Genomic DNA, 144,179 nt, shown 5'->3' with positions numbered 1-144,179 from the left:
CTGACCTATATGCTGTTATCAGCCCCTTTCATGGAAGAGGAAACTGAGACACAGGGAAGCTCAATTATTTCCCCATGACCACACAGCTAGACATTATGATGTGGGGGGTGCTCCTCTTAAGTTTCTTGGTCAGCCTTACAGTATAGCAGTCCTTGTTTTCAGCTCCTAGGTAATATTGATTGACCATTGTCACTATGACCACCTTGTTCATTGTCCTATTGGCACTGTTCGATGGCCAGGGAAAGAGGCTAACTGTCCCTAGATTGGGTCATTCTATCTACTTGGTTATTGAACTTCTCTTCAGCTGAAGTCAGGTTTGATGTGTATATACTTGGGACATAAGTATCTTCATGTCCTCCTCCCATCTCCTCCTCATAAATCTTTACCAGGGTCTTTTTTACCAAATTTCCAATCATGGTTTTTGGAAAGAACCTGAAAATCTATTGACTATATCCATGAATCAGTGAGTAATTCCATCACTGCTCATTTCTTCTTCCAACTTTATGACCATGTATACTGCCTGAAGTTCTACCTGTTAAGAAGATGTCCCTTTGCTGCTGGCATCTGGGTTGTCCTTGAAAGATTTGTAATGCTCTATCAGTCCATGGTTGGCTTCTGCCTTCATAACTTGCAGAATAATCAGTAAAACAGGCCCTAATGTTCTCTCCCTCTGTCAACGTATCATTGAATACACATCATGAGGCGCTAGGTGCATGGTTGGCAGCAGACAGCACTGTCAATAAAGTGGAAACTACAGATATTTGGGGAATTTGTTCATGTAACTTTGTAGTGCCTTCAGGATCTGCATGTGTCACATCATGTAAATAGCATTTCCTTTTAATAATAGCATGCTACTATGTACATCTTAACTTGTAACTTGATGAGTCAGACAACAGCTTGATATAATGGAAAGCTCAGTCATATGGTAATATAGGAGCCTGTCACCACCCTAGTTGGAGGTGAAGTTGGCAGAAGGGGCCCTAAAAATGAGGCACAATAAATTCTCATGCAATGGCTAATTTTATTCAGAATACCAGCCAATTTATACTCAGATGGTTAAGTAGAGTCACCTTAGTAAGTGTACAATCAAAAGGACAAACCACAAGTGGTTTAAACAAACAATCAAACAAACAAAGCAAAACCATGGGTTTTCATATAAGCATATAAAAATGTCAATAGTCAGCTGTAATGAATAATCAGAAAAAAACTACCTCCAGTCCACTCCATCTGGGAGGGTCATACAAGCATAACCCAAGAACAATTTTGCGTGTTTGGAAAAACCTGAGGTCACAAGACACTTGTCTTGTTTTCTTGGAGTATTCTCACAAACACATAAAATTCCCCTGATGTAACTTCTTTCAGGAGCAGCCTTCCCAGATGCCTGGACCTTTTGAAGAGCCTTCTCCTGCCCCAGCCCTATAGAAAGCTATCAGCTCTCCAAGTCTCTTGGTATATGGGCAGAGTAGCCCGTTCAAGTGAGGAATGTGCTGTCTCTAGAGCCCAAAAAGCCTACTTACACTAATGCTGAGATGCTGTGTTTGATTCACAATTTTCCCTGGAAGAGGCAAATCTAAAGACTTCTTAACTTTTCCAATCCTAATGGCCCTCACTCCAAGGTCAGGGGACCAAATGAATATTCAGACAACTTCAAAGTATTTTTTTCTCAACCATACATTCTGGGACCAGGAAAACAACTAGGGGATGACTTCAGGAATCTATTGTGTGTTGGGTTTTAGACAAAACTCCACCAATCACCAGACCTCACTAAGCCACTGCTTTAACTAGAGGTCCACAGCGTTTTTTGGATTTTCTTGGAATCATGGTCAATTCAGAACCCAGGAAAGTAATTGTTTCTTCTCCCATGTGTGCTCTTGCCCTTGGAAAATTCTGAAGTTCCCATTTCTGATGACCTGGGAAAGGCGAACACTAAAACTCTTAGATGTTTTATCAAAATCCTCCCTTAGGAGAACCTGGTTTTCCTTTTAGTCAGGAGCTCCAGATCTAAACCTGCAAACTGGCTCAAGTCTGGAAAATGGCTCATGGGCCTAGATTAATTTATGCCACAATTCCATGAAGCCTTTAATTTGTTTGAGAATTTCTTTATTTACATAGACCAAATAAACATGTGTTTTATATATTGTGTGGTTGAACCCCCTAAGACTAATTAGGCAGTAGCTATGGTCAATATGAGTCATGCCATCATAAAAATTACTTTGCCTGTGCTGCCCATTATGATAAATGAGATGACCTTGTCTGCTGATTCAGTTTTTCCTTTTGGCCCATGCTACATCGAGGTTCCAATAAAACTCTTTACACTGAATTCATCCAACTGGCCAGCAGTGTCTCCAAACCCCACGTCTGTCACAGGAAAAGGGTGACCACAAATCCCTTCAAATGTGCTGGTGCCCTTCTCACCATTTTTCTTGTTATAAGATTTGTGAAGAATATCTCTTCTCAGCCTTCCCATTGTGAACAATTGGGTCTTACACAGCATATACACACTAGCATTACAATTTTAGGCATCTCCCACCTCCTTTCAGTACTGGTTCTTTAGGCAAATGCTTTAGTGAACTATATTTTTGAATGTTACCCATTTAGAAACTATATGAGTTTTTAAAGTAAACAATAATGTCCTCTAAAGGAGCTAATATCAATAACCTCAGTCTGATCCAGTTTGATGATCCTTCCACCATTACCCCACTGTCTTAAAATCTGTTCCCACATACATTCCCCAGTATTCTGCTTCACTGAATTGGTACTCTGGCTAGATTATATCAATTTGACACAAGCTAGATTTATCATAAGGAGGGAACCTTGATTAATAATATGTTTCAGTAAGATCAGACTATTGGCAAGCATGTGTAGAATTTTCTTTTTTGCTGATTTATGGAGGGACCAGTCCAGTGGGCATGGTGGTCCTAAATTTTATAAGAAATCAGGCTGAACAGGTCATTTGGAGTAAGGAAGTATGTAGCATCCCTCCATACCTTCTGCATCAGCTCTTGCCTCCAGGTTTCTGCCCTGACTTCCTTCTGTGATAAAGAGTGATTTGGAAATGGAAGACAAATAAACTCCTTTCTCTCCAACTTGCTTTTTGGTCATAGTGTTTCATCACAGCAGTAGAAATCTTAACTAAGACAATGAGGAAACTCATTGAGCTCTGTAGTAGTATCCTTTACTAGGACCCAACAACTTAGGAGTTCCCAGGATCTTGCCAGCTTAACTTACACCATCATGGAAGTACCACCTAAACCATGAAATTCCACATAAAGATAGCATCACCAGCCAAATTGAAAACAAAGACCTAATCCATCAAATATACAGTTTTAGAAAGTCTATAAATATATAAACCTTAGTACTCAGTTTTATCATTCTGATTGTGACTAAATGTTTTTTAAACTAAAATATGTCAATCCAGGATGTTCTTTTTTTTTTTTTTTGCTTAAAAGTTCACAGTGAGAAATTCCTAAGGATACAGTGTCAACCTGAACACCCACTGTAATCTCCAGTCAGCTTTAAAGACTTTCTATTGGCTCAAACTAGTGTTTCAATGGGCAGTGAAGGATTAATTTCCTCAGTCAAAAGTGAAAAAAGGCAATATTTTAGAAGGTAGGGGTGATGGTGGAGAGACTAACTCAGATGAGTTAATCCCTTGAGAATCTGAGAGTTCAAAGTTCTCAGATTCAACAGGATCCCCTGTAATCTCCATCTCAAGTTACAGGATCCCCATTCTTTACCAATTGATGCCCTTATTTGAACTGATGACTCCCTCTGAGTTTGGGACATGAATTTTCACAATTGTTTAGGCAACCTTATAGCAAGGGCTTCAGATTGATTTTCTGTGCTGTGAGCTCTGTGGCTGCTGGACAGAAGATTCTCTCCCAAGCTTCCCTTTAGAGACCTGTAGAGTATTGGTTCACATCTGGAGCCAGTTGATGCATCACTGATTGCTTTGTTGTCTCTCATCATATTATGAGGTGCTAAATGTTGGTTAATGTTATCAGGGAGCTCATTCTCTTCCTTTGTCAATTCATCCAGAGAAGCTAGGATCAACCTAGCTGCAACAACACTTTCCTTATTTTCCCACAAATAGTCAAAGCTTTCTTTCTCTTAATCACTGTTTTGATGCTATGAAAAGATACCATGACCAAGGCAAGTCTTATGAAAGAAAGCATTTAATTGACGGCTTGCTTGAAATTTCAGAAGCTTAGTCTATTATCACCATGGCAGAGATTATGGCAGCAGGCAGGAATGGTGTTGGAGAAGTGCCTGAGAGCTACATCCTGGTCTGAAAGGAGATGGGGTGGGGGTGGGGAGAGAGAGAGAGAGAGAGAGAGAGAGAGAGAGAGAGAGAGAGAGATTGAGACTATGTCTGGTGTAGGCTTTAACACCAACAAGACCACCCATATTGACACACTTCCTCTAACAAAGCCACACATCCTTGTCTTTCTAATCCTTTCAATGTGTTCTGCTATCTGACGACTAAGCAGTCAAAAATATAAGCACATTCTTATTCAAGCCTAAACAGTTTTATATACCAAGCCACAAAATCTGGTGCCTCTCACAACTGCTGGATCAAGATAAGCAAATGCATTTGTCTCCTTAAATTTATAAAAACATTTCTACTCTGCCCTCTGAACCTCAGAGTTTGCCTATCTCCCAGGAGTTCTATGTTAATTAAGGACACAGGAGGAGTGCTTTAATCAAAGACACAGTAGGTCTGACCTAAGCAGGAACAGCAGTGCATGCCTCCCAGGAGGCCTGCTCTAATCTGGAAAACACAGCTAGCTCTACCTGTCTCCTAGGAGGCAAGCGGTCTGAGATACCCAGGCCAGTTAATGCCAGATACAAGATGGTGAAAGGCAAGCACAAGAACATAAGCAACAGAAGCCAATGTAATTTTGCACCATCAGAACTCAACTCTCCTACGACATCAAACTCTGCATACCCTATCACACCAGAAGAACAATAGTCTGACTTAAATCTCATCTCATGAAGATGATAGAGGTCTTCAAGGAGGATATAAATAACTCCCTTAATGAAATACAAGAAAACACAGAAGAAACACTTAAAGATCAAACAAATAAATCCCTTAAAGAAATATGGGAAGTAAAATCAAACAGCTGAAGAAGTTGAACAAAATGCTCCAAGACCTAAAGATGGAAATAGAAGCACTAAAGAAAATAAAAATGATTGACCAGGGGCACAAGTCCCTTCTGGTCTACTCCAGCACCGGGGTTCCTTGCCTGCGGAGTTTGTAGACACCTCCAAGTTACTCACAGGACCCTCCACTGGATCTTAAGACCTCTGGTAAGTGGAACACAACTTCTGTCAGGAGGCAGGTTTGAACACCAGGTATCTGGACACCTTCCCTGCAAGAGGAGAGCTTGCCAGCAGAGAGTACTCTGACCACTGAAACTAAGGAGAGAGCTAGTCTCCCAGGTCTGCTGATAGAGGCTAACCTAATCACCTGAGGAACAAGCTCTAACCAGAGACAACTATAACAACTAGTTCCAGAGATTACCAGATGGTGAAAGGCAAACATAAGAATCCTACTAACAGTAATCAAGACCACTCACCATCATCAGAAAGCAGCACTCCCACCCCACCTAGTCCTGGGCACCCCAACACACCCGAAAAGCTAGACCCGGATTTAAAAGCATATCTCATGATGATGGTAGAGGACATCAAGAAGGACTTTAATAACTCACTTAAAGAAAGACAGGAGAACACAGCTAAACAGGTAGAAGACCTTAAAGAGGAAACACAAAAATCCCTTAAAGAATTGCAGGAAAACATGACCAAACAGGTGATAGAATTGAATAAAACCATCCAAGACTTAAAAAGGGAAGTAGACACAATAAAGAAAACCCAAAGTGAAGTAACACTGGAGATAGAAACCCTAGGAAAGAAATCTGGAACCATAGATGCGAGCATCAGCAACAGAATACAAGAGATGGAAGAGAGAATCTCAAGTGCAGAAGATTCCATAGAGAACATCAGCACAACAATCAAAGAAAATACAAAACACAAAAGGATCCTAACTCAAAACATCCAGGTAATACAGGACACAATGAGAATACCAAACCTACGGATAATAGGAGTTGATGAGAATGAAGATTTTCAACTTAAAGGCCCAGTAAATATCTTCAACAAAAGTATAGAAGAAAACTTCCCAAACCTAAAGAATGACATGCCCATGAACAAACAAGAAGCCTACAGAACTCCAAATAGACTGGACCAGAAAAGAAATTCCTCCCGACACATAATAATCAGAACTACAAATGCACTAAATAAAGAGATAATATTAAAAGTAGTAAGGGAAAAGGACAAGTAACATATAAAGTCAGGCCTATCAGAATTACACCAGACTTCACCAGAGACTGTGAAAGCCAGAAGAGCCTGGACAGATGTTCTACAGACACTAAGAGAACACAAATGCCAGCGCAGGCTACTATACCCGGCAAAACTCTCAATTACCATAGATGGAGAAACCAAAGTATTCCATGCCAAAAACCAAATTCACACATTATCTTTCCATGAATCTAGCCCTTCAAAGGATAATAACAGAAAAAAAACCAATAGAAGGACAGAAATCTCGCCCTAGAAAAAGCAAGAAAGTAATCCCTCAACAAAACCAAAAAGAAGACAGCCACAGGAACAGCATGCCAACTCTATCAACAAAGATAAAAGGAAGCAACAATTACTTTTCCTTAATATCTCTTAATATCAATGGACTCAATTCCCCAATAAAAAGACATAGACTAATGGACTGGCTACACAAAGCGGAACCAACATTCTGCTGCCTACAGGAAACCTATCTCAGGGAAAAAGATAGATACTACCTCAGAATGAAAGGCTGGAAAATAATTTTCCAAGCAAATGGTCTGAAGAAACAAGCTGGGACACAATGAAAGCATTTCTAAGAGGAAAACTCATTGCTTTGAGTGCCTCCAAAAAGAAACTAGAGAAAGCACACACTAGCAGCTTGACAACACACCTAAAAGTTCTAGAACAAAAGGAAGCAAATTCACCCAAGAGGAGTAGAGGGCAGGAAATAATCAAACTCAGGAATGAAACCAACCAAGTGGAAACAAGAAGAACTATTCAAAGAATTAACTAAACGAGGAGTTGGTTCTTTGAGAAAATCAAAAAGATAAATAAACCCTTAGCTAGACTCACTAGAGGGCACAGGGACAGCATCCTAATTAACAAAATCAGAAATAAAAATGGAGACATAAGCACAGATCCTGAAGAAATCCAAAACACCATCAGATCCTTCTACAAAAGGCTATACTCAACAAAACTGGAAAACCTGGACGAAATGGACAAATTTCTAGACAGATACCAGATACCAAAGTTAAATCAGGATCAAGTTAATGATCAAAACAGTCCCATATTCCCTAAAGAAATAGAAGCAGTCATTAATAGTCTCCCAGCGAAAAAGAGCCCAGAACCAGATGGGTTTAGTGCAGAGTTCTATCAGACCTTCAAAGAAGATCTAATTCCAGTTCTGCACAAACTATTCCACAAAATAGAAGTAGAAGGTACTCTACCCAACTCATTCTATGAAGCCACAATTACTCTGATACCTAAATCACAGAAAGATCCAAGGATAAAAGAACCTCTGGTGGAATCACCATGCCTGACCTAAAGCTTTACTACAGAGCAATTGTAATAAAAACTGCATGGTACTGGTACAGTGACAGACAAGTAGACCAATGGAATAGAATTGAAAACCCAGAAATGAACCCACACACCTATGGTCATTTGATCTTCGACAAGGGAGCTAAAACCATCGAGTGGAAGAAAGACAGCATTTTCAACAAATGGTGCTGGCACAACTGGTGGTTATCATGTAGAAGAATGCGAATCAATCCATTCCTATTTCCTTATACTAAGGTCAAATCTAAGTGGATCAAGGAACTCCACATAAAACCATAGACACTGAAACTTATAGAGGAGAAAGTGGGGAAACGCCTCTAATATATGGCCACAGGGGAAAAATTCCTGAATAAAACATCAATGGCCTGTGCTGTAAGATCAAGAATTAACAAATGGGACCTGATGAAACTGCAAACCTTCTGCAAGGCAAAAGAAACCGTCAATGAGACAAAAAGGCCACCAACAGATTGGGAAAGGGTCTTTACCTATCCTAAATCAGATAGGGGACTATAATCCAATATATATAAAGAACTCAAGAAGGTAGACTCCAGAAAATCAAATAACCCCATTAATAAATGGGGCTCAGAGATAAACAAAGAATTCTTACCTGAGGAATACCAAAGGGCTGAGAAGCACCTGAAAAAATGTTCAGCATCCTTAATCATCAGAGAAATGCAAATCAAAACAACCCTGAGATTCCACCTCACACCAGTCAGAATGGCTAAGATCACAAATTCAGGTGACATCAGATGCTGGCAAGGATGTGGAGAAAGAGGAACACTCCTCCATTGTTTTTGGGATTGCAAGCTTGTACAACCCCTCTGGAAATCAGTCTGGTGGTTCCTCAGAACATTGGACATAGTACTACAGGAGGATCCAGCAATACCTCTTCTGGGCATATATCCAGAAGATGTCCCAACCGGTAAGAAGGACACATGCTCCACTATTTTCATAGCAGCTTTATTTATAATAGCCAGAAGCTGGAAAGAACCCAGATGCCCCTCAACAGAGGAATGGATACAAAATATGTGGTACATTTATACAATGGAGTACTACTCAGCTATTAAAAGGAATGAATTTATTAAATTCCTAGGCAAATGGTTGGATCTGGAGGGCATCATCCTGAGTGAGGTAACACAATCACAAAAGAACTAAAATGATATGTACTCACTGATAAGTGGATATTAGCCCAGAAACTTAGTATACCCGAAATATAAGATACAATTTGCAAAACACATGAAACTGAAGAAGAACGAAGACCAAAGTGTGGACACTTTGCCCCTTCTTAGAATTGGAAACAATCACCCATGGAAGGCGTTACAGAGACAAAGTTTGCAGCTTAGACAAAAAGATGGACCATCTAGAGACTGCCATATCCAGGGATCCATCCCATAATTAGCCTCCAAACCATGACATCATTGCATTTACTTGCAAGCATTTGCTGAAAGGACCCTGATATAGCTGTCTCTTGTGAGACTAGGCCGGGGCCTAGCAAACACATAAGTGGATGCTCACAGTCTGCTATTGGAGGAGCTAGAGAAAGTATCCAAGGAACTAAAGAGATCTGCAACCTTGTAGGTGCAACAACATTATGAACTAACCAGTACGCCAGAGCTCTTGACTCTAGCCGCATATGTATCAAAAGATGGCCTAATCGGCCATCACTGGAAAGAGAGGCCCATTGGACATGCAAACTTTATATGCCCCAGTACAGGGGAAAGCCAGGGCCAAAAAGTGGGAATTGGTGGGTAGGGGAGTGGGGCGGGTGAGGGACTTTTGGGATAGCATTGGAAATGTAATTGAGGAAAATACATAATAAAAAATATTAATAAAAAAGAATGAAAAAAAAGAAAAGAAAAATGGAGACAACCCAGGAGAGGGAAAATCTAGGAAAGAGATCAGGAGCTACAGATGCAAGCATCACCAACAGAATACAAAGGATGGAAGAGAGAATCTAAGGCATAGAAGGTACCATAGAAGATTTTGACAAATTAGTCAAAGAAAATACAAAGTATAAAAGTTCCTAACCCCAAAATGTCCAGGAATTTTTGGGACACAATGAAAAGACCAAACCTAAAAATAATGGAAAAGAGGAAGGTGAACATTCCCAGTCAAAACGCCAGAAAACACCTTCAACAAAATCATAGAAGAAAACTTACCTAACTTAAAGAAAGAGATGGCCATAAACATTGAACAAGCCTAGAGAACACTAAATAGATTGGACCAGAAGAGAAAATATTCCCACCGCATAATAAAAACACTAAATGTACAAAACAAGAAAGAATATTAAACGTTCTGAGGGAAAAAGGCCAAGCAATATATAAGGGTTCACCTATCAGAATTACACCATGTTTCTCAACAAAGACACTAAAAGCCAGAAGATCCCAGTCAGATGTCATGGAAACTCTAAGAGACCACAGCTGCCAGCCCAGTCTATTATAGTCAGCAAAATTCTCAGTCACCATAAAAGGAGAAACCAAATATTCTATGGTAAAGTCAAATTTAAGCAATATCTTTTGATAAATCCAACACTACAGAGGATCCTAGAAGGAAAACGTCAAAACAAGAAGGGTAACTTCACCCAAGAAAAAGCACGAAATTAATCTTCTCACAACAAAGTCAAAAAGGGAATAACATACACATAGCACCACCGAAGTATCGATCATTGGTCTTTAATATCTCTCAACATCAATGGACTCATTTCACCCAATAAAAAGACATAGGCTATCAGACTGGATACATTAACAGGATCCATCATTTTTCTGTATATAAACAACATACCTCAGCAACAAAGACAAACATTACCTCAGAGTAAAGGGCTGGAAAAATGTTTTCCAAGCAAATTGTCCCAAGAAACAAGCTGGAGTAGCCATTTTAATATTCAATAAAATAGACTTTCAACCAAAGTAATCAAGAGAGTTGGGGAAAGACATTTCATATTCATCAAAGGAAAAATTCACCAAAATGAAGTCCCAATTCTGAACATCTATGCCCCAAATGCAAGGGCACAAACATTCATAAAAGAAACTTTGCTAAAACTCAGAACATATTGAACTTCACACAATAAAAGTGGGAATTACCACCCCTGACCTCAAGCTGTATTACAGAGAAATAGTGATTTGAATTGCATGGTATTGGTACAGAGGCAGTCAGGTCAATCAATGAAATAGAATCAAAGACCCAGAAATAAATCCACACACCTATGGACAGTTGATTTTCACAAAGAAACCAAAACCATTATGGAATAAAGAAAACTTCAATAAAAGGTGCTGGTCTAACTGGTAGTCGGCATATACAAGAATTCAAATGGATCTGTATTTATTAACTTGCACAAAGCTCAAGTCCAAGTGGATCAAGGACCTTTACATAAAACCAGATACACTGAATCTAAGAGAAGAATAAGTGGGGAATATCTTTGAATGCATTGCATAGGGTGAATTTTCCTAAACAGGACGTCAATGGCTCAGGATCTAAGATGAACAATAGATAAATGGGACCTTATGAAACTGAAAAGCTTCTGTAAGTGAAAAGGGTCGATCAACAACACAAATTGGCAACCTACAGATTAGGAAAAGCTTTTCACTAAACCTACACTTGATTGAGGGCTATTATCCAAAATATATAATGAATTCAAAAGGTTAGATCCAAAAAACCAAATAACCCAATTAAAACACTAAAATTTAAAAACCCAGGATAGTTATTTTAGTTAATTTTATATCCAGTCACATTGTTAAAGATGTTTATCAACTGTAAGAGTTTTCTGGTAGAATTTTGGGGCACATTTATGGATAATATCATATCATCTACAATAGCTATAATTTGACTTCTTCCTTTCCAATTGGTATCCCTTGATCTCCTTGAGTTGTCTTATTGTTCTAGCTAGAACTTCAAGAACTATTTTGAATAGTTACATAGAGAGTCGGCAAAGTTGTTCTTGATTTCAGTAGAGTTGCTTTAAGTTTTACTCCCTTTAATTTTCTCCCGGATTGATCCAAGATTTTTATCATGAAGGGATGTTGGATTCCTTCAAAGGGTTTTTCAGCATCTAATGGAGATGATCATGTGATTTTTTCTTTCACTTTGTTTATATGGTAGATTATTTTGATTGAATTTTGTATATTGTGCCACCCCTACATCCATAAAATGAAGCCTACTTGATCATGGTGCATGATGTTTTGGATATGTCTCTGAATCCAGTTTGTGAGTATTTCGAGTATTCTAGCGTGAATATTCATCAGGGAAATTGGCTTGAACTAATCTTTCTTTGTTAAGTCTTCATGTGGATTAGGTATCAGGGTTACTGTGGCTTCATACAATGAATCTAGCAATGTTCCTTCTGTTTCTATTTTGTGGACGAGTTTGAGGAGTATTGGTTTTAGTTCTTTGAAACTCTGGTAGAAAATTGTGCTAAAACCAATTTGCCCTGGGATTTTTTTTTCGTTGGGAAACCTTTATTGAGTGCTTACATTTCTTTCCAGATTATAGGACAGATTTGTTCTCAATCCTTACAGATTTAGGTAGTTTATCTGATCTTGATTTAACTTTGGCAAGTGGTATATTTCAAGAAAATCATCAATTTCATTTAGATTTTTCAAGTTTGGTTGAGTCCAGGCTTTGGAAGAAAAACCCGATGATTTTTTTTATTTTTAATTTCTTCAGTTTCTGTTATTATGTCTCCCTTTTCTTTTTTGTTATTGTTAATTTGGATACTATTTCTCTGCCTTTCAGTTAGATTGGCTTAGCATTTGTCTATCTTATTGATTTTTCTCAAAGAACCAGCTCTTGGTTTACTTGATCTTTTGTATTGTTCTCTCTCTCTCTCTCTCTCTCTCTCTCTCTCTCTCTCTCTCTCTCTCTCTCTCTCTCTCTCTCTCTCTCTCTCTCTCGTAGTTGATTCATTTCAGACCTTAGTTTATTTCCTGCTGTCTACTCCTCTTTGGTGTATTTGCTTCTTTTTGTTCTTAAGCTTTCAAGTGTACTTTTAAATTCTTAATATGAGATCTGTTCAGTTTCTTTAGGAATGGATTTACTGGTCTGTACTTTTCTCTTAGCAGTGCCTTCTTTGTGTCCCATAAGTTTAGGTATGTAGTACATTCATTTTCAATGAATTCTAGAAAGTATATAGGTTTCTCTCTTTATTTCTTCCTTGACTGAGTATTTACTGAGTTGAGAGTCATTCAGTTTCCATGAATTTGTAAGCTTTCTGTTGTTTAAAGCCAGGTTTAATGCATGGTTCTCTGATAATATACAAGGGTTTTTTCTTTTCTTTTTTTAATGTTCGATTTGTGACAGATTATATGGTCAATTTTGGAGGCAGTTTCCTGAGGTGCTGAGAAGAAGGTATATTATTTTGTTTTGGGGTGATTTGTTCTTTAGATATGTTAGGTCCATTTGATTCATAAGATCTATTTGTCTCATTATTTCTCATTTTAGTTTCTGTCTCAATGACTTGTCCATTGGTGAGAGTGGGATATTGAAGTATTAATGTGTGGGGTTCAAGGTGAGAGTTAAGCTTTAGTAATGTTTCCTTTTAAAATGTGGATGTCCTTGCATTTAGGGCACAGATATTCAGAATTGAGACATAGATTGTTCCTTTGATGAGTGTGATTTGTTTTGACTAATTCTCATTGAAAGTATATTTTATTAGATATTTGAATGGGTACTCGATCTTGCTTTTGGGGATTGTTTTCTTGGAAAACCTTTTTCCAGCCCTTTACTCTGAGGTAATGCCATTCTTTGTTGCTGAGGTATGTTTCTTATATGCAGCAGAATAATGGATCCTGTTTTTTGCCTCCATCCTGTTAGTCTGTTTCTTTTCACTTGGAAATTGAGACTATTGATGCTGAGAGATATAACCAATGCTTGTTAATTCCTGTTGTTTTTATGTTGGTAGTGTTAGTCTCTCACTCTCTCTCCTTTCTTTGTTTCTGCTTGTTTGGAGTTATTTAATCTCCTTGACTTGGTGTTTTCCTTTTATGGTTTCTGTAGGTTTGGATTTGTGGATTGATACTGTTTGAATTTAGTTTTGTTTTGGAATATCTTGTTTTCTACATCTATTGTGATTAAAATTTTGCTACATATAGTATTTTAGGTTGGTATGTGTGGTCTTTTAGAGGCATTGGGACATTTGTCCAGGCCCTCCTAGGTCTTAGAATCTCTGTAGAGATGTTGGGTCTAATTCTGACATGACTCATTTTATTTTACTTGGCCTTTTTCCCTTCTAGCTTTTACTATTCTATCTTTGCTCTGTACATTTAGTGTTTTGATTATTATGTGGCAGGAGGATTTTCTTTTCTGGTAGAATACAGTTGATGTTCTGCAAACTTCTTATATGTTTTCATTGTTGTTATTATTACATTTATTTACATTCTAGCTGTTCCTAGATCCCCCTTCCCACAGATCCTCTTCCCCATTGCCACTCAGAGGGTGCTCCCATACCAGGTTTCCCCCTCCCTGTGGCCTCAAGTCTCTGGATAATTAGGCACATTGTCTTCCTTTTATGTCAGACCAGGCAGTCCTCTGCTATATATGTGCCAGGGGCCTCAGTCTAGCTCATGTATGCTCCCTAGTTAATGACTCAGTCTCTGGAAGTGCCCAGGGGTTCAGGTTAGTTGAGACTGTTGGTCTTCCTATGGGGTTGTCCTCCCTTTCAGCCTCTTCAATCCTTCTCCTAATTCAACCATAGGATTCCCCTACTTCAGTTCGATGGTTGAGTGTAAGTATCTGCATCTTTCAAAGTCAGCTGCTGGGAGGACCTCTCAGGGGACAGCCGTTATAGGCTCCTGTCTGTAAGCACATCTTGGCATTAGTCATATTGCCAGGCCTTGGTGATTCCTGCCTCCTCATGAGATGGACCCCAAGTTGGGTTGGTCATTGGACTACTTTCAGTATCTTCTCCATTTTTGTCCCTACAGTTCTTTTAGAAAGTAACAATTCTGAGTCATAATTTTTATCTATGGCTTGGGTTGGTAACCCTGTTCCTCCCATTGTGGCCCTGACTATTTATTGGACGTGGACTCTTTGAGTTCCCTCTCCTCACTGTTGTGCATTTTGGCTAAGGTCACCCTCAATCATTGAATCTAATAGTTGAGAAAGAAGGAAAGAGCCTAGAACTCATAGGCACAGGGGGAAATTTTTCAGAACAGAACACTAATGACTCAGGTTCTAAGATCAACCCTTGATAAATAGGACCTCATGAAACCGAAAAGTTTCTTTAAGGTAAAGGTCAGAGTCAATAGCATAAATCCACACATAACCGATTGGGAAAATTCTTCACTAATCCTACATCCAGCAAAGGGTTAATATCTAAAATATATAAAGAAGTCAAGAAGTTAACCTCCAAAAACCCAAATAATCCAATTTAAAAATGGGGTACAGAGCTAAACAGAGAATTCAGAACAAAAGAATCTGGAATGCCTAAAAAGCATTTAAAGAAATGTTCAAAGTCCTTAGTCATCATGGAAATGCAAATCAAAACTACCTTGAGATTCTACCTTACACCAATCAGAAGGGCTAAGATAAAAAACTCAAGTGACAACACATGCAGACAAGGATGTGGAGAAAGAGGAGTGTTCTTCCATTGCTGGTAGGATTGCAAACTTGTATGACCACTCTGGAAATAAATCTGGTGGTTCATCAGAAAATTAGAAATTGTTCTACCTTAAGACCGATCTATACAGACCCTGGGTATATATCCAAAATATGTCACACCATATCACAAGGACACTTGCTCTACCATGTTCATAGCAGCCTTATATGTAATAGCCAAAAAATGGAGGCAAACAATATGTCCCTTAACCAAAGACTGAATACAGAAAATGTGGTTCATTTAGACAATGGAAATTGAAGACATTATGAATTTTACAGGCATGCCAGGCATGGTGGCACACACCTTTAACTCCAGCACTTGGGAGGCAGGGGCAGGCAGATTTCTGAGTTCGAGGCCAGCCTGGTCTACAAAGTGAGCTCCAGGACAGCCAGGGCTACACAGAGAAACCCTGTCTCAAAAAACAAACAAACAAAAAAAACAAACAGAAGAAGAAGAAGAAGAAGAAGAAGAAGAAGAAGAAGAAGAAGAAGAAGAAGAAGAAGAAGAAGAAGAAGAAGAAGAAGAAGAAGAAGAAGAAGAAGAAGAAGAAGAAGAAATTTTACAGGCAAATGGATAAAACTAGAAAATATTATCCTGTGTAAGGTAACCCAGACCCTATAGCAAATGCATGGTATGTACTCACTGATAACTGAATATTAGCCCAAAAGTACAGAATATCTAGGATACAACTCACATACTGTAAGTTTTCAAGCAGGAAGGCCCCAAGCGAGGATGCTTCAATCTCACTTAGAAGGGGAAATAAAATAATCACAGGGAGTAGAGGAAGGGTGATACCTGGGTCAGAGAGGAGAGTAGAAGAGGAAAAGCAGAACAGAGTCAGGTACGGAGTGCAGCAACAGGAGAGAAGCCCAGAGGTTCAGGAGAATGAATGGAAATGTGCAGAGTCTGGGGCTGTGTGTATGTGTGTGTGTGTGTGTGTGTGTGTGTGTGTGTGTGTGTGTGTGCATGTGAGGAGCCTCTAGCAAGAAACAGAGACCTTGAGGCAAGAGTCTCAGGACTCAATGGAGTGATCTTAGCCAAACTTCTTTTATATTTACAGGCATCTCTTTCTTTAGGTTGGGGAAATTTTCTTCTATAATTCTGTTAAAATTATTTTCTGGACCTTGGAGCCAAGGACTCTTCCCTTTCTATTCCCAGTATCTTTAGGTTACATCTTCTCATGGACTCCTAGATTTCCTGGATGTTTTGTAATAGGGAATTTTAAGACATATTTAGACAAAATTTTCTTTAACTGATGTATCACTTCCTCTTATTGTATCTTCTATCCTGAGAGTCTCTCTTTCATCTCCTGTATTCTGTTGGTGATACTTGCATCTGTAGTTCCAGTTCTATTCCCTATTCCACCACCTTTATAAGTTTGGATGTAAGGTCATTTTCTAGTGCTTTGGTTGTGTTAGGATTCCCAGTGCCTGCTGTAGTATGATAGCTGCACTTTGGAGATGCCATATTGTCCTGTTTCTTGTTATGTTCTTAAGCTGGCCTTCTCATTGTCCCTGTATATTTCTGGTGTAGCAGATGTCTGTTAAGGTGGGCCTGACCTGGATGTTTCTGGAGCAACAAATCTCAGGTGGTCAGTCTTGGGCTAGACAATGGGATTCAGGGTGCAGTTCACATTCAGGGCATCTGTAAACACTCCAGGGTACTTGGGAGGCAGGAGATTGGGATAGGAAGTTATTTAACCTTGTGAAGAGGGCCTTGTAGAGTTGTGGTCATACAATGGATCCTGGAGGGATAGGACTCAGCTTGGACTGATATGATGGGTACTATGCTGATGTTGGGTTTTATATCAACCTAATGATTGATAATGAACAATAAGTAGGACTGGACACTCAGATACAGAAAAGTGAGTATGTAGTTTGAGGAAAAGGATAAACCTTAGCAACTGCATCCCTAGTCTTTCCTCACCTGGTTGGGGCCAGGGATGGAGTAAAAGTGACCTGGCTGAGTAAGTGCAGAGAGAAATGTATGAGCCAGGTGTCCTGTTCTTCCTGATCTTCCTGTCAACAGCTCTAGGCAGTCTACCTGTGTCCCAGAAGCCTCAGTTATTTCCCTGGGAAACATGTAAATTTGCTCTGTGGGTCCTATAGTCATGTCTTCCTTTGCCTTCTTTTTGCTGTACCTCAAAAGGCTTGAGTTTAAAATCTATTGCCCCTTGTTCAAACCAAAACTGTTTAGATGAAAAGAATATGAACACCCTACAACCCCAGCTGATTAATCCATTTTCAACATATGATATATATATATATATGTATATATATATATATAATGTATACATATATACATATGATATATTCTCTCTATGTAATATCATATATTGAAAATAAAAAATATATATGCATATGTGTGTGAGCATGCTTGTGTGTGTGTGTGTGTGTGTGTGTATGGTTTGAATAGATTTGGCATCCATAAATTCATGTGTTTGAATGCTTGGCCCATGGAGAGTACCACTATTAGGAGGTGTGGCCTTGGAGGAAATGTGGCTTTGTTGTAGGAAGTGTGTCACTGTGGACTGGGCTTTTAGGTCTCCTCTTATGCTCACTCTTGGCTCAGTGCAGATGATAGTCTCTTCCTGGCTGCCTTTCTATCAACATGTAGAAGTCTCAGCTCCTCCAGGGCCATGTCTGCCTACATGCTGCTGAGCTTCCTGCCATGTTGGTAATGGACTGAACCTCTGAGACTGTAAGCTAGACTCTTTTATTATAAGACATGCTTTAGTCATTGTGTCTTTTCACATCAAGGAAACCCTAACTAAGATATGTCTGTATGTATGTGTATCACATGTATATGTAATATGCATGTGTATATGTATATGTCTCTATATACATACATACATGAATACATATAAGCAAATATATATATATATATACATATATATAGTTATATATTATATATATGAATATATCCTGTCCCGTGGGATTCAGTTATTCGTGGGGGTGAGGGGGATCACAAACCTGGAAGAAAATGGGATTGGAAGAGAAGGAGAAGCAGGAGACCAAGCAAAGTTGTCAAGGTCTTGTTTATTAGGCTGAGGTGCCTTGTTTTAAAGCATACATCGAGGGGAATAGGGAGGGGTCGAGGGGGAATTTTACAAAGAACAAAGAAGTGGGCATCTGCTGACATGAGGGCTGAAGTCAGGCGCCAGGCAGCGGGCACTCTGCATCTTATCTCTGGAACATAGATTCTCCTTAACAGCCTTGAGTGTCAGGCTGGGCTCAGGAGTAACTCATGTCCTTGGATGGCATCAGAATTCAGGAAGAGATAGGGAAGAGGGGACTATAATTCAGCTTTTACAGCCTCAGGTGCCAGGAAGGGAATAGGGAGGAGGGAGTGATAACCAGCTCCTAGCATGAGGCCATTTGGCCTGTCAGGGAGATTGTGAAGAGCTAGCTTTCTCCCGGGATGGTCTCTGACATGAATATACATATACCATGATGGCTATTACTGGTTGTCAACTTGACTACATCTGGAATTGACTACCATCTAGAAATGGAGGGCACAGCTTTGTTCCAGATCTTGAGGCTGAAAGACATAAGACATGGGATGACACATGCTTTTGATCCAGATCTTGAAGTATAGTGGCCATGAAAAGATTAGGTCAGGCAAGGTTACACACACCTCAGGAGACAGAGACATGTGGATCTCTGAGTTAAAGGCCAGTCTAGGACAGAGTAAATTCCAAATCCAGGAGTGGTGGTACACATCTTTAATCTGGGCCATACCTTCTACTGGATGTCTACATAAGGACAATGGGATAAGGAAAGTGCTCTCTTCTTCACTTGCTTTCACTTACTTACTTGCAAGCAAGTCAGGATTCCAGCTTATATAGAAGGCCTACTGAAACACCTAGCCCCGTGGGACTGAGAATCTACTAGATTCTTGGATTTCCCATTCACAGCTGGTCATTGTTGCATTAGTTGGACTGCAGACTGCATGTCATTCTAAAAATTTCCTTTAATATATACAGATATTTCATAAGTTTTGTGACTCTAGATAACCCTGAATAATATATATCATCTATATATGTGATAAGTATACATGTACATTTGTTGTTTCCCACATATATGTATGTACATATATAAACACATATCTATATATCATACTTGTCTATATCTTTCCTCTTTATGAAATGTATTATAGTAAAATCTACACACTCTTGATTTCTAAGAGTTTTTCCAAGCAGGGCAGTGGTGGTACATGCCTTTAATCCCAGCCCAAAAGAGGCACAGCCAGCCAAATCTTTGAATTAAAGGCCCACCTGGTCTACAGAGTAAGTTGCAAGCCAGTAAGGGCTACATGGAGACACCCTGTCCCAAACAAACAAACAAACAAACAAACAAACAAGGACTTCTCCTCACCATCTAGACTTAGGTAATGAAATCAGACATTTTGGAGCATGCTGTCATTTGCTTCTGGGAGCTCACAGTGTGGCACAGCTGTCAGATTAAGGGAGCTGGGTGGGTTAGGTATCTATAAAATCCCTCGAGCTGTTTGTCAGTGACAGAAAAGTCAAAATGTTGACCCTGGACCCTGTCACTAATTATGTCCATAGACTTCTTAAGATGTGTTATTCGTTTTGGGAGACTACTAGAACTTGAACTCGGAGCTTGGCACATAGAAAACTCCCTAGCACCGAGTGTTCCTTGAGTAGGTGTGCAGGTCTGTCTGTGTGTTTGTGAATGTTTGTGTGTGCTTCCATGTGGACAACCCTCTGCTTACATTTTTGTTTTGGCACAGCGTCTCGTTATGTTGCCCTACTTTAAACTCACCTATTTTTTTTCTTGGCCCCATAAAAATGAATGGATGAGATGACATTAAACTCACTTCAATTTCTCCTCTTGGTGAAAGGGCAAAGCCAGGGAAGTGGCAAGGAAGGACTGCAGTTGGCCAAGACCTCCTCAGCAGGCCTGGGGGTGACAAAGAGGAGCTCTGCTCCCACTCCCACAGACTCTGGGTGGAGCCTAGTGTTCCCCACTCCATCCTTGACAAAAGTTCCCCAGCAGCTAGTGTGGGAAGCCACATGTGCCGTTGCAGGGTGGCGCTGGCTTCCGCTGGCCACCACACATACATAGGCAGTAAAGTTTTTTTGCCAAGATGAGGTTTTGAGAATTAACCAAAATTGACCAATCAGACGAGAGACAAGTTAACCAATCAGATGTAGGCATGCAAATGAGGTGGTAAGCATGACCCAAGCACAACCAATCCAGGTGTGAGACACGCCTCTCCTAGGCCTATATAAGCAGCACCAGGTCTGGGCTTGGGGTCTCTTTGACTCTGCAATCAAGCTCTCCCAATAAATGTGTGCAGAAGGATCCTGTTGCAGCGTCGTTCTTGCTGGCGAGCCAGGGCGTGCTCAAGAAGCTAGGCCTTTCCTATGCTGCCCAGCCCTTTCACATCCTTAAAGCTCAGAAAACCTCCCTCGGGTCCCACATATCATTCCTGCCTGGGCCTTTTATTCTCCACTGTCTGGCTTCAAATTACTTTAGTTATTTCTCGACAGATTGCATTGCATACCCATTGATGAGTGACCCCACCCTCCACTCCACATAGCTCTTGACAACCATTAGAACACATTGTGTGTACATGAATCCCCCTGTTCTGGGACATCACATCTCTATAGGTCACATGACACAGGCCCTACTCTGTCTGGCTTCTTTCCCTGAGAGTATGTTGGCAGGCTCACACACAGGGCAACAGGAAATGGCACCTCTCTCATTTGTCTAATGCAGTAATAGTGTGTAGCCTGAGCAAGCTCTGTTTATCCATGCATCTGTTGGGAGACACTTGAGTCACAAGCACGTTGCTGACTAGATGGTGGACGCTGGTTGCAGTGCCTGTCATGTTCTCACTTCCTGTTCCTCTGCGTACCTGCCTACAGGGCAATTGCTGCATCAATGTTTCCAAAGACTCCACCATTCTCCGCTATACAGGAAGTCTTTACATTCAAGCCCTGCAAGACTGGGCCAACCACACATCACCTGATGGGATAGGTCTAGTTTTCTGATGTGGTTGCTGGGAGAAGCATGAAGGTGGAAGAGATGCCAGGAGCTTGATTGTCTTCGTTATTCCAGTCACTACAATTTCTGCAACTCCCATTCTGCTCCATGGTAGATATCCTCTGACTACTGCTATGTGGATGTGAGCACTTGGAAAATACCTCTGTTAGGTCATTTGTCTGAAGTCACAAAATGATTACGTGTCAGACTACGATGATACCTGTTAGGCCATCTGGCAGAAGCAAGGAGGAAAAGGCAAGACACATGGTGTTTTTGAGACCTCAGTCCCATCCCACCCTCAGCCACTTCCCAGTGTTAAATTTGTGTAAAATGGATGTTCATCATGTAAAAACCACTAAGTCACACAGGGAGTTCTCAGGTGGTCAACCTCATATCTTCCCTTCCACAGCCTGTCACCTTTATTTCACACAGGTTTCTCCCATTAGAGGGTTCACCACCAGGACAATATTTGATTGCAAGGAGGCTGGGAAGCCTAGTCCTCAGGTTATGGGGAAAATTAACCCTGATATCTAGACCCGATAAAATGTAAATTCAGTCTTTGGACACAAATTTCAGGTCCAGCTCAGAGATAGCTTTAAATACCAGGCTCCTTAGACAGCTGGGCTGAAGCCAGAATGGATGGAGGGACACAGCTGGGTCATGTCACTACTGATGGTGTCCATGTGGTGTCCAGCTCAGGACCTTGACTTATGGTTATGCACATTGTTATTGTGGGGACACTTGGCTGCTGTCAATAGATGGGTCCCTTCTTCTCTCATTCCATGGTCCTATGTGTGGTATCTCAGTGCTCTCTGGGAAGGGAATCCTGTGTGTGTGTTTCTCTGCTGACCACAGGTCCCCCTGCCACTGTGTCTTCTCAGGAGCCTTGAGGCTCAGGTGTGTCTCCACCTGGATGGACAGCTTTCCATCTGTCTTCAGGCCTCTGGCTGTGTTTCCAGGCTCACAGGATTCTCCATGGACGCCCAGCACCTGACCCAGATGCACCTTGGCCTCCTCTCCTCCTCTATCTAGGCTCTAACCTAGCTCAGCCCTTGAAATCTATCACCCACTGCTCTCTCCAGATTTCTCCTGATGGACCCTGGAACTTCTCTCAATGACAGTCCCCATGACCCCTGTACTACTGAGTTCTATTCTAGCCACACATGGTTACATTCCCAAGACTGGAACAGTGATTGACACCTCCTCCTTAAAGCTCCCTGTTGCTCTGATTCATTGGTGGAACTCACAGGACCAGGCTCTTTGCCATCTATTGGCTGTTATACCTTTTCCCTAAATGGACCTCATGCCAGAGTCTAAGAAATGGCTCCAGTGTTCTTTGCCATGCTTAAAATATTCTCTCTGGGCATCTGACTGCCTTCTCCTCCTCTGTCCCACCACAGAGCTAACCTCCTGATTCCAGGTCATGGCCTGATCTCTGAGAAGCATCCAGAGTTCTGTTTTATCACCTACATGGCCCCCACCACTGTGACTCCTCAGGAGCAGATTCCCTGGTTGGTAAAATTTGTCCCTGAGGTATTAGGAAAGTTGGAAACCATAGTGTCTAGCTGTGTGTTATGGGGAAATGACTAAGCTTCTCTGTGCCTCAGGTTTCTCATCCTTAAAGGGGACTAATAGTAGCATGTGGATCACAGGACCATAACAAGAGTCACAGAGTGAGAGTGATAGTCTCTATGTCCCTGTTGTCACTAGAGCCTACCCCCTGCCAACAGTAGCTGAGTGAACACTGCCTGGACACTTTCTGTGCAGGTATACGTTTATTCATCCTTTGCTCCTGCCTTTTCATTTTGGGTGATGAAGGTGGAGGTGTCCATCTGTCCTGTGAGATTGGTCAGCTGGGAACTTAGGGGAAAGGCTACCACTCTGCCCTGAGTAGGAACGCTAGGGGGAAAGAGGCTCGGGTCCGACCAACAGACCCCATGCAGCTGCAGGAGGGAGGACTCCAAATCTGTGAGCAGGATCCGGAGACTCTGCACTGGTCACTAGGTGACAGAGCCTATGGTAGAGAAAGAGTGAGACAGAACTGGCCACCACATGTTCCAGATGCTGCCCGCGGTCCACAACACGAACGGTTCAACTGAGAATGGCAGTTCCCTGCAAAGAGAGGAATCTAGACGGGGCGGAAGAAACAATGGAGTCAAGACAAAACTCTGATCAAGACTCAATTTAATATTTCCAGACACTCAGTTTATAAAGGAAGGGGGAGGGAACCCAATTTCCCGCCAAGTAACTCAGGGTCCAGTAGCAGGACGAACACGTGTGTGTGACTCCAGGCAGCAGAGGGCAGGTTCCAGCAGTGGGCGTGGCAGGACGAATGAGCCGGTAGCTCCACCCTAGAGCAGGCAGGTTCCAGGCTGGGGGAAGGGAGGCCACATTTCCCCCCATTAGATAACAAAACAAAAATAAAAAAGGGGGTGGCCTGTGGCAGAAAAATTATCTATGTTCAATAGTTCTGCCTGAGTTCCTAGGGCTAAAGAAAAAACCTATTTCCGTGGGGTTCCCTAACTATTCTAATGGTAAACTGTATCTGGCTGAGACTGTCTTAAAAGCACTGACTGAAATACCAGCACTGGGCTGTAGGCTCTGACTTTATAATGCTAATTAGTGCTGAATAGGTAGCTACCTGTTTGCCTTTTAAGTAGGGCGTTGGAACCCTGGCTGAGTTTAGCTAAACAATTTTAGAATAACACTGAACTGATAATTATCCACAATTTTGGGTGACAGGCAGGGGAAACAGTGAGAAGCGATTAAGACTGGCTGGCTCCTAGTACAAGGCCAATTGGCTTTTTTATTTTTTGGGTGGGAGGCAGTGAAGGGCTTGCTCTTACAACAGCAAGGTCTCCAATCTCTCTCCCCCCTGTTAATTAAGTTTAAATAGGCAATGCTTAACAGAGGTGATCAAAAGATTTTCTCATCCGTAGATGAGTGGGCCTTTAACCTTGACTTGGGTGGACATTAACCTGATTCCTCCCGTGAGTATTGTAACAACTCACATCTGTGGCTCTTGGTATCTTTTGGGGAGGGGAGGCAGAGCCGTAAGTATTTTTAGTGTTTAGCTGGAGTCAGATACCAACCTCTTTCAAATCAGGTGTGTCGCACAGGGAACTCAGAAACGGTCAAACTGGACCTTCCCTCCGCAGTGATCTCCTGCGCCAAGCGGTACCCATACCGTATTCATATGATTATGAATCAGTATCGCAATTCTGAGTTATTGCGAGGCCTCTATGTGAGACTTGTCAACCTCAGATTTAGCAAGGCCTAGACAAGAATTATGTCAGTATTAACACCATTAATTTTGGTTAAACTAGGAGCTGAAAGTCTTTCCTCTTCATCCCTGTTATTCCCAGTAGCCTGAGGAACTAAGGACACCTTGCAGTAACAGCAAGGGTGAAAAGCCAGAGGCCAGTTAAGGGACTAAGCCTGTATCTATCAAAATAAGAACTAATCTTTGTAAATATATATGAAATTTCTACTTCCCTAGCTCTCCTGGTAAATCTAAATCTTATCTTAGACTGAAAAGCCACATGCTGGGATGTCCCTGGAAGGGAGATTAGCAGAACCACCTGTTTGCTCTTAGGGGCGGAGAACCGGAGAATGTAGATTGACCTGCTTGAGAGAAGGAAGAATACTAAACAATTAGAGTGTAGTAATGTAAATTTTCTGTTTGGAGAAGTCAAGGTACTTTATTTAGATGCAAATTGTAAAGCTAAAGTTAGTCTCAAATTAGAAGTAACTGGGTGCCAGCGGCGTTCCGCTGCAGACTGACCTTTAATGTCAGTTTGCAAAAAGTTTAGGACAAATAAGGTAAAGGCAAGGTGAGCCTTTGGTGACCTTGGGGAAATGCTCTGAATTAACTTTGCTAGGTAATTTAGAATATAGGAATCTCTAATAATTGAACTGAATATTAGACCAGTCTAAGATTGAGTTAGAATGGCTGGTCACACTGAAGAAGAGTGAAAAATCATTATGACTCTATTAAATGACTAATTTTACTAAGTCTGAATATACAGTCTCTGATGTACTATTGCCATAAAGTTAAAAGGCTAGAAGCTAGTCCAAACTGGAAAAATGACAAGCAAGGATGGATCTAAAACATGAATTTAATCTTTTAGTCCTTTTAATCAGGACACTGAGTTAACTTACCTGTCAGCTCAGCACACGAATTACCAATATGCTTCTGTAGAGTTCTGTGGAGAGAACCTGTTTTTCCCTTTCCTAATAAGGTAGCTGTTTTAGGATCAATCTATAAGCCAATAAGTAGATCCTTTTAAGATACTAAAAAGCATTTATTAAATTTGACATTTTAATCTCAAATTTTGAAAATAAAGGTATGTTTTAAATAGTGTGCATGGAAATGCACTAAATAGTATATATGGGGATACAATTTCTCTTTTGTCTTTTAAGAGGTTAAAGTTTAAAATTTTACAATATCTAACCTTTTGAATTAATAACTTTTTGGACAAAACATTTTAAATATTTGTCTGTAAAGGGGCAGTGACTAATTGCACTTTTAATTATTTTTCTTAAGGAACGGTTGTAACTAGAAGGCTAGAAAAGTTATTAAGAGTCACACGTGCATAATTTATTTATTTATTAACTAAAAATATGTATAAACAATTGTAAATTTGAGAATTAATAGTATCTGAGGGACGAACAATTTTAAGTAATTATGAGCTCAGAGATATAGCATTGACTATCAATATATAAATTAAGGTTTGATTGTTCAGCATTTTAAAACACCATCTACAGCACACAACCAGATTATTTGTGCTGGGATAGGGGCAACTGTGTGTCTTAAGACTCCGCTCCACAGCAGCTAGTTGGGCCCACGTGGGCTAACGATTGGCTGGGAGGATGAGAAAAATGACTTTACAATAATGTTTTTTCTGGCCAAAGAATTGTCTTCGGCACAACTAATTTTTAATTACCAATTAACAACAATTATAAAAGCTTTCTTTATTTTTTGTAAAACCTTTTGCAGCAAACCAAAACACCAAATAACAAAAGGATACTGTCTCTGAATCTTTTGGGTGAGAGCAAGGATTTAAGGTAAACTTCCCTTGAGAAGCATTAGTTAATAAAATACTTTCCACTTAGGAAACAATATATACTGAAAGATTAAAACTTTGGCTTCTTGTAAAGAAGCAGAAACAATAAACATTTTTCTTACATAATGTAAAGCTATATTAGCCATACATAGAGGCAAAATTTTCTAGTGATTACCAGTTTACTAGAAGCAAAAATCTTTGAATTTAAGCATTATTTTAAACATCTGAATAGATCTGTAACACTGTTAAAAAGAAATTTTCTTGAACACAGGGAAAAACTTTTTTAGGCATTGTTTGCAAAACAAAAGAAAGTTCACAAGCCGCTCTGGGACTGCCCAGAGCCCTGTATTGACTCAAAGGTAAAATACTTTTTAATCTGAGCATTAATCTTAAATTTGCAATCAAACTGCAAGCTGCAGTCAATGGAACAATGGCAGATTTAACCATAATTTTTAAGTTTTTGTGCAAGGTTAGGATAATATCTACAACTTTGGGAAAGCAAAACCTATGTTTAAAACAATTTATCACTGTTAAAATCAATATTAGAAGCATTACTATCATATTACGAAGTTTGGATATCAATTAATACCTATGAATACCTATTAAAGCAAGCTTTAACGCTTTAATAAAGAGGCATTGCTTTATATCTTATCTTAAATTTTACTATTTAGGATAGGAACCACATTTATCATTATCTAAACTAGAAATATCTTAAGAGACTCAGCCTCTGAAGCTTAATCTCAAACTTTAACTCGCTTCAGGGCCTCACCAACTTTCTCCCAGGTTCCACAATCTATCGTTTCTTCTTCTTTGAACCATGGACAACAGCTATCTATCTTATCTAAAAAATTTCTTACTAATTGTACTTCAAGCCTTACTCCTTTTTCCTTAAGCAACTCCTGAAAACTAAAAACAATTGCCTGATCCATGATTTTGAACCCTTCTTTCCTCCACCTAAGCAGTTTTCTAAAAAATAAACTGCGGCACACCGCCTGTCTCCGTATCTAGTTCCGATTTACGAACTGCTGACCCCAAGCAGAACCAGTGTTGGGTCAGCACTGCTTCAAACTTGCTTCGTATCCTACTGCATCCCCGCAACACTTTCAAAACTGAAATTTTTTAGGCTAGCGCTAGCATGTGTACCTGTCCGTTGCTCCGATGCTCCTCCTCCGATACGAAGATTCTTTCCTTTCTTGTGGAGCTCCACACAGCAATCGTTTCTCTTAGCATCTCTCTGCCATTCTTCAGGTCCCAGTTCTGGCGCCAACTGTTGCGGCCCGCCCGCGGTCCACAACACGAACGGTTCAACTGAGAATGGCAGTTCCCTGCAAAGAGAGGAATCTAGACGGGGCGGAAGAAACAATGGAGTCAAGACAAAACTCTGATCAAGACTCAATTTAATATTTCCAGACACTCAGTTTATAAAGGAAGGGGGAGGGAACCCAATTTCCCGCCAAGTAACTCAGGGTCCAGTAGCAGGACGAACACGTGTGTGTGACTCCAGGCAGCAGAGGGCAGGTTCCAGCAGTGGGCGTGGCAGGACGAATGAGCCGGTAGCTCCACCCTAGAGCAGGCAGGTTCCAGGCTGGGGGAAGGGAGGCCACAACCCACTGCTCTCTCCAGATTTCTCCTGATGGACCCTGGAACTTCTCTCAATGAGGTGTCCCCATGACCCCTGTACTACTGAGTTCTATTCTAGCCACACATGGTTACATTCCCAAGACTGGAACAGTGATTGACACCTCCTCCTTAAAGCTCCCTGTTGCTCTGATTCATTGGTGGAACTCACAGGACCAGGCTCTTTGCCATCTATTGGCTGTTATACCTTTTCCCTAAATGGACCTCATGCCAGAGTCTAAGAAATGGCTCCAGTGTTCTTTGCCATGCTTAAAATATTCTCTCTGGGCATCTGACTGCCTTCTCCTCCTCTGTCCCACCACAGAGCTAACCTCCTGATTCCAGGTCATGGCCTGATCTCTGAGAAGCATCCAGAGTTCTGTTTTATCACCTACATGGCCCCCACCACTGTGACTCCTCAGGAGCAGATTCCCTGGTTGGTAAAATTTGTCCCTGAGGTATTAGGAAAGTTGGAAACCATAGTGTCTAGCTGTGTGTTATGGGGAAATGACTAAGCTTCTCTGTGCCTCAGGTTTCTCATCCTTAAAGGGGACTAATAGTAGCATGTGGATCACAGGACCATAACAAGAGTCACAGAGTGAGAGTGATAGTCTCTATGTCCCTGTTGTCACTAGAGCCTACCCCCTGCCAACAGTAGCTGAGTGAACACTGCCTGGACACTTTCTGTGCAGGTATACGTTTATTCATCCTTTGCTCCTGCCTTTTCATTTTGGGTGATGAAGGTGGAGGTGTCCATCTGTCCTGTGAGATTGGTCAGCTGGGAACTTAGGGGAAAGGCTACCACTCTGCCCTGAGTAGGAACGCTAGGGGGAAAGAGGCTCGGGTCCGACCAACAGACCCCATGCAGCTGCAGGAGGGAGGACTCCAAATCTGTGAGCAGGATCCGGAGACTCTGCACTGGTCACTAGGTGACAGAGCCTATGGTAGAGAAAGAGTGAGACAGAACTGGCCACCACATGTTCCAGATGCTGCCAATAGACACAGGGCAGCAAGTTCCCATCTTGTTCCTGCACCTGTTGTTCACATGGGTTGGCCTATAAGCTTACATAGATAGCCCCATTAATGCTACAGAAGCCAAAGCAGTCAAAACCAGAGCCTAAATTGGGAAAGCACCTACCTGTCAGGGCCCAGGCTTTTGGGTAGAGGCAGATACAGGGAAATAAGCAGGAAAATGGAAAAAAGACAGGCATTAAGCTCAGGAATATGAGCTAGAGTTGCCAAGAAGACAGGGAGCCTGACCCAGACCATCCTCAAACTCTTGTGAATGTGTGACCACTAAAGTTGATCAAGGTCATTGAACAATTACAAGCATGTCATAGCCAGTCAGAGATTGGAACATGAAAAGCATTTTTAGACTCAGTCTTTGAAACTGGGAAGAAGACCCACCACTTGGGAAGTTCGAGTTTTGTGTAGGGTTGGTGATCTTGCCCATAAAGTTGATATTCTCAGAATCTGATTATAAAACATAGAACAGGAATGGTGTGTTAAGGTTAACAACTGTAGGGTTGCTTTTAGTGGACAGGAAGTCATATTTGTCTCTGGTGGTGGCATGGGCTTCTGTGCCTGTCTCAGTCATGTCCAGTGCAGCGCTGTGAAACATCTGTGGGGAGAGAAACCGATCACTCACTGGAGACCAGGGAGGGTAGGAGAGAGGCCTGGAGCAAGCAGTGAGTCCTGGCCTCATTAGCTGGGGAATGTTTTTGTTCCTTCCATGAGTTCTAACCCTGGATTTTTTTGTCTCTGCAAGACTCTGCTCAGGCTGTGAGATAAGGGATGCCCTTGTCTGCTCAGTGTGTGAAACAGTGCCGCCCTCAAACCCACTACAACAGGAGGACAGGAGTAGATAACAGGTTTCCCCACAGGCAGCCTCCCAACACCCTGACAGGGAATAGCCAGAGTGCTGGCAGCACGTGCAGATATCAGTACCACTCCTGCTCCTATCTCCTTGGGATATTCATCAGCAACGCATAAGGCATAGCTTCATATCCCCAGACAGCCATGCCTGGCTGGTTCAGATCTGAGCTCAGGGCTCTGAGTAGGTACAGGACAGAACACTAGAGTCTGAAAGACTGTGTAGCTAAGAATGTAGTAGGTGGGTCTAAGGTATTTTTCTCCTATTCCTAGGATTTTCATCCGAACTGCTATTGATTCCCTTGTACTGAAGTTACTGCTACTATTCTGTATGTTGGTCAAGCAAGTAGCATTGGCCCAGCACTGCACTGAGCAAGCAGAGGCTGGGTGTGCTTTGGCTCTGCAGTGGATTGTGGGTGTCTCTGCAGTAGATTGCAGGGAGCACTGTAGTGGATTGTGGGGAGCCCTGCAGTACAGCACAGGTTGGGACCCATGTGGTCTAAAACCAAGCACAGGCATGTTCCCCATCATTGACTTCTGAATGAGTTCAAGTCCTGGGAGGGGAAAGGAGCCATTGGCTGCACGCTTTGAGAAGGAGTATCTAGGCTATGATTTATCTCTCTCAGGCATGAGGGATCTCAGTCATGCAGGTTTTCTCATACATTGAACATCCCCAGATGCCCACATGGACTTCACTGTCTACATTTAGGACCCATAGTGAATGACACTGTTTCTTGTCTTACCCGAGAGACTCTTACATCCTTGCCTTCTGAAATCCCTGACAGGTCAGCCTGTGTGGAGAAGACTTCCTTGATACCCAGTTCTGGAAGGATGTTCTCCAGTCTGTAGTTTTGGGATATGGAGAACTTGGGTAGGTAGAACTCATCTATCATCCTGAGGATAAAGAGTAATGAAAGAGTCACTGGAATCTGTGCCCCGCTCAAACCAGCTTACGTCTCAGGAGCATCATTCTATAACTGTCATCTCACTGGAGCAGAGCCCTCTTTACATCCATGCCAAGACCATGAGGTCTTGCTCTTCCTACGTTATTAACTGTTCATCAGAGCCTGGGAGTGTGAACAGTAGACAGGCAACCTGACTTGAAACTAGCTGTTCTTTGACTGAGAATGCTTTCCTCATAGATCCACAAATGCAGCCCTTCCTTGTCATACCTCAGACATCACCTGGTGACCCTTCTATTTACACTGGAGACTGCATCACTCTCCAGCTATCCTTAACCTTGGTTGTCCTTCACAAGTCTGCCACCTCAACTCACCATCATCTTCAATGTATTAAACAATGATTAGTTCTATTTTTACCCTCCCCCCATCTCTTTCTCAATTACAACATATTCCACAAGGATGAGAATTTTTGCCCATTCTTCTTTGATACTTTCTCAAAGTCTAAGTCAGAGTAGGTCTTCCAGTCACTGTTCCATGAGTGGTGAATGAATGGCTGATAAGAGGATGCATTGGTTGATTCTCAGAGTTAATATCTCACCACAATTCCCCCTGCCTTCCAAAGACACATTCAAGACTCCTTTTCATTTATAGCCTATTAGAGACACAGGAAACCTCATTCCTTCTTTGAGCTGATCTCTTCTTGTCAACAACAAAAACCACAGTAAAATCAGGCCTCAAACAACTGGGACAGAGGAAGGGAATTCAACAAAACTCCACCTATCCCCTGCTGACACTTTAACCATTACACTGGATATAAGTGAGAATCTTAGGTATAGGGACACTGGCCATCAGCACAACTGAAGTACAGGGATCAGTGACAGTCTGAGATCTGTGGACATGCACCTGGGCCTCAAAGATTTCCTCCATCCCCTCAGAGTTGCTGGTTGTAAGCTGGCTTCCACCTGCTGCATCCTGCCCTGGTCAGGGAGGATGAACATGGCCTTGCCATTGCCTTTGTAGTTCATCTCCACCACAGTGCATTTCATCTTCTCATCCCAGAAGTAGGGTGCCCTCAGTTCCTTCATTTTCATCATGGACACCTTCACGGGTGTCCTCCTGACCTCTATGAATGTCCCCATGAACGTTCCATAAGGGTCAAATGTCATGTTCCATTTACCTAAAGAAGGAGCAAACCATCAGATTGTAACAATAGAAACAATCTACCTCCTCCCCATCTCTGCTCAGCTTCTGAGTTGTGACAGCAATCCATCTATCTTCAGTCACTCAGAATGTCCCTTGTGGTGGCATATCCTGAACTGGAAAAACTTTGATAGGTAGACAAACTGGTAGCAATGAGGATCTAGGTTTAGTTTGGAAAGAGAGCCTCAAAACTACAGCCTGGCCACTTGAGCTCCTGACAGTCAGTGATCTGGGGTACAGTGTGTAAGAGAGAGAAGAGTGAAGGAGGAAAGACTGGAGACAGGGGAGAGTTGTGGGTCCTGTCTTCCCCAGGGGAGTCATATCTAGAAGGCAATGTCTTATGGGACAGGTTTCAGGGAAAACAGAACAGCAGAGAGTTTGTTCTGCTATATTGTAATCAGTCCATAGTCTCATAGATTGTGGGCTAAGACATGGGTCCCCATCACACACAATTGACTGTGGCTACAACACAAAATCAGAATATCAGCTCTTGTTTAAATCCAGATTCTTACTTTATGTCCACACAACCAACACAATTGAGAAACTAGTGAAGAGCCCTTGGTACAGAAACATTTTCTTGGGCTTAGGATCTAGCAGACACACACCCTACCTCACAGCAAGCAGCACTTGAGCCTGTGTCCTGGGGAGAGTTGAGAGAACCATGTCTTACAGTCTAACCCTTCAGGCCATCACTCTGTTTCCACCATCCATTGCCCACAGCAGCGCTGGGGCCTTCCTGCCCTCTGTCCTGTCCTCTGTCCTCCTTCCTTCCTGTCCTCTGTCCTCCTGCCCTTCTATTCTCTGTCCTCCTGTCCTGTTCTCTGTCCTCCTGTCCTTCTGTCCTCTGTCCTCCTGTTCTCTGTTGTCCTGATCTCTTGTCCTCTGTCCTTCTGTCCTCTGTCCTCCTGTCTGCTGTCTTCCTATCCTCCTGTCCTCTTGTCCTCTGTCCTCTGTCCTCCTGTCCTCTGTCCTCCTGTCCTCCTGTCCTCTGTCCTCTGTTCTCCTGCCCTTCTGTCCTCTGTCCTCCTGTCCTTCTATCCTCTGTCCTCCTGCCCTCCTGTCCTCTGTCCTCCTGACCTATATTTCTGTTCATTTTCACCTTGATTTTCTGTCTTTATCCCAGGTCTGTCCTCCCTCTACCCTAGACTAACTTTAATTAACTCAAGATCTAACCAAGGTCTGGTTACATAATGATTCCATCAGGCAATGGTGTCTGGGCTGTCACCTTGCTCCTGGTACATATCCCAGCAGATGTGTTGGATCCTGGATTTTCCCTAATTCCCCATACCCATAACATCTCCAGGTGAATCTCCAACTGCCATAAACTGAAGCCCCAGCAGATCCCCTGCACCAGGAATGTGTCATTGGAATTATGAGACTTCAGGCAGCCTGTTTATTAATTTTAAAAAAGTAAAATTCCACGAAACAGCCAGACAATAAACACAGACCACTGGCTGATACTTTCCCTTCTCTAGTGGATTTTTCCCAGTTCCTGCTTCTCCATGCCCACGACCAGCTCATTACACAATAGGCTCAGAGGAGAAGCCCTTTATAGGAGCTGCCCCCAGGCTCTTCACTACTTTTGTATTATGATGCTTTCCCTTTGAGATTAGTGTCATCACTCTCCTTTAGATCAAGAAGTCCCAGCCCACTGGGATCCTGATTCAGCCTGAGGCTCTCCAGCAGGGCTGGACACCTCCTATAGGAGTACATTAGAAATGCCTGCTCTAGGAAGACTGAGGGATTCCATTTGTGTACTGAGTAGCCATGGCTTCTGCATAATCAGCTAGGACTGTCAGTAGAAGATAATGACATTCTGTTAGTCAGTAAGTTTAAGTCACAGCCCAGATCAGCCTTCCTAGATAGACAGCTCAGGGTTTCTGTTGGGCAAGTACCAGAATTACATCACTGTTCAAAAAATCTCAGAAGAGAGGTAAGGGCTGTGGATATTTAGCAGTTAGACACACATGGCTCTGAGGCCTGAGCATCTACTCTCCAGTGTCAGTGTAAGGACACAGGTTCTCAGGCAGCATCCTCTCCCTCCATTTACCTAACAGTGACCATTCTCACCTTTAAAGAGGGCAAAATTCGTCATCACCATGGATGTCCTCTCCTCCAGGTCTGAGACCAGTTCCTTGATCTTCCCCTGGGTCTGATTGCTCACATAGTCATTGAGGAGCTTTCTGGCCTTACAAGGCTGCTGGAAGTCTGCTGTGAAGACCTCAGTGTGGTACAAAGCCCTTGCCTTCTCCTTGAACTCTGCCAGGATCTGCAGGTGCTTTTCAACAACCATAGAATTGCCTGTGCTGATCTGTACCTGGTACCTTGGCTGACTGAGCCTCTGTAGGAGGTGCCCAAAGCCCTGGTGGATGTCTGCCGCAGGGGTCTCTGTCAGATTGAACTTGAGACCTTCTAGAATCTCTTCCAGGGTCTTGCCCTTTGCTCCCAGGGACAGGGAGGCCAAAGCAATTGTGATGCTAAGTGGGGAGAAGACAACATTTTTATGTGGATTCTTCAAAGCCAGCTTCTTGTAGAGGCTGAAGGCAAAGTCAGTGTTGATGGAGGCCAATGTAAGACTGTCCAGTTGTGATTCATGGTCTCTGTCTTTCTGGACTGGAGTGTGTTTTCCTAATGTGTCCTCTGGACAGCAGAGGACAGCAGGGCAGATCCCAGCCATCAGGAGCCCCAGAGCTGCAATGAAGGCCATCTTCTATGTTCTCCAGCCTGAAAGAAAAAATATCCTTTGAGTGTGGAAGGACCAGCTGGTGCTCTGACCATTTGTCTCCTACTTCTCCAACCTGGCCATCATTGTGTCCCACTCTGCTGCACTGCCTTGCCTCTGTGACTGCCCACAGGAGGTTCTCTGGACACTCAGATGGCAGTACTACATCATGAGCTCCCACCTACCATGGAAGAAGTGTTGATGCAGAAGCCAGTTTTCCTATTGAAGAGAATGAGCATCCAGAAAGGGGAGGGGTTCATTCCAGCCTCACAGGGTTAGAAGGCAAAAAACCACTGAGCACAACCGCTCTGTAATCTCATCTCCATTCTGGATTGGCATAAGGCTATTAGGAGGCAGAGAACCCTCTTCCTTTTCCCTTGTATCCTTTCCTATCACCAATCTCTAGTCCATACTCTGAGAAGGAAACTTGGATAAATTTTGAAGTCTATGGCTCACCCCTAATTCCAGAAAGTATGTCTAAGAAATCTCACAGCACTGGATTGAATCTAGTGCATGTTTCTGGGAGTAGGGAGATTGAGAGTAAGCTGTGGAGATATCTGGCTCATTGCCAAAGCCCTGTCACCCCTGAGAGTAACTATTAGAATGACCAATAGGGGGAAGTCCTTTCAACCTTACCACAGTACTATATTGCTTACGCTTGGAAGGCCTCCTTGCTGGAAGAAAGAAAAAAGTTTGATCCTATGATTCTGTACTGGCTGGTTTTGTGTGTCACTTTGACAGAAGCTGGAGCTATCACAGAGAAAGGAGCCTCCCTAAAGGAAATGGCTCCATGAGATCCAGCTGTAAGGCGTTTTCTTAATTAGTGATCAAGGGTGGGAGAGCCCACGGTGGGTGGTTTCTCCCCTGGGCTGGTAGTTCTGTGTTCTCTAAGAAAGCAAGCTGAGCAATCCCAAGCCAGTAAGAATCACCCCTCCATGGTCTGTGCATCATCTCCTGCCTCCAAGTTCCTGCCCTGTGTGAGTTCCTGTCCTGACTTCCTTTGGTAATGAACAGCAATGTGGAAGTGTAACCCGAATAAACTCTTTCCTCCCCAACTTGCTTCTTGGTCATGATGTTTGTGCAGAAATAGAAACCCTGACTAAGACAGATACCTGTACCAAACTTCAATATGAATGACAGGGTGGCTGTGTGTTGGCAAGCAAATATCTAGACCTCTCTGTGCAGCCTGTTGTGTGGCCAATGACAGAATTGGCCAAAGTGTCTGGCTCATTACAGTGTTGGAGTGGATGTGGAGAATGTCCAGAGGGTCAACTCGTCCATACTCCCCTGTAGTAGTGATCACAGTTGAATCCTGTGATCATGGTAAACATGGCTGCCCAGACCTAGCCTCTGTGTACACTGTACTGGAGTTCAGATGGGAAATTAGATGAGAAAGGAATGAAAAGGCAAGGAAGGGTCGGGGAGAGAGGGGATAACATGGGTTATGGGAGAAGAAGTGAGAAAGTGTAAGAAAGAGGGAGGGGCAGGGCTATAGGAGAGGGAGCAGAGGACAGGGTGAGGGAGCCAAGGGGAAGATGAAGGGGAGAGGAGACTAGAAGAGTGAAGGAGAATGGAGAGCAGGGGAGGGAGGTGTTGGAGCTTTGCCTCATGTCCCCAGGTCAGTGACATGTCAGCAGAGGAGCCAGTAGCTTCAGTCATCTTCGCTTTCTGTCAGACTGAGCAACATTTCTTTTGGAAAGCATTTGGCTTTTTGTTTGTTTGTTTGTTTTTGTTTTTAGTGTTCATTTTATTTATGGTACTCTGTTCCAGTACATACAAAGCAAAATAATTGCTCATGAACATTTACTGTATCAATTATCCATACATAATTTATTAGTCATAATTCTTAGATTATTGTCAGTGTGTTCATATTACTTTGTGGAAATTCTACTGAATTTTTTTCACATTGCCTATATTTTATGGAAATTTTTCTGTGTTGTTATGGTCAGGAGATCGTTAAGAAAGGTAGTTACATAACAAATGCAAATAAGCTTTAAATTTTACAAGTGTCACGGATTTGTTTGAATATGCCTTGCTTTCTATTATTCCCCCTTACACCAACTATCTAAAAGCTGCACAACATGAGATACAGTTGCGGGATTTGTCGGTGCTTTTCCAACATGTGTGTATTGAGTCTTCTCTCAGTGGAGAGATTAATCTCTTGTTCACCTAGTCCATTATACTTGCAAGCTCATCCGGGGAAAGCCCCTATTTGTGATTCGAGTACTCCTTGGTAAATTCATAAATCAATTCAATGAAAATATGCCCTAGCTGTATGACAGTGTTATGATCTTTCTCTTTAACCCAGGTACCGTGTATTTCACTATCTCTATGCCAGGTTTTGAGCTTATCTTGGAGTGATTGTGTATATGAAAGTAACTTTATAGCCAGAAAAATATAGTGCAGGTTATTAGGTTTTAAAGTTTATAGCTTATAATTGACCTCAAGAGAAACCTTCCATTTGGGAAATCTGCAGTACAATGTGGTCACAGCATTGATTGTTTAGTCTACATTTCCCAAAACACAGCTCAATGAGATTATCTCTCAGTTCAACACTTTTTTGCTACTGTATTTGTATTTATCTTTTCATTTCCCATCAATTTTGTTCAATATTTTCTGGAAACCAAAATCACTTGTAATAATCTTTTATTTTTTTGTAACCTAAACATTCCTCTAATCCCTGGCTGCTCTTGATTGACATATTATAAACCAAACACATACACAAATTCATAGAATTCTAACTAAAAATAAGCAATCCACTTGGCAGAAATGCGACATACATTTCAAATGTAAGATGAATATACTAACTTTTTTTCAAATACTGAAGAGATCATAGAGGTCTGTTTCCTTAATGACTTTTTTGAGGGTCATATGGTTAAGAGTTCCTTTGGAAGAGATGCCTAGCAATAGACTGATACTGTACATTTTCTAGTGTAAAATATTTCATTTTCTTAGAGTCATGGTTGACATGCTCCATTTTCAAAAGGCCAAATATTAATAATATTTAAGGATTTGTAGGCAAAAGGTTTTGAGATAGCCAGCACTCCAGGTGTTTGGGATCCACATGAAGACCAAACTGGTGACTCTTATGGAAGAATAGGAGGAAGGAATGTGGGCCCCGAAGGAGATAGGAACTACACAGCAAGACCAACAGAATCAACTAACCTGGACCCCTGAGACTCTCAGAGTCTGAATCACCAACTAAAGAACACACATGGGCTAGACCTAGGCCTCCTTCTACATATGTAGCATTCAGCCATGTTTGAATTCAAAACGTTTTCCACAGAAAACAAGGTAGTCTCTCTGTGTAGGAGAAGACCTGGCTCAGAGGCGGAGCTGTTGTCTTCTTTTGCTTGCTAAGAGACAATGTACCCTTCTTCTTGGCCACATGATTAACCAGGGAATTGTGGTCCCTGACCCAGGGGCATCTGCTGTCTGATGTGGGCATGGCAGTGATGCCACCTCTCCCACAGGGACTCTGTCACAGTCCTGTCCCTTCCTGGCTTCTACAGTATCACCTGGGCTAGGCAATGTCTCCAGGCTTTTCCCCTGTGCAAGGTCAGAAGGAGTAGGCTCCATTCACTTTCCAGGAGGGTAGCCCAAAGCACCTGCCACTTCCATAGCCATGAAGACCCAGACAAGAGAGGAGAGTGTCGTGTACTGCAGAAGTGTTCCCAATTCATACACGGTGACCTAAGACCATGTTCTCACTGCCCCCAAACTAAGACTCCAGGTCATAGCCAGTACTGCACAGTCCTGGGATGGCACTTTCCAATCTCAATAGAGAGAAGGTTTCATGGGCCTTACCTGCAGAGTCAAAGCCAGCTGCCAGCATCTGTTAGGTGAGTTTTGATGCACAGGTTTCTGCCTTTTTTGGCATGTTTTTTAACTCACGCACACTGCTGCCCATTTATATCTAGAGACTCCTCCCTCCTCTTAGGAAATGCTGGCCTGACCAGCTGTGCTCTGTGCTCAGATTGGGAATGGACAGATAGGATGATTTGTGATGATAAGGACTTACAGGCTCTGTCTTGCAGAACCAGCTCCTAATTATAAAACCCCTAAGAGTCTGCTGTGCAAACACTAGATGACCTCATTGTGATTTCTGTTTCTGTAATATTTCAAAGGTAAGTATGGAGTAGGTAAGCAGTCATGGTAAAAAGACAGGGCATCAGCCCTGACACAATTGTTATCAGGAAAAGTTGCATCTGACTTTGTTCTGGGCTTCCCAAGTCACTTCACAAAGAATACAACTCTATGGCCATGCTCCTTGGCTTCTTTATGGAAAACCACAGATCAATAATCACATGTCTCGATGTTGACAGGTCTTTGTCTGCATCTGTATTACCATCCTTTCTGTCAGGAATGGGCACATTCTAAGTAGAGACCTGCTCTCCACAGATTTCTGAAGGGAAGCTGCCTATGTCAGGAAATGCAGGAAATCTGAAAGGAGTCTGTGTCTGCAGAGACTGACTGGCTGATGAGAATTTCAGTTCTATAGAGAGATTGTACATTGCAGGTCCATCCAGAGGCTGATTACCTTATTGTGTGCTAAGTAAGTTCTGTCTCTATAGAACACCCATGTATTTCATGGCCTCCCTGTGTGTCAGAACTGATATCAGTGACAATAGAGTCTATTAACTTAGCAGGCATCTAGCTGCAACCCAAGAGCTAAGCAGGGCAGGAGATGACAACATAAGCCTAGAAAGAAGCTTCCCCTATACTGATGCTGCTGCCTCTGTGAGGTATCCAATCATAACTTTTAAACTTGCTTTGATTTGTAACTTTCTTTCTTTTGTAAAGCTATAAAGCTTTTGTGAAACTGCTTCTATGTCGGAAAATGGAATTTGGGTATCATAAATCTGTGTTCTCTGATCATTGTCACAGAAAATGGCTCCAGAATGAAGGATTTTATTGCCTTTGGGATGAGAGCTGTTGATGATGTGTCAACAGTGGAAGGAGAGACACTCATCAGGCAGGTGATAGGTGCAAAAATGTAAGTGCAGGTTCTAACAAGAAGGATGTGGACTTGATAAACAAAGCCTAATTTGGGTCTCTGCATATCTGAAAAGAACATCATGTATTATAGTGCAATCCTGTTTTCCAGGAGGTACCCTAACATTCTCACAAAATCTGCTTCTTCAAGTAGGGGTACTTTCAGTGCAGACAGCCTGAATCAGCGCAATGCACCCTACCATGTTGTTGTATGAAATCGTTTTTCCTCTCCGACATTTTGCTTCTTCTCTGGCTCACTGTACACACACACACACACACACACACACACACACACACACACACACAGAGAGAGAGAGAGAGAGAGAGAGAGAGAGAGAGAGAGAGAGAGGCAGAGCAGAGGGGGACAGGAAGAGAGCCTTAGTGACTTGAATCCACAATAAAACTCTATTTAGCCATGAAGTTGCCTAATTGGATGACATCACCGCTTCCTGGCTTATATTTGTTTCTGAAACCAGGAGAGATCACTGGGCATCGTTCACAGGGCCCTATCTACTGAGGTGTCATGTGCTGACTAGATTTCTGTCAACTTAATACAAACTATGGACAAGTTGAGAGGAAGGAATCTTAACTGACAAATGCCTTCATAAGATCTGGTTGTAGACAAGACTGTAGGGCATTTTCCTAATTATATTAGTAGACCAAGATCAGTCCATTTCGGGTGGTACCAAACTTGGGCTGGTGGTCCTGAGGCTTTGTAAGTTAGCAGGCTTAACATGCCCTGTAGAGCAAGTCAGGAACCAGCACCCATCCATGGCCTTAACATCAGCTTTCACCTCCGGGTTTCTGCCCTGATTTCCTTCAATGGTGAACATTGTGTAAGCCACAGAAACCCTTTCCTCCCCAACTTGCTTACTGGTCATGGTCTCTCATGACAGCAATAGGAACCATAAGTGAGGCATCCCCTACTCTATCCTCTCATCATTCCACCTCTAATTGTTTAAGTGACATTGTGTACCTGCCTCATTGGATCACTGGAGCCTGTCTCTCTGTCTCTCTCTCTCTCAAACACACACACACACACACACACACAAGCTTTCTGTCCGTCTTTCTGCAGTCTTGGGTCCTATTGCACAAAGTTCCATCGAATGCTTCAGGCAGCTCCCCATTGCACTCCTGCACACTCCATGCTGAGTAAAAGGGATGCTTGTGCCCAGGGATGCTGAGCAAATTTCTGAGGATTCTCTCTTCATGGGGACACCCTCAGACTGAGACTCTGTCCCTAAACACTTACAGCATCCCTTCCTGTCTCAGTTTCTATCCTAATGGACTCCTCCTCCTGGGATTCCTCCAGACTTTTTTCCCCAAGTTTCTGCTATTTCCTCCTTCCTCTGAAGTTTCCTTCTGCCAGATATTCAAGGTTGTCTTTCTTCTGCTTGCTCTGTCTTTCTCACTTGGTCAGTCCTGGGCTCTTTCTATTCCACACTGGACTCTGCCACTGCACTTCCTTGTCCCCTTAAGTCTCTTTCCCACCTCAGAACTAGAACTGCCATTAACGCTCACCACCTTCTTTTGGACTGTGATATGCCTCATCTACCAAAATATAAACGACTTTTTCAACAGGCAGGGAATGCCATATTTGTTTACCAGATGCTCACTGATCTTGGTAAATTCTGCCAAGGTGCCTGCAATTGGACTGACACCCATGCTCAGGCTTTCTTTGGCCTCCATCCACTGTGCCCCATGCCATGTTTACCAAGTTCTCCTGGCAAAAACCTAACATCCACTCCACGCTGATGAGAATCTTGAGCTTTTGGCTCCCTCTACATTCATCTTTTCTATATAGGGCAAGGCTCCTCCATGGGCTCTGGTGGCATCTGTAACCTTCCTTCTGAATCATTCCAGGCAAGTGTACATTGCAGCATGGGGTCTGTTTTATTAAAGCCTGAGCTTGTCTTCAGCTCCACTCACTGAGTCTGTACACTTTTAGATCCATGTGATTCCTCCACTCTCACTGAGACATGTTGTGGTCCTATTTTGTGCAGGAGGCATTCTATACTCTGCATTGTATGGTCTGCTTCTTGTCGACCTTCTGGAACCATCTGTCCCGTCATTCCCATTGCTCTAACTTTCCAAGTATATCCTGCCTCACAACCATGACTCTTGCTGTCAGCTGCTGAGAGCCCAGGTTCTGTGTCCATTTGCACAGCTCAGTTGTTCATTCCCTTGAATTCTCAGCTCATGTGGAGCTGCCTCACTTCTGCTCCTGCTGTCTGCCTGGTTGTTTTTTCCTACATGCTTCTGGAATGCTGTGTTGTATTGGTCAAGCTTTCCTAGTGAGAAGGTAAGTCCACAGGTACTCTCCTGCTTCATGCACATCTTGTGTCCTATGATTGGCATTGAGTGGTTACAGATGCCTCAGCTGGTTCATGCACCCAACTTTGAGGATCTCACTCTAGGAATCCATGCCCCTGCCTCAGATCACAGTCACTTCCTTGACCCATTTCCATTTCCCACTATCATAAACAAATTCCCCTGCAGTAGTGGTTCCACTGTGTTGGGGTTACATATTGCTAGAACTTTTCATCATGCCTACAAATTCATGTTGCCATTTTCCATGTGACCTTGGGCAGTTTGACACTTACTGGACTTCAGTTCATATCTGTGTAGGAAGAGCCAAGAGAAGTTCAGCCTTCCTAGAAGCTGATCTAGCTGGGCATCCTCTTGTCATCAGGGCCTCCTCCATCAAAAAGACTGATCTGTTCCCATCTGTGCATGACTATCTGCCTCAATGAATGTCCCGGCTTGCTGATAAGACATAGGCTTCATTCTCACTACATTAACATTCATAAGCTCCTCATACACGTTTATGAGTTCCTTCACACATTCATGCATTCATGCATTCACTGCTGCTCTGAATCCAGATTTGACTTGTATGCAGAGGATAGACAATGAGCCACAGCTGCTGGCCTTGAGTCTTGGGTCTCAGAGGTGGGGACAGACACGTGGAGATTGTGATGGTGTGGATCCTGATGTATTGTCAGGCTGATGACAGACCATCTGAAGTCTAGATTCATATCCAGTCCTTATATCTCTTGTTTCACTTTGGCTTGTTGGTAATGGCTGTGTTTGTGGACAATACATACTTCATGGTCCCCAAATCTCTAATCTTGAGCTGAACCTGCCCTGTGTAATGAAGACTAGCGAAAAGCTGCCCAGCTCCCCACTGATCCCCTCCTTAAATGGAACATCAATACTTAGGGCAGAAGGCCTGGTAGCCTGCATCTGCCTGTCAGCATCTTGACAGACAGCTGTTCTGTATCTGTTCTAGTATTGGAGGTGGCAGAGGGATGATCAGAGCTCTGAGAGGCTCATGCAAATATATGTAGCTTGCGAGAAGAGACCAGAGGCATGCAGGAGCTCCAGCAGGCTGCCCTGAGGAGAATCCTCTCTGCTGAGAAGTGTAAAGGAAGGAAAGTGGGAGGGGCTTCAGAGAATGTGGGTACATGCTCCTGGTTTGTAGCAGGAGATGAGCTTGCATCACTCTTCCCTCCTTTCAATCTCTTTGGTGTGCTGCTGGAGAACATGGGTAGTTTTGGAACAGTATGTTTGTGTGTGTGTGTGTGTGTGTGTGTGTGTGTGTGTGTGTGTGTGTGTACAGCAGTTTGAGCTTCATATGAACCTTCCAAGGAGATAAACAGACTCAACAGGCCAGCATGGCCCTGACACAGAGGTTTGTACACAGGGAGGCAATGGGAAGCTGGAATTCTGCTTGTACAGGGGTTGAGTGGAGGCTGCACATGGCTGAGAGTCTGCAGCACAAATATGCAGAGGACAGCAGCCCTGCTCTGCCATTTCAATGACAGCTGGGGAACAGGGCACTTTTGGAACAGGGTTAGTGTTCAGGTTGAGGGTTAATTATCTGCTGTTTAATACACTCTCGAGCCTCAGTTTCCCCTCCTGCCTCCTCTCTGCTCCAGGATGACATGAAGGTTACATTTAGTGACACACACATCCTGAGCCATTAGAAAATGCAGAAAGCCAGCCTCTTCTGGTTTCTCTTTCTGCACAGCACATTGTGGATACCTGCTGCTCATTCCTGAGACTGACATGTCTTGTCCCTAGGGTGCTCCACAGCTGTTAAAACATCCTACCTGCTCATCTCCATGAATCCCAGAGCTTTAACACAATGATAGTGGGTTACTTATCAATCTAATGATGGAGAATGGCCAGTAAGTAGGACCTGACACTCAGATGCAGAAAAATTAGTTTGCACTTTTAGGAAGAGGATAAACCTTAGCAACTGCATCCCTGGTCCTTCCTCAGCTGGCTCGGGACAGGGATTGAGTAAAAGTGATCTGACTGACCTAAGTGCAGAGAGAAGTGTGTGAGGCAGGTGTTCTATTCTTTCTGCTTTTCCTGACAGCAGCCCTAGGCAGTCTACCTAAGTCCCAGCAGCCTCAGTTATGTCCCTGGGAAACATGTGGGTGGGTGTGCTATGACAGTCCTCTATTTATTTCTTCTTTTATGTTCTTCTTGTAGCAACTTAAATTGCTCAAGTTCAAGTCCAAATGCAATGCTCCTTGTTCAAATCAAATATATGCAAGACAAAAGTATCTGAACACCCTTATACCCATCAACATATTTGTCCAATTTCAACAAATGGGACACAAAGACAAACTTATATGTCTATATACACATACTCGTATACATATATTCACACAAGTATCTGTATATATATATATATATATATACACACACACACACACACACAAACCTACATGCCCATATTATACATATATGTTTGAACTCAGAACCTGACGTATACTCAGACAATGCCCTACCACTGAGTCATTCCTGAGCAGGAGTTTTATGTGTGTCTGTGTGTTTGTGAATGTGTAAGTGTGCATCCATGTGCACAACCTTCTGCTTACTTTTTGTTTTGACACAGTGTTCTCCTAGGTTGCCCTACTGACCTTAAACTCCCTCTCAGCTATTTCCTCCTTGGCCCAAAAGGAGGAGCAGATGAAATCACACTAAAGCAACTTTTATTTCTCCTCTCTGTGAAAGGTCAAAGCCAGAGAAGTGGCAAGGAGGGACTGCAACTGGCCAAGTCCCCTTCAGAAGTCCTGGGGGTAACAGAGAGGAGCTCTGCTCCCTTCTCCCAAGGCTCTAGTAGAGCTGATGTTTGGTCCCTCTACCATGTTGTATTCTCATCCCCATGTCTCAACAACAACAACAACAACACACACACACACACACACACACACACACACACACACACACACACACAAACTTCACATCCAGGAGCTGGGCCTTTCCTCTGCTGCCCAGCCCTTTCACATCCTTAAAGCTCAGAGAACCTCCCCTCAGGACTCACATTTCATTCTTTTTTTTTTCAATGATAATTTATAAAATTTATTCTTTAAAGAAATACAGGTAGGATTTTTTTTCTTTATTTCATATAACCATCATCACAACAATTATAAGAAGATTCCTGAATACATTTGTTGGAAATTAGTAACCAGGTGACCATAGTTCAGATACAAGTTTCATATGCATGAATAAAAGTATATTTCAACCAGTGAAAAAATTCAATGCACCATAAAACACCATGTTTTCTACTCTTTATGTGAGGGTGGTTTCCCAGCACCTAAGGTGGGATGACACATGGTGAGAAATACATTACAGGAATTCATGGTGGATAAAATTTCCTATCTTTAGTTGGAAACAGCCTGATCTATTCCCATGCAATTGGACTCCATTTTTATGAATCATTCCCAGGTTCTAGATGCTATAGACTAGACACAGCAGTGAGAGTAAAGCATTAGCTCCTGAATGGCAGGCACACATTGTGTAAAACCCTGATAAGGCAGAAAGAACTTTTGTTTTCTCTTCCTCTCTGTTAGACTCCTCTCTGGATATAAAACATCACTAGCAGTCAGTACAAGCTATGGGCTTCATGGAGGGGAAGTTACTTGTTGACAAAAAAAATGGGAGGATTACATTCTGCTACCAAAACAGTGGTAGTCAGAGTAGATCTCTTCCTTACTGGTAGTATATGTTTTTATTATTTCCTCTCAAAAGAATATTGGCATTTTATGTGATCCCAGAAAACAACAAACACCACACATCTATGAAGAACATAAATGTATCTGAGTGTCACAGCTTATATCCTTAATAAAAAGACAGTCCTCCCTTCCGGTCGGCACCAGCACTGGGTCACCTTGGGTGTGGAGTCGGTGGACACCCCCAAGGTCCCCAGAAGACTCTCCATGGGATCTTAGGACCTCTGGTGAGTGGAACACAACTTCTGTTCCAATCCAATCACCAAGGACCTGAGAGCATTAATTAGGGAAGCAGAAAACCCAGCCTGACCAGGGTCACAAGTACCTTGCGGTCAGCACCAGTACCGGGTCACCTTGGGCATGGAGTCGGCAGACACCCCCAAGGTCCCTAGAAGTAAAAGATCTGTATTATAAGAACGTCAAGTCTCTGAAGAAAGAAATTAAAGAAGATCTCAGAATATGGAAAGATCTCCCATGTTCATGGATTGGCAGGATCAATATAGTAAAAATGGCTATCTTGCCAAAAGCAATCTACAGATTCAATGCAATCCCCATCAAAATTCCAACTCAATTCTTCAACGAATTAGAAAGTGCAATCTGCAAATTCATCTGGAATAACAAAAAACCTAGGATAGCCAAAACTCTTCTCAAGGATAAAAGAACCTCTGGTGGAATCACCATGCCTGACCTAAAGCTGTACTACAGAGCAATTGTGATAAAAACTGCATGGTACTGGTATAGCGACAGACAAGTAGATCAATGGAATAGAATTGAAGACCCAGAGATGAACCCACACACCTATGGTCACTTGATCAAGGGAGCTAAAACCATCCAGTGGAAGAAAGACAGCATTTTCAACAACTGGTGCTGGCACAACTGGTGGTTATCATGTTGAAGAATGAGAATTGATCCATTCCTATCTCCTTGTACTAAGGTCAAATCTAAGTGGATCAAGGAACTCCACATAAAACCAGAGACAGTGAAATTTATAGAGGAGAAAGTGGGGAAAAGTTAGAGCTTGCTCCTCTCGTGATTCTGTTAGCCTCTATCAGCAGACCTGGGAAACTAGATCTCTCCTGAGTTTCAGTGGTCAGAGCACTCTCTGCAGGCAAGCTCTCCTCTTGTAGGAAGGTGCCCAGATATTTGGCGTTCAAACCTACCTCCTGGCAGAAGTTGTGTTCCACTCACCAGAGGTCCTAAAATCGCGTGGAGAGTCTTAGAAAACTGGACATAGTACTACCGGTAGATCCAACAATACCTCTCCTGGCATATACCCAGAAGAAGTTCCAACTGGTAATAAAGACACATACTCCACTATGTTCATAGCAGCCCTATTTATAATAGCCAGAAGGTGAAAAGAACCCAGATACCCCTCAACAGTGGAATGGATACAGTAAATGTGGTACATTTACACAATGGAGTACTACTCAGCTATTAAAAACAATGAATTTATGAAATTTTGCGCAAATGGATGTATCTGGAGGATATCATCCTGAGTGAAGTAACCCAATCACAAAAGAAGTCACTTGATATGCATTCACTGATAAGTGAATATTTGCCCAGAAACCCAGAATACCCAAGATACAACTTCCAAAACACAAGAAATCAAGAAGGAAGACCAACTCGTGGATACTTCATTCCTCCCTAGAATAGGGAATAAAATATCCAGGGAAGGAGTTGCAGAGACAAAGTTTGGAGCTAAGATGAAATGATGGAACATCCAGAGACTGCCCCACCTGGGGGTCCATCCCATAATCAGCCACCAAAGGCAGACACTATTGCACACGCCAGCAAGATTTTGTTGAAATGACCCAGATATAGCTGTCTCCTGTGATGCTTTGCTAGTGCCTGGCAAATACAGAAGTGGATGCTCACTGTCATCTATAGGATGGAACACAGGGCCCCCAGTATAGGAGCTAGAGAAAGCACCCAAGAGCTGAAGGGGTCTGAAACCCTATAGGTGGAACAACAATATGAACTAATCAGTACCCCCAGAACTTGTGTCTCTAGCTACATATATAGGAGAAGATGGCCTAGTTCGCCATCATTGGGAAGAGAGGCCCCTTGGTCTAGCAAACTTTATATGCCCCAGTACAGGGGAAATCCAGGGCCAAGAAGTAGGAGTAAGTGGGCAGGGGACAAGGTGTGCGGAGAGTATAGGGGACTTTTGGGATAGCATTTGAAATGTAAATGAAGAAAATATCTAATTTAAAAAAAAAAAAAAGAGTCACTGAGCCGCCGCCGAGGACTCAGCTGCCTCCCCCTCGAGCCCCCTCGCTTCCCGACGCTCTGTCCCCCCCGCCCGCCTTCTCCCGCAGCCGCCTTCCGCAGGCCGTTTCCACCGAGGAAAAGGAATCGTATCGTATGTCCGCTATCCAGAACCTCCACTCTTTCGACCCCTTTGCTGATGCAAGTAAGGGTGATGACCTGCTTCCTGCTGGCACTGAGGATTATATCCATATAAGAATTCAACAGAGAAACGGCAGGAAGACCCTTACCACTGTCCAAGGGATCGCTGATGATTACGATAAAAAGAAACTAGTGAAGGCGTTTAAGAAGAAATTTGCCTGCAATGGTACTGTAATTGAGCATCCAGAATATGGAGAAGTAATTCAGCTACAGGGTGACCAGCGCAAGAACATATGCCAGTTCCTGATAGAGATTGGGTTGGCTAAGGACGATCAGCTGAAGGTTCATGGGTTTTAAGTGCTTGTGGCTCTCTGAAGCTTAAGTGAGGATTTCCTTGCAATGAGTAGAATTTCCCTTCTGTCCCTTGTCACAAGTTTAAAAACCTCACAGCCTCACAGCTTGTATAATGTAATCATTTGGGGTCCGCTTTTAACTTGGACTAGTGTAACTCCTTCATGCAATAAACTGAAAAGAGCCATAAAAAAAAAAAAAAAAAAAGAACTGCATCAGACCAGAGGAGTAGGGCTTAAAATAAAATAAAATAGTAAAAAAAAAAAAAAAAAAAAAGAAAAGAAAGAAAGAACCAACAAAAAAGGAGATGCTAGATATACAAATGAGAGGGGGGGAGGGGGGAGGGAGAGTCAGGAGACAGTTCTGGTTACATCAATTTCTCTTCCCTCTCTGTCCTCTCTGTGCTGTCTGTTTTGGTTGCAACAATCTGTCCATGTGTCAATTCATGTCTGTTTTTGTTTCATTTTCTGAATGACTGTTGTTCTATATTTCGTGTTGAAAAGAAAAAATGATCAAAACTTTATCTGCTGGCTGTCAATCTCTGATTCAGTCTCAGTTTGCACAGTGGAGACTGATTTAAGTTGCCCCACACCTGTAACCAGGAGTTAAGTACAGCAGGAGAAGCCCTGCTGAAAAGCTGTTTTTAAAGGGGGCCTCAAGTTCCAAGGCAAATAAGCTGATAGTTGTTTTTTGTTTTCTGTTTTTTTTTCCCCCTAGAAAAACCTCTGTAATTGGGATTATTCAGTTCAGCAAATGACAAAGTGCTTTTTATCTTGAAATTACAGCTAGAAAAGGTAAAAAATTTTGTTTGGTCTAAGCATATAAGATTCGTGTAGCCACTTCATTTTGTTTCTGAGTGCTATTAAAGGTATACATATGTTCTGCATGTCTTGGTCAGTGACTATTGGCTTATAAGTTAGTGGGTACGATTTAAAAAGTGTAACGTTACTAACAGAAAGTTGGCTTAAAACTGGTAACTCAGGGTTGGAGTCATTTTAAACAACAACATGTGGCATGAACGAGCCCAGGAAGCCAGGCCTCTAAGGATACTCCTAAATAGGGATAATATTTTATGTGATTCTTATCCTAGAAACTAGACTTATAAGGGATAAGGTTTAAAACAATGTCTCCTTAATGCAGCATTAAAAGTTGCACTGTCATGCACTCATATATAAGAATTGGCAGCCAAACTTCATAATCTGAAAGTAATGATTTTGGTATTGATTTTTAAAGAGAATGGATTGTTTAAAATTGGATTTTGCTTTCCAAAGTTATGATTATTGTCTAATATTGCAAAAGAAACTTTAAAATTATGGTGAAATTGCCAGTGTTCCATTGCCTGCAGTCTGCAGTTTGATTGCAAGCTCAGGATTCTTACCTCACTCATATTTTGTAATTAGGATGATTGCAAAAGTAATAAAAGTTAAAAACAGCTGTGGCCAGTATGGGCCTGCTGCCCCTTTTACACAAGCTTTATTGGATACAGTGGTAGAAGCAAATTTTAACCCCCCACGATTGGAAAGAAGATCTCGGTAGAAATTTATTTGGTATCAAACAGGCTCCTGATGGAGTGTTTCAAGGAGTTTTTGGATAGGCTACTAAAAACAGCTAGTAGAAATTTTGGGGACCCTCATCAGGAGTTCCTTTTGTTACACAATTGTCTTATGAGAACACTAATGTAGCTTGCTGCAGCCATCCGGCCATACAAAGCAAAAACAGACTTATCTGGATCTATTCATCCCTGTGCAGAAAGTGGACCCATATACAATCCAGGTTTGGATATGGTTGCTACCTTGCAGGGAACTATAGTACAGGCAATGCTTTCACAGCATCAAAGTTATAAGGAGTGTTTTAAGGATGGGGACATAAATCATTTTAGGAAAGACTGTCCAAAAATTAGAGGCATAGACAGACAGTAATATTGCTCCCCTGGAATCTGTCCTCATTGCAGTAGGGGTAATCATTGGGCAATATGCTCAGATTAAGAAATATTTACATTTGAATTAATGCAAAGCTCAGAGTGGTCTTACAAACCCTGCCTATGAAAGTTTTTGAGCCTTCCCCTCACTTGTCCCTAGGGAATTATTTTTAAGCCAAAACAGCATTACTACAGATCTATCCAGGTATTGTTCAAAATAAAGTTCAAACTTAAGATTTATGAAAGGTCAATGAGGCTGTGGAACCTGTAGAGGCATTACAATCTGGCCTGCCTGCTTCGTATAGAATTATGGATTTGCAGGGTTGTTTTTTCCCTTGCATCCTGATAATTGTAAAGGATTTGCTTCTAGTGAGCTCTTAATCATTGGAAAGTTTTGCCTCTAGGAATAGCTAATAGCCTTACATTATGTAAAAAAAAATTTTCTCTGCTTCAATACAAGAAGTTAGGACTTTGAATCTTTCATTGTATATTGTTTATTAGATGGAGAGAATTTTATTAGCTGATTCCCCTGATGGAATTTTTCAACAAATCTTTGCTCTTATAAACGAGCTTTAAAATTTTTGGAGTAGTTGTTGCTCCAGAAAAGATTAAAAGGCAATACCCATTTCAATATTGGGGCCTCAGTTACATCCTAGAAAAAGTGTGGCACAGAAAATTCAAGAAAGAAAGGATGATTTACTTACTTCAAGTTATTTTCAAAAGCTTCCAGGAGATGTCAATTGGCTAAGACCTCACCTTACACTCACCACAGGAGGACTTAAGCCTTTGTTGGATGTTATCAAAGGGCATTCGATTAACTGGCAAAGACAAATAGCTTTGCAGAAAGTAGAGGAAGCTGCTATAGTCAATTATTGGCTGTTTATGTCAGTTATTGTTATTCAATGTGCCCACAGCAATTCTTTGGCAAAGGGGAGCATTAATGTAGATTCATCTTTCTTCATATCAGAGTAAAAATTTAATATCCCATTATGAAGCTGTTGTGGTGTTAATAAAGAACTATAGGAAAATAAAGAACTGTAGGATAGAATCATGAAAGTATTTTGGAAAGAATGTCTTAAGAACCCGATGAGACATCTATTCCTTGCTTCAAACAGCAATTAAATTGATTATTGCAGAATACTGATATTTGGCATATTGCATGACAAACTTTTTGGGCAAAATTGATAATTATTATCTAAAAGACAAGTTGTTAAAATTTGCTTCTATCCATGCTTTTGCATTTCCTGTAAATTTATGTATGCATCCCATAAAGAATGCATCTACTGTATTTATAAACAGCCTTTTTATGGGAGGGAAGTATATGTGATGGGATCACATGCTTATTCTTGTGAGTTTCTCTCTACTTCAGCACAAATAATCTAATTACATGCTGTAGCCACTATTTGCAAAGTGTTAAAATCAAGCTTTAATTTGTATATTGATAGCATATATATATATATAACTGTAAATGTATATGTATATGAATATATCTGGGCTTACAATTGTGTGAAACTATTCCTTTTTTAGATACTGCTAATTCTCAATTTTTGCAGTTATTTATGCAAATATGACTCAAGTTAAGAAAAGGTACTGTTACTTTAGAAGACTCTCTTTGGACATTTAAGAACACATCCTGGACTGCCTGAACAAGATTCCTTAAGGCAATACCACAGCAAATTTGTATACCAGGCAGATTATAGGCCTTACACAGGAACAGTTGGCCATAAAATCTCATTCTTTACATCATCAAAATAATAATGGCTTGAGATAATAATTTGATATATTTAGAAAATGTACATGTCAAATTGTAAAGACATGTTCTCAGTTTCTTCTTTTGCCACATAATGGTGTTAATTCTCGAGGACTCATACTTAATCAATTATTGTAAAAGGATACTCATATTTAGAAAAGCAAAATATGCACATGCGATTATTGACACCTTTTAGGCTTTCTAGTTGCAATTGTTTTAACAGGAGAAGCAACTAAAAATGTAATTAGCCATTGCCTGCATTATTTTTCTATGATTGGTGTTCCAAAACAGATAATGTAACTGGCTATTACAATCAAGCATTTGAGATGTTTTGTCAAATTTAATGTTACTCATATTACTGGGATCTTTTTTTATACTTCTCAAGACAAGGTATTGTAGAACTGTAAAACAATATCCCCTTTAAAAGGGGGGGATTATATCCCCACACACCACACTATTTAAATCATGCTTTTTAATTTAAAATTTTTAAAATTTGGATGCCAAGGAACTCTCTGCTGAGTGTTTATGGCACTCTACAACTAGGCATACTTATGACTAGGGGAAGTGGAAGGATCCACTTATTGGCATATGGCATGATCCTGATCAGGGACTTGATATGGAGAAGAGGACATGTTCATGTTTTTTTCCACAGAATGCTGTAGGAGTATGCTAGCTGCCAGAGTGATTCGTGTGACATGCTGTGTAGGCAGCCGACGCCTAAAAGATGGCACTGGTTTCCAGTACACTGTGGCCATAAACAACCTTACTGCGACTGCGCTAGTCACCATTTGGCGCCAACCCCTCCCAAGCGGGTGCATGCTAATGAAGTGTCGACAGGCCGACCAATCCCAGGAGGACACATAGCCCTCCCCAGTGCTGTAATGTATATAAGGAGTCCTCCCTGGGTGCCCAGGGTCCCCATAGTAGCATCGAGGTGTTCCTGCAATAAAGGCTGTTGAGAAGAATCCTACCGTCTTGTGTCTTCCTTGTCGGCCGAGGTGGGCGCGACAATACTGATGCTGAGAAAAAGAATGATGTTACCTGTGAGCTCGCTGAGTGTCCTGACAATGGTGACAGGAATGTTGTATTGGACATATGTTCTTGACCCACCTTTACTTGCCCAGATTGGACTAGCTGCCTTGCTTCAAGCTTTTAGACCTCGTGGGACAGAGAACATGGAGAATGTGGAAAGTGACTTAGAACTTGGAGTGTAGTTTCCACACCTACTGGAGAGCAAATGCTTTCTATCAATTCTCAAAGCCACCTCCTGCAGGGAGCCATGGCCTCAGCCATGGCCTTGTAGAAAATTTCTAGCTTACATAAACAATCCTGAGAGATCATTCATGGTCGTAACAGAAAGCATGTTTGTGGGTAAAGAGGACTCTGTGACCATTGGTTCCAGGAGCTAAAGATTGCCACCTGACCTTCAGAGAGCCCCCTGGCTCTTCCCCCTTCCCTTGGAGCCTCCTCCTTTCTTATATTGCCACTCCTGAATAAAGTTTTTCAGAGTTTGATCAGGCAACTGTCTTGTTCTCATTCTTTGTTTCTCTTGTCCCTCCCACTCTCTCTCTTCTGCCCTGGGTCCCCTCTGATTATTCCTGTAGGTCGGGACAAACTGGTGCCCAACTTAGGGTCTCTGGGTTTGGGGTCTGAGAGAGACCACTCTTCGCATTTTATCGCTGCTTCTGTCAAGAGGTTGAGTGAAGACCCCCCCGCAGAATTTGCTGTGTGTTACCCACACTGTGAGATTGATCTGAGAAAGGTAAAAAGAGTGGCTAGACTATGGGACAAGCATTAAGTAAACATGAATGGTTTTTAAGGGGTCTCAAGGAGTCCTTCAAGACACAAGGGAGGAAAATGGGTTAAAAAAAAAGATCTTAAGAATTTTTTTTTTATTTTTGGGGGAAGTGTGTCCTTAATTTCCCCTAGAGGGAGCAATAGATAAGAAGAGATGGGCTAGAGTCGGTTACTGTTTAAAAGATTTTTATAAGACTTTTGGCCCAGAAAAGGTTCCTGTGCAAGCTTTTTCTTATTGGAATTTTGTTAATGAAACTGAAAGTTTGTAAACATTGGCCAGATATTCAAGAAGTAGTTAGGGAAGGAGAGAAAGTATATCCAGACCTCCCTCTGTTTGTGAGTCCATTTGCATCCCTATGCCTGAGCCAGGACCACCTGAGGCCTTAGAGGCTGACAGAACATCCAGAGGGCTCCCAGCTGCGGCCTCCTCTCCCCCTCCAGTTCCTATTAAAATGTATCCTTCCCTCACAGCCTTAAAAACTCTAAAGAAGGATGGACCCGATAATGCACTCTCCCCTGAGGGTGAGTCTTCCCTAGAGGACAAGGTAGCTAGATATTACAATGTCATTGGCAGCCTTCTTGTGTTTCTGCCCCTCCATCTTGTGCCCAGGTTCTTGATTCAATTAATGATGATTATACCATCAAGGCCAAAGCTCAGCTTTCCCCCCCCCTCAAAAAAAAAAAAACAGCCTCCCTTAGAAAACTGTTTCAAATTGGACATAGTACTACCGGAGGATCCAGCAATACCTCTCCTGGGCATATATCCAGAAGATGTCCCAACCGGTAAAAAGGACACATGCTCCACTATGTTCATAGCAGCCCTATTTATAATAGCCAGAAGCTGGAAAGAACCCAGATGTCCCTCAACAGAGGAATGGATACAGAAATTATGGTACATTTACACAATGGAGTACTACTCAGCTATTAAAAAGAATGAATTTATGAAATTCCTAGCCAAATGGATGGACCTGGAGGGCATCATCTTGAGTGAAGTAACACAATCACAAAAGAACTCACACAATATGTATTCATTGATAAGTGGATATTAGCCCAAAACTTAGGATACCCAAGATATAAGATACAATTTGATAAACGCATGAAACTCAAGAAGAATGAAGACCAAAGTGTGGACACTGTGCACCTTCTTAGAATTGGGAACAAAACACCCAGGGAAGGAGCTACAGAGACAAAGTTCGTAGCTGTGATGAAAGGATGGACCATTTAGAGACTGCTGTATCCAGGGATCCGTCCCATAATCAGCTTCTAAACGCTGACACCATTGCATACACTAGCAAGATCTTGCTGAAAGGACCCAAATATAGCTGTCTCTTGTGAGACGATGCCGGGGCCTAGCAAACACAGGAGTGGATGTTCACAGTCAGCTATTGGATGTATCACAGGGCTCCCAATGGAGAAGCTAGAGAAAGTACCCAAGGAGCTAAAGGGATCTGCAACCCTATTGTTGGAACAACATGATGTACTAACCGGAACCCTGGAGCTCTTGTCTCTAGCTGCATATGTATCGAAAGATGGCCTAGTCGGCCATCAATGGAAAGAGAGGCCCATTGGACTTGCAAACTTTATATGCCCCAATATAGGGGAATGCCAGGGCCAAAAGAATGGGAATGGGTGGGTAGGGAAGTGGGGGGGCGCTATGGGGGACTTTTGGGATAGTATTGGAAATGTAATTGAGGAAATTATGTAATAAAAATATAAAAAAAAATAAAATAAAAAAAAAAAAACTGTTTCAAGAGTAAAGGAAACATCTCCAACTTATAAAAGAATTCAGAGCCCTTGATCTAGAACTAACCTCCCTCTCCTTGCCTTCCTTCCCAGGACTCCCCAGTCACTCCTAAAAGTAAATTGAAACCAAAAAAAGAAAAAGAAAAAAGAAGAAAAAAAAAAAAACCAAACCAAACCAAACCAAACCCAAACAAAACAAAACAAAAAAACACTGAAACCTGTCTTAGCCTTTCCAGTCACTAGAAATAAAGCTAAGGAACTCCCTGATACTACCAATACAAAGTCTACTCTATCAGGTGAAGAGGGTCTCTCTGAGGGGGAAGGGGAGAGTGGAGGGACAGCACAGTCACATAATGAGGCCTCTGATAATGAGGCCTTGGGAGATTCTGAGGCTGAGAGAGATGAAAGAGGTACAGCCCCTTGGGTTTGGTTTTAAACATGTTAAAGATCTTAAAATGGCAGTGTCAAATTACAGTGCCATGGCTCCTTTCACGCTGTCCCTTATTGAGGGCCTCAGTGATCGGTGGCTTACTCCTTATGACTGGTTCTCTATGGCCTGTGCCACCTTATGGTGGTGGTGGTGGTGGGGGCGATTATGTTCTTTGGAAAATTGATTTTGTTGAAAATTACAGAAAGACTGCACTCTGTAATTCTGAAAGTAAAACTTCAAAAGGATGGACCAAGGATAAACTCTTGGGATGAAGCCCTTATGATACTTATAGAAAGTAGGCTCAGTTCCCTCCTGGCCTCCTGGCCTCCTGGCCTCCTGGCCTCCTGGCCTCCTGGCCTCCTGGCCTCCTGGCCTCCTGGCCTCCTGGCCTCCTGGCCTCCTGGCCTCCTGGCCTCCTGGCACAGATCCAAAATGAAGCCCTAAAAGCTTGGAAGTGACTTCCCCCTAAAGGGTTGGCCACTCCCTTGCCAAGATCCATCAGTGTCTCAATGAGCTGTACAGCCATTTCGTTGCTAGTTTAACCGATGCGGCTGAGAGGATCGTTGGCTGAGATGAAGCTGAAAGCATTTTTTAAAGACATCTCACATTTGAAAACGCTAACCCTGCCTGCCAGGCTGCCATACGCCCCCACAGTTGTGGTGCCAAAATTTCTGATTATATTAAATTGTGCTCGGGCATTGGTTCTGCCCATACTATGGAACTCGCCATTGGTGCTGCTCTTAAAGACTTTACCCAAAATAGCCAATCTGGGACCTGCTTTAACGGCAAATAGTCAGGTCATTATTCCAGAAACTGCACAGTACCAAGAGCCATGCATGCACGCCCCCTAACTCATTACGCCCTCGCTGTACACAAGGAAGGCACTGGGCCTCTGAGTGCCATTCAAAAATTGATTCATAACGAAACTCTCTGTTTCCAAAAGGGGAAACTTTCAGAGGGGCCAGCCCCTGGCCCAGACCAGAGTCAAACCCCTGGGGCTGTTGGGTTTGTCCCTCAGACACAGTGCCCCCCGCTCCTCCATCGCCTCCCTCTACCGAGCAACTGCCAGAAGCACAGGATTAGACTTCTCTTCCTCCACCAACACAATATTAATCCCTGAAATGGGGACACAAGTATTACCCTCCAGGGTGTTTGACCCTTTACCTCCTAATACTTTTGGGCTCCTCCTTGGATGTGCCAGTCTAACACTCAAGGGCCTGAATATCTTTCTGGTATTGTTGATACTGATTATACATGTGTGACAATGATTTTGGCTTCTTTCACATCTGGCCCCTGACCATAAAGGCAGGATAGAGAATTGCTCAGTTGCTTCTCATTCCCCTTAAATGTTCCAATCAAAAATTCATCTGGGAGTCCAGGGACTTTAGTGGACTTGGCTCATCTGATGTTTATTGGATCCAGCAGATTACCCAAGATAGACCCCTACTCAAATTAAAATTAGAAGGAAAGGGATTTGAGGGATTGGTGGACACTGGAGCTGATGCCTCAGTGATGTCAGATAAAGATTGGCCCCCTTCTTGGCCCCTCACACCATTCTTGACACATTTAAAAGGTATTGGACAGTCCTACAACCCTCAACAAAGTTCTAAGGTCCTCACATGGACAGATGAAGCAAGCAATTCTGGCACTGTACAACCCTATGTTGTGTCCAGTCTACCTGTTAACCTTTGGGGCTGAGATACACTTGCTCAATTAAATCTCATTATGTGTAGTCCAAACGAGATTGTTATCCATAAAATGTTAAAACAGGGTTTTTGACCCGGCCAAGGATTAGGAAAATATTCACAGGGAGTGAGGGAACCCTTTTCTGTGATTGAAAAGTTTGATCGTTTGGGAATTGGCACTGAAAGTTTACCCTAGTGGTCATTGACATTCCTGTACCCCACACTGCTAAAATTACATGAAAATCCAATGAGGCTGTGTGGGTTGATCAATGGCCACTGACTTCTGAAAAACTGGCTGTAGCTACAGTGTTAGTATAGGAACAACTCGCTGCAGGCCACACTGAGCCAACCACCTCCCCTGGGACACGACTATCTTTGTTATTAAAAAAAAAAATCTGGTAAATGGCTCTTGTGCGCATCTGACTCGCCAGCAAGAACGACGCTGCAACAGGATCCTTCTGCACACGTTTATTGGGAGAGCTTGATTGCAGAGGCGAAGATACCCCAAGCCCAAAACTGGTGCTGCTTATATAGGCCTAGGAGAGGCGTGTCTCACACCTGGTTTGGTTGTGCATTCTACCTCATTTGCATGCTCCTCATCCGATTGGTTATTCTCTCTCAGTACCTCACAAGACATCGTTAACATACCTCATTTGCATGTCTCACATCTGATTGGTATCCTCTCAGTACCTCATTATCATACCTCATTTGCATGTCTCACATCTGATTGGTTAACTCTCTTAGTACTTTGCAGAGCCTCATTATCATGCCGGGCCAGGCAGTGTTTTGGCAAAAAAACTTTACTGCATAAGTACGCATTGGTTGTTTGCCCAAACTTATGCGTGGTGGCCAGCAGTAGCCAGCACCACCCTGCAACAGCACATGTGGCTTCCCACAAATGGCAATTGTTGCAAGACTTGAGAGCAATCAATAAAATTATGCTCCTTATGGGGGCCTTACAGCCTGTGTTTCCCACTCCTGTGACCATCCCTGTTGGCTATTTTAAGATAATAGTAGACCTTAAAGATTGCTTTTTTATAGGGGGTTGTGGGGGAGGGTATGGGGGACTTTTGGGATAGCATTGGAAATGTAAATGAGGAAAATACCTAATTAAAAAAATACTTAAAAAAAAAGATTGCTTTTTTAACCATACCCCTATACCCTGAGGATAGACAGCATTTTGCCTTTAGCTTGCCAGTCACCAATTTTAAAGGGCCCATGCCGTGCTTTCAGTAGAGAGTTTTACCTCAAGGAATGGCTAACAGTCCTAACCTGTGTCAGAAATTTGTAGCTCAGGTAGTTGATCCTGTTCATGAGTTATGGCCCTCCGTTTATCTCATTCATTATATGGACGATATCCTTTTGGCTGGCCCTGATGGTACCCAATTACTTTATGGCTACCAAGAACTGTCTCAAAAACTGGCAGACAAGGGACTCCAGATCGCCCCTGATAAGATTCAGCTACAAGATCCCTATTTTCACCTGCGTTTTGAGCTTTGTCACCCAAAAATTGGCACCCAAAAGCTTCAGCTCCAGGTAGTTCATTTGAAAACGCTAAATGGTTTCCAAAGGTTGCTGGGAGACATAAAGTGGATTAGACCCTATCTTAAACTTACCACTGGAGAACTTAAACCCCTTTTTCATATCCTTAAAGGAAATCCTGATTCTTCCTCCCCCAATTTCTTAACCCCCTTCAGCTAGACAAGCTCTTGAGCTAGTGGAGAGTGACATACAGGAGCAGGGGTCTCCTTTGTTTCCTACAAATCTCTACTTCTGTTTGTTATTTGTGTCACCTCTCATACACCCACTGGAGTGTTTTGGCAGCACAGCCCCCTTCTCTGGGTACACCTTTCTGCATCCCCTGCCAGAGTACTCACCCCTATATTTCCTTGGTTGCAAAACTCATTATTCTAGGATGAGAATGAAACCACAATTTTTTTGGCAAGGATCCTGATAAGATAATATTACCTTACTCCAAAGAACAATTAGATTGGCTCATGCAAAATGCTGATGAGTGGCCCATAATTTGTTCCTCCCTTTTGGGAGAAATTAATAATCACTATCCTGCTGATAAATTGCTGCAATTTGCTAAACTCCACCCTTCTATCTTTCTTAAACATACATCTTCTCAGTCTATACCCAATGCCTGCTTGGTGTTTACTGATGGATCCTCTAATGGCTTGGTGGTCTATGTTGTTGATGGACAGGTCACCTCTGTCCACTCCCCCCTTTTATCAGCCCAGATAGTTGAGTTTTTTGCTATTATTGAAGTATTTCAGCTGTTGATGGATCGTCCTTTTAATTTGTATACTGATAGTGCTTACATTGCTCATCCTGTCCCTATTCTTGAAACAGTTCCATTTATCAAAGTTTCCACAAATGCTGCCCCCTTTTTGCTCAGCTTTAAGGATTAATTGTTGCCAGGCATCATCCTTTTTATATTGGACATCTCCATGCCCACTCAGTTATACCTGGCCACCTTTCTAAAGGAAATTCCTGTGCAGATGCTGCCACTCATTTGGCTTTTCCTATATTAATAGGTTCTGTGGAACAAGCCAAAAAGGTCTCTGCATCATTTAAATGCTCAGACCCTCTGCCTACCTTTTAAGATTCCCTCGAGAACAGGCTTGCCAGTTTGTTTAACAGTGTCCCGCCTGTGTGACACATCTGCGCACGCCATACCTGGGCATTAACCCCAGAGGATTAGTTTGAAATGAGGTCTGGCAGATGGATGTTACACACATCCCTGAATTTGGTAAACTTAAATTCCTTCAGGTTACCATAGATACCTTTAGTGGATTTATCTTTGCTTCTTTACATACTGGGGAGGCCTCTAAAAATGTCATTGCCCATGTTTTGACTTGCCTCTCCATTATGTGAAAACCTAAAATTATTAAAACTGATAATGGTCAAGGATATACTGGAATTTTTTTTTCAAGAATTCTGCTGCCAGCTACAGATCAAACATACTACAGGCATCCCTTACAATCTTCAGGGACAGGGCATTGTTGAGCACGCCCATAAGACCATCAAAATACCCTACATAAGCTAAAGAGGGGGGGAATTGTACCCACAGAAAGGATCCCCCAAGTATCTCCTCCATCATGCCTTGTTTGTCCTCAATTTTATGAATTTTGATGCCCATGACAAGTCCGCCACTTTTGGCACCCTGAAATGACAAAGGACTATATACTAAGGTCTTTTGGAAAGATTCTCTCACATTCAGATGGAATGGGCCTGACTCAGTCCTCATATGGGGTAGAGGCTCAGCCAGCATTTATGATACCAAGGCAGGAGCTGCCAGATGGTTGCAAAAATGATTGATAAAAGCAATTAATAATGAAAAAGAATCCAGGGAACCAGTCCTTCCCTGAGAACTTCTATCTCTTCTTTTTCTTTCAGAAAAGATGAAGATAATTGGAGAATGGGGAACTCTCCTGTGGATGATTCTCCTGTGCGAATGGGTAACTATGATAAATACTGGTAATAGAGGGATCACTTCACCATATGGCCTAGCCCTTTTATATGACAGAGAATTACACCAAGAATGCCAAAAACAAAAAAATCAGGACTATCTTTTAGCTACAGCTGAATGCCCACCATTGGGATGTCAAAATCCCATACTATTAAATTTTACAGATTTTAAGGCCTTATCTAGAAAACTTGCTCCTGTTTTATGCTTTTTTAAAAATGATCAATCCCGTTCTTATTGTAAAAATCGATGGTTTGAAGAAAGTGTGGGCTGTCCCTATTATTCCTGCAAAATTCATGTTGTCAAAGCCCTAAGAGGTTCTAAGGTTATCCTTCAGCAACCTTATAAAAGCCACAATTTTTTTCGTACTGACATAGGCTATACATGGGTCATATGGGATCCTTGGGATTCCAGATGGACCTCGCCTGTGAAAGGAGCTATGTACATGACACAAGGTTCATCCTGGCCCAGCAGCCAAATTTACCCTTGGCACTCCCTTGTTCAAGTTCAAACAACACTCCATGCTGAGATACAGAATAAAGAAAAGGAGCTGAGTACACAGCTCTCCACATTGTCCACACATCACCCTTTTTCCTGGCTGTCTCTCTTAAGAGAGGGCCTGATACTTGCCAATATTACTGGATTAAGAAACGTCTCAGCCTGCTTCCTTTGTGCTGCATTAGGACGTCCTCCATTGACAGCTGTCCTTTATCCCATCCCTTTTTAAATGTCGGGTGCCAGTCCTAAAACTTTTTCCCTAATTTTTGAAGTATACTTGTTCTTGATCCCTGAACAACAATTTAAATTCTGCTATACTAGTCATAATGGTAATTTGTGCAATCAAATAGCTTGCCTAGTCAGGATCTAATTGCCCCTGAAGGGTTCTTTGTGTGTGTGTGTGTGTGTGTGTGTGTGTGTGTGTGTGTGTGATGGTACCCTTACCAAAACTCTTTCCAAAAACATAGATAAAGAATTGCTGTGTCTTTCTGTGACCCTAGTTCCTCAGTTGACCATGCTAACTCCCACAGAGTATTTGAGCTGGAATAGCTCCCCCCCATTAGAATAAAGCAAGCTTTAACCCATTCTCTTTTCACCACCACCAAATTATCCCAACAATTTGTGTTGGCAGTGGAAGCCTCCTTTGAGTCATTAGCTTATTTACAGAGACAATTAACGTCCCTCGCTCAAGTTGCCTTACAGAATCAAGGAGCACTTGATTTGTTGGCCACAGAGAAAGGTGGCACCTGTCTCTTTCTGCAAGAAGAATGTTGCTTTTATGTAAATGAATCAGGTTTTGTGGAAATTCAAATCCAGCATTTACATAAACTTAAGTTGGAGCTCCAGAGAAAACAGTTTTCAGCCGCTGCTGTTAATTGGTGGAAGTCCTCTATGTTCACCCTCTTAATGCCCCCTCCTTGGACCTTTAATAAGCATTTTACTATTAGTAACTTTAGGGCCATTCATTTTTAACAAAATTACTGGTTTTATAAAACAGCAGATGAATTTCATGGCATCAAGACCTTTGCAAATTCATTATCATAGACTTAATTTGGCTGACAGAGGCCTTGCTGAACCTGAGGTTGATAATTCTCCTTCAGGAGCTGCATAGGATTCAGACCTGTGCTTACTGGTTCTTGATAAAATGAATCCAGTATTGGTACTAGTATGGGCTGCGAGACTAAGCACTGCAGGGGAAGGTCCCACACAGACCGTCTCTGAATTTCCCATGAGAAAAACCTGCTTTGCAAGGAGGTTGGTATCTGTTTTTCAACCGTATCCTAAGGATTTTTCTAAGGCTCTGCCTCGCCTCCACAAAAGATACCAAGAGCCATGACTGTGAGTCGTGATGGTACCCACAGGAGGAATCAGGTCAATGCTTCCCCCGCTGGTTAATGCCCACTCATCCGTGGATGAGATGACTATTGATCATCTTGTTCTGTGGGGCCTTGGTGAAAAATATTTAAAAGGGAGGAGATGCCAGAGCCATGGCCTCAGCCATGGCCTTGTGGAAGTTTTCTAGCTTACATAAACAATCCTGACAGAATATTCATGGTCATAACAGAAAGTATGTTTGTGGGTAAAGAGCACACTGTGACTGTTGGTTCCAGGAGCTGAAGATTGCCACCTGACCTTCAGAGAGCCCCCAGACTCTTCCCCCCTCCCTTGGAGCCTCCTCCTTTCTTTCTTATATTGCCACTCCTGAATAAAGTTTTTCAGAGTTTGATCAGGCAACTGTCTTGTTCTCATTCTTTGTTTCTCTTGTCCCTCCCACTCTCTCTCTTCTGCCCTGGGTCCCTGTAGGTCAGGACAAACTGGTGCCCAACTTAGGGTCTCTGGGTTTGGGGTCTTAGAGAGACCACTCTTTGCATTTTATTGCTGCTTCTGTCAAGAGGTTGAGTGAAGACCCCACAGAATTTGTTCATAACAAACACTAAAAAGCCATGTTTATTCAAATAAACAAAAACAAGCTGCACGTGTCCCTAAAGACAGGTAAGAAGGAGCATATAGACTCAGACCTGAGCCAGCCACTGTCACCAGCCACAGTTGCCAACCATCATATTTTACTGACAGGATTATGAAACATAGTAAATCTTGTGCTTCCTGTCCAGTTTATCTCTAAAAAAAATGAAAAAGGGGAAACTGTGCCCTCCCCTCAGCCTTGAGTTGGCTTAACAAGTCTCTAATGCTGGAGGCAGTCTCCCTACATTTACATCTTCCTGCCTGCAACCTGAGTGGCTGCCCACTCTCTGAGCTGCTGAAGAGCTTGCTTTGCAACTCAGTCTCACTGAAACACCAGGATGGGTTTTTTGGGGTTTGCCTATAAAAAAGCAGAGTTGAAAATATAAAATTTGAGCCTTGATCAGAGAACTTTATCTTGGCTCATTATTTCTCTCATCTGCCCATTCTATTTCATTCCCAGCTCTTCTTTCAGGTATATATGGTTCTCTGTTGCCACTGTACAGCTACCATTACCTGCAGACCTGAAGCCAGCTGCCAGTCTCTGATAGTTGAGTCCTGATGTGCATCTTTGCTGCCTTCTGGTGTGTTTTTTCCTCTTGCACACTAATGTTCATGTATCCCCAGGGACTCCTCCCTCCTCTTACAAAATGCTGATCACAATAAGTTGTGCTCTGTGCTCACACTTGAGTTGGACAGGATGATTTGCGGTGAGAGTGACTTACAGGTTCTATCTTGGAGAAACACCTTCTGGGGGGAAATTCTCTAGTAGCATTCTAAACAACAGGCACACTGGATGTCCCCATTTGTGGTTTCTATTTCTGTAATAGTTCAAAGGTCAATATGGAACAGGTGAGAAGTTGAGGCAAAAAGACAGAGCACCAAACCTGACCCACTTGTCATGAGAAAAAGCTGCAGCTAACCTATGTTCTGGGCTTCCCAAGTCACTTCACCAAGGATACAACTCTCTATATATCTGTGCTCCTTGTTCTCTTTATGGAAACTCAAAGAATAATAAACACATGTCTCAATGTTTATAGGCCTTTGCCTGCATCTATATTGCCTTCCTTTCTGCCAGAAAGGCAATTCCTGAAGGGAAGCCACCTGTGCTTGGCAGGGAAGTAAATTGAAAAGTTTCTTACTCCCTTTAGGATGAGAGTTATGGGTTTTGTGTCACTAGTGCTGTGAGAGACTCAACAGACACTTGTTAGGTTCAAAGTCGCTGTCCCCAAATACAGGTTTTAACACAAAGGAATAGGGCTGGGGAAACAAAGACTTAAGGTGAATCTCTTCATACAGAAAAAGGAGATTCCCCTATGGCCATTCCTGTTGTCCAGGAGGCATCCTAACATTCCCACAGAATCTGCTGCTTCAGGAAAGGACACCTAGATTTGCTTTAATCCAGAGAGCCTGAATACGGTCACAGCTTCTTACCTGCTGTCACAGAATATCTGTTTTGTTTACTGACATTTTGCTTCTGTCACACACACACACACACACACACACACACACACACACACACACACACACATACACAGAGGGAGACAGAGAGGGACAGAAAGAGACAGAGAGTTCTTTGACAATTTCATTCCCCAATAAACCTTTCTTTTTCCTCACTAGGTTCTCTCGTTTGATGATCTCCCTGCTTCCTGGCTGATGGTTGCCTCTAACTGAAATGAAGTGCCATTTTTATACACTACTCAGGGCAGACAACCTAGTTCAACTGCCTGGCACTGCCCACCATATCAACTCCAAATTTGAAGTTGGCCTTTCCAGCTGGTTTTCTCCTCCACTGTTTTGGCTAAATTTCTGTCAACTCACCACAACTATGACCAAGTTGAGAGAAAGGATTCTTAGCTGACAAGTGCCTTCATAAGATCTGGTTGTAGGCAAACCTAGAGAATATATTCTTAATTATATTAGAGGGCTCAGCCCATGGTGTGTGCTGTCACCTCTGGTTGCAGGTCATGAGGTTTTATAAGTAAGCAGGCTGAGCAAGCCATGTAAAGCAAGCCAGTAAGCAGCACCCATCCATGGTTTCAGCATTGCCTTCTCTCCCCAGGTTTCTGCCCTGTTGAGGTTTCTGTTCTCATTCACTTCAATAATGAACACTGTGTAAGCCACAGAAAGCTTTTCCTCCCCAACATGCTTAATGGTCATGGTGTTTCATGACAGCACTAGAAACCACAAGTGAGGCATCTCCCTACTCTGTCCTCTCATCTCTCCACACATAATTGGGTAAGTGACATTTTGGGCTGACTCATCAGTGTCTGTGTCCCTCATTAGATTGCTTGGGCCTGCTCTGTCTTTCTGGATCCTGTTGAACAAAGGACCATCGAATGCTTCAGGCAGCTCCCCATTGCACTCCTGGACACCCCATGCTGAGTAAAGGGATGTTTGTGCCCAGGGACGCTGAGCATCTTTCTCAGGATTCTCTTGATGGGGACACCCTCTGACTCAGACTCTGTCCCTTCAGCACTTAGAGCATCCCTCCCTGTGTGTCTCATTTTCTATGAGAATAGACTCCTTTTTTGGGAGGGATCCCTCCAGATAAGTCTTTTTCCTCCTTCCTCTGAAGTTCTCTACTGCCACTTTTCAAGGTTGTCTTTCTTCTGCTTGCTCTGTCTCTCTCACTTGCTCAATCTTGTACTCTTCCCATTCCACACAGGACTCTTCTGCTCCAGTAACTTGTCTCCTTAATCTCTTTCCCACCTCAGAACTAGACCTGCCATTAAGACTCACCATATTCTTTTTTACTGCAATATGCATCTGTTGCGCCCACCTTGGCCAGCAAGGAAGACACAACATGGTCAGATTCTTCTCAACAGCCTTTATTACAGGAACGCCTCAATGCTGCTACGGGGACCCCGGGAACCCAGGGAGGTCTGCTTATATACTCTCAGCCCCCATCCACTCACAGCAGGCCACATCACCTCACCAGGCACGCAGCTTCAGCCAATCAGGGTGGCAGGGGCATGTCTCCACCAAATATGGACTTGTTTACACTGCCAGCATCATGGTACACCTGCGCAGCTCTCATGATGGTTGTGGTTTATTTTCAGGTGTATCAGGAAGTCAGGTGCAAGTCATAAGACTTAGCTGCAGTCCTGGGCGCCATCTTGGGACTGCTGCCACACCGGCTCCTCACATGCATCAGTCAAAATATAAGCTTGACAGTCGCAACAGGCAGGAAACGCCATATTTTGATTATCAGAGTCTCACGGTTGTCAAATTCTGCCAAGGTACCAGCATGTGTCTGAGAGCCCATGTTAAGGCTTGATTTGACCTCCATTTTTGCTGCCCCCCACTCTGTACCCAATGCCATATTTAACCATATTTAACTGGAAAAACCCAACACCCTTCCAAAGCCAATCAGAACCTTGAGCTTTTGCCTCGCTCTACTTTAAGCTTTGATATAAGGGACAAGGCTCCTCCATGGACCCTGGTGGAATCTTTAACCTTCCCTCTGAATCATCCTGAGCAAGGCTATATCAGAGTGTGGGGTATCCTTTAGTAAACCCTGAACTTGTCTTTGGCTTGACTCACTGAGCCTTTATACTGCTCTGGAAAGATCCAAGTGATTCCTCCACTCCCACAATTTAGTGACCTTATTATGTGCAGGAGGAATCCTGTGTGATGCATTGCATGATCTGCTTCTTGTCGACCTTTCTGAACCATCTGTTACCTCATTCCCATTGCTCTAACTTCCCAAGTATATCCTGCCGCAGGACCTTGACTCCTGCTGTCAGCTCCTGAGAGCCCAGGTTCTGTGTCCATTTGCACATCTCAGTTGCTCATTCCCCTGAACTCTCAGTGCATGTGGAGCTGCCTCACTTCTGCTCCTGCTGTCTCCCTGGTTGTTTTTTCTACATGCTTCTGGAATGCTGTGTTGTGTTGGTCAAGTTTTCCCAGGGAGAAGGTAAGTGCACAGGGAGGTACTCACCTGCCTCATGCACATCTTGTGTCCTATGATTGACAATGAGTGTTGTAGATGTCCCAGCTGGTTCATCCACCAACCTTTGGGTATCTTATTCTAGGAATCCATGCCCCTGCCTCAGATCACAGTCATTTTTCTGACTCATCTCCATTTCCCACTATCATAAAGTAATTCCCCTGTAGTAGTGGTTCATCTATGATTGGGTTATTTTTTGCCAGAATTTGCTGTCATGCCAACATATTCCCTGATGCAGTTCTTTCATGTGACCTTGGGCAGTCTGGCACTTTCTGGACTTCAGTTTATTTCAGTATAGGAGGAGCAGAAAGAAGCTAAGCTTGCTGGGAAGCCTCTTGTCATGACAGTCTCCTCCATCCAAAGGAGTGGTCTGTTCCCATCTGAACATGGCCCTCTGCCTCAGATATCCTGACCTGATAATAAGACATAGACTTCATTCTCACTGCATTAACATTCATAAGCTCTTCATACACATGTTTATGAATTCATTCACACATTCATGCATTCATTCATTAATTCACTGCTGCTCTGCATCCAGCTCTGGCCTGTATGCAGAGAATATGAAATGGGCCATAGCTGCTGCCTTGAGTCTTGGGTTTCAGAGGTGGGGACAGACACATGGAGATTGTGATGGTGTGGTACCTGCTGTATTGTCACGTTGATGACAGACCATCTGAAGTCTAGATTCATATCCAGTTCTTAGTTCTCTTGTTTCACTTTGACTTGTTAGTAATAGCTGTGTTTGTGGACAATACATACTTCATGGTCCCCAAATCTCTAAACTTGAGCTGAGCCTGCCCTGTGTTCTGAAGACTAGTGAAAAGCTGCTCAGCTCCCCACTGAGCCCTTTCTTAAATGGAGCATCAACAGTCTAGGTAGGAGGCATGGTAGCCTGCATCTTCCTGGCAGCATCTTGACAGACAGCTGCCCTGTATCTGTTCTAGTATTGGAGGTGGTAGAGGGATGATCAGAGCTTTGAGAGGTTAATGCAAATATGGGTAACTTGAGAGAAGAGATCAGAGGTGTGGAGAATGAAGAGCTCCAGCAGGTTGGCCTGAGGAGAATTCTCTCTGCTGAGAAGTGTAAGGGAAGGGGAAGGGGCTTCAGAGAATGTAGGCTTATGCTGGCAACTTGCAGCTGGGGATGTCCCTGCTGCGCTGTTCCCTCCTTCTAATATCTTTGGTGTGCTACAGGAGAGCATTGTAGTTTTGGAACAGTGTGTGTGTGTGTGTGTGTGTGTGTGGTGTGTGTGTAGGAGTGTGAGTTGTGTATGACTGTGTCCTAATCAACTAGCTGACCCTCTGTGGATCCACATTACCTTGTAGTGAGTGTTTTCGATGAACGTTCCAAGGAGCTTAAAAGTCTCAACAGGCCGGCATGGCCCTGACACTGAGGGTTGTCCACATGGAGGCAATGGAAAGCTGGACTTCTGCATTTACAGAGGTTGAGTGGAGGCTGCACATGGCTCAGAGTCTGCAGCACAAATATGCAGAGGACGGCAGCCCTGTTCTGCCTTTTCAGATGACAGATGGAGAACAGGGCACTTTTGGAACAGGGTTAGTGTTCAGGGTGAGGGTCAAAACAACCTCTTATCTGCTGTTTAATACACTCTCCAGCCTCAGTTTCTCCTCCTGCTTCCTCTCTTTGCCAGGATGACATTAAGGTTACATTTAGTGGCACACACATCAAGAGCCAGTAGAAAATGCAGAAAGCCAGCCTCTTCTGGTTTCTCTTTCTGCACAGCACATTGTGGATGCCTGCTGCTCATTCCTGGAACTGGAACTGACATGCCTTGTATCTAGGGAGCTCCATGGCTGTTAAAATATCCAACCTGCTCATCCCATGTGCTTTGGTGCTTTTAACACTATGATGCTGGGTTACATATCAGTCTAATGATGGAGAGTATCAGTCAGTAGGAAATGAAACTCACATGGAGAAAAAAGGGTTTGTACTTTAGGGAAGAGGACAAACCTTAGCAGCTGCATTCCTGGCCCTTCTTCAACTGGTTTGGAGCCAGGAGTAAAAGTGACCTAGCTGACTAAGTGCAGAGAGAAGTGTGTGAGCCAGGTGTCCTGTTCTTCCTGCTCTTCCTGCCAGCAGCCCTATGCAGTCTACCTGAGTCCTAGCAGCCTCAGTCATTTCCCTGGGAAAGAGGCAGACTTGCTATGCTAGTCAAATATTTATTTCTTCTATTATGTTCTGGTTATAGCAACTTGAACAAGGCAAATTGCTCCATGTTCTAATTACATCTGTACAAAACTAGAAGATCCTGAACATCCTTACACACATCAACGTATATTTTCAATTTTCAACATCTGTAGATACATGTGTATATCATACCTATATGTGTATCTATGTATATAAACACTTATATACACATATATGTATGATACACACACACACACACACACACACACACACACACATATATATATATATATATATATATATATATATATATATATATATATATGTTTGAACTCAGAGCCTGACATATACTCAGAAAACAGCCTAGCCCTGAGTCATTCCTGAGCAGGTGTATAGTCTGTATGTTTGTGAATGTGCATGTGTGCACACGTGTGCACAGCCCTCTTCTTACAGATTTGTTTTCACTAAGTGCCTCACTATCTTGCCCGACTGACCTTAAACTCACTCTCAGATATTTCGTTTTCTCCTTGGTTCAAAAGGAGGAGTAGGTGACATGTTAGTAAAGTAACTTCTGTTTGTGCTTACAGTGAAAGGGCAAAGCCAGTGAAGTGGAAAGGAGGGACTGCAGCAGGACCAGACCTCCTCAGCAGACCTGATGGTGACATAGAGGATCTCATGTCCCCACTCCCAAAGCTCTAGTGAAGCCTAGTATTTTGTCCCCATAGCATGTTGTATTATTGTCCTCATGCTGCAACACCATACAAACTTCACATCCAGCAGCTAAGTCTTCCATCTGCTGCCCAACCAATCCACATCCTTACAGCTCAGAGAACCTCCCCTGAAGACTCACATTTCATTCCTGCTTGGGCAGAATTTCCAGTATCTCATTTCAAGCCATGTTAGTCACTGCTCTACAGATTTTGTACCCATTGATGAGTCACTCCCTCAGCTCCCCGTAGCTCCACACAACCATTAGAACACCCTTTATGTTAATGAATTCCCCTGTTCTGAATATCACATGTCTGTAGCTCACGGGATACAGGCCCTACTGTGGATTCTTTCCCTGTGAGCATATTGGTAGGCTCACACACAGGGCAGCAGGAAATGGCACCTCTCTCATTTGTCTAATGCGGTAATAGTGTGTGGCCTGAGCAAGCTCTGCTTCTCCATGCATCTGTTGGGACTTGAGTCACAAGCCCTTTGCCAACTAGGAGAAGTATGGTGGATGCAGGCTGCAGTGCTTGCCATGTCCTCACTTCCTGTTCTTCTGAGTACCTGCCTACAGTGTGATTGCTGTATCAACCTCTCCAAATGCTGCACCATTCTCCATTCCTACTGCTCCACAGGAAGGCCTGGAATTCTAGTCCTCCAACCATACATCACCTAGAGAAACAAGTTCTCATCCTATGCCTGCATTTTGCATCAGTTTCTGAGTTATAGCTGCAGGGGTTGGGCTAGTGTGAGGGCAGAAGTGGCAGCCAGGATGTTGGTGGTCATTATAACTATTGCTGGCACTATAATTCCCTATCCTATAATGCTGTTTGCTAATCTTTCATGAGTAAACCTGGGACCTTTTAGTGATCTCTCTCAGGTAGTTGTGTTAAAATGTCAAAGTGACTATATGTCAGAGTTTCATTAGATCCAGTGGGAAGGACAAATTATGTTTTGAGGATCTACCCCTCAGTTTCTTCCCCTTGTTACATTTTAAGAAATGGATGCTCAGCATGTAGAAGCCACTGAGTCTCCCAGAAAGTTCTCAGGTGTCAACCTTAGGGAACTGTAATGTTTCTTATCTTTCTCCTCCACAGACTGTTACCTCTATTGGACAATGGGTCTTTCCCTTTAGAGGCTTCTTCACCATGACAATATTTTGGTTTCAAGAGGCATGGAAAAGGTCAGCCCTGAAAAAATGAGAAGTAAATGCAGATACCTAGGTGCTAGACACCTTTATAGATGGACTCAGACTTTGGCCACAGGGTGCATACCCACAGCAAGGAAAGCATGAGATGTAGTCTACTCTAAGCTCCTTAGACACCTGGTTAGAGGCCAAATGGATTGAGAGATAGACCTGGGCCATTCTACTACTCATAGAGTGCATGCGGTGTCCAGTTCAGGGCCTTGACTGGCAGTTAGGCACATTGTCATTGTGGGGACACTTGGCTGCAGTCAACAGATGGCCCCTTCTTCTCTCACACCACGGTTCTATGTATGGTATCTCAGAACTCACTGGGAAGGGAATCCTGTATGTGAGATTCACTGCTGACCACAGGTCCACCTGCCACTGTGTCTTCTCACAAGCCTTGAGGCCCAGGTGTGTCTCCACCTGGATGGACAGCTTTCCTTCTGTCTGCAGGCCTCTGGCTGTTTCCAGGCTCATAGAATTCTCCATGGCCACCCAGCACCTGCCCCAGATGCACCTTGGCCTCCTCTCCTCCTCTATCTAGACTGGCTCAGCCCTAGAGCTGTATCACCCACTGCTCTCTCTAGGTTTGACTTCTTGTTTCCTGAAGCTTCCCTCAATGATGATCCCCCATGAGCCCTGCTCCATGAAGTTCCCTGCATTGTGGCCACACAAGTTGCAGTGGTGTAACAGAAGCAGTGGTGGACCCCTGCACAGCTCTGTGTGGCTCTGAGACATTAGAGGATATCATGGGGCTATTTTATTTACCATCTAGTGTATGTTCTGTCTTTTTCCAAAATATACTTCATCTCAGATTCTAAGAAATGGCTCCATTGTTCTTTGCTGTAACCTCCTCCAGCCTAGGCAGGCTGGTTTAGACCTTATTCCACTGAGGCAGGGCCACCTGTGGTGCAGCTCCTCTGACTTAGCTAGCTTCCTTTGATGTGACACTGCCTACCACCTGCCTTGATGCCAAACTGGTCCTCTGAGATTTTCCGGAGTTGACAGCAACCTGTGAATTTGGGGACTTACTGCTAAAAGGCTGTGCTGACAACTTGGCATCAGGACATCAAGAAACTTGGTGTGGCAGGGGCTGGGTTTCCCCCTTTATAAGCACAGAGTTTTATTAAACATTTGAGCTTTGATCAGGAAACTTAGCTCCATTCTTTCTCTGAACAGCTTAGTTTCCCCTCTCTTTTCAGCACCAGCTTGCCTCCCAGGTGTACCTGTTTCTTGTGAGCACCAAGCCGACTTCCAACACTTTGCCTCTTACAAAATTCTCAATTTGATCATCTGACTACCAACACTGACTCCTCTTCTTTCTCCTCTTTTTCATCCTCCTCCTCCCTACCACCACTACCACAACCACCACCACCACCATCATCATCACCATCAGCCTCATCCTCTGTCCTCATCACAGAGCTCACCTCTTAAATGCAAGTCTATTGTGACACTCTCTGGGAAGCATCCAGAGTCTTGCTTTATCATTCACCTGCCCACCACCACTGTAAAGCCTCAGGAGCAGACTCATTGCTGGATGAAGTTTGTTCCTTGTCATCAGCAAAGTTGAAATACCATAATACCTAGCTGTGTGTCATGAGGAAATGGCTAAGCTTCTCTGTGCCTCAGGTATCTTATCCATAAAGGGAATTATAATAGCATGTAGGTCAGAGAACCATCACAGGAGTCACAGAGTATGAGTGACAATCTCTGTGTCCCTGTTGTCACTGGAGGGAATAAGCACCAAATGGAAGCTCTGTGAACACTGTCTCATTCAATGCAGTTGATTATTTATTGATCCTTAGCTCCTGCCCTTTCAATTTCTGTGGTGAAGGTGGAGGTGTCCACCTGTCCTGTGTCGTTGTTCAAATAGAGACTTAGGGTAAGGCTACTTCTCTATCCTGAGTAGGAGTGTTGGGGGAGAGGAGCTGCTCTGACTCACAGGCCTCATGTAGCTTCAGGGGTGAGGTCTCCACCTGTGCCAGATCTGGGTGGGGCCAGGAGACTCTGCAGGGGCTATGGATAGCTCTGCCCAGAGGAAGGCAAGACTAAGGCAGAACTGGGAGCCAAGTATTTCAGATGCTGCAGATAGACCCTGGGCATCAGGTTCCCTTCTCAGTCCTTATGGGTTGGCCTGTAAACTTGCACAGTCCCATCATGACTGAAAAGTGGAAGGCAGACATAAGCAGAGTCTAAGTTCGGAGAGAGCCTCACTGACAGGCCCAGGCTTTTGGGCTGAGGCAGATAAACGGGAGAGAACAGGGATAGGGAATAACACAAATTTCAGGTCAGGTACCTGAGCTACAGCTGCCAAGATGACAGGGAGTCTGACACTGACCAGCCACAGGCTTCTCTGCATGAGGCAGTCACAGAGCTAGTCAGTGACACTGTACAGTCAGGCATGCCTTAGTCAAGCAGAGCATGGAAGCCAAAACGTGCAGACAGACAGACATACAGGCTCAATTCCCAGCTCTTGGGAAGGGGTCCTTTCCCCATTTGAGAAGTTCTGGTCTCACTTGGGATTTGTAACTTTGGCCATGAAGAGGGCAATGTGAGTATTTATGTCAGAGATAATCATCAGGAATGGCCTGTTGAAATATATTGTCATAGAATAGATTTTTCTACAAAGTAGATAAGCTTTGACTCCAGTGGCAGCAGCCTCTGTGCCTTTCTCACCCACATCCAGCACAGCTTTGTGGACCACCTGTGGGGAGAGAAACACATCACATACTGGAGACCAGGGAGGGCAGGAGAAGGGTCTGGAGCAAGCAGTGAGTGCTGGCCACATCTGCTCATGAAGTTTATTGTTCCTTCCCTGAATTCTAACCCTGGATACCCAAGCCTCTGCTCAGGCTGTGAGATGAGGCATGCCATGGTCGGCTCAGTGTCTGAAACAGTGATGTCCTCAAACCACTACAACAGGAGGACAGGAGTAGGCAATGCCAGCGTTTTTTATTATGTCTCTTATGTTTAGTGCTGCTATTCTATGTGCTAGAGAAGAAGTCCTGGCTGCTGCAATGAAGTTGAGTCTGGGAGTGCTTTGTGCCTGCAGTGGATAGTGGGTGGCACCTTGAGTATAGCACAGGTTGGTCCCCATGTGATTTAACACCAAGCCTAGGCACTTCCTCACCATGGGTTCCTTGGTGAGGTCTAGTCCAAGGGTCAAACTAGGGACTGGGTGTGTGCTCTAAGCATGATATCTAGCTTAGGATTAAGCTCTCCCGAGAATGAGGGAAACAGAAATACAGGTCTTGTCACACATGTGCCAACCCCACATGCCCACATGACCTTAACCATCCACATTCATGACCAAGCTGAACCATCCCATGCTTCTTGTCTTACCTGAGAGACTCTCAGGTCCCTGGTTCCTGTAATTGCAGACAGGTCAGCCTGCATGGAGAAGACTTCCCTGATGCCCAGCATGGGAAGGATGTGCTCAAGGCTGTAGTCACTGGAGATGGAGAACTTAGGCAGGTGGAGCTCACCTATGCTACTGAGAATGAAAGAGAACCAAATAGTCCATGGATCCTGTGGCTCCTTCAGTCTACTGCATAGCTGGTCTGCTCTCCACAGACAGCCCTCTCCCTAGAGTGAAGCCCTCTTCCCACTCATGACTACATGACTTAACTTTACTCTCCCTAATGCATTAATTATCCATCAGTGCCTGAGAGTGTGAATAATAAACAGGCATCCTGACTTGGTGCTGGACGTTCTTTGACTGAGATTGCTTTCCTCCAAGATCTACAAATACAGTCCTTCCCTGACACGAGGCCCTCTGACATCACCTAAGGAGCCTTCTGTTTAACATAGGACAGTGCATCAGACTCCAGATGTCCTTATCCTCTGACACTGCCCCTCTCACCTCTCCACTTCTCTCCAGTGAAGAATGAAATAAAGATTCACTGTATTAGCATTCCCACACTTTCCCTTCCTATTTACAACAAAGCCCATAATGATAAGAATTTTTTTTGGAATTTAATCTCTGATAGACTCTGAGGGTCTATGTTTAGCTTAGCATGGAGTAGGTCTTCAAGTCACCATTCAATGAATGTTGAGTGAATGATGAATGAGGGGATGAGAGGACTCCATGGGGCACAGCTGAGTCTCAGAGCTCATCTCCTGTCAATCACAATCCCTGTGGCTTAAAACTCTCCACTCATTTCCATATAATTTACAGGCTATTAGAGAGGGGGAAACCTCACCTCAATGTGTGAGATTGTCACATATTGTGAAGAACAAACACCACAGTAAAATCAGGCCTGAAACACCTGAGACAGTGGAGGGAACTCAACTCAATTCAACTTCACCTGTCCTCTGCTGACACTTTAACCATTACACTGGCTGTAGGTGAGACTCTGAGGTACTGGGATACTAGATATCAGAACAACAGCACTAAAAGAATCCTAACCAGGTCTGGGTCCTGTGGGTATTCACCTGGGCTTCAGAGAGTCCTTCCACTTCCTCAGGGTCTCTGGCTGCAAGGTGGTTTCCACCTGCTGCATCTTGCCCTGGTCAGGGAGGATGAACAGGGCACTGACATTTCCTGTGTACTTCAACTCTACCACAGAGCAGGACAGCTCATCATCCCGGAAGTAGGGTGTAGTTAGTTCCTCTATTTTCATCATTGGCACCTTCACAGACCTCTTCTCATCCAAGCAAAACTTGGAATTAAATGTGTCACGGGGGTCAAAGGGCACCTTCCATTTGCCTAAATGTGGAGCAAATCATCAGATTGTAACAGTAACACAGAGACCGCACCTCCATGCTATATGGCACCTACTGCTGAGTTATGACAGCTGTCAATATACCTTCAACAGCACAGTGTCCCTTAGTAGTTTTATAATAATTAGAAAATCCTTGAGAGATACAGAACTCTGAATGAGAAAGGATTCACAAGCTTAGTTTGCAAAGAACAACCTCTAACCCTCAGCCTGGAGAATTGAGCTACTGAGAACCAGGTGTGATTGCAAGGGATGAGAGTGCAAATGGTGAGCCTGGAGCCTGGAGGGAGATTGGGATTTTGTTGTCCTTAGGGGAAACATGTCTAGAAGGTACTGGGAGAAAAGAGAAGAGTTGAGTCCTCCCTCTCTGAGGTCTGTTAGCTGTGCTCCTCGGTGGGAACGAGTTTATTAGAAGGTCGGTTGAGGATCAACCGTGGTGGCTGTAAAGCCCCTGGGTCCTGTAATCAAGACTTGGATAACCAGGAATCCATTGACACTGGGCTTAGTAAGGCATGGGTAATGTGTGTGCTCCAGGAATTATAACTATATCTAAAAATCTTAGAGAGGTAAATACCGCGTGTAATAAAAATTACACACCCATTTCTGCAAGGCTTCCCAAACCTACTTTACATTGGGCAGCATTAAGGACACACATTACCCCACCAAGATCCTCTCCATCCATTCCCCAGGCAGTGACCATGCTCACCTTTAAAGTAGATGTAATTCACCAGCACCATCAAGGTCCTCTTATCCAGGTCTGAGATCAGTTCCTTGATCTTCCCCTGGGTATGTTTGCTCACATAGTCATTGATGAGCTTTCTGGCCTGTCGAGGATGCAGGAAGTCTGCTGTGAAGGCCTCAGCCTGGTATAGAGTCCTTGCCTTCTCCTTGAACTCTGCCAGGATCTGCAGGTGCTTTTCAATAAACAGGGCACTGCCTGTGCTGATCTGTACCTGGTCACCTGGCTGACTGAGAAGGTCTAGCAAGTACCTAAAGCCCTGGTGGATGTCTGGTTCAGGGGTCTCTGTGAGGTTGAACTTCAGACCTTCTAGAATTTCCTTCAGGGTGTTGCTCTTTGCTCCCAGGGACAGGAGGGCCAAGGCAGTGGAGATGCTGAATGGGGAGAAGACAACATTTTTATGTGGATTCTTCAAAACCAGCTCCTTGTAGAGGCTGAAGGCAAAGTCAGTGTTGCTGGAGGCCAGTGTTACACTGTCCACTGATGTGATATTTTCTTGGACTTCATGGACTGCAGTGTTCCTTCCCAGGGTGACATCTGGGCAGCCAAGGGCAGCTGGGGAGACACCAGCCATGTCTCTCTTCTCCTGTGTGAATGAAATGATCCTTTTGTAGATGAGAACCAGTGTTGTCCTGACCATCACCTAGTTCTCTTATCTGGCCTGTTTTATACTTGGTTGCCTCTGTAACCTTCATAGGAGATGCTCTGGCCTCTCTAATGGCAGTAGCCTGTGCCCTGCTTCCTTTACCAGTATAGAAACTCTGTTACTGTAAACATGTTCTTAATAGAGAACCATTATCCAAAGAAATGAAGTGACTGCCAGGGTCACCACGTAAAGAAGAGAAAAATGTGGGGCTGTGCATCAGCCTGTGTTAGCTTAAAGTGTCCTCTCACATTTTTAGATTGGCATAAGGATTCACTGGGAGGCAGAAACCATCTTCCATTGCAATTGTGTGCCAACACCACACCACCTCCCTTTAGTCTGGACTCAGGGAAGGAATCTCAGGCCAGTTAGGTAGGACAGGACCCACCCCAACCTCCAGGCAACCTGTCTAAAAAATGGCATTGCACTGAGCTGGATCCAGTGCATGTTTCTGGGAATGCCTGCTGAGGAGACAGGGTTTTCAGCCTCCACTGTTTGTCAGACTGAGGCAACCATTTCTTTGGAAAAGCATCGGATAATTCTTTATTCCAAGATCATTTCCACAGAACACAGGCTACACTGTTGGTGGAGCAGTGAAATGAGTCAGTAGATGAGCAGTTGTCTTATCCTCCTGTCTAGGAGAGAGTGTGGCCCTGCTTTCCTTTCCATGGGATTTACAAGGAAAGTGGGGTCCCTGAACCTAAGGCCTCTGCAGTCTGTTGGGAGCATGGCAGTGGTTCTCACTCTGCTGAGGGACTCTGTAACAATCCTGTCCCTTCCTGACTTCTACATCAGCACTTGAATTAGCAAGGTCTCAGTATGGACCTGTGGAGGGTCAGAAGGAGCAGGCTCCATTTGCTTTCCAGGAGCATCGCTCATGGCACCAGCAACTTCCATAGCCATGAAGACCCAGATAAGAGTGGAGATGTTCAGGCACTGCAGAAATGTTCCTGGAGTCCAAACTAGTGCCCCAGATAAAAATGCTCCCCCTTCCCCAAACCAAAACCCTTGGTCACAGACAATACCACACACCCAGAGAAGCCTCCTTCTGTCCCCAGAGAGAAAGTATCAGGGCCTTACCTGCAGAGCTGAGCCAGCTGCCAGTGCCTGTGATAGCTGGTTCCTGGTGGTCAGGGCTGCTGCCTTCCTGGTCTGCTGTTCTCTTCACTGCATGCCCCCACCAAGGACTCCTCCCACTTCTTAGGAAATGCTGATGAATACAAGCTGTGCTCTGGGCTCTGATGGGAAAAGGACAGACTGGGTGATTTCTGGGAACAAACACTTACAGGTTTTATCTTGCAGAGCCATTCCCTGCTGGGAAAACCCCTTACTGTTCTAAATAACATAGCAATGGGGTGAACTAGTGTGGCTACAGTGTCTATAACTGTTCAAAGGAGACTGTGGGACAAGGATGCATAGTGAAGTCAAAAAGACAGAGCACAAACACAGACCGCATTTCCCCAGGAGATATAAAGCTAACACTTGTCTGGTGTTTCTAATTCACTTCAAAAAGAAAAACATTCTATATCCATGCTGGCACATTTTTATAGGGAAGGTTGCACATTAATAAACACATTCCTTAATGTTAACAGGCTTTAACCTGCTTCTATATAAGTGGCCTGTCATGCTAGAATGGGTACATAAAAAAACAGAGATGTGCTTTGCACTGTTTGGCTAACTGACTTCTGAAGGGCAGCTCCCAGTGACTGGCAGTGGAGGAAATCTGAAAGGTGTCTTTATCTGCAGAGACTGTCTGATGGGAATTTCAGTTCAGTAGAGAGATTGGAGCATGGCAGGTCCTGACAGAGGCTCATTATCACCTTATCTTGTGCTAAGTTCTACCTCTATGGAACACCCCTCTATTGCCTGCCTGTGTGTCAGAACTGACACCTGTGACAATAGGATCTATTAACTTAGCAACCAGCTAGCTGCAACCCAAGAGCTAAGCATGGCAGCAGATGATGACTTGAGTCTAGAAAGAAGCTTTTCCCATGCTGATGCTATTGCAGCTGCCTCTCTCAGGTATCTGCCCATGCCTCTTAAACTCGCCCAGGTTTGTGGTTTTCTTTCTATTGTAAAGCCATAATTTTGTAGAAGTGATTCCTCATTGCAACATGGAATTTGAGTGATGGAAATCTGTGTTCTCTGACAACTGTCATGCAAACTGGCTCTAGAATGAACTATCCCTTACTCTCTTTAGGATGAGAGCTGTGGATTTTGTGTCAACAGTAGGGTGAGGTCTCACCAGCATGTGTTTGGTCCAAAGCTGCAGTCCCACAAATGGAAGTGCCAGTCCTAACAGGGAGGATTCTTGATGCCTAAGGAAAGCCTCAAGTTGGGTCTACACACACCAGGAAAGAAGATGGTCTATGGTGTAATCCTGTTCACCAAGAGGAACCTTAACATTCCATAAATATCAGCTACTTCAGGCAAGGGACCTAGTTCCCATTCCATGCAGACAGCCTGAGTCAGCTCAAAGCACCCTACCCTGCTGTCATTTCAAATCTTTTTTCTTCTTTCAGATGTTGCTTTTTCTCTGTGCCTGAAAGTGGGGAGGGGGGACAAGTGGGAGGAGAGGTGGGACTGGGAGGAGAGGAGGAGGGAGAAGGGGGAGAGCAGGAGGGAGAGGGGAGGAGAGGAGAACAGGGTGAAGGGAGAGTGTAGAGGGAGAGAGGAGAAGGTAGAAGGAGAGGGGAGAAGGTAGAGGGAGAGGGGAGATGGAGAGGGGAGAAGTTAGAGGGAGAGGGGAGAGGGAGCGGGGGAGGGAAGGAAGGTGGGGGAGGGAGAGGGAGAGGGCCTGCCAATTTTATTCCCAATAAGATCTTCTTCCTATCCACAGATTTTAGTTTAATGTCTTCACTGCCTCTTTGCTTACATTTGGTTCTGAAACCAGGGAAAGAACACTGGGCACTTTTCACAAGGTCCTATCCACCCTAACTTAAGTGTCACCTTTGAGAATCCTGGGTGTTTCTTCTGGATTCTGCTGGCTCCACCACATTCAACATCATATTTTAGAGTTGGTCACTCCAGCTTTTCCCTTCCAGTGTGCAGGCTAGATTCACTTCAACTTGAAACAAAGTGTGCTCATCTGACAGGACGGAATCTCAGGTGACATTTGAACCTGTGTCTCAGTCTGCAGGGCATTTTCATTGTGATTGATGGAGTGTGCTCAGCCAATTGTGCATGGTGTCGTCCCTGGACTCATGAGCCTGGGTCCTGTAAGGAAGGAGGCAGAGGAAGCCATGTGAAGCAAGGCAGTAAGCAGCAGCTCTGCATGGTCCTGCATGGGCTCCTGCCTCCAGGATTCTGCCTTGTTTGGGTTCCTCCCTGATTTCCTTCAGTGATGAACGTTGTTGAAGAAGTATCAGCATCAGCAACCCTTTCCTTCCCAACTTGCTTATTGGCCATGATGTTTCTATCATAGTGATAGAAAAATGAATTAATGTTTCCTCATACCCTGTCCATATGTCTGTCCACTCCTGCGATTTAATTTAGTAGCTGCATCCTCTTTGTTTCCCTCATTGGATCACTGGGGCCCACTTTCTCTCTGTCTGGACTCCTGGATCCTATTGAAGAAAAGTCCTGTGGATTCCTCAGCTTTGATATACAGGACACATCCCATCCCTGGCACTAACCAAGTCTTTAACTTTCCCTCTGAATCATCCCAAGCCAGTTTATACTGCAGCCTGGGGTCTGTTTTATTAAAGCCTGAACTTGTCTTTGGCTCTACTCCCTGAATCTGTACACTTTTAGAAAGATCCATGTGATTCCTTCACTGTCACTGAGATATGTCTGACCAAGCCAGCTCAGTCAGCCTACAGGTTCTCCAGGGCAGGAAAAAGGATTCCAAAGAAAGAAAGAAAGAAAGAAAGAAAGAAAGAAAGAAAGAAAAGAAAGAAAATTAGATAACATAGTAGCATGACCCCAGCCACTTCTGAGGCTCTCCAATGGGTTTATTTTTTCCCAATCTGCTCTTATACCATTTTAATTACATCCAAGCAATAAGGTCAAGCTGTACCATAAATACAAATAGTCAAGGAACAAGCAAGGCAATACACAAAGTCTGTCTGGTAATCACTGTTTCTAAGGGCTTATCAGGATGACAAAGATATCTGAGCCTACTTCCCTATCCTAGCCCAAACTTATATTCTTACCTGTAGCCTACTTCTTTGTTCTAGCCTAAAAGTAGATTCCTGCCTGAGCTCACTTCCTTGTCCTGGCCTAATGTTATATTCCTTCCAGAAACCCATTTCTTTTTTTGGGACAATGTCAGATTCTTGCCAAGGGGCCCCAAAAGTTCTCCACACATTCTGTAACCCTATCATGTGCAAGAGGAATCCAACACTCTGTATTGCATGTTTGTATTGCACCGCCTTGTGGACTACCTGTGGGGAGAGAAACACATCACTCAGTGGAGACCAGGGAGGGAAGGAGCAGTGTTGAGCAAGCAGTGATGCTGGCCTAACCTGCTCATGAAGTTTTTTGTTCCTTCCCTGAGCTCTAGCCCTGGATTCCCAAGTCTCTGTTCAAGTTGTGAGATGAGGCAGGCCCTGGTCAGCTCAGTGTCTGAAACAGTGATGCCCTGAAACCAATACAACAGTAGTACAGGAGTAGGCAATGCCACCTTTTTTTTTATGTTTCTTATGCTTAGTGCTGCTATTCTATGTGCTAGAGAAGAAGTCCAGGCTGCTGCAGTAAAATTGAGGCTGGGCGTGCTTTGTGCCTGCAGTGGATTGTGAGTGGCACCTGTGGTGCAGCACAGGTTGGTCCCCATGTGATCTAACATCAAGCATAGGCACTTCCTCACCATGGGTTCCTTGGTGAGGTTTAGTCCAAGGGTCAAAGTAGGGACTGGGTGTGTGCTCTCCAAAGGAGTATCTAGGGTGGGATTAAGCTCTCCCCAGCATGAGGCAAACAGACATACAGGTCTTCTCAAACATGTGCCAATGCCATATGCCCACATGCTCTTAAACATTCACCTTCATGACCAAGATGAACCATCCCACATTTCTTGCTTTACCTGAGAGACACTCAGGTCCATGGTGCCTGTGATTGCAGACAGGTGATCCTGTGTGGAGAAGACTTCCCTGATGCCCAACTCAGGAAGGATGTGCTCAAGGCTGTTGTCCGTCCGTGGAGATGGAGAACTTGGGCAGGTGGAGCTCATCTATCATCCTGAGAATGAAAGAGAACCGAACAGTCCATGGACCCTGTGTCTCCTTCAGTCTACTGTGTTGCTGGGTCTCCTCTCCCGGACAGCCCACTTCCTATAGTGAAGCCCTCTTCCCAAGTATGCCTAGATGACTTGAATTTGCTTTCCCTAATGCATTAATTATCAATCAGTGCCTGAGAGTGTGACAAGTAAACAGGCATCCTGACTTGATACTGGCTGTTCTTTGACTGAGATTGCTTTCCTCCTAGATCCACAAATGCAGTCCTTCCCTGTCATGGGGCCCTCTGGCATCACACAAGGAGCCTTCTGTTTAACATGGGAACCTGCATCAGACTCCAGCTGTCCTTATCCTCTGACATTGCCCCTCTCACCTCACCACTTCTCAACAGTGAGGAATGAAATAAAGATTCACTGTATTAGCATTCCCACACTTTCCCTTCCTCAATTACAATGAAGTCCAGAAGAGAAGATTATCTTCGACTTCAAACTCTGATAGACTCTGAGGGTCTTTGTCTAGCTTGGCATGTAGTAGGTCTTCAGGTCACCATTCTATGGATGTTGAATGAACAACTGATGAGGGGATGAGAAGGCTCAAACAGGCACAGCTGAATGTCAGAGCTCATTTCTTGTCAATCACAATCCCCCCTGGTTTACAACTCTCCATTCACTCAAGACTCCATGTATTTATAGCCTGTTAGAGAGAGGAGAACCTCAGCTGCCTCTGTGAGCTGATCTCATATTGTGAAGAACAAAAACCACAGTAAATCAGGCCTGAAACACCTGAGACAGTGGAGAGGACTCAACTCAACTCTATCTGTTCTCTGCTGACACTTTAACCATTACACTGGCTGTAGGTGAGACTCTGAGGTACTGGGATACTAGATATCAGAACAACAGCATTAGGGGATCCTTGCCAGGTCGGGGTCCTGTGGGTATTCACCTGGGCTTCAGAGAGTCCTTCCACTTCCTCAGGGTCTCTCTGGCTGCAAGCTGGCTTCGACCTGCTGCATCCTGCCCTGGTCAGGGAGGATAAACATGGCGCTTGCATTTCCTGTGTACTTCAGCTCCACCACAGTACAGGACAGCTCATCATCCCGGAAGTAGGGTGTGGTCAATTTCTCAATTTTCATCATGGACACATTCACAGACCTCTTCTCATCTAAGTAGAACTCGGAATTAAATGTGTCACGGGGGTCAAAGAGCATCTTCCATTTGCCTAAATGTGGAGCAAATCATCAGATTGTAACAGTAACACAGAGATCGCACCTCCATGCTATATGGCACCAAATGCTGAGTTATGACAGCTGTCAATATACCTTCAACAGCACAGTGTCCCTTAGTAGTTTTATAATAATTAGAAAATCCTTGAGAGATACAGAACTATGAATGACAAGGGATCCACAGGCTTAGTTTGCAAAGAACAACGTCTAACGTCTAACCCTCAGCCTGGAGAATTGAGCTACTGAGAACCAGGTGTGTATGCAAGGGATGAGAGTGCAAATGGTGAGCCTGGAGCCTGGAGGCAGATTGGGATATTGTTGTCCTTAGGGGAAACATGTCTAGAAGGTATTGGGAAAAAAGAGAAGAGTTGAGTCCTCCCTCTCTGAGGTCTGTTAGCTGTGCACCTCGGTGGGGACGACTTTATTAGAAGGTCGGATTGAGAGTCAACCGTAGTGGCTCTAAAGCCCCTGGGTCCTGTAATCAAGACTTGGATAACCAGGACTCCATTGACAGTGGGCTTAGTAAGGCATGGGTAATGTGTGTGCTCCAGGAATTATAACTATATCTAAAAATCTTAGAGAGGTAAACACCGCGTGTAATAAAAATTACACACCCATTTCTGCAAGGCTTCCCAAACCTACTTTACAATGGGCAGCATAAAGGACACAAGTTACCCCACTAAGTTCCTCTCCCTCCACTCCCCAGGCAGTGACCACTCTCACCTTTAAAGTAGATGTAATTCACCAGCACCATGGATGTCCTCTCATCCAGGTTTGAGAACAGTTCCTTGATCTTCCCCTGGGTCTGTTTCCTCACATAGTCATTAATGAGCTTTGTGGCCTTGAGAGGCTGCAGGAAGTCTGCTGTGAAGGCCTCAGCCTGGTACAGAGCCCTTGCCTTCTCCTTGAACTCTGTCAGGATCTGCAGGTGCTTTTCAACAAACAGGGCACTGCCTGTGCTGATCTGTACCTGGTCCCCTGGCTGACTGAGAAGGTCTAGCAAGTACCTAAAGCCCTGGTGGATGTCTGGTTCATGGGTCTCTGTGAGATTGAATTTGAGACCTTCTAGAATTTCCTTCAGGGTGTTGCTCTTTGCTCCCAGGGACAGGAGGGCCAAGGCAGTAGAGATGCTGAATGGGAAGAAAACAATATTTTTATCTGGATTCTTCAAAACCAGCTTCTTGTAGAGGCTGAAGGCAAAGTCAGTGTTGCTGGAGGCCAGTGTTACGCTGTCCACTGATGTGATATTTTCTTGGACTTCATGGACTGCCCTGTTCCTTTCCAAGGTGACATCTGAGGAGCCAAGGGCAGCAGGGGAGATACCAGCCATTACTCTCTTCTCCTGTGTGAAAGAAATGATCCTTTATGTTGATGAGAACCAGTGTTGTCCTGACCATCACCTAGTTCTCTTATCTGGCCTGTTTTATACTTGGTTGCCTCTGTAACCTTCAGAGCAGATTCTCTGTCCTCTCTAATGATGGTAGCCTGTGCCCTGCTTCCTTTACCAGTGTAGGAACTCTGTTACTATATCCACGTTCCTAATAGAGAACCATTATCAAGAGAAATGAAGAGACTGCCAGGGTCACCTTGAAAGGAAGAGAAAAATGTGGGGCTGTGAATAAGCCTAAGCTATGTTAACGTCTCCTCTCCTTTTCTTAGATTGGCCTAAGGCCTTACTAGGAGGCAGGATCTGTCTTCTGTTGCAATTGTGTGTCAATACCTTATCACCTCCCTTTAGTCTGGACTCGGGGAAAGAATCTTGAGCCAGTTGGGCAGAACAGGACCTACCCAACCTACACTTAACCTGTCTATGAAATCTCATGGCACTGAGCTGGACCAAGAGCATATATCTTGGAGTTGGGATGTCAAACGACAGGAGCATTGTAGGTATCTGGCTCAGTGTCAGAGCCTTGAGACCTCTGAGATCAGGTACCAATTAGAAGGACAAATAGTGGAAGGTTCTTTCACTCCTGCCAAGGTACCACCTTGTAGTTATTACCTCAGATCTAAAAGGTTTTCTGATGGGAAGAAAACTGAGTGGAGCCTAAATATCTCATTCCTCGACCATATTTTATTCTGGCTTTGAGGATTTCTGTGTGGTAGCAAGCAGATGAGTAGACTTCTCTGGGAAACATGTCAAGAGATCCAGGTTATATAATTAGTAATATTATATGTATTATATAGTAACTTCAACATGGGGGTGGATGTGACAAATGTCCAAGGGGAATCTCCTCCATACACACCTGTCCCGGGAGCCACAGGCACCATGAAACACTAAGACTGATGGCTTGTGATCTTTCTAAAGAGGCACTTCTTTTCAGCCTCTGTAGAGACTGTAGGAGAGATCAGAGAAAATTCAGATTCCATAGGAGTCAGATGGGAAGGGAGAGGAGTGGAGAGGGGAGAGGACAATGGGAAGGGAGAAGAAGGAATGTGGGATTGGAAGGCAGATGGGCTGGAGGATGGGAGGCTGAGAGGATAGAATGAGGGAGCCAAGGGGAAGATGGAAAGAAGAGACTGGGAGATGTAGGAGAATGGAGAGCAGGGGAGGGAGGTGTTGGAGCTTTGCCTCATGTCCCCAGGTCAGTGACATGTCTGCAGATGTCCAGGGTCTTCATCCAGTTTTACCTTTTGTCAAACTGAGGCAACCATTTCTTAGGAAAAGCCCCAGATAATACTTTAAGATTATTTCCGCCGAACACAGGCTACTCTGTTGGTGGAGCAGTAGAATTGAGTCAGTGGTTGAGCAGGTGTCTTATCTTCCTGCCTAGGAGAAAGTGTGGCCCTGCTTTCCAATCCATGGAATTTACAAGGGAAGTGGGGTCCCTGAACCTAAGGCCTCTGTAGTCTGATGGGAGCATGGCAGTAGTGCTTACTCTGCAGAGAATCTCTGTAACAATCCTGTCCCTTCCTGGCTCCTACATCAGCACCTGTATTAGCAAGGTCTCAGTATGGACCTGTGGAGGGTCACAAGGAGCAGGTTCCATTCGCTTTCCAGGAGCATAGCTCACGGCTTCTGCAGCTTCCATAGCCATGAACCCAGACAAGAGAAGAGAGTGTTATGCAGTGCAGAAATGTCCACAGAATCCAAATCTGGGCCCCAGATAGAAATCCTCACACTCTCCAAGCCAAAATCTTAGGTCATAGACAGTACCACACAGGTTGTGAAGCCTCCTTCTGTCCCCAGAGAGAAGGTATCAGGGCCTTACCTGCAGAGCTGAGCCAGCTGCCAGTGTCTGTGATAACTGGCTCCTGGTGTTCAGGGCTGCTGACTTCCTGGTCTGCTGTTCTCTCCACTGCATGCTGAACTATTTATCCCCACCAGTGACTCCTCCCAGTTCTTAGCAAATCCTGATCCAGACAAGATGTGCTCTGGACTCTGATGGGAAAGGAACAGACTGGGTGTTTCCTGAGAACAAGAACTGACAGGTTTTATTTGCAGAACTATTCCCTGCTGGGGAAACCCCTAACTGTTCTAAATAACATACCAATAGGGTGAAGTGGTGTGACTTCTGTGTCTCTAATTGTTCAAAGGAGACTGTGGTATGGGGATGTATAGCTTGCATGCACTGAACACATGTCCCCAGGAGGGATAAAGCTAACATTTGTCCTGGGCTGTCCAAGTCACTTCAAAGAGAAAACAATTTTATGCCCATGCTGGCACATTTCTATAGGGAAGCTTGCACATTAATAAACCCATTCCTCAATGTTGACAGGCTTTAGCCTGCTTATATTTAAGTGTCCTGTAATGCTAAAATTGGTACATAAAAAACAGAGACATGCTTTGCACTGTTGTCTACCTGACTTCTGAAGGGAAGCTGCCTGTGTCTGGCAGTGGAGGAAATCTGAAAGGAGTTTTTGTCTGCAGAGACTGACTGGCTGATGGGAATTTCAGTTCTGTAGAGAGATTGGAGCATGGCAGGTCCTGACAGAGGTTCATTATCACCTTATCTTGTGCTAAGTTCTATCTCTATGGAACACCCATGTATTGCCTGCCTGTGTGTCAGAACTGACACCTGTGACAATAGGATCTATTAACCTATCAACCGGCTAGCTGCACCCCAAGAGCTAAGCATGGAAGCAGATGAGTTTAGTCTAGAGAGAAGCTTTCCCCATACTGATGCAATTGACTCTCTCAGGTATCCACCCATGCTTCTTAAGCTTGCCTTGATTTATGGCTTGCTTTCTTTTGTAAAGCCATAATGATTTTGTAGAAGTGATTCCTCATTCATTGAACATGGAATTAGGGGGATGGAAATCTGTGTTCTCTGACAACTGTCATGCAAACTGGCTCTAGAATGAAGTATCCCTTACTCTCTTTAGGATGAGAGCTGTGGATTTTATGTCAACAGTAGGGTGAGGGACTCACCAGCATGTGTTTGGTCCAAAGCTGCAGTCCCACAAATGGAAGTGCAGGTCCTAACAAGGAGGATTCTTGATGCCTAAGGGATGGCTCCAGTTGGGGCTACACACCCCAGGAAAGAAGATGGTCTATGGTGTATTCCTGTTCAACAGGAGGAACCTGAACATTCCATAAATATCAGCTACTTCAGGCAAGGGACCCAGTTCCCCTTCCGTGCAAGTAGCCTGAGTCAGCTCAAAGCACAGTTCCCTGTTGTCATTTCAAATCTTTTGTCTTCTTTCAGATGTTGCTTCTTTTCTCTGCCTGGAACTATGAGAGAGAGAGAGAGAGAGAGAGAGAGAGAGAGAGAGAGAGAGAGAGAGAGAGAGAGAGAGAGAGAGAGAGAGAGAGAGAGAGAGACTTGCCAATTTGATTCCCAATAACATCTTCTTTCTACCCACACACTTTAGTTTAATGTTTTCACTTCTTCTTTGCTTACATTTGGTTCTGAAACCAGGGAAAGAACACTGGGTCCTTTTCACATGGTCCTTTCCACCCTAACTTAAGCGTCACTTTTGAGACTCCTGGGTATTTCTTCAAGATTCTGCTGGCTCCAATTATCTACAACATTCAACATCAAATTTTGGAGTTGGTTGTTTCAGCTCTTTCCCTTCCACTGTGCAGGCTAGAATCATGTCAAGTTGAAACAAAGTGTGCTCATCTGACAGGAAGGAATCTCAGTTGTCATTTGAACCTGTGACTCAGTCTGCAGAGACTTTTTTTTTTTTTTAGTGATTTATAGAGTGTGCCCAGCCCATTGTGTATGGTGGATTCCCTGGACTCATGAGCCAGGGTCCTGTAAGGAAGGAGGCAGAGGAAGCCATGTGAAGCAAGGCAGTAAGCAGCAGCTCTGCATGGTCCTGCATGGGCTCCTGCCTCCAGGATTCTGCCTTGTTTGGGTTCCTCCCTGATTTCCTTCAGTGATGAACATTGTTGTGGAAGTATCAGCATCAGAAACCCTTTCCTTCCCAACTTGCTTATTGGTCATGGTGTTTCATCATAGCGATAGAAAAATGAATTAATGTCTCCTCATACCCTGTCCATATGTCTGTCCACTCCTATGATTTAATTTAATAGCTGCATCTGTCTCCCTCATTGGATCACTGAGGCCCACTTTGTCTCTGTCTGTACCCCTGGAGCCTATTGAAGAAAAGTCTGGTGGGTTCCTCAGCTTTGATATACAGGACACATCCCATCCCTGGCACTAACCATGTCTTGAACTTTCGCTTTAAATCATCCCAAGCCAGTCTATACTGCAGCATGGGGTCTGTTTTATTAAAACCTGAACTTGTCTTTAGCTCAACTCCCTGAGTCTGTACACTTTTGGAAAGATCTATGTGATGATTCCTCCACTCTCACTGAGACAGATATGACCAAGCCAGCTCAGTCAGTCAACAGATTCTCCAGGGCAGGAGTGAGGATTAAAAAGAAAAAAGAAAATTAGACAACATAGTAGCATGACCGACCCCAGCAACTTCTGAGGCTGAAGTGGGTTTATTTTTTTCCCAATCTACTCTTATTCCATTTTAATTACATCCAAGCAATAAGGTCAAACAGGAGAATAAAGACAAATACTCAAGGAACAAGCAAAGCAATACACAAAGTCTGTCTGGTGTTCACTGTTTCTAAGGGCTTATCAGGATGACCAAGATATCTGAGCCTACTTCCCTATCCTAGCCCACACTTATATTCTTGCCTGTAGCCTACTTCTTTGTTCTAGCCTAAATGTAGATTCTTGCCTGATGTTACTTCCCTGTTCTTAGCCTAAAATTAGATTCCTGCATGAGCTTACTTCCTTGTCCTGGCCCAAAGTTATGTTCCTGCCATAAACCCATTTCCTTGTCCTTGGACCAATGTCAGACTCCTTCCAAGGGATCCCAAAAGTTCTCCATACATTCTGTAATCCTATCATGTGCAGGAGGAGTCCAACACTCTGTATTGCATGATCTGCTTCTTGTCAACCTTCTGGAACCATCTGTCTCCTCATTCCAATTGCTCTAATGTACCAAGTGTATCCTGTCTCAGGACCATGGCTCTTGCTGTCAGCTCCTGAGGGCTCAGGTTCTGTGTCCATTGGCATAGCTCAGTTGCTCATTCCCTTGAACTCTTGGCTCCTGTGGAGCTGCCTCTCTTCTCCTGCTGTCTCCCTGGTTGTTTTTGCCTACATGCTTTTGGAATGCTGTATTGTGTTGGTCATGCTTTCCCTGGGAGAAGGTAAGTCCACAGGGAAGTACTCTCCTGCTTCATGCACATCTTGTGTCCCATGATTGCATTGAGTGGTTGCAGATGTCCCAGCTGGTTCATGCACCCAACTTTGTGTACCTTATTCTAGGTATCCATTCCCTTGCCTCAGATGACGGTCACTTCCTTTACCCATCTCCATCTCCCACTCTCATAATGTAATTCCCCTGCAGTAGTGGTTCATATGCTATTGGCTTATTTATTGCCAGAATTTGCTGTCATACCAACATGTTCCCTGATATCATTTTTCCATGTGACCTTGGGCAGTCTGTCACTTTCTGAACTTCTGTTTATTTCGGTGTAGGAGGAGCAAAGAGAAGCTCAGGTCCTAAAAGCTGAGGTTACTTGGAAGCCTCATGTTATCCCAGACTCCTCCATCAAATGGACAGGTCTGTTCCTATCTGTGCATGACCATCTGCCTCAGTGGTTGTCCTGACTTGCTTTTAGGGCATAGGCTTCATTTTTCACTACATTAACTTTCATAATTCCTCATATACATGTTTATGAATTCATTCACACATTCAAGCATTCATTCATTTATGCCTTTCTGCATAAAGATCTGTCTTGTATGGACAGGATAGGCAATTGGGGCATTGGTGATGGCCTTGAGACTTGAGTCTCAGAGGTAAAGGCAGATACATGGAGATTGTGATGGTGTGGTACCTGCTGCATTGTCACATTCATGACAGACAATCTGAAATCTAGATTCATATCCAGTCCTTAGTTCTTTTTATTCACTGTGACTTTTTGGTAAGGGATTTGGTTGTGGACAATACATACTTCATGGTCCCCAAATCTCTAAGCTTGAGCTGAACCTGCCCTGTGCACTGAATTAATGAAAAGCTGCTCAGCTCCCCCCACTGAGCCCCTCCTTAAATGGAGCATCAACAGTCAGGGCAGGAGGCATGGTAGCCTGCATCTTCCTTGCAGCATCTTGACAGACACTGCCCTGTATCTGTACTGTACTCTAGTATTGGAGATGGCAGAGGGATGATCAGAGCTATGAGAGGTTAATGCAAATGTATTTAACTTGAGAGAAGAGACCAGAGGCATGCAGGAGCTCCAGCGGGCTGCCCTGAGAAGAATCCTCTATGCTGAGAAGTGTAAACTAAATGAAAGAGAGGTGCTTCAGCAAGTGTGGGCTCACACTGGAGGTTCTCAGCAGTGGGGAAGCCTTCCATACTGTTCCTTCCTATACCCTTTGGTGTGCTGCTGGAGAGCATGTGTAGTTTTGGAATGGTGTGTGTGTGTGTGTGTGTGTGTGTGTGTGTATTTCTGTGTGTGTGTGTCTGTGTGTGTGTGTCTGTGTGTGTGTGTCTGTGTGTGTGTCTGTGTGTGTGTACAGGAGTGTGTGTTGTGTTGGACTGTGTCCTAATCAGCTAGATGGCCATCTGTGGACCCACATTCCCTCGAAGTGATAGTATTTGATGAACGTTCCAAGGAGCTAAAAAGACTCAATTGGCCAGCATGGCCCTGACATAGAGGTTTGTCCACAGGGAGGCAGTGGGAAGCTGGACTTCTGCTTGTACAGAGGTTGAGTGGAGGCTGCACATGGCTCAGAGTCCCCAGCACAAGTATGCAGAGAACAGCAGCCTTGCCTTGCCCTTTCAGGTGACAGCTTTGGAACAGGGCACTTTTGGACAGGGTTACTGTTCAGGGTGAAGGTCAAAACAACATCTCATCTGCTTTTTAATACACTCTCGAGCCTCAGTTTCCCCTCCTGCCTTCTCTCTGATCCAGGATGACATGAAAGTCACAGTTAGTGAAACACACATCCTGAGCCAGTAGAACATGCACAATGCCACCCTCTTCTGGTTTCCCTTTCTGCACAGCACATTGTGGACGCCTGCTGCACATCCCTGGAACAAACATGCCTTGTGTCTAGGGAGCTGCATGGCTGTTAAAACATGTCCTACCTGCTCATCCCCATGGGCTCTGGTGCTTTTAACACTATGATGGCGGATTACATATCAATATAATTACAGAGAATACCAGTCAGTAGGATCTGACATTGGGATGCAGAAAAATGAGTTTGTACTTTAAGGAAGAGGATCAACCTTAGCAATTTCACCCCTGGTCCTTCCTCATCCTGCTTAGGTCAGGGATGGAATAAAAGTGACCTGGCTGACTAAGTGTAGAGAGAAGTGTGTGAGACAGGTGTCCTGTTCTTCCTTCTCTTCCTGCCAGCAGCCCTAGGCAGTCTATCTGAGTCCCAGCAGCCTCAGTCATTTCCCTGGGAAACATGTGGGTTTGCTATGACAATCCTATATTTATTTCTTCTTCTATGTTCTGGTTGTAGCAATTTGAATGACTCAAGTTCAAGGCCAAATGGTCCATTTTTAAATTACACCTGCACAAACTAGAAGAATCTGACTGTCCTTACACCCATGGACATATTTGTCCATTTTCTACATATGTATATACATGTTTCTATCATACATATATGTGTATCTATATAGAAACACACTCATATACACATATTCACAGAAGTATATGTAGTGTATAGCTATATATAAACACATACCTACACACCTACACACACACACAAACACAAGTGTATATATGTTTGAACTCAGAGCCTGACATATACTCAGAAAACAGCCTAGCACTGAGTCATTCCTGAGCAGGTGTGTAATGTGTGTATGTGTGTTTGTGAATGTGCATGTGTGCATCCATGTGCACAGCCCTCTTCTTACAGTTTTGTTTTCACTAAGTGCCTCACTATCTTGCCCGACTGACCTTAAACTCACTCTCAAATATTTCATTTTCTCCTCGTTTCAAAAGGAGGAGTAGGTGACATGTTAGTAAAGTAACTCCTACTTGTGCTTACAGTGAAAGGGCAAAGCCAGTGAGGTGGGAAGGAGGGACTGCATCTGGACCAGTCTTCCTCAGCAGGCCTGATGGTGACATACAGGATCTCATGTCCCCACTCCCAAAATTCTGGTGGAACATAGTATTTGGACCCCATAGCATGTTGAATTATTATCCCCATGTTGCAACACCATACAAACTTCACATCCAGCAGCTGGGCCTTCTGTCTGCTGTCCATCCATTTCACGTCCTTAAAGCTCAGAGAACCTTCCCTCAGGACTCACATTCCATTTCTGCTTGGCCAGATTGTTCAGTATCTCATTTCAAGCTATGTTAGTCACTGTTTTACAGACTTCGTAACCATTGATGTGTCATGCCCCCAGTTCCCCATAGCTCTACACAACCATTAGAACACCCTTTATGTTCATGCATTTCCCTCTCCTGAATACCACATGTCTGTAGCTCACAGGACACAGGCCCTACTTATGTGTTTGTTTCCCTGTGAGAATATTGTCAAGCTCACATACAGGGCACCAGGATGTGGCACCTCCCATGTTTGTCTAATACAGTAATAGTGTGTGGCCTGAGTGAGCTCTGCTCTTCCATGCATCTGTTGGGGGGGGGGGACCCTTGATTCACAAGCCCTTTGCCAACTGTGAGAAGCATAGTGGACGCTGGCTGCTGTGCCTGTCAGGTCCTTGCTTCCTGTTCCTCTGAGTACCTGCCTACAGTGTGATTGCAGTATCAACCTCTCCAAAGTTGCTGCACCATTCTCCATGCCTACTGCTGCACAGGAAGGCTTGGAATCCAAGCCCTGCAACCACACATGACCTAGAGAAACAAGTTCTCATCCTATGCCTGCATTTTGCATCAGTTTCTGAGATGTAGCTGCAGGGGTTGGGATAGTGTGAGGGCAGAAGTGGCAGCCAGGATGTTGGTGGTCATTATAACTATTGCTGGCACTATAATTCCCTATCCCATAATGCTGTTTGCTAATCTTTCATGAGTAAACCTGGGGCCTTGTCAGTGATCTCTCTCAGGTAGTTGTGTTAAAATGTCAACGTGACTATATGTCAGAGTTTCATTAGATACAGTGGGAAGGACACATTGTGTTTTAGAGGTTTCACCCCTCAGTTTCTTCCCCTTGTTACATTTTAAGAAATGGATGCACAGCATGTAGAAGCCACTACACTCGCAGGTCGTTCCCAAGTGTGAGCCTTAGGGAACTGTAATGTTTCCTATCTTTTCCCCTCCACAGACTGTTACCTCTATTGGACAATGGGCCTCTCCCTTTAGAGGCTTCTTCACCATGACAATATTTTGGTTTCAAGAGGCATGGGAAAGGTCAGCCCTGAAGGTATGAAGAGAAGTAAATGCAGATACCTAGGTGCTAGACTCCTTTATAGATGGACTCAGACTTTGTCCACAGGTTTCACACCCACTGCAAGGGCAGCATGAGATTTATTCAACACCAGGATCCTTGGACACCTGGTTAGAGGTGTCACTACTCATGAAGTGCATGTAGTGTCCAGATCCCAGCCTTGATTGTCAGTTAGGCACATTGTCATTGTGGGGACACTTGGCTGCTGTCAATAGATGGTCCCTTCTTCTCTTATTCCATGGCTCTATGTGTGGTATATCGGTGCTCACTGGGAAGGAAATCCTGTGGGTGTGTGATTCTCTGCTGACCACAGGTCCACCTGCCACTGTGTCTTCTCTGGAAACTTGAGGGTCAGGTGTGTCTCCACCTGGATGGACAGCTTTCCCTCTGTCTGTAGGCTTCTGGCTGTGTTTCCAGGCTTATAGGATTCCCCATGGAATCCAGCCAGCATCTAACCCAGATGCACTTTGGCCTCCTCTCTTCCTCTCTCTAGACTCAGTCCTTGAGCTGTACCATCTACTCCTCACTCCAGGTTTGACCTGCTGTTCCCTGAAGATTCCATCAATGATGATCCCCATGACCCCTGCTCCACCAAGTTCCCTGCATTGTAGCTACACATGCTGCAGTGGTGTAACAGGAGCAGTGGTTGACCCTGCACAGCTCCCTGTGGGTCTGAGACATTAGAGGATCACATGGGGCTGTGGTATTTACCATCTAGTGTATGTTCTGTCCTTTTCCAAAGTATGCTTCTTCTCAGGTTCCAGGAAATGGCTCCATTGTTCTTTGCACTGGACTAAATTCTCTTTTTGGTCATCTGACTACTAATACTGCCTCCTCTTCCTCCACCTCCTCCTTCTCCTCTTCATCCTCCTTACCACCACCATCACTACCACCAGCATCATAACCACCACCACCATCACCATCACCATCATCCTCTTCCTCCGTCCTCATCACAGAGCTCACCTCCTAAACCCAGGTCTTTTGGGGTGCTCTGTGTACAGCATCCGGAGTCTTGACTTTTATCATTCACCCGCCCACCACCACTGTAAAGTCTCAGGCGCAGACTCACTGTTGGATGAAGGTTGTGCCTTGTCACCAGTCAACTTGAAATACTATAATACCTAGCTGTGTGTCATGGGGGAAATGACTATGCTTCTCTGTGCCTCAGTTTCCTTATCCATAAAGGGACTCACAGTAGCATTAGGTCAGATAGCCATCACAGAAGTTACAGGATTTGAGTGACAATCTCTATGTCCCTTTTGTCACCAGAGGGAGGGTACAATCGCCAAACGGAAGCTCTGTGAACACTGTCACATTCAATGCAGTTACATGTTTATTGATCCTTAGCTCCTGCCCTTTCAATTTGTGTGATGAACGTGGAGGTGTCCACCTGTCCTGTGTAGTTGGTCAGCAAGAGACATTGAGAAAGACTACTCTATCCTGAGTAGGACTACTACAGGGAGAGGAGCTGCTCTGACCCACAGGCTCCATGAATTTACAGGGCTGAGATCTCCACCTGTGCCAGATCTGGGTGGGGCCAGGAGACTATGCAGGGGCTGAGGATAACTCTGCCCAGAGGAAGGCAAGAGAAAGGCAGATCTGGGTACCAAGCATTTCAGATGCTCCAGATAGACCCAGGGCAGCCGGTTCCCTTCTTAGTCCTTATGGGTTGGCCTGTAAACTTGCACAGTCCCATCATGACTGAAAGGATGAAGGCAGACATAAGCAGAGCCTAAGTTAGGAGAGAGCCTCACTGATGGGCCCAGGCTTTAGGGTTGAGGCAGATACAGTGGAGACAGCAGGGAAAGGGAATAACACAAATTTCAGGTCAGGAACTTGATTTAGTGCTACCATCAAGACAGAGAGTCTGATAATAACGAGCCATAGGCTTCTTTCTCTGCATGAGGACGTGACAGAGTTGATAAGTGTCACTGTCCAAACAGGCATAGCGGATCACCAAAACAGAAACGCTTAAATTCCAGCCCTTGGGAAGAAGCATCCTCATGATTTGGAGAGTTCTCAAATGTCTCTGGATTTGTAACTTTTGCCATAAAGAGGGGAATGTGAGCATGTGTGTCAGAGATAATCATCAGGAATGGCCTGTTGAAAAATATTTCAAGAAAGTCAAAAACTGCACAACATCCGACACCTGGTATTCCTGTGGCAGCAGCAGCCTCTGTGCCTTTCTCACCCACATCCAGCACAGCTTTGTGGACCACCTGTGGGGAGAGAAACACATCACAAACTGGAGACCAGGGAGGGCAGGAGAAGGGTCTTGAGCAAGCAGTGAGTGCTGGCCTCACCTGCTCATGAAGCAGTTTTGTTCCTTCCCTGAGCTCTAACTCTGGATTCCTAAGTCTCTGTTCAGGTTGTGAGATGAGGCAGGCCCTGGTCAGCTCAGTGTCTGAAACAGGGATGCCCTCAAACCACTACAACAGGAGGACAGGGGTAGGCAATGCCAGCATTTTTTAGTATGTCTCTTATGTTTAGTGCTGCTATTCTATGTGCTAGAGAAGAAGTCCTGGCTGTTGCAGTGAAGTTGAGGCTGGGAGTGCTTTGTGCCTGCAGTGGATTGTGGGTGGCACCTTGAGTGTAGCACAGGTTGGTCCCCATGTGATCTAACACCAAGCATAGGCATTCCTCACCATGGGTTCCTTGGTGAGGTCTAGTCCAAGGGTCAAACTAGGGACTGGCTGCATGCTCTCAGCAAGATTATCTAGGGTGGGATTAAGCTCTCCCGAGAATGAGGAAAACAGAAGTACAGGTTTTCTCACAGATGTGCTAATCCCACATGCCCAGATGGCCTTAACCATACACATTCAAACCAAGCTGAACCACCCCGCATTTCTTGCTTTACCTGAGAGACTATCAGATCCTTGGTTCCTGTGATTGCAGACAGGTCAGCCTGTTTGGTGAAGACTTCCCTGATGCCCAGCTCAGGAAGGATGTGCTCCAGGCTGTAGTTGGTGGAGATGGAGAACTTGGGCAGGCGGAGCTCATTTATCATCCTGAGAATGAAAGAGAAACACAGTTCCTGTACTCTGTGGCTCCTTCAGTCCACTGTGCTGCTGGGGCTCCTCTACACAGAGAGCCCTCTAACTACAAGGAAGTCCTCTTCCCAACCATGCCAACACAACGTGACCTTGCTCTCTCTAATGCATTAATTATCCATCAGTGCCTGAGAGTGTGAACAGTAAACAGGCATCCTGACTTGGTCCTGGGTGTTTTTTGACTGAGATTGCTTTCCTCATAGATCCACAAATGCAGCCCTTCCCTGACATGAGGCCCTCTGACATCACCTAAGGAGCCTTCTGTTTAACGTAGGACCCTGCATCAGACTCCAGCTGTCCTTATCCTCTGACACTGCCCCTCTCACCTCACCACTCCTCACCAGTGAGGAATGAAATAAAGATTCACTGTATTAGCATTCCCACACTTTCCCTTTCTCAATTGCAACAAAGCCCAGAGGCTAAGAAATTATTTTGGACTTTAATCTCTGATAGACTCTGAGGGTCTATGTCCCAGCTTGGCATGTAGTGGGTCTTCAAGTCACCATACCATGAATGTTGAGTGAATGATGGATGAGGGGATGAGAGGACTCCATGGGGCACAGCTGTATCTCAGAGCTCATCTCTTGTCAATCACATCCCCCCCCGCCCCCCCCCCCCCGGCTCACAACTCTCCACTCACTAAAGACACCATGTATACACAGGCTGTTAGAGAGGGGAGAAACCTCAGCTCCCTCTCTGAGCTGGTTTCATATTGTGAAGAAAATAAACCACAATAAAATCAGGCCTGAAACACCTGAGATAGTGGAGGGGACTCAATTCAACTTCACCTGTCCCCTGCTGACACTTTAACCTTTACACTGGCTGTATGTGAGACTCTGAGGTACTGGGATACTAGATATCAGAACAACAGCACTAAGGGATCCTTGCCAGTTCTGGGTCTTTGTCTATGCACCTGGGCTTCAGAGATTTCTTCCACTTCCTCAGGGTCTCTGGTTGCAAGCTGGCTTCAACCTGCTGCATCCTGCCCTGGTCAGGGAGGATGAACAGGGCGCTGGCATTTCCTGTGTACTTCAGCTCCACCACACTGCAGGTCAGCTCCTCATCCCGGAAGTAGGGTGTCCTCAAGTTATCAATTTTCATCATGGACACATTCACAGACCTCTTCTCATCCAAATAGAACTCTGACTTAAATGTACGATTCGGGTCAAAGGGCATTTTCCATTTACCTAAATGTGGAGCGAATCATCAGATAGTAACAGTACAACACAGACCACAGCTCCACCCCATATGGCACCAACTGCTGAGTTATGACAGCTGTCAATATACCTTCAACAGCACATTGTCCCTTAGCAGTTTTATAATAATTAGAAAATCCTTGAGAGATACAGAAATCTGAATGATAAGGGATCCGCAGGCTTAGTTTGCAAAGAACAACCTCTAACCCTCAGCCTGGAGAATTAAGGTTTTGAGTACCAGGTGTGTAAGCAAGGGATGAGAGTGCAAATGGTGAGCCTGGAGCCTGGAGGGAGATTGGGATCCTGTTGTCCTTAGGGGAAGCATGTCTAGAAGGTATTGGGAGAGAAGAGAAGAGTTGAGTCCTCCCTCTCTGAGATCTGTTAGCTGTGCAGGGTGGGAATCACATTGTTGGAAGGCCGGACTGAGAGCCAAGCATCGACTTAGTGTGAAGCCCCTGGGTCCTGTAACACAGACTCGGTTTTCCAGGAATCCATTGATACTGCAGTTAGTAAGGCATGGGTAATGTGCGTGTTCCACAAATTATAACTATATTTAAAACTCATAGAGTGGTAGGGACTGTGTGTAATAAAAATTACACAACAGTTCCTGCAAGGCTTCAAAAACCTACTTTAAAATGGGCAGCATAAAGGACACAATTCCCCTGACAAGATCCTCTCTCTACACTCCCAGGCAGTGACCTCTCTCACCTTTAAAGTAGATGTAATTCACCAGTACTATCCATGTATCCTTATTCAGGTGTGAGATCAGTTCCTTGATCTTCCCCTGGGTATGTTTGCTCACATAGTCATTGATGAGCTTTTTGGCCTCACGAGGCTGCTGGAAGTCTGCTGTGAAGGCCTCAGCCTGGTACAGAGCCCTTGCCTTCTCCTTGAACTCTGCCAGGATCTGCAGGTGCTTTTCAATAAACAGGGCACTGCCTGTGTTGATCTGAACCTGGTCCCCAGGCTGACTGAGAAGGTCTAGCAAGTACCTAAAGCCCTGGTGGATGTCTGGTTCAGGGGTCTCTGTGAGATTGAACTTGAGACCTTCTAGAATTTCCTTCAGGGTGTTGCTCTTTGCTCCCAGGGACAGGAGGGCCAAGGCAGTGGAGATGCTGAATGGGGAGAAAACAACATTTTTATGTGGATTCTTCAAAACCAGCTCCCTGTAGAGGCTGAAGGCAAAGTCAGTGTTGCTGGAGGCCAGTGTTAAAGTGTCCACTGATGTGACATTTTCTTGGACTTCATGGACTGCAGTGTTCCTTTCCAAGGTGACATCTGGGAAGCCAAAGACAGCAGGGGAGATACCAGCCATTGCTCTCTTCTCCTGTGTGAAGGAAAAGATTCCATTAAGTCTACAATAGCCAGTGTCATCCTGACCATCTCCTAGTTCTTTTATCTGGCCTGTTTTATGCTTGGTTGCCTCTGTAACCTTCATAGGAGATGCTCTTGACTCTCAATTGGCAGTAGCCTGTGCCCTGCTTCCCACTTTCCTAATAGAGAACCATTATTCAAAGAAATGAAGTGACTGCCACGAAAGGAAGTGAAGAATGTGGGATTGAGCACCAGCCTGTGTCTCCTCTCCTTTTCTGACATTGGCATAAGGACTTCCTGGGAGGCAAGAACCATCTTCCTTTGCAATTGTGTGCTAACACCTCATCACCTCCCTTTAGTCTGGACTCAGGGAAAGAATCTTGGGCCAGTTAGGTAGGAGAAGACCCAGCCAACCTCCCGGTAACCTGTTTAAGAAATCTCATGGCAGTGAGGTGGATCTAGAGCATGTTTCTTGGAGTGGGGATGTCAATTTGGAAGAAACAATATGATTATCTGGCTCAGTGTCAGGGCCTTGGGACAGCTGAGAACAGGTAAAATTAGAAGGATAAATAGTGGAAGGTTCTTTAATTCAAAGCATGGTACCACCTGGTAGTTTATACCTCATTGCAAAAAAAAATTTCCTGGTGGGAAGAAAACTTAGTGGAGCCTCAATTTTTTATTCCTGGACCATATTTTATTCTGGCTTTCAGGATGTCTGTGTGGTATAAAGCAGATGGGTAAACTTCTCTGGGCAATGTGCCAAGAGGCCCATGTTACATAATTATCGATATCATTTGTAATATATAGAATATTCAACATGGGGGTGGATGTGACAAATATCCAAAGGACCATCTCCTCTATACACACCATTCCTGGGAGCCACAGGCACCATGAAACACTACAAGAGGTGGCTTGTGATCTTTCTGAAGACAGCTGCTCCTTTTCAGCCTCTGCAGACTGTAGGAGAGATCAGAGGAAATGGAGATGCCTTAGGAGTGGGATGGGGAGGGGGAGGAGTGGAGAGGGGAGAGGACAATGGGAAAGGAGAAGAAAGAATGTGGAAGTGGAAGGGAGAAATTCCAGAGGATGGGACACTGAGGGGACAGGATGAAGGAGCCAAGGGGAAGATGGAGGGGATAAGAGACTGGGAGATGTAGGAGAATGGAGAGCAGGGGAGGGAGGTGTTGGAGCTTTGCTTCATGTCCCTAGGGCACTGACATGCCTGCAGAGAAGCCAGGAGCTTCAGCAACCTTCACTGTGTCAGTCTGAGGCAACCATTTCTTTGGAAAAGCATCAGATAATAATTTATTCCAAGATCATTTCCACAGAACACAGGCTATTTTGTTGGTGGAGCAGTGAAATGAGTCAGTAGCTGAGCAGTTGTCTTATCCTCCTGTCTAGGAGAGAGTGTGGCCCTGCTTTCCTTTCCAGAGTATTTACAAGGGAAGTGGGGTCCCTGAACCTAAGGCCTCTGCAGTCTGATGTGAGCATGGCAGTGGTGCTGACTCTGGAGAAGGGACTCTGTAACAATCCTGTCCCTTCCTGACTTCTACATCAGCACCTGAATTAGCAAGGTCTCAGTATGGACCTGTGGAGGGTCAGAAGGAGCAGGCTCCATTTGCTTTCCAGGAGCATAGCTCATGGCACCAGCAACTTCCATAGCCATGAAGACCAAGATAACAGTGAAGATTTTCATGCACTGCAGAAATGTTCCTGGGGTCCAAATTAGTGACCCAGATAAAAATGCTCACCCTCCCCAAACCAAAACCGTTGGTCACAGACAATACCACACACCCAGAGAAGCCTCCTTCTGTCCCCAGAGAGAAAGTATCAGGGCCTTACCTGTAGAGCTGAGCCAGCTGCTAGTGCCTGTGATAGCTGGCTCCTGGTGGTCAGGGCTGCTGCCTTCCTGGTCTGTTCTCTCCACTGTTTGCTGAACTATTTATCCCCACCAAAGACTCCTCCCACATCTAAGGAAATGTTGATGCAGATAAGCTGTGCTCTGGACTCTGATGAGAAATGGACAGACTGGGTGATTTCTGGGAACTATAACTTATAGTTTTTAACTTTCAAAACCATTTCCTGTTCAGAAAACCCCTAACAGTTCTAAATAACATACCACGGGGGATGTCTTGGTATGGCTTCTGCTTTTCTAGTGGTTGAAAGGAGACTGTGGGACAGGGATGTGTAGTGAAGGCAAAAAGACCAGGCACAAGCACAGACCACAAGTCCCCAGGAGGGATAAAGGTAACACTTGTTCTGGGCTTTCTAAGTCACGTCAAAAGGAAAACAATTCTATTTTTATAGAAATGTTGGCACATTTCTATTGGGAAGATTGTACAATAATAAACACATTCCTCAATGTTAACAGGCTTTAGCTTGCTTCTGTATAAGTGTCCTGTAATGCTAGAATCAGTACATAAAAAAGCAGAGATATGCTTTGTATTGTTTGGCTATCTGACTTCTGAAGGGAAGCTGCCTGTGTCTGGCAGTGGAGGAAATCTGAAAGTGTCTTTGTCTGCAGAGACTGACTGGCTGATGAGAATTTCAGTTCTGTAGAGAGATTGGAGTATGGCAGGTCCTTACAGGGCTCATTATCACCTTATCTTGTGCTAAGTTCTACCTCTATAGAACACCAATGTATTGCCTGCCTGTGTGTCAGAACTGACACCTGTGACAATAGGATCTATTAACTTAGCAACTAGCTAGCTGAACCCCAAGACCTAAGCATGGAAGCAGATGATGTCTTGAGTATAGCGATAAGCTTTCCCCATACTGCTGCAATTGACTCTTAGGTATCCACCTATGCCTCTTAAGCTTGCCTTGATTTATGGTTTGCTTTCTTTTATAAAGCCATAATGATGATTTTGTAGAAGTGATTCCTCATTAAACATGGAATTTGGGTGATGGAAATCTGTGTTCTCTGACAACTGTCATGCAAACTAGCTCTAGAATGAAGTATCCCTTACTCTCTTTAGGATGAGAGCTGTGGATTTTGTGTCAACAGTAAGGTGAGAGATTCACCAGCATGTGTTTGGTCCAAAGCTGCAGTCCCACAAATGGAAGTGCAGGTCCTAACAGGGAGTATTCTTGATGCCTGAAGAAGGCCTCAAGTTGAGTCTACACACACCAGGAAAGAAGATGGTCTATGGTGTATTCCTGTTCAACAGGAGGAACCTTAACATTCCCACACATATCAGGAACTTCAGGCAAGGGACCTAGTTCCCCTTTAGTGCAGTCATCCTGAATAAGCTCAAAGCACCCTACACTGCTGTCACTTTCAAATCTTTTGTCTTCTTTCAGATGTTGCTTCTTCTCTCTGCCTGGAACTATGAGAGAGAGAAAGAAAGGGAAGGAGAGAGGGAGAGAGAGAGAGAGAGAGAGAGAGAGAGAGAGAGAGAGAGAGAGAGGGAGAGGGAGAGGGAGAGGGAGAGAGAGAGAGAGAGAGAGAGAGAGAGAGAGAGAGAGAGAGAGAGAGAGAGAGAGAGAGAAAGGGAAGGAGAGAGGGAGAGAGAGAGAGAGTTGCCAATTTGATTCCCAATAACATCTTCTTCCTACCCACAGAATTTAGTTTAATGTTTTCACTTCTTCTTTGCTTACATTTGGTTCTGAAACCAGGGAAAGAACACAGGGAACTTTTCTCAGGGTCTTATCCCCCCCCCCACCTTATGTTTCACTTTGAGACTTCTGGGTATTTCTTCTGGATTCTGCTGGCTCCAGTTACCCACCACATTCAACATCAAATTTTAGAGTTGGTTGCGCCAGCTTTTCCCTTCCACTGTGCAGGCTAGATTCACGTCAACTTGAAACAAAGTGTGCTCATCTGACACGAAGGTATCTCAGTTGACATTTGAACCTGTCTCTCAGTCTGCAATTTTTTAGTGATTTAAAGAGTGTGCCCAGCCCATTGCACATGGTGGATTCTCTGGACTCATGAGACTGGGCCCTGTAAGGAAGGAGGCAGAGGAAGCCATGTGAAGCAAGGCAGTAAGCAGCAGCTCTGCATGGTCCTGCATGGGCTCCTGCCTCCAGGATTCTGCCTTGTTTGGACTCCTCCTTGATTTCCTTCAGTGATGAACGTTGTTGTGGAAGCATAAGCATCAGCAACCCTTTCCTTCCCAACTTGCTTATTGGTCATGGTGTTTCATCACAGTGATAGAAAAGTGAATTAATGTCTCCTCATACCCTGTCCATATGTCTGTCCACTCCTACGATTTAATTTAGTAGCTACATCCTCTTTGTCTGTCTCCCTCATTGGTTCACTACGGCCAACTTTCTCTCTGTCTGGACCCCTGGAGCCTACTGAAGAAAAGTCTGTTGGATTCCTCAACTTTGATATACAGGACATATCCCATCCCTGGACACTAACCAAGTCTTTAACTTTCCCTCTGAATCACCCCAAGAAAGTCTACACTGCAGCATGGGGGGTCTGTTTTATTAAAGCCTGAACTTGTCTTTGGCTCCACTCCCTGAGTCTGTACTCTTTTAGAAGGATCCATGTGATTCCTCCACTCTCACTGAGACAGGTATGACCAAGCCAGCTCAGTCAGTCAACAGGTTCTCCAGGGCAGCTGCCAGAATTAAGAAGCAAAAAGAAAATTAGACAACATAGTAGCATGACCCCAGCCACTTCTGAGGCTGAAGTGGGTTTATTTTTTCCCAATCTGCTCTTATACTATTTTAATTATATCCAAGCAATAAGGTCAAGCTGTACCATAAACACAGTCAAGGAATAAGCAAAGCAATACACAAAATCTGTCTGGTAATCACTGTTTCTAAGGACTTATCAGGATGACCAAGATATCTGAGCCTACTTCCCTATCCTAGCCCAAACTTATATTCTTGCCTGTAGCCTACTTCTTTGTTCTACCTAAAAATTAGATTCTTGCCTGAGCTTACTTCCCTGTTCTTAGCTTAAAATTAGATTCTTGCCTGAGCTTACTTCCTTTTCCCGGTCTAATGTTATATTCCTGCCAGAAACCCATTTCTTTTTTTTTTGGGACAATGTCAGATTCTTGCCAAGGGGCCCCAAAAGCTCTCCACATATTCTGTTACTCTATTATGTGCAAGAGGAATCCGACACTCTCTATTGCATGATCTGCTTCTTGTCAACCTTCTGAACCATCTGTCCCCTTATTTCCATTGCTCTAATGTATCAAGTATATCCTCCCTCAAGACCTTGGCTCTTGCTGTCAGCTCCTTAGATCCCAGGTTCTCTGTCCTTTTTTACAGCTCAGTTGCTCCTTCCCTTGAATTCTCAGCTCATGTGGAGCTGCCTCACTTCTTCTCCTGCTGTCTCCCTGGTTGTTTTCCTACATGCTTCTGGAATGTTTTGTTTTATTGGTCAAACTTTCCCAGGGAGATAATAAGTCTACAGGGAGGTACTCTCCTGCCTCATGCACATCTTGTGTCTCATGATTGGCACTGAGTGGTTGCAGATGTCCCAGCTGGTTCATCCACCAACCTTTAGGTATCTTATTCTAGGAATCCATGCCCTTGCCTCAGATGACAGTCACTTCCCTGACCCATCTCGATCTCCCACTATCATAAAGTAATGCCCCTGTAGTAGTGTTTTATCTCTGGACTATTTATTGCCAGAATTTGCTGTCATGCCAACATGTTCTCTGATATTCTTCCATGTGACCTTGGGCAGTCTATCACTTTCTGGAAATCAGTTTCTATCAGTGTAGGAGGAGCAGAGAGATACTCGGGTCCTAAAAGCTGAGGTTGCTGAGAGCCTCATGTTATCCCAGTCTCCTCCATCAAAAGGATTGGTCTGTTCCCATTTGTGTGTGATCATCTGCCTCAGGGGATGTCCTTACTTGATGATAAGATATAGGCTTCATGCTCACTACATTAACATTCATAAGCTCCTCATACACACGTTTATGAATTCATTCACACATTCATGCATTCATTCATTCATTCATTCATTCATTCACTGCTGCTCTGCATCTAGCTCTGACCTGTATGCAGAGGATATGAAATGGGCCACAGTTGCTGGCCTTGAGTCTTAGGTTTCAGAGGTGGGGACAGACACATGGAAATTGTGATGGTGTGGTACCTGCTCCATTGTCAGGCTGATGACAGACAATCTGAAGTCTAGATTTCTATCTAGTCCTTAGTTCTCTTGTTTCACTGTGACTTATTGTTAAGGGTTCTGGTTGTGGACAATGCATACTTCATGGTCCCCAAATCTCTAAACCTGTGATGAACCTACATTGTGCACTTAAGACTAGTGTAAAGCTGCCCAGCTCCCTAAAGTGCCCCTCCTTAAACAGAACACCAACAGTCAGGGCAGAAGGCATGGTAGCCTGCATCTTCCTGACAGCATCTTAACAGACAGCTGCCTGTATCTATTCTAATATTGGAGTTGGCAGAGGGATGATCAGAGCTCTGAGAGGTTAATGCAAATGCAGTTAACTTGAGAGAAGAGACCAGAGGCATGCAGGAGCTCCAGCAGGAAGGCTGCCCTGAGGAGAATCCTCTCTGCTGAGAAGTGTAAAGGAAATGAAAGAGAGGTGCTTCAGCAAGTGTGGGCTCATACTGGAGGTTCTCAGCAGTGGGGAAGCCTGCATAACTGTTCCCTCCTTCTATTCCCTTTGGTCTGCTGCTGGAGAGCATGTGTAGTTTTGGTATGGTGTATGTGCGCGTGTGTGTGCATGTGCATGTGTGTGTATGTGTATAGGAATGTGAACTGTGTTGGACTGTGTCCTATTCAGCTAGCTGGCCATCTGTGGATGCACATTCCTTTGTAGTGAGTGTTTTCATTGAACCTTCCAAGGAGCTAAAAAGACTCAACAGGCCAGCATGGCCCTGACACTGAGGTTTGTCCACAGGGAGGCAATGGGAAGCTCCAATTCTGCTTGTACTAAAGTTGAGTGTGGGGTGTACATGGCTGATAGTCCCCAGCACAAATATGCAGAAGACAGTAGCCCTGACCTATTTTTTCAGAGGAGAGCTGGGTAGCAGGGCTCTTTGGAACAGGGTTAGTGTTCAGTGTGAGGGTCAAAACAACCTCTCATCTGCTGTTTAATATACTCTCAAGCCTCAGTTTTCCCTCCTGCCTCCTCTCTGCTCCAGGATTACATGAAGGTCACATTTAGTGACACACACATCCTGAGTAAGTAGAAAATGCAGAAAGTCATCTGCTTTTGGTTTCCCTTTCTGAGGGGAACAATGGCTTCCCTTTGGTTCTGGCCTGAAAGTGTCAGAGCAGTTGACTGGAAGGGAGGGATGTCCTAACATGGCTTTCTGTCACCAATGTTATTTCCTTGTTCCTAGCCAATGTATCTGTTGAGGAGGATGTCTTGGTTCTGCTGATAAACAGTTCCTAATTTTGAAGAAGTTCTTATTATGAGAAAATGAAACCAAAAGTGATAATATTGTGTGTTAAGTTTAACTAAGCAAAGATGTTATTGTTTGAGTAAAAATTGCAAAGTCGTACCCCATGCATATAAGCTGAAGAAATCAGTAAAGCTTTGTACCTTGCCAGGAGATCAGTAGTCTGTCTGTCCCTTTTTTTTTTGTTTTGTTTTTTGTTTTTTGTTTTTTGAGACAGGGTTTCTCTGTATAGCCCTGGATGTCCTGGAACTCACTTTGTAGACCAGTCTGGCCTCAAACTCAGAAATCAGCCTGCCTCTGCCTCCTCAGTGCTGGGATTAAAGGTGTGCACCACCATGCCCGGCCCATCTGCTTCTTTAAGGCGTTCAAGAAGCTGTTCTTCGTCATTTGGTGCAGAAACCCAGAAATCTTCTGAGCCAAAGGAATGTTGCTTGCCTCCAAAAGCCATGGCTAAGTAAGAGAATCAGAGGTAAGGAATAGAGTAAAAATACGGTCGTAAGTAAAGTGAAACTAAAAGATGGGAAATTCCGCTAGCACTGAAAGAGTTCTTTTTGAAGGAATGCTTAAATCGTTGTTAAAAGCTAGAAGGAATTCTATACATGCCAAACAGATTCATTGCTTTCTTGCTTTTATGGAGGAAGTGTGCCCCTGGTTTCCTAGGGATGATACTATTAATGTGGAAACATGGAATAAAGTTGGTGAGTGAATTAGAAGCTTTTATGCTGCTCATGGTCCTGAAAAGGTGCCCATTGAAGCTTTTACTTTGTGGTCCTTAGTAAAGGAATGCCTGAGAGGAGATACAGGAGATGAGAAATGGGCACGGGGGACTCGGTCAACAGTAAAACAGTGACTGCAGCTCCAGTAAAACTTCTCAACCCTCCTAAATATGAAATGCCTATTCTAAATGAAAACAGGAGAAAAAAGAAAGGTCAGGATACAGGCACAGGAGATCTCTCTCCTACAGATTGAGATGATTTAGAGGAGCAAGCTTTTGAATATGATCAGCAAAAGCATAGATGCCTTTATCCATTGTCAACAGAAGCAAAGGGTGTTCAAACTACTACTGAAAATAAAGAAGTACTGACAAACATTGCTGCCAGTCCACCCATAGTCTTACCTGCTTTCAGGGATGGCACGTGGCCACCACCTCCTGGCCCAGAGGATATGATTATGAAACAATCTCCCATGCAATTAACATTAAAGAATGCTCAGCAAGAGGGGGAGGATCTTGAAGGATTCCAGGCCTTCCCAGTCATACAAAAGGCAGAATGTGACAGACAAGGAGAAAGAAGGAGAAAAGCAGAGCAGATTTTTCTTTTTTTTTTTTGGTTTTTCGAGACAGGGTTTCTCTGTGTAGCCTTGGCTGTCCTGGAACTCACTTTGTAGACCAGGCTGGCCTCAAACTCAGAAATCCGCCTGCCTCTGCCTCCCGAGTGCTGGGATTAAAGGCGTGCGCCACCACGCCCGGCTGGGATAATTCTTATACATCCCTTGATTTAAATGAATTAAAAGAACATATTCAAGATATTATGAACATTCTAATAATTGATACTAGCATTACAGAACAGACTAAAACCTTTGTTGATGCTCTTAAATCTGCTTTTCCATTCTTTACATCTTTTAAAAAATTGGGTAATCGGTGTTATAATTATGGCAGGATTATTAATAACTGGATATATTTTATTTCCCTATTTAATTCATGGGGCAGTGCAACAGACTCATAAAAGCTTGATTGAATTGAAGAAGTTAAAACTTGCTGAGGAAAAGGATCATCCTCCTCCCATGTTCATTTAGTTAAAGAAAAAAGGGTGGAATGAGGAGAACAATGGCTTCCCTTTGGTTCTGGCCTGAAAGGGTCACAGCAGTTAACTGGGGGAAAGTTCAGGGGCCGTCCCTCCTGGAAGGGAGGAATGTCCAAACATGACTTTCTGTGGGTCAAAGTTATTTCCTGCTCCTAGCCAAGAGTCAATATGTATCCGTTGAGGAGGATGTCTTGGGTCTGCTGATAAACAGTTCCTTATTTTGAAGTTCTTATTATGAAAATATGAAACCAAGAGTGATGATAGTGTGTGTTAAGTTTAACTAAGCAAAGATGTTATTGTTTGAGTAAAAATTGCAAAGTCGTACCCCATGCATATAAGCTGAAGAAATCAGTAAAGCTTTGTACCTTGCCACCAGAGCAGTAGTCTGTCTGTCTCTTTAAGGCTTTCAAGAAACTGATGTTCGACACCTTTCTGCACAGCCCATGGTAGACGCCTGCTGCTCATTCCTGGGACTGATATACCTTGTGTCTAGGGAGCTCCATGGCTGCTAAAACATGTTCTACATGCTCATCCCATAGGGTCTGGTGTTTTAACACTATGATGGCAGTTACAGATCAATGTAATGATGAAGAATACCAATCAGTAGGACCTGACACTTGGATGCAGAAAAATGAGTTTGCACTTTAAGGAAGAGAATAAACCTTAGCCATTTCATCCCTGGTCCTTCCTCAGCCTGTTCGGGTTAAGGATGCAATAAAAGTGACCTGGCTGACTAAGGGCAGAGAGAAGTGTGTGAGCCAGGTGTCCTGTTCTTCCTGCTATTCTTGCCAGCAGCCCTAGGCAGTCTACCTGAGTCCCAGCAGCCTCATTCGTTTAACTGAGAAACAGATGGGTTTGCTATGACAATCCTATATTTATTTCTTCTTTTATGTTCTGGTTGTAGCAAATCGAATAGCCCAAGTTCAAGGCCAAGTGCTCCATGTGCAAATTACATCTGTGCAAATCTAGAAGATCCTGAACATCCTTACCCATCAACATATTTGTCCATTTTCAACATATGTATATACACATGTATATCATACATATATGTGTGTCAATGTATATACAAACTCATGTATACATATTTACCCAAACATATGTATATGTGTGTCTATATAAAAATTCATACCTACACACACACACACACACATACAAATATATATATGCTTGAACTCAGGGCCTGACATATATTCAGAAAACAGCCTACCACTTAGTCATTCCTGAGCAGGTGTGTAATGTGTGTCTGTGTGTTTGTGAATGTGTAAGTGTGCATCCATGTGCACAGCCCTCTTCTTACATTTCCTTTGGACTCAGTGCCTCACTATCTTGCCCTACTGACCTTAAACTCACTCTCAGATATTTCATTTCCTCCTTGACTCAAAAGGAGGCGTAGATGACATGTTAGTAAAGCGACTTCTACTTGTGCTCACAGTGAAAGGGCAAAGCCAGTGAAGTGGAAAGGAGGGACTGCAGCTGGACTGATGGTGACATAGAGGATCTCGGGTCCCCTCTCCCAAGGCTCTGGTCGAGCTTGGTGTTTGGTTCCCATATCATGTTGTATTATTGTCCCCATGTCCCAGCACCACACACAAACTTCACATCCAGCAGCTGGGCCTTTCCTCTGCTGCCCAGCCCTTTAACACACTTAAATTTCAGAGAACCTCCCTTCAGTTCCCACATTTCATTCCTGCCTGGATGGATTTCCAGTGTCTTATTTCAAGCAATGTTAATCATTGCTGTACAGATTTCATACCCATTGATGAGTCACCCCCCATTCTCTGCTCCCCAAAGCTCCATATAACCATTACAACACTCTTTCTATTAATGAATTCCCCTCTTCTGAATATCACATGTCTAGGGGTCACATGACACAGGCCCTATTGGGTCTGACTTCTTTCCCTGTGAGCATATTGGCAGGGTCACACACAAGGAAACAGGAAATGTCACCTCCATCATTTGTCTAATGTAGTAATAACTTATGGCCTGAACAAGCTCTGCTCTTCCATGCATCTCTTGGGACTTGAGTCCCATTCCCTTTGCCAACTATGAAAAGCGTGGTGGATGATGGCTGCAGTGCCTGTCAGGTCCTCGCTTCCTGTTCCTCTGAGTACCTGTCTACAGTGTTATTGCTGTCTCAACCTCTCCAAAGATGCTGCACCATTCTCCATTCCTACAGCTGCACAGGAAGGCTTGGAATTCTAGCCCTGCAACCATATATCATGGAGAGAAACAAGTTCTTGGCCTATGCCTGCATTTTGAATCAGTTTCTGAGATGTAGCTGCAGGGGTTGGGCTAGTGTGAGGGCAGAAGTGGCAGCCAATGTTGATGGTCATTATAACTATTGCCGAAAATATTACTCCCTATCCCACAGTCCTGCATGCTAATCTTTCCTGTGTAAACCTGAGACCTTGTTGGTGATCTCTGTTAGGTAGTTGAGTTCAAACCTCAAGGTGATATGTCAGAGTTTCATTAGATCTAGTGGGAAGGACACATTGTGTTTTGAGTTTTGACCTTTCAGTTACTTCCCCTCGTTAAATTTTAAGAAATGGGTGCTCAGCATGTAGAAGGAACTGAGTCTCACAGGATGATACCAGGTGTCAGCCTTAGGGAACTGTAATATGTCCTATCTTTCTCCTCCACAGTCTTTCACCTCTATTGCACATTGGACCTCTACCTTTAGAGGCTTCTTCTCCATGACAAAATTTTGGTTTCAAGAGGCATGGAAAAGGTCAGCCCTGAAGGAATGATGAGAAGAAATTGCTGATACCTAGGTTCTAGACTCCTTTAAGAGACAGACTCATATTTTGGCCTCCAAAAGGGCAGCATGAGATTTATTAAACCCTAGGTTCCTTAGACACCTGGTAGAAGCCAAATGGATCGAGGGACAGAGCTGGTTCATATCACTACTCATAGAGTGCATTTGCTGTCCATCTCATGTCCTTGACTGACAGTTAGGCTTATTGTCATTGTGGGGACACTTGGCTACTGTCAATAGATGGCCCCTACTTCTCTCACACCATGGTTCTATGTGTGTTATCTTGGTGCTCACTGGGAAGGGAATCCTGTGTGTGTGTGATGCTCTGCTGACCACAGGTCCACCTGCCACTATGTCTTCTGAGGAGCCTTGAGGCACAGGTGTGTCTCCACCTTGATGGACAGCTTTCCCTCTGTCTGCAGGCCTCTGGCTGTGTTTCCAGGCTCACAGGATTCTCCATGGACACCCAGCACCTGACCCAGATGCACCTTGGCCTCCTCTCCTCCTCTACCTAGTTACTAACCTGGCTCAGTCCTTGAGCTGTATCACCCACTCCTCTCTCTAGGTTTGACCTGCTGTTCCCTCAAGATTCCATCAATGATGATCCCCATGACCCCTGCACCACCAAGTTCCCTGCATTGTGGCCACACAAGTTGCAGTGGTGTAACAGGAGCAGTGGTTGACCCTGCACAGCTCCCTGTGGCTCTGAGACATTAGAGGATCACATGGGGATGGGTTATTTACCATCTAGTGTATGTTCTGTCCTTTTCCAAAGTATGCTTCTTCTCAGGTTCCAGGAAATGGCTCCATTGTTCTTTGCACTGGACTAAATTCTCTTTTTGGTCATCTGACTACTAATACTGCCTCCTCTTCCTCCACCTCCTCCTTCTCCTCTTCATCCTCCTTACCACCACCATCACTACCACCAGCATCATAACCACCACCACCATCACCATCACCATCATCCTCTTCCTCCGTCCTCACCACAGAGCTCACCTCCTAAACCCAGGTCTTTTTGGGTGCTCTGTGTGCAGCATCCAGAGTCTTGACCCGCCCACCACCACTGTAAAGTCTCAGGCGCAGACTCACTGTTGGATGAAGGTTGTGCCTTGTCACCAGTCAACTTGAAATACTATGATACCTAGCTGTGTGTCATGGGAAAGTGGCTAAACTTCTCTGTGCCTCAGTTATTTTATCCATAACCGGACTCACAATAGCATGTAGGTCAGAGGGCCATCACAGGAGTCACAGAGTGTGAGTGACAATCTCTATGTCCCTGTTGTCACCAGAGGGTACAATCGCCAAACGGAAGCTCTGTGAACACTGTCACATTCAATGCAGTTACATGTTTATTGATCCTTAGCTCCTGCCCTTTCAATTTGTGTGATGAAGGTGGAGGTGTCCATCTGTCTTGTGAGGTTGGTCAACTGGACACTTAGGGTTAGGATACTTCTCTATCCTGAGTAGGAGTGCTAGGGGTAGAAGAACTGCCCTGAACCACAAGCCCCATGCAGCTGCAGGGCTGAGATCTCCACCTGTACCAGATCTGGGTGGGGCCAGGAGACTATGCAGGGGCTGAGAATAGCTCTGCCCAGAGGAAGGCAAGAGTAAGGTAGAACGGGGCACCAAACATTTCAGATGCTGAGATAGGCCCAGAGCTGCAGGTTCCCTTCTTAATCCTTATGGGTTGGCCTGTAAACTTGTATAGTCCCATCATGACTGAAAAGCTGAAGGCAGAAATAAGCAGAGCCTAAGTTAGAAGAGAGCCTCACTGATGGTCCCAGCGTTTTGGGTTGAAGCAGATACAGTGGAGACAGCAGGGACGGGGAATAACACAAATTTCAGGTCAGGAACTTGATTTAGTGCTACCATCAAGACAGGGAGTCTGACGATAACTAGCCATAGGCTTGTTTCTCTGCATGAGGATATGACAGAGTTGGTCAGTGTCACTGTCTATTCAAACATGGAAGGCAACATGTGCAGACAGACCTATGTTCAGGCATAATTTCCAGCAGTTGGGGAAAAGCATACTCCTTATTTAGGAAGTTCTCATCACTCTCTGGATTTGTAACTTTTGCCATAAAGAGGGCAATATGAGTGTTTGTGTCAGAGATAATCATCAGGAATGGCCTGTCGAAATATATTTTCATAGAGTAGATTACACCTTGACAACATTGGAGATTTTGATATCCTGTGCCAGCAGCTGCTTCTGTGCCTGTCTCACCCACATCCAGCACAGCTTTGTGGACCACCTGTGGGGAGAGAAACACATCACTCACTGGAGACCAGGGAGGGCAGGAGAAGGGTCTTGAGCAAGCAGTGAGTGCTGGCCTCACCTGCTCATGAAGATTTTTGTTACTTCCCTGAGCTCTATCCCTGGATTCCCAAGCCTCTGCTCAGGCTGTGAGATGAGGCAGGCCCTGGTTGGCTCAGTGTCTGAAACAGGGATGCCCTGAAACCACTACAACAGGAGGACAGGACTAGGCAATGCCAGCATTTTTTATTTTGTTTCTTATGTTTACTGCTGCTATTCTATGTGCTAGAGAAGAAGTCCTGGCTGTTGCAGTGAAGTTGAGGCTGGGCATGCTTTGTGCCTGCAGTGGACTGTGGGTGGAACATTCAGTGCAGCACAGGTTGGTATCCATGTGATCTAACACCAAGTGTAGGCAATCCCCACCATGGGTTCCTTGGTGAGGTCTAGTCCAAAGGGCAAAGTAGGGACTGGCTGCATGCTCTCAGCAAGATTATCTAGGGTGGGATTAAGCTCTCCCCAGCACGAGGCAAACAGAAGTACAGGGGTTCTCACACATTTGCCAATGCCACATGCTGACATGCCCTTAACCATCCACATTCACGACCAAACTGAACCACCCCACATTTCTTGCTTTACCTGAGAAGTTCTCAGATCCTTGGCTTCTGTGATCCCAGACAGGTCAGCCTGTTTGGAGAAGACTTCCCTGATGCCCAGCTCAGGAAGGATGTGCTCCAGGCTGTAGTCGGTGGAGATGGAGAACTTGGGCAGGCAGAGCTCATCTATCATCCTGAGAATGAAAGAAAAACACAGAGTTCCTGTACTCTGTGGCTTCTACAGTCCACTGTGCTGCTGGGGCTCCTCTACACAGAGAGCCCTCTAACTACAGGGAAGTCCTCTTCCCAGCCATGCCAACACAACTTGACTTTGTTCTCCCTAATACATTAATTACCTGTCAGTGCATGAAAGTGTGAACAGTAAACAGGAGACCTGACTTGGTGCTGGCTGCTCTTTGAGATTGCTTTCCTCCTAGATCCACAAATGCAGCCCTTCCCTGACACGAGGCCCTCTGACATCACCTAAGGAGCCTTCTGTTTAATGTAGGACCCTGCATCAGACTCCAGCTGTCCTTATCCTCTGACACTGCCCCTCTCACCTCACCACTCCTCACCAGTGAGGAATGAAATAAAGATTCACTGTATTAGCATTCCCACACTTTCCCTTTCTCAATTGCAACAAAGCCCAGAGGCTAAGAAATTTTTTTGGACTTTAATCTCTGATAGACTCTGAGGGTCTATGTCCCAGCTTGGCATGTAGTGGGTCTTCAAGTCACCATACCATGAATGTTGAGTGAATGATGGATGAGGGGATGAGAGGACTCCATGGGGCACAGCTGTATCTCAGAGCTCATCTCTTGTCAATCACAATCCCCCCTGGCTCACAACTCTCCACTCACTAAAGACACCATGTATACACAGGCTGTTAGAGAGGGGAGAAACCTCAGCTCCCTCTCTGAGCTGGTTTCAAATTGTGAAGAAAAAAAAAAACACAGTAAAATCAGGCCTGAAACACCTGAGATAGTGGAGGGGACTCAATTCAACTTCACCTGTCCCCTGCTGACACTTTAACCTTTACACTGGCTGTATGTGAGACTCTGAGGTACTGGGATACTAGATATCAGAACAACAGCACTAAGGGATCCTTGCCAGTTCTGGGTCTTTGTCTATGTACCTGGGCTTCAGAGATTTCTTCCAATTCCTCAGGGTCTCTGGTTGCAAGCTGGCTTCAACCTGCTGCATCCTGCCCTGGTCAGGGAGGATGAACAGGGCGCTGGCATTTCCTCTGTACTTCAACTCCACCACAGTGCAGAACAGCTCCTCATCCCGGAAGTAGGATGTTGTCAGGTTATTAATTTTCATCATGGGCACCTTCACAGACCTCTTCTCATCCAAGTAGAAGTCAGACGTACATGTATCATCTGGATGAAAGGGCATTTTCCATTTACCTAAATGTGGAACAAATCATCAGATTGTAACAGTAGCACAAAGACTGCATCTCCACCCCATATGGCACCAACTTCTGAGTCATGACAGCTGTCAATATACCTTCAACAGCACAGTGTCCCTTAGTAGTTTTATAATAATTAGAAAATCCTTGAGAGATACAGAACTCTGAATGAGAAGAAATCCGCAGGCTTAGTTTGCAAAGAACAACCTCTAACCCTCAGCCTGGAGAATTGAGCTTCTGAGAACCAGGTGTGTAAGCAAGGGATGAGAGTGCAAATGGTGAGCCTGGAGCCTGGAGGGAGACTGGGATCCTGTTGTCCTTAGGGGAAGCATGTCTAGAATGTAATGGGAAAAAAGAGAAGAGTTGAGTCCTTTCTCTCTGAGATCTGTTAGCTGTGCAGGGTGGGAATCATATTGTTGGAAGGCCGGACTGAGAGCCAAGCATCGACTTAGTGTGAAGCCAGCCCCTGGGTCCTGTAACACAGACTTGATTTACCAGGAATCCATTGATAGTGCAGTTATTAAGGCATGGGTAATGTGTGTGTTCCAGGAATTATAACTATATCTAAAAATCTTAGCATTGTAAGGCCTGTGTGTAATAAAAATTACACAACCGTTCCTGCAAGGCTTCAAAACCTACTTTAAAATGGGCAGCATAAAGGACACAAGTCCCCTGATAAGATCCTCTCCCTCCACTCCCAGGCAGTGACCACGCTCACCTTTAAAGTAGATGTAATTCACCAGCATCATGGATGTCCTCTCATCCAGGTCTGAGATGAGTTCCTTGATCTTCCCCTGGGTCTGATTGCTCACATAGTCATTGATGAGCTTGGTAGCCTCGAGAGGCTGCTGGAAGTCTGCTGTGAAGGCCTCAGCCTGATACAGAGCCCTCGCCTTCTCCTTGAACTCTGCCAGTATCTGCAGTTGCTTTTCAACAAACAGGGCATTGCCTGTGCTGATCTGTACCTGGTCACCTGGCTGACTGAAAATATATAGCAGGTACCTAAAGCCCTGGTGGATGTCTGGTTCAGGGGTCTCTGTGAGATTGAACTTGAGACCTTCTAAAATTTCCTTCAGGGTGTTGCTCTTTGCTCCCAGGGACAGGAGGGCCAAGGCAGTGGAGATGCTGAATGGGGAGAAAACAATATTTTTATCTGGATTCTTTAAAACCAGCTCCTTGTAGAGGCTGAAGGCAAAGTCAGTGTTGCTGGAGGCCAGTGTTAAACTGTCCACTGATGTGATATTTTCTTGCACTTCCTGGACTGCAGTGTCCCTTTCCAAGGTGACATCTGGGCAGCCAAAGACAGCAGGGGAGACACCAGCCATTACTCTCTTCTCCTGTGTGAAGGAAAAGATCCACTCAGTTTATGAGAGTTAGTGTTGTCCTGACCATCTTGTAGTTCTCTTATCTGGCCTGTTTTATGTTTGGTTGCCTCTGTATCCTTCATAGGAGATGCTCTTGCCTCTGTAATGACATCAGCCTGTGCCCTGCTTCCTTTACCTATGGAGGACCTGCTGTTACTGTAGCCACTTTCCTAATAGAGAACCATTATTCAGAGAAATGAAGTGACTGCCAGGGTCACCATGAAAGGAAGTGAAGAATGTGGGATTGAGCACCAGCCTGTGTTATCTTAATATCTCCTCTCCTTTTCTGACATTGTCATAAGGACTCACTGGGAGGCAGGAACCACCTTCCTTTGCAATTGTGTGCCAACACCTCATCACCTCCCTTTAGTCTGGACACAGGGTAAGAATCTTGGGCCAGTTAGGCAGGAGAGGACCCAGCCCAACCTCCCGGTGACCAATCTAAGGAATCTCATGGCAGTGAGATGGAACTAGAGCATGTGTCTTGGAGTGGGGATGTCAATTGAGAAGAAGCAGTGTAGGTGTCTAGCTCAGTGTCAGAGCCTTGGGACCTCTGAGAACAGGTACCAATTAAAAGGACCAATAGTGGAAGGTTCTTTAACTCAAGCCAAGGTACCTCCTGGTAGCTTATATCTCATTGAAAAACGGTGGGACAAAAAGTGAGTGGAGGCTGAGTCTCTCAAACCTGGACAATATTTTATTCTGGCTTTCAGGATGTCTGTGTGGTAGCAAGCAGATTGGTAAACGTCTGTGGGCAATCTGTCAAGAGGACCATGTTACATAATTATCAATAATATCTGTAATATATAATATCTTCAACATGGGATTAGATGTGACAAATGTCCAAAGGGCCATCTCCTCTATACACACTTGTCCTGGGAGTCACAGGTACCAGGTAACCCTAGAAGTGATGGTTTGTGATCTTTCTAAAGACAGCTGCTCATTTTCAGCCTCTGCACCTACTGTAGGAGAGATCAGAGGAAAGGCAGATTCCATAGGTGTGGAATGGGGAAGGGGAGGAGTGGAGAGGGGAGAGGACAATGGGAAAGGAGAAGAAGGAATGTGGAAGGGGAGGGAGATGGACTGGATGATGGGAGGATGAGGGGACAGGATGAAGAAGCTAAGGGGAAGATGGAGGGGATAAGAGACTGGGAGATGTAGGAGAAAGGAGAGCAGGGGAGGAAGGTGTTGGAGCTTTGCCTCATGTCCCCAAGGCACTGACATGCCTGCAGAGAAGCCAGGAGCTTCAGCTACCTTTACCGTGTCAGTCTGAGGCAACCATTTCTTTAGAAAAGCATCAGATAATTCTTTATTCCAAGGTCATTTCCACAGAACACAGGCTCATCTGTTGGTGGAGCAGTGAAATGAGTCAGTAGCTGAGCAGTTGTCTTATACTCCTGTCTAGGAGAGTGTGGCCCTGCTTTCCTTTCCAGAGTATTTACAAGGGAAGTGGGGTCCCTGAACCTAAGGCCTCTGCAGTCTGATGTGAGCATGGCAGTGGTGCTGACTCTGGAGAAGGGACTCTGTAACAATCCTGTCCCTTCCTGGCTCCTACATCAGCACCTGAATTAGCAAGGTCTCAGTATGGACCTGTGGAGGGTCAGAAGGAGCAGGCTCCATTTGCTTTCCAGGACATAGCTCAGGGCACCAGCAGCTTCCATAGCCATGAAGACCCAGATAAGAGTGGAGATGTTCAGGCACTGCAGAAATGTTCCTGGAGTCCAAACTAGTGCCCCAGAAAAAATGCTCACCCTTCCCAAACCAAAACCCTAGGTCATAGACAATACCACACACCCAGAGAAGCCTCCTTCTGTCCCCAGAGAGAAAGTATCAGGGCCTTACCTGCAGAGCTTAGCCAGCTCTGTCTGTGATAGCTGGCTCCTGGTGGTCAGGGCTGCTGCCTTCCTGGTCTGCTGTTCTCTCCACTGCTTGCTGAACTATTTATTTCCACCAAGGACTGGTCCCACATCTTAGGAAATGGTGATGTATACAAGCTGTGCTCTGGGCTCTGATGGGAAATGTGTGATTTCTAGGAAATAGAACTGATAGGTTTTAGCTTGCAAAATCATTTCCTGCTGGGCAAACCCCTAACTGTTATAAATAACATGGTAGAGGGAGGTCCTGGTGTGGTTTCTGCTTTTTAAATGTTGAAAGGAGACTGTGGGAGAGGGATGTGTAATGAAGGCAAAAAGACCGGGCACAAGCACAGACCACAAGTCCCTAGGAGGGTTAAAGCTAACGCTTGTCCTGGGCTTTCTAAGTCACTTGAAAGAGAAAACAATTCTATGTCCATGCTGGATGCACACATTCTGCAATGCTGACAGGCTTTAACCTGCTTCTATATAAGTGTCCTGCCATGCTAGAATGGTTACATAATAAACAGAGATGTGCTCTCCACTGTTTGGCTGACTTCTGAGGGCAGCTGCCTGTGTCTGACAGTGGAGGAAATCTGAAAGGAGTCTTTGTCTGCAGAGACTGACTGGCTAATGGAAATTTGAATTCTCTAGAGAGATTGGAGTATGGCAGGTCCTTACAGAGGTTCATTATCACCTTATCTTGTGCTAAGTTCTATCTCTATGGAACACCCATGTATTGCCTGCCTGTGTGTCAGAACTGACATCTGTGATAATAGGATCTATTAACTTATCAACCAGCTAGCTGCAACCCAAGAGCTAAGCATGGCAGCAGATGGTGACTTGAGTCTAGAGAGAAGCTTTGTCATGCTGATGTAACTTCCTCTCTCAGGTATCCTTCCATGCCTCTTAAACTCGCCCAGGTTTGTGGTTTTCTTTCTTTTGTAAAGCTATAATGATTTTGTAGAAATGATTCCTCATTGCAACATGGAATTTGAGTGATGGAAATCTGTGTTCTCTGACAACTGTCATGCAAACTGGCTCTAGAATGAAGTATCCCTTACTTTATTTAGGATGAGAGCTGTGGATTTTGTGTCAACAGTAGGGTGAGGAATTTACCAGCATGTGTTTGGTCCAAAGCTGCAGTCACACAAATGGAAGTGCCAGTCCTAACAGGGAGGATTCTTGATGCCTAAGGAAAGCCTCAAGTTGGGTCTACACACACCAGGAAAGAAGATGGTCTATGGTGTAATCCTGTTCACCAGGAGGAACCTTAACATTCCATAAATATTAGCTACTTCAGGCAAGGGACCTAGTTCCCATTCCATGCAGGCAGCCTGAGTCAGCTCAAAGCACACTACCCTGCTGTCATTTCAAATCTTTTTTCTTCTTTCGGATGTTGCTTTTTCTCTGTGCCTGAAAGTGGGGAGGGGGGACGAGTGGGAGGAGAGGTGGGACTGGGAGGAGAGGAGGAGGGAGAAGGGGGAGAGCAGGAGGGAGAGGGGAGGAGAGGAGAAAGGGGTGAAGGGAGAGTGTAGAGGGAGAGAGGAGAAGGTAGAGGGAGAGGGGAGAAGATAGAGGGAGAGGGGAGATGGAGAGGGGAGAAGGGAGAGGGACATGGGAGAGGGAGCGGGGGAGGGAAGGTGGGGGAGGGAGAGGGAGAGGGCCTGCCAATTTTATTCCCAATAAGATCTTCTTCCTATCCACAGACTTTAGTTTAATGTCTTCACTGCCTCTTTGCTTACATTTGGTTCTGAAACCAGGGAAAGAACACTGGGCACTTTTCACAAGGTCCTATCCACCCTAACTTAAGTGTCACCTTTGAGACTCCTGGGTGTTTCTTCTGGATTCTGCTGGCTCCACCACATTCAATATCAAATTTTAGAGTTGGTCATTCCAGCTCTTTCCCTTCCACTGTGCCCGCTAGATTCATGTCAACTTGAAACAAAGTGTGCTCATCTGACAGGACGGAATCTCAGTTGACATTTGAACCTGTGTCTCAGCTTGCAGAGCATTTTCATAGTGATTGATGGAGTGTGCTCAGCCAATTGTGCATGGTGTCATCCCTGGACTCATGAGCCTGGGTCTGTAAGGAAGGATGCAGAGGAAGCCATGTGAAGCAAGGCAGTAAGCAGCAGCTCTGCATGGTCCTGCATGGGCTCCTGCCTCCAGGATTCTGCCTTGTTTGGGTTCCTCCCTGATTTCCTTCAGTGATGAACGTTGTTGTAGAAGTATCAGCATCAGCAACCCTTTCCTTCCCAACTTGCTTATTGGTCATGGTTTCATCATAGCGATAGAAAAATGAATTAATGTCTCCTCATACCCTGTCCATATGTCTGTCCACTCCTACGATTTAATTTAGTAGCTGTATCCTCTGTGTCTGTCTCCCTCATTGGATCATTATAGCTTGCTTTCTCTGTCTTTCTGAACTCCTGGAGCCTATTGGACCAAAGTCTGGTGGGTTCCTCAGCTTTGATATACAGGACACATCCCATCCCTAGGCACTAACAACGTCTTTTATTTTCCCTCTGAATCATCCCAAGAAAATCTCCAGTGGAGCCTGAACTTGTCTTTGGCTCCACTCCCTGAGTCTTTTAGTAAGATCCATGTGATTCCTCCACTCTCACGGAGACAGTTCTGACCAAGCCAGTTCAGTCAGTCTATAGGTACTCCAGGGCAGGAATGAGGTTTAAAAAGAAAAAAAGAAAATTAGACAACATTTTAGCATGTCCCCAGGCACTTCTGAGGCTCTCAGGTGGGTTTATTTTTTCCCAATCTGCTCTTATTCCAATTTAATTACATGTAAGCAATAAGGTCAAGCTGTACCATAAACACAAATAGTCAAGGAACAAGCAAGGCAATACATAATGTCTGTCTGGTGATCACTGTTTCTAAGGGCTTAACAGGATGACAAAGATATCTGAGCCTACTTCCCTATCCTAGCCCAAACTTATATTCTTGCCTGTAGTCTACTACTTTGTTCTAGCCTAAAAGTAGATTCTTGCCTGACATTACTTCCCTATTCTTAGCCTAAAATTAGATTCCTATGTGAGCTTACTTCCTTGTCCTGGCCCAGTGTTATATTCCTGCCAGAAATCCGTTTCCTTGTCCTTGGACCAATGTCAGATTCCTGCCAAGGGGCCCCCACAGCTCTCCACACATGCTGTAACCCAATCATGTGCAAGAGGAATCCAACACTCTGTATTGCATGATCTGCTTCGTGTCAACCTTCTGGAACCATCTGTCCCCTCATTCCCATTGCTGCAAATTCCCAAGTGTATCCTCCCTCAGGACCTTGACTCTTGCTTTCAGCTCCCGGGAGCCCAGATCTGTGTCCATTTGCACAGCTCAGTTGCTCATTCCCTTGAACTCTTGGCTCATGTGGAGCTGCCTCACTTCTGCTCTTGCTGTCTCCTTGGTTTTTTTCCTACATGCTTCTGGAATTCTGTGTTGTGTTGGTCAAGCTTTCCCAGGGAGAAGGTAACTGCACAAGAAGGTACTCTCCTGCCTCATGCACTGCTTATGTCCCATGTTTGACATTGAGTGGTTGCAGATGTCCCAGCTGGTTCATGCATCCAGCTTTGAGTACCTTATTCTAGGAATCCATGCTTCTGCCTCAGATCACAGTCAATTCTCTGACCTGTCTCCATCTCCCACTTTCATAAACTAATCCTACTGCAGTTGTGGTTCCTCTGTGTTGGAGTTACTTACTGCCAGAACTTGACATCATGACAAAAAATTCCCAGATGCCATTCTTCCATGTGACCTTATGCAGTCTGGAACTTTCTGGAGTCTAGTTCATATCTGTTTAGGAGAAGCTTAGAGTAGCACAGTCCTCCTGGAAGCTGAGCTTGGCAGGAAGCCTCTTGTCATCAGAGCCTCGTCCATGAAGAGGACCTGTCTGTTTTCTTCTGTGCATGTTCTTACTTGCTGATTAGCCTGAGGCTTCATTTTCATTATATTAACATTCATATCCTACTCATACTTGAATGCCTGCATTCATCCATATATTCCTGCATTCATTCATTCATTCATTCATTGCTGGTCTTCATTGGAATCTGCTATGCATGAAGAGGAAAGGCTGGGCTAAGTGCCATAGCTGCTGGCTTTGGGTCTTGGGTTTGGGAGATGTGAACACAAGCATGGAGATTATAATGGTTTGTTAGCTACTGTATAGTCATGTTGATGATAGACCATCTCAAGTCTAGTTTTCTGCCAAGGGCTTATGTTCTCCTATTTAAGTGTGTTTTGTTGGGAAGGGTTCTGGTTGTAGACAATGCATTTTTCAAGGTTTCCAAATTTAAGAACCTTTGAGCCAAACCTGCCTTGTGCAGTGAAGTCCAGTGAAAAGCTGCTCCATTCCCCACTGAGCCCCTCCTTAAATGGATGGTCAACAGTCATGGCAGGACGAATGGCAGCCTGCATCCTCCTGGCAGCATCTTTCCTGGCAGGTGCCCTACATCTCTTCTAGTATCAGAGGTGGCAAAGTGCTGATCAGCACTTTGTGAAAGGAAGGCAAATGCAGATGTACTAAGAGGAGGGCAGAGGCATGGTGGGTAGGGAGCTCCAGCAGGCTGCCCTGAGGAAGATCCTCTCTGCTGAGTGAGAAGTATAGAGGAAGGGAAAGTGGAGGGGTTTCAGAGGATGTGGGCATATGCTGGAGGTCACAGGACAGGGTGAGCCTGCATCACTGTTCACACCTCCCACTGCCTGTGGTGTACAGCTAGGGAGTACGGGTAGTTCTGGTTCAAGGTATGTTTTTCAGGTGAGAGAGCAAAGGAGAGAGAGGAGTGTTGGCCTTTGCTTCCTCACCCCCCCCCTCTTTGTGTGTGTGTGTGTGTGTACAGGAACTGAGTTGTGGTGGACTGCTTCATTATGATTTGGCAGAGAAATCCTGGCCTCTTGTTCAGTTGAAGTGAATGTTTTAAATGAACCTTGCAAGGATCTGCAAAGACTCAGCAGCTGAGTTCGGCTCTCCATAGAGGTTTGTTTGCAGGGGAGTGATGGCCGGCTGGACTTCTACAAGTGCAGAACAGAGCCCACACCTGATTCAAAGTCCACAACACACACATGCTGAGGACAGCAGCCCTGCTCTGTCTCTTTGGATGACAGCTACGGAACCTGATACTTTTGGAACAGGGTGACTGGTCGGCATGAGGCACACACAAAAAACCCTCTTATTTACTGTTTAATATACTCTTGATTCACCTTCTCCAGGGTGCCATGAATATTACATCTAGGTATATTCACATCTCGAGCCACCAGTGTTACCCTCTGCTGGTTTCCTTTGTGCATTGCACACTGTGGATGCCTGCTGCTCATTTCTGGGACAGAGCTGCCTGAGTCCCTTGCTCTTGTGCTCACAGAGCTCTGCAACTCTTAAAAACATGTCCTAATGGCTCATCTCCTTGAACTCTTGTGTTTTACCCCACTGATAGGGGTTGCATATCAAGCTAATGATGGGAAAGGACCAGTCAGTAGGACTTGACACTAAGGGGCAGAGAAGTGAGTATGTACTTTGAGAAAGGGGATAATCCTTAGCAATGGTATCACTGGCTTGTCCTTCCACAGATGGTTTGTGGAGAGGGATGGATAAAAGCACCATGGCTGAATGAACACATAGAGAAGTCTGTGAGTCACATGTCCTTGCCCGTCATCTTACATCATTTTATGTGCATCACATCATGCAATGTACATGTAGATATATCACATCACATGCATATGTACATATGCACAGTTGTTGCTTCTCATATGTAATGATGTTTTCCTACCTCTTTAACCCTCTGAAATTTATTGAAGTAAATGCTACACATTCTTGTTTCCAAGAAATTTTCAAAGCTGCTTGATGGTGGCACACGCCTTTAATCCCAGCACTCTCGAGGCAGATGCAGATGAAGCATTTTGAAGCCAGCATGGCCTACAGAAGAGTTACAGGAAATCCTGAACTGTACAGGGAAATGCTGCCTCAAAAACCCAACCAATCAGAGAAACCAAACAAGAATTTTCCCTCTTCCCCACCATATAGACTCAGGTAACATAAAAGCAGACATATTGGACTCTTTGGCATGGTGGCATTTACTTCTGTGATCTCACAATGTCGTGCAGCCATTGAACATGAAGTGAGCTGGGGTTAGGTAGGGATCAAAGCATGAGCCTTTCCTCAAGCAACAAAGACATGAAAACTCTTTGTCAGTGACAGAAAAGTCAAAATATTTACCCAGGACAACAGTAAAAGTGTCACTAGTTATGTCCACAATCCTCATAAGATGGGTTTGCCTTTTCAGGAGAGCACTGGGATTTGAACTCAGAACCTAGCACATAGAAAGTGCCCTAGCACTGAGTTATCCTTGCGCAGGTGTGTAATGTGTGTCTGTGCACATGCACACATGTGCACAGCCCTCTCCTTACATTTTTGTTTTGCCGCAGCGCCTCACTAGGTTGCCATACTGACCTTAAACTCTCTGTCGGGTTTTTCCTCCTTGGCCCCAGAAAGTGGAATGTTCCAAAGGATACTAAAATGTGCTTCTATTTCTCCTCACTGTGAAATGACAAAGCCAGGGAAGTGGCAAGGAGGGTCTGCAGCTGGCCAAGTCCCCCTCAGCAGGCCTGGGGGGTGACAGAGAGGAGCTCTGCTCCCGCTCCCAAAGGCTCTGGATAGAGCCTGGTGTCTCCCACTCCATCCTTCACAAAAGTTCCTCATGATGCTGGATCTTTTCCCTGCAGAAAGTCTCTGAAAAAAGATATCGAAGAAGGTCTCAGAAGATGGAAAGATCTCCTATGTTCATGGATTGGCAGAATTAATATAGTAAAAATGGCCATCTTGCTGAAAGGAATCTACAGATTCAATGCAATCCCCATCAAAATTCAAAATCAATTCTTCCTAGAGTTAGAAAGAACAATTTGCAAATTCATTTGGAACAACAAAAAAATCCAGAAAAGCAAAAATAAAAGAACTTCTGAGGGAATCACCATTTCTGACCTCAAGCTGTATTACAGAGCAATTGTGATTAAAAACTGCATGCTATTGGTACAGAGACAGGTAGGAAGATCAGTGGAATAGATTGAAGACACAGAAATGAATCCACACACCTATGCTCACTTGATATTTGACAAAGGATCTAAAAACATCGAGTGGAAAAAGGACAGCATTTTAACAAATGGTGCTGGCTCAACTGGCAGTTAGCATGTAGAAGAAGGCAAATCAATCCTTTTTTTTTTTTTTTTTTTTTTTTTTTTTTGAGACAGGGTTTCTTTGTGTAGCCCTGGCTGTCCTGGAACTCATTCTGTAGACCAGGCTAGCCTCGAATTCAGAAATCTGCCTCCCAACTACTGGGATTAAAGGTGTGTGCCACCACGCCCGGCAAATCTATCCATTCTTATCTCTTTGTACAAAGCTCAAGTCCAAGTGGATCAAGGAACTCCACATAAAACCAGATAGACTGACACTTATAGAGGAGAAAGTGGGGAAGAACCTTGAACACATGGGCACAGGGGAAATTTTTCTGAACAGAACATCATTGGCTTATGCTCTAAGATCAAGAATTGACAAATGGAACCTCATAAAACTGCAAAGCCTTTGTAAGGCAAAGGACACTGTCAATAGGACAAAATGGCAACCAACAGATTGGGAAAAGATCTTTACCAACCCTATATCTAATAGAGAGCTAATATCCAATATATACAAAGAACTCAAGAAGTTAAATTCCAGAGAATCAAATAACCCTATTAAAAATGGTGTACAGAGATAACAAAGAATTTTCAGCTGAGGAATTTTGAAATGCCAAGGAGTGATGAGGTGAGAGGGGCAGTGTCAGAGGATAAGGACAGCTGGAGTCTGATGCAGGGTCCTATGTTAAACAGAAGGCTCCTTAGGTGATGTCAGAGGGCCTCATGTCAGGGAAGGGCTGCATTTGTGGATCTAGGAGGAAAGAAATCTCAGTCAAAGAGCAGCCAGCACCAAGTCAGGTCTCCTGTTTACTGGTCACACTTTCATGCACTGACGGATAATTAATGTATTAGGGAGAACAAAGTCACGTTGTGTTGGCATGGCTGGGAAGAGGACTTCCCTGTAGTTAGAGGGCTCTCTGTGTAGAGGAGCCCCAGCAGCACAGTGGACTGTAGAAGCCACAGAGTACAGGAACTCTGTGTTTTTCTTTCATTCTCAGGATGATAGATGAGCTCCACCTGCCCAAGTTCTCCATCTCCACCGACTACAGCCTGGAGCACATCCTTCCTGAGCTGGGCATCAGGGAAGTCTTCTCCAAACAGGCTGACCTGTCTGGGATCACAGAAGCCAAGGATCTGAGAACTTCTCAGGTAAAGCAAGAAATGTGGGGTGGTTCAGTTTGGTCGTGAATGTGGATGGTTAAGGGCATGTCAGCATGTGGCATTGGCAAATGTGTGAGAACCCCTGTACTTCTGTTTGCCTCGTGCTGGGGAGAGCTTAATCCCATCCTAGATAATCTTGCTGAGAGCATGCAGCCAGTCCCTCCATTGCCCTTTGGACTAGACCTCACCAAGGAACCCATGGTGGGGATTGCCTACACTTGGTGTTAGATCACATGGTTACCAACCTGTGCTGCACTGCAGGTGCCACCCACAATCTAGCCTAGGCACAAAGCACACCCAGCCTCAACTTCACTGCAACAGCCAGGACTTCTTTTCTAGCACATAGAATAGCAGCACTAAACATAAGAAACATAATAAAAAATGCTGGCATTGCCTAGTCCTGTCCTCCTGTTGTAGTGGTTTGAGGGCATTACTGTTTCAGACACTGAGCTGACCAGGGCCTGCCTCAATAAACAATCAATAAACATGTAACTGCATTGAATGTGACAGTGTTCACAGAGGTTCTGTTTGGCGATTATACCCTCTGGTGACAACAGGGACATAGAGATTGTCACTCACACTGTGACTCCTGTGATGACCCTCTGACCAACATGCATCTTGACAGGAGTCCCATGACATGAGTCCCTTTATGGATAAGAAAACTGAGGCACAGAGAAGCTTGGCCATTTCCTCATGACACACAAATAGGCATTATGGTATGCCAAGTTTGCTGATGACAAGGGACAACCTTCATCTAGCAGTGTCTGTTCCTGAGGCTTCACAGTGGTGGTGAAAATGTGAATGATAAAGCAAGACTCTGGAGGCTTCACAGAGAGCACCCAAAAAAACCTGGGTTTGGGAGGTGATCTCTGTGGTGAGGACAGAGGAAGAGAATGATGGTGATGATGGTGGTGATGGTGGTGATGCTGGTGGTGGTGAGGAGGAGGAGTAGCAGAAGGAGGAAGATGAGGAGGAGAAGTTAATGGTGGTTTTCATATAGACAAAAAATTATATTTGCAAGGCAAAGAACAATGGAGCCATTTCTTAGAATCTGACATGAGGTCCATGTAGGAAAAGTGCAGAACAGACACTAGATGGTAAAGAGCCTGGCCCTGTAAACCTCTAATTTCTCAGAGGTACAGAGAGCTTTGTAGAGGTCAACCACTGCTTCTGTCTTAGGAATGCAACATGTGTGGCTTCAATGCAGAGTACTTGGCAGAGCATAGGTCATGGGGATTGTCATTGAAAGCAGTTTCAAGGAACATTAGGCCACATTTGGAGAGAGCAGTGGGTGATTCAGCTCCAAGGCTGATCCAGGTTGGAGCCTAGACAGAGGAGGAAAGGAGGCCTAGGAAAGGAGGTACATTTATGTGGATTTCTGTGTGTCCATGTAGAAGCCTGTGAGCCTGGAAACACAGCCAGAGGCCTGCATACAGAAGGAAAGGTGCCCACCCAGGTTGAGACACACCTGAGCCTCAAAGCTCCTGAGAACACACAGTGACAGGTGGACCTGTGCTCAGCAGAAAATCATACACACTGGGAAGTATTCCCTTCCCAGTGAACACCAAGATACCACACATAGAACCATGGTGTGGGAGAAAAAGGGACCATCTATTGACAGCAGCCAAGTTTCCCCACAATGACAATGTGTCTAACTGTCAGTCAAGGCCATGAACTGGTTGCCACATGAAGTCCACGAGTAGTGACATGACTCAGCTATACCCCTCTATCCTTTTGGTTCTCTAACCAAGTATTTAAGGAGCCTGAGGTTGACAAAATCTCATGCTACCAAATGTGGTGGGTCTGAAACTCATTGCCAAATTAAAGTCCATCCAATAAGGGAGTCTAGAGCCTAGATATCTGGGTTTACTTCTCCTCATCCCTTGGGAGCTGACATTCTGCATTCCTCTTGCCAACCAAATATTGTCCTGGTGAAGAAGCCTCTAAAGGGAGAGGCCCCGGGTGCAGTAGAGGTGACAGACTGTGGAGGGGAAAGATAGGAGACTGGAAACATTGCTGTTCACTGTGGTTCACTGCCTGGGAACTTCCTGCATGGCTCAGTGGTTTCTACAAGCTGAGCATCCATTTCTTAAAATTTAAAAATCGAGGCAGCAGAGGGGTGTAGTCTCTCTCACTCAATTATGTTTTTCTTCCTTCCTTCTGTCAATGACCCACTGTGTCTAATGAAACTCAGACATATCGTCACCTCAAGATATTAACCCAACCACCTGACAGAGGTCATTGTCAAGGTTTCATGTCTGCTCACCAGTGATCAGATGATGTCTGCCATGCAGCACTATGGGATAGGAAGCAATAGTGCTGACAATAGATATAACAACCATCAACATCCTAGCTGCCACCTCCACCCTCACACAACACGAAGCCCTGCAGCTACATCATAGAAACAGCTTCCAAATGGAGACATTTGACGAGAACTTGTCAATCTAGGAGATGTTTGGTTGGCCCAGCCTTGCAGGGCTGGAATTCCAAGCCTTCCTGTGCAGCAGTAGGAATGGAGAATGGTGTAGCATCTTTGGAGAGGTTGATGCAGCAGTCGCACTATAGGTAGGTACTCGGAGGAACAGGAAGCAAGGACATGGCAGGCACTGCAACCAGCGTCCACCATCCTTTTTCACAGTCAGCAAAGGTCTTGTGACTCAAGGGTTCCCCCAACAAATGAATGGATGAGCAGAGTTTGCTCAGGCCACACACTATTTCTTCATTAGACAAATGAGGGAGGTGACATTTTTCTGCTGCCTGTGTATGAGCCTGCCAATATGCTCACAAGGAAAAAAAGCCAGGCACAGTAGGGCCTGTGTCATGTGACCCAGAGACATGTGATACCAGAACAGGCGGATTCATGTACATACCGAATCTTCTACTGGTTGTGGAGAGCTATGGGGAGGGAGGGGATGACTCATCAATGGGCATGCAATCAGTTGAGCAGTGACTAACATAGCTTAAAACTAGATTTAGAAAACCAGCTGAGACAGGCATCAAAATGTGAGTCCTCAGGGGAGGTTCTCTGAGCTTTAAGGATGTGAAAGGGCTGGGCAGTAGAGGAAACACCAGCTGTTCGAAGTGACATTTGTGTGCATTGTTGGGACATAGTGACAATAATACAACATTATATAGGGCTCAGAACCAGATTCTGCCAGCGCCTTGGGAATGGGGAACAGAGCTCCTCTCTGATACCCTCATGACTGCTGAGGAAGATTTGGCCAGCTGTAGCTGCTCCTTCCCACTTTCCTGTGAGGAGAAATTGAAGCTTGTTCCATGTCATCTCATCCACTCCTTCTTTTGGGCCAAGGCAGAAAGAGCTGATAGCAAGTTTAAGGTCAGTAGGTCAATGTATGTAGTGAGGCAGTGTGTCAAAACAAAAAAGTAAGGAGAGGGCTATGCACATGGATGCACACTTACACATTCACAAACAAAAGACACACGTTAAACACCTGCTCAAGAATGATGCAGTCACCCGGCCGGATCAGCGCCAGGGTAGCGGGAGCGCAGGGTTGCCTGACACCCGCCAGCTACCCACGACCCCCGCCGCAGGATTTTGGGACTGCTGGTGAGTGGAACACAGCTTCTGCTCCAATCCAATTGCGCGGGACCTGAGACTGCATTAGTTAGGGAAGCAGAAACCGGCCTGAGTAGGGCCACAGGCCTCACCCGGCCGGATCAGCGCCAGGGTAGCGGGAGCGCAGGGTTGCCTGACACCCGCCAGCTACCCACGACCCCCGCCGCAGGATTTTGGGACTGCTGGTGAGTGGAACACAGCTTCTGCTCCAGTCCAATCACGCGGGACCTGAGACTGCTCTGGTTGGGGAGAGAGAAATCCGGCCTACATAGGGCCACAACCCTCTTCCGGTCAGAAAAGCACCAGGGCAGCTGGGGCGCAGGGTCTGCTGACACTCACCAGCTACCCACAACACCCGCCACAGGATCTTAAGACTTCTGGAGAGTGGAACACAGCTTCTGCTCCAATCCAATTGCGCGGGACCTGAGACTGCATTAGTTAGGGAAGCAGAAACTGGTCTGAGTAGGACCACAGGCCTCATCCGGCTGGATCAGCGCCAGGGTAGCGGGAGCGCAGGGTTGCCTGACACCCGCCAGCTACCCACGACCCCCGCCGCAGGATTTTGGGACTGCTGGTGAGTGGAGCACAGCTTCTGCTCCAATCCAATTGCGCGGGACCTGAGACTGCATTAGTTAGGGAAGCAGAAACCGGCCTGAGTAGGGCCACAGGCCTCACCCGGCCGGATCAGCGCCAGGGTAGCGGGAGCGCAGGGTTGCCTGACACCTGCCAGCTACCCACGACCCCCGCCGCAGGATTTTGGGACTGCTGGTGAGTGGAACACAGCTTCTGCTCCAATCCAATTGCGCGGGACCTGAGACTGCATTAGTTAGGGAAGCAGAAACCGGCCTGAGTAGGGCCACAGGCCTCACCCGGCCGGATCAGCGCCAGGGTAGCGGGAGCACAGGGTTGCCTGACACCTGCCAGCTACCCAAGACCCCCGCCGCAGGATTTTGGGACTGCTGGTGAGTGGAACACAGCTTCTGCTCCAGTCCAATCACGCGGGACCTGACACTGCTCTGGTTGGGGAGAGAGAAATCTGGCCTACATAGGGCCACAACCCTCTTCCGGTCAGAAAAGCACCTGGGCAGCTGGGGCGCAGGGTCAGCTGACACTCACCAGCTACCCACAACACCCACCACAGGATCTTAAGACTTCTGGAGAGTGGAACACAGCTTCTGCTCCAATCCAATTGCACGCGGGACCAGAGACTGCATTAGTTAGGGAAGCAGAAAAACGGCCTGAGTAGGACCACAGGCCTCTTCCGGCTGGACCAGCACCGGGGTACCCTCAGCTACCCACGACCCCCGCCGCAGGATTTAGAGACTGCTGGTGAGTGGAACACAGCTTCTGCTCCAATCTTTATATAGTGACAACGATAACAACTAACCCCAGAGATTACCAGATGGCGAAAGGTAAACGTAATAATCTTACTAACAGGAACCAAGACCACTCACCATCATCAGAACCCAGCACCCCCACTTCGCCCAGTCCAGGGCACCCCAACACACCGGAAAAGCTAGACACGGATTTAAAAGCATATCTCCTGATGATGATAGAGGACTTCAAGAAGGACTTTAATAACACACTTAAAGAAATGCAGGAGAACACTGATAAAAAGGCAGAAGACAATAAAGAGGAAGCACAAAAATCCCTTAAAGAATTGCAGGAGAACACTGCTAAAGAGTTACAAATCCTTAAAGAAAAACAGGATAACATAATCAAACAGGTAGAAGTCCTTACAGAAAAACAGGAAAACACATCCAAACAGATGATGGAAATGAACAAAACCATACTAGACCTAAAAAGGGAAGTAGACACAATAAAGAAAACCCAAAATGAGGCAACACTGGAGATAGAAACCCTAGGAAAGAAATCTGGAACCATAGATACGAGCATCAGCAACAGAATACAAGAGATGGAAGAGAGAATCTCAGGTGCAGAAGATTCCATAGAGAACATCAGCACAACAATCAAGGAAAATGTAAAATGCAAAAAGATCCTAACTCTAAACATCCAAGAAATACAGGACATAATGAGAAGACCAAACCTACGGATAATAGGAGTGGATGAGAATGAAGATTTTCAACTCAAAGGACCAGCAAACATCTTCAACAAAATTATAGAAGAAAACTTCCCAAATCTAAAGAAAGAGATGCCCATGAACATACAAGAAGCCTACAGAACTCCAAATAGACTGGACCAGAAAAGAAATACCTCCCAACACATAATAATCACAGCAACAAATGCTCTAAATAAAGATAGAATACTAAAAGCAGTAAGAGAAAAAGGCCAAGTAACATATAAAGGCAAGCCTATCAGAATTACACCAGACTTTTCACCAGAGACTATGAAAGCCAGAAGATCCTGGACGGATGTTATACAGACACTAAAAGAACACAAATTCCAGCCCAGGCTACTATACCCAGCCAAACTCTCAATTAACATAGATGGAGAAACCAAAGTATTCCACGACAAAACCAAATTCACACATTATCTCTCCACGAATCCAGCCCTTCAAAGGATAATAACAGAAAAAAACCAATACAAGGACAGGAACCACGCCCTAGAAACAACAAAAAGGTAATCCCTCAACAAACCTAAAAGAAGACAGCCACAAGAACAAAATGCCAACTTTAACATCAAAAATAACAGGAAACAACAATTACTTTTCCTTAATATCTCTTAATATCAATGGACTCAACTCCCCGATAAAAAGACATAGACTAACAAACTGGCTACACAAACAAGACCCAACATTTTGCTGCTTACAGGAAACTCATCTCAGAGAAAAGGATAGACACTACCTCAGAATGAAAGGCTGGAAAACAATTTTCCAAGCAAATGGCATGAAGAAACAAGCTGGAGTAGCCATTCTAATATCTGATAAGATTGACTTCCAACCCAAAGTCATTAAAAAAGACAGGGAGGGACACTTCATACTCATCAAAGGTAAAATCCTCCAAGAGGAACTATCAATCCTGAATATCTATGCTCCAAATAGAAAGGCAGCCACATTCATTAAAGAAACTTTAGTAAAGCTCAAAGCACACATTGCACCTCATACAATAATAGTGGGAGACTTCAACACACCACTTTCACCAATGGACAGATCATGGAAACAGAAACTAAACAGGGACACAGTGAAACTAACAGAAATTATGAATCAAATGGATCTGGCAGATATCTACAGAACATTCTATCCTAAAACAAAAGGATATACCTTCTTCTCAGCACCTCATGGTACCTTCTCCAAAACTGACCACATAATTGGTCACAAAACAGGCCTCAACAGATATAAAAATATTGAAATTGTCCCATGCATCCTATCAGATCACCATGGACTAAGGCTGATCTTCAATAACAAAATAAATAATAGAAAGCCAACCTTCACGTGGAAACTGAACAACACTCTTCTCAATGATACCTTGGTCAAGGAAGGAATAAAGAAAGAAATTAAGGACTTTTTAGAGTTCAATGAAAATGAAGCCACAACATACCCAAACTTATGGGACGCAATGAAAGCATTTTTAAGAGGAAAACTCATAGCTCTGAGTGCCTCCAAAAGGAAACTAGAGAGAGCACACATTAGCAGCTTGACAACACACCTAAAAGCACTAGAACAAAAGGAAGCAAATTCACCCAAGAGGAGTAGACGGCAGGAAATAATCAAACTCAGGGGTGAAATCAACCAAGTGGAAACAAGAAAAACTATTCAAAGAATCAACCAATCAAGGAGCTGGTTCTTTGAGAAAATCAACAAGATAGATAAACCCTTAGCCAGACTCACTAGAGGGCAAAGGGAAAGCATCCTAATTAACAAAATCAGAAATGAAAAAGGAGACATAACAACAGATCCTGAAGACATCCAAAACACCATCAGATCCTGCTACCAAAGGCTATACTCAACAAAACTGGAGAACCTGGATGAAATGGAGAAGTTCCTAGACAGATACCAGGTACCAAAGCTGAATCAAGATCAGGTTAATGATCTAAACAGCCCTATATCCCCCAAAGAAATAGAAGCAGTCATTAATAGTCTCCCAACTAAAAAAAGCCCAGGACCAGATGGGTTTAGTGCAGAGTTCTATCAGACCTTCAAAGAAGATCTAATCCCAGTTCTTCACAAACTATTCCACAAAATAGAAACAGAAGGTACTCTACCCAACTCATTCTATGAAGCCACAATTACTCTGATACCTAAACCACAAAAAGACCCAACAAAGATAGAAAACTTCAGACCAATATCCCTTATGAATATTGATGCAAAAATCCTCAATAAAGTTCTTGCTAACCGAATCCAAGAACACATCAAAACAATCATCCATCCTGACCAAGTAGGTTTCATCCCAGGGATGCAGGGATGGTTCAATATACGGAAATCCATCAACGTAATCCAGTATATAAACAAACTCAAAGACAAAAACCACATGGTCATCTCATTAGATGCGGAAAAAGCATTTGACAAGATCCAACACCCATTCATGATAAAAGTCTTGGAAAGATCAGGAATTCAAGGCCCATACCTAAACATGATAAAAGCAATCTACAGCAAACCAGTAGCCAACATCAAAGTAAATGGTGAGAAGCTTGAAGCAATCCCTCTAAAATCAGGGACTAGACAAGGCTGTCCACTTTCTCCATACCTATTCAACATTGTACTTGAAGTCCTAGCCAGAGCAATTCTACAACAAAAGGAGATCAAAGGGATACAAATTGGAAAAGATGAAGTCAAAATATCACTTTTTGCAGATGATATGATAGTATATATAAGTGACCCTAAAAATTCCACCAGAGAACTCCTAAGCCTGATAAACAGCTTCGGTGAAGTAGCTGGATATAAAATTAACTCAAACAAATCAATGGCCTTTCTCTACACAAAGAATAAACAGGCTGAGAAAGAAATTAGGGAAACAACACCCTTCTCAATAGTCACAAATAATATAAAATATCTTGGCGTGACTCTAACTAAGGAAGTGAAAGATCTGTATAATAAAAACTTCAAGTCTCTGAAGAAAGAAATTATAGAAGATCTCAGAAGATGGAAAGATCTCCCATGCTCATGGATTGGCAGGATCAACATTGTAAAAATGGCTATCTTGCCAAAAGCAATCTACAGATTCAATGCAATCCCCATCAAAATTCCAAATCAATTCTTCAACGAATTAGAAAGTGCAATCTGCAAATTCATCTGGAATAACAAAAAACCTAGGATAGCAAAAACTCTCCTCAAGGATAAAAGAACCTCTGGTGGAATCACCATGCCGGACCTAAAGCTCTACTACAGAGCAATTGTGATAAAAACTGCATGGTACTGGTATAGTGACAGACAAATAGACCAATGGAATAGAATTGAAGACCCAGAAATGAATCCACACACCTATGGTCACTTGATCTTCGACAAGGGAGCTAAAAACATCCAGTGGAAGAAAGACAGCATTTTCAACAAATGGTGCTGGCACAACTGGTTGTTAACATGTAGAAGAATGCGAATCGATCCATTCCTATCTCCTTGTACTAAGGTCAAGTCTAAGTGGATCAAGGAACTTCACATAAAACCAGAGACACTGAAACTTATAGAGGAGAAAGTGGGGAAAAGCCTTGAAGATATGGGCACAGGCAAAAATTCCTGAATCGAACAGTAATGGCTTGTGCTGTAAGATCGAGAATTGACAAGTGGGACCTCATGAAACTACAAAGCTTCTGCAAGGCTAAAGACACCATCAATAAGACAAAAAAACCACCAACAGATTGGGAAAGGATCTTCCCCTATCCTAAATCAGATAAGGGACTAATATCCAATATATATAAAGAACTCAAGAAGGTGGACTCCAGAAAGTCAAATAACCCCATTAAAAAATGGGGCTCAGAACTGAACAAAGAATTCTCACCTGAGGAATACCGAATGGCAGAGAAGCACCTGAAAAAATGTTCAACATCCTTAATCATCAGGGAAATGCAAATCAAAACAACCCTGAGATTCCACCTCACACCAGTCAGAATGGCTAAGATCAAAAATTCAGGTGACAGCAGATGCTGGCGAGGATGTGGAGAAAGTGGAACACTCCTCCATTGTTGGTGGGATTGCAAGCTTGTACAACCACTCTGGAAATCAGTCTGGCGGTTCCTCAGAAAATTGGACATAGTACTACTGGAGGATCCAGCAATACCTCTCCTGGGCATATATCCAGAAGATGTCCCAACCGGTAAGAAGGACACATGCTCCACTATGTTCATAGCAGCCCTATTTATAATAGCCAGAAGCTGGAAAGAACCCAGATGTCCCTCAACAGAGGAATGGATACAGAAATTATGGTACATTTACACAATGGAGTACTACTCAGCTATTAAAAAGAATGAATTTATGAAATTCCTAGCAAAATGGATGGACCTGGAGGGGATCATCTTGAGTGAAGTAACACAATCACAAAAGATCTCACACAATATGTATTCATTGATAAGTGGATATTAGCCCAAAACTTAGGATACCCAAGATATAAGATACAATTTGATAAACGCATGAAACTCAAGAAGAATGAAGACCAAAGTGTGGACACTGTGCCCCTTCTTAGAATTGGGAACAAAACACCCAGGGAAGGAGTTACAGAGACAAAGTTCGTAGCTGTGATGAAAGGATGGACCATTTAGAGACTGCCGTATCCAGGGATCCTTCCCATAAGCAGCTTCTAAACGCTGACACCATTGCATACACTAGCAACATTTTGCTGAAAGGACCCAAATATAGCTGTCTCTTGTGAGACGATGCCGGGGCCTAGCAAACACAGGAGTGGATGTTCACAGTCAGCTATTGGATGTATCACAGGGCTCCCAATGGAGAAGCTAGAGAAAGTACCCAAGGAGCTAAAGGGATCTGCAACCCTATTGTTGGAACAACATGATGTACTAACCAGAACCCTGGAGCTCTTGTCTCTAGCTGCATATGTATCGAAAGATGGCCTAGTCGGCCATCAATGGAAAGAGAGGCCCATTGGACTTGCAAACTTTATATGCCCCAATATAGGGGAATGCCAGGGCCAAAAGAATGGGAATGGGTGGGTAGGGAAGTGGGGGGCGCTATGGGGGACTTTTGGGATAGTATTGGAAATGTAATTGAGGAAAATATGTAATAAAAATATAAAAAAAAAAAGAATGATGCAGTGGTAGGGCATTTTCTGAGTATATGTCAGGCTCTGAGTATAAACATATATATATATATATATATATATATATATATATATATATATATATATATGTGTGTGTGTGTGTGTGTGTGTGTGTGTGTGTGTGTGTGTAGGTGTGTTTATATATATTTGCATATATATACACACACATACATTTACTTGTGTGAATACATGTATATGAGTGTGTGTATATAGACAAACAAATGTGTGTATATATGCATATGTATATATATATACACACACACACAAATATATATCCCATATTTTCAAAATCAACAAATATGTTGATGCAAGGATGTTCAGGTTCTATTAGTCTTCTACACTTTTAGCTTGAACAAGGTGCACTTGGCTTTGAACTTGAGCCATTCAAGTTGCTACAACCAGAACATAAAAGAAGAAATAAATATAGCAAACCCACGTTTCCCAGGGAAATGACTGAGGCTGCTGGAACTCAGGTAGACTGCCTAAGGCTGCTGACAGGAAGAGCAGGAAGAACAGAACACCTGCCTTACAGATGTATCTCTGCACTTAGTCAGCCATCCCTGACCCAGAGCCAACGGAGAAAGTTCCAGGGATGCAGTTGCTAAGGTTTATCCTCTTCCTTAAAGTACAAACTCATTTTTCTGCATCTGAGTGTCAAGTTCTACTGACTGGTGAGTCTGGCCTCAGAGGACATTTTCCCCAATGCTGTAAAAGCAGCCAGCAGCTTCAGCCCTGAAGCTGCCACAGCTGTGCTTCTAGCCACTGAACTTCTAGCAGCCACAGATAACCAAGCCTTGGAGAATGAGTGAGAGTGATAAAGAACTCACACCCACCACCCCGAGCCCATGGTGGGGCAACCAATGAACTGAGCTGTAGTCCTAGATAACTATGAAAACCAGGCTATAGAGAGCATCTGGGTGTGTGTGAGTGATAAAGAAGGGCATGAAATAATGTGGTATACCCTTAGCTTAAAAATTCCGGTCTGGCACGGCAAAATTGCTCACCTCCTGAAGGTCCAGCACAGAAAGCTTGAGTTGAGAAATAATCTGTGTGGACCCCACTCGGCAATCCCGTGAACACCTGCTGCTTAGACAGCAAGGCCTGCACTGCCCCAGCTCAGCTCCTGAGGATCAGAAGCAATGAATATGGAATAGCATTTTCCCTGCGTGCTGCCAGGAGCTAGGCTACACCTGCTAGACTGGAAAGGTTAGTGAGAGAGTGTTGTGTGAACATACGAGTGCAGGCCTGTTTTACCATTTATTTGCTTTTTACTGTTTATGAATAAATAAAAGTACTAGAACCTTTTCCACCAGGTGTTGAGGGATTTACTTTATGACGAATTTTATGACCAAATCATGACAGATTGATATGAAACCTGCAATCATTGTGTTAAAAGCACCAGAGCCCATGGGGATGAGCAGGTAGGACATGTTTTAACAACCATGCAGCTCCCTAGACATAAGGCATGTCAGTTACAGGAATGAGCAGCAGGCGTCCACAATGTGCTGTGCAGAAAGAGAAACCAGAAGAGGGTGGCTGCCTGCATTTTCTACTTACTCAGGATGTGTGTGTCACTAAATGTGACCTTCATGTCATGCTGGAGCAGAGAGGAGGCAGGAGGGGAAACTGAGGCTCGAGAGTGTATTAAACAGCAGATGAGAGGTTTTTTTGGCCCTCATCCTGAACACTAACCCTGTTCCAAAATTACCGTGTTCCCCAGCTGTCATCTGAAATGGCAGAGCAGGGCTACTGTCCTCTGCATATTTGTGCTGCAGACTCTGAGCCATGTGCATCCTCCACTCAACCCCTGTACAAGCAGAAGTCCAGCTTCCCATAGCCTCCCTGTGGACAAACCTCAGTGTCAGGGCCATGCTGACCTGTGGATTCTTTTTAGCTCCTTGGAAGGTTCACAGACAGCATTCACTTCCAGGGAATGAAGATCAAGGATGCCTAGCTAGCTGATTAGGACACAGTCCATCACAACTCACATTCCTGTAAAGACATACACACACACACATACACACAGACACAGAGAGAGGGGAGGGAGAGGGAGAGAAGAGGGAGGGAGAGAGAGAGACAGAGAGAGAGAGAGACAGAGAGAGACAGAGAGAGAGAGAGAGAGAGAGAGAGGAAGAAAGGAAGGAAGGAAGGAAGGAAGGAAGAAAGAAAGAAAGAAAAAGAAAGAAAGAAAGAAAGAAAGAAAGAAAGAAAGAAAGAAAGAAAGAAAGAAAGAAAGAAAGAAAGAAAGAAAGAGGCTCCAGGGATCCAATGAGGCAGACAGACACTGATGAGGCAGGTACACAATGTCACTTAAACAAGTAGGGGTTGAAAAATGCATGGACAGAGTAGGGGGATGCCTCACTTATGGTTCCTATTGCTGTCATGAGAGACCATGACCAGTAAGCAAGTTGGGGAGGAAAGGGTTTCTGTGGCTTACACAATGTTCACCATTGAAGGAAATCAGGGCAGAAACCCGGAGGTGAAAGCTGATGTTAAGGCCATGGATGGGTGCTGGTTCCTGACTTGCTCTACATGGCATGTTAAGCCTGCTAACTTACAAAGCCTCAGGACCACCGGGCCAAGTTTGGTACCACCCAAAATGGACTGATCTTGGTCCATTAATATAATTAGGAAAATGCCCTACAGTCTTGTCTACAACCAGATCTTTTTTTTTAAATTTTTTTAATTTTTATTACATATTTTCCCCAGTTACATTTCCAATGCTATCCCAAAAGTCCCCCATAGCGCCCCCCACTTCCCTACCCACCCATTCCCATTCTTTTGGCCCTGGCATTCCCCTATATTGGGGCATATAAAGTTTGCAAGTCCAATGGGCCTCTCTTTCCAGTGATGGCCAACTAGGTCATCTTTCGATACATATGCAGCTAGAGACAAGAGCTCCGGGGTTCTGGTTAGTACATCATGTTGTTCCAACAATAGGGTTGCAGATCCCTTTAGCTCCTTGGGTACTTTCTCTAGCTTCTCCATTGGGAGCCCTGTGATACATCCAATAGCTGACTGTGAACATCCACTCCTGTGTTTGCTAGGCCCCGGCATCGTCTCACAAGAGACAGCTATATTTGGGTCCTTTCAGCAAAATGTTGCTAGTGTATGCAATGGTGTCAGCGTTTAAAAGCTGATTATGGGATGGATCCCTGGATACGGCAGTCTCTAAATGGTCCATCCTTTCATCACAGCTACGAACTTTGTCTCTGTAACTCCTTCCCTGGGTGTTTTGTTCCCAATTCTAAGAAGGGGCACAGTGTCCACACTTCGGTCTTCATTCTTCTTGAGTTTCATGCGTTTAGCAAATTGTATCTTATATCTTGGGTATCCTAAGTTTTGGGCTAATATCCACTTATCAGTGAATACATATTGTGTGAGTTCTTTTGTGATTGTGTTACTTCACTCAAGATGATGCCCTCCAGGTCCATCCATTTGGCTAGGAATTTCATAAATTCATTCTTTTTAATAGCTGAGTAGTACTCCATTGTGTAAATGTACCATAATTTCTGTATCCATTCCTCTGTTGAGGGACATCTGGGTTCTTTCCAGCTTCTGGCTATTATAAATAGGGCTGCTATGAACATAGTGGAGCATGTGTCCTTTTTACCGGTTGGGACATCTTCTGGATATATGCCCAGAAGAGGTATTGCTGAATCCTCAGGTAGTACTATGTCCAATTTTCTAAGGAACCCCCAGACAGATTTCCAGAGTGGTTGGACAAGCTTGCAATCCCACCAACAATGGAGGAGTGTTCCTCTTTCTCCACATCCTCGCCAGCATCTGCTGTCACCTGAATTTTTGATCTTAGCCATTCTGACTGGTGTGAGGTGGAATCTCAGGGTTGTTTTGATTTGCATTTCCCTGATGATTAAGGATGTTGAACATTTTTTCAGGTGCTTCTCTGCCATTCGGTATTCCTCGGGTGAGAATTCTTTGTTCAGTTCTGAGCCCCATTTTTTAATGGGGTTATTTGACTTTCTGGAGTCCACCTTCTTGAGTTCTTTATATATATTGGATATTAGTCCCTTATCTGATTTAGGATAGGTGAAGATCCTTTCCCAATCTGTTGGTGGTTTTTTTGTCTTATTGATGGTGTCTTTAGCCTTGCAGAAGCTTTGCAGTTTCATGAGGTCCCACTTGTCAATTCTCGATCTTACAGCACAAGCCATTACTGTTCTATTTAAGAATTTTTCCCCTGTGCCCATATCTTATAGGCTTTTCCCCACTTTCTCCTCTATAAGTTTCAGTGTCTCTGGTTTTATGTGAAGTTCCTTGATCCACTTAGACTTGACCTTAGTACAAGGAGATAGGAATGGATCGATTCGCATTCTTCTACATGTTAACAACCAGTTGTGCCAGCACCATTTGTTGAAAATGCTGTCTTTATTCCACTGGATGTTTTTAGCTCCCTTGTCGAAGATCAAGTGACCATAGGTGTGTGGGTTCATTTCTGGGTCTTCAATTCTATTCCATTGGTCTATTTGTCTGTCACTATACCAGTACCATGCAGTTTTTATCACAATTGCTCTGTAGTAAAGCTTTAGGTCCGGCATGGTGATTCCACCAGAGGTTCTTTTATCCTTGAGAAGAGTTTTTGCTGTCCTAGGTTTTTTGTTATTCCAGATGAATTTGCAGATTGCACTTTCTAATTCGTTGAAGAATTGATTTGGAATTTTGATGGGGATTGCATTGAATCTGTAGATTGCTTTTGGCAAGATAGCCATTTTTACAATGTTGATCCTGCCAATCCATGAGCATGGGAGATCTTTCCATCTTCTGAGATCTTCTATAATTTCTTTCTTCAGAGACTTGAAGTTTTTATTATACAGATCTTTCACTTCCTTAGTTAGAGTCACGCCAAGATATTTTATATTATTTGTGACTATTGAGAAGGGTGTTGTTTCCCTAATTTCATTCTCAGCCTGTTTATTCTTTGTGTAGAGAAAGGCCATTGATTTGTTTGAGTTAATTTTATATCCAGCTACTTCACCGAAGCTGTTTATCAGGCTTAGGAGTTCTCTGGTGGAATTTTTAGGGTCACTTATATATACTATCATATCATCTGAAAAAGTGATATTTTGACTTCATCTTTTCCAATTTGTATCCCTTTGATCTCCTTTTGTTGTCGAATTGCTCTGGCTAGGACTTCAAGTACAATGTTGAATAGGTATGGAGAAAGTGGACAGCCTTGTCTAGTCCCTGATTTTAGAGGGATTGCTTCA

General features: G+C 44.2%; 5 protein-coding genes and 1 pseudogene across 6 annotated transcripts; 1 reads left to right on the top strand and 5 right to left on the bottom strand.

Moving 5' to 3' along the window:
* Positions 1-29,262: 29,262 nt before the first annotated feature.
* LOC110289201 (serine protease inhibitor A3B-like) lies at positions 29,263-34,646 on the bottom strand. Its single transcript, XM_021155358.2, is given in 4 exon segments — positions 29,263-29,571; positions 30,566-30,716; positions 31,628-31,901; positions 33,995-34,646. Coding segments are annotated over 4 exon segments (1,371 nt in total). The 5' UTR covers positions 34,632-34,646.
* A 13,252-nt stretch (positions 34,647-47,898) lies between these two features.
* Positions 47,899-48,568, top strand: LOC147001320 (eukaryotic translation initiation factor 1). Its single transcript, XM_085830640.1, has one exon. The coding sequence runs from the start codon at positions 48,032-48,034 to the stop codon at positions 48,371-48,373; it is 342 nt and encodes a 113-aa protein (XP_085686766.1). The 5' UTR covers positions 47,899-48,031; the 3' UTR covers positions 48,374-48,568.
* A 25,470-nt stretch (positions 48,569-74,038) lies between these two features.
* Positions 74,039-77,665, bottom strand: LOC110289198 (serine protease inhibitor A3F-like). The gene is made up of 4 exons (XM_021155355.3): positions 77,047-77,665; positions 76,054-76,327; positions 74,962-75,112; positions 74,039-74,323 (listed from the first exon to the last, which is right to left on the bottom strand). The coding sequence occupies exons 1-4, from the start codon at positions 77,651-77,653 to the stop codon at positions 74,132-74,134; spliced, it is 1,224 nt and encodes a 407-aa protein (XP_021011014.1). The 5' UTR covers positions 77,654-77,665; the 3' UTR covers positions 74,039-74,131.
* A 5,088-nt stretch (positions 77,666-82,753) lies between these two features.
* LOC110289202 (serine protease inhibitor A3G-like) lies at positions 82,754-85,449 on the bottom strand (annotated as a pseudogene). Its single transcript, XR_015045136.1, has 3 exons — positions 84,839-85,449; positions 83,836-84,111; positions 82,754-82,897 (listed from the first exon to the last, which is right to left on the bottom strand). The product of XR_015045136.1 is annotated as a serine protease inhibitor A3G-like (transcript).
* Positions 85,450-96,265: 10,816 nt separating this feature from the next.
* Positions 96,266-102,416, bottom strand: LOC110289199 (serine protease inhibitor A3G). Its single transcript, XM_085830639.1, has 5 exons — positions 102,353-102,416; positions 99,905-100,523; positions 98,914-99,187; positions 97,808-97,958; positions 96,266-97,169 (listed from the first exon to the last, which is right to left on the bottom strand). Exons 2-5 carry the CDS (start codon positions 100,509-100,511, stop codon positions 96,879-96,881), a joined length of 1,323 nt encoding a protein of 440 aa, XP_085686765.1. The 5' UTR covers positions 100,512-100,523; positions 102,353-102,416; the 3' UTR covers positions 96,266-96,878.
* An 11,326-nt stretch (positions 102,417-113,742) lies between these two features.
* LOC110289200 (serine protease inhibitor A3F) lies at positions 113,743-119,965 on the bottom strand. Its single transcript, XM_021155357.3, has 5 exons — positions 119,876-119,965; positions 117,388-118,006; positions 116,394-116,667; positions 115,302-115,452; positions 113,743-114,663 (listed from the first exon to the last, which is right to left on the bottom strand). Exons 2-5 carry the CDS (start codon positions 117,992-117,994, stop codon positions 114,358-114,360), a joined length of 1,338 nt encoding a protein of 445 aa, XP_021011016.2. The 5' UTR covers positions 117,995-118,006; positions 119,876-119,965; the 3' UTR covers positions 113,743-114,357.
* Positions 119,966-144,179: the final 24,214 nt, after the last annotated feature.

Source organism: Mus caroli, unplaced genomic scaffold (genome assembly GCF_978045245.1).
Source record: "Mus caroli unplaced genomic scaffold, Mus_caroli_1 scaffold_14, whole genome shotgun sequence".
NCBI lineage: Eukaryota > Metazoa > Chordata > Mammalia > Rodentia > Muridae > Mus > Mus caroli.
The sequence above is the reverse complement of the archived record's forward strand: the minus strand, read 5'-3'. Positions and strand labels throughout refer to the sequence as shown.

Excerpts from the sequence above, each read along its gene's own strand:
- LOC110289198 (XM_021155355.3), bottom strand. The coding sequence starts at position 77,653 with ATGGCTGGTGTCTCCCCAGCTGCCCTTGGCTGCCCAGATGTCACCCTG. Across the intron at positions 76,328-77,046 it reads GAATTACATCTACTTTAAAG|GCAAATGGAAGGTGCCCTTT; the intron begins GTGAGCATGGTC and ends CTCCACATTTAG. Across the intron at positions 75,113-76,053 it reads AAGGACTCTCTGAAGCCCAG|TAGCATAGGTGAGCTCCACC; the intron begins GTGAATACCCAC and ends TTTCATTCTCAG.
- LOC147001320 (XM_085830640.1), top strand. The coding sequence starts at position 48,032 with ATGTCCGCTATCCAGAACCTCCACTCTTTCGACCCCTTTGCTGATGCA.
- LOC110289199 (XM_085830639.1), bottom strand. The coding sequence starts at position 100,511 with ATGGCTGGTATCTCCCCTGCTGTCTTTGGCTTCCCAGATGTCACCTTG. Across the intron at positions 99,188-99,904 it reads GAATTACATCTACTTTAAAG|GTAAATGGAAAATGCCCTTT; the intron begins GTGAGAGAGGTC and ends CTCCACATTTAG. Across the intron at positions 97,170-97,807 it reads AGGATCTGATAGTCTCTCAG|GTGGTCCACAAAGCTGTGCT; the intron begins GTAAAGCAAGAA and ends CTCTCCCCACAG.
- LOC110289200 (XM_021155357.3), bottom strand. The coding sequence starts at position 117,994 with ATGGCTGGTGTCTCCCCTGCTGTCTTTGGCTGCCCAGATGTCACCTTG. Across the intron at positions 115,453-116,393 it reads AAGAAATCTCTGAAGCCCAG|GATGATAGATGAGCTCTGCC; the intron begins GTACATAGACAA and ends TTTCATTCTCAG. Across the intron at positions 114,664-115,301 it reads AGGATCTGAGAACTTCTCAG|GTGGTCCACAAAGCTGTGCT; the intron begins GTAAAGCAAGAA and ends CTCTCCCCACAG.